At 37.9% G+C, this 121,896-nt stretch overlaps 4 protein-coding genes across 4 annotated transcripts; 1 reads left to right on the top strand and 3 right to left on the bottom strand.

The window, feature by feature from the left end:
* Nucleotides 1-1,201: 1,201 nt before the first annotated feature.
* On the bottom strand, nt 1,202-32,320 carry LOC135471958 (dynein axonemal intermediate chain 4-like). The gene is made up of 18 exons (XM_064751423.1): nt 31,995-32,320; nt 30,467-30,648; nt 29,154-29,261; nt 27,861-27,930; nt 26,004-26,150; nt 25,121-25,242; nt 23,641-23,743; nt 22,356-22,501; nt 21,285-21,371; nt 20,892-20,969; nt 20,205-20,278; nt 19,449-19,603; nt 18,681-18,898; nt 17,971-18,099; nt 17,423-17,520; nt 13,268-13,343; nt 3,827-3,904; nt 1,202-1,685 (listed from the first exon to the last, which is right to left on the bottom strand). Exons 1-18 carry the CDS (start codon nt 32,038-32,040, stop codon nt 1,572-1,574), a joined length of 2,031 nt encoding a protein of 676 aa, XP_064607493.1. The 5' UTR covers nt 32,041-32,320; the 3' UTR covers nt 1,202-1,571.
* A 24,094-nt stretch (nt 32,321-56,414) lies between these two features.
* LOC135471959 (mesoderm induction early response protein 1-like) lies at nt 56,415-83,263 on the top strand. Its single transcript, XM_064751424.1, has 12 exons — nt 56,415-57,073; nt 70,255-70,282; nt 71,510-71,637; nt 72,843-73,083; nt 73,477-73,559; nt 74,360-74,429; nt 74,997-75,053; nt 75,760-75,857; nt 76,715-76,796; nt 77,475-77,569; nt 78,738-78,865; nt 79,634-83,263. Exons 1-12 carry the CDS (start codon nt 57,014-57,016, stop codon nt 80,307-80,309), a joined length of 1,746 nt encoding a protein of 581 aa, XP_064607494.1. The 5' UTR covers nt 56,415-57,013; the 3' UTR covers nt 80,310-83,263.
* On the bottom strand, nt 65,253-69,593 carry LOC135471960 (dynein axonemal intermediate chain 4-like). The gene is made up of 4 exons (XM_064751425.1): nt 69,460-69,593; nt 67,949-68,129; nt 66,420-66,527; nt 65,253-65,355 (listed from the first exon to the last, which is right to left on the bottom strand). The coding sequence occupies exons 1-4, from the start codon at nt 69,489-69,491 to the stop codon at nt 65,269-65,271; spliced, it is 408 nt and encodes a 135-aa protein (XP_064607495.1). The 5' UTR covers nt 69,492-69,593; the 3' UTR covers nt 65,253-65,268.
* A 6,878-nt stretch (nt 83,264-90,141) lies between the features above and the next one.
* On the bottom strand, nt 90,142-110,155 carry LOC135470789 (solute carrier family 35 member D2-like protein). The gene is made up of 11 exons (XM_064749832.1): nt 109,947-110,155; nt 108,729-108,762; nt 103,351-103,437; nt 102,471-102,538; nt 100,609-100,680; nt 99,218-99,286; nt 98,160-98,262; nt 96,671-96,763; nt 95,573-95,719; nt 94,645-94,727; nt 90,142-92,480 (listed from the first exon to the last, which is right to left on the bottom strand). The coding sequence occupies exons 1-11, from the start codon at nt 110,153-110,155 to the stop codon at nt 92,387-92,389; spliced, it is 1,059 nt and encodes a 352-aa protein (XP_064605902.1). The 3' UTR covers nt 90,142-92,386.
* Nucleotides 110,156-121,896: the final 11,741 nt, after the last annotated feature.

Here is a 121,896-nt window from a genome sequence, read left to right as displayed (position 1 = left end):
CAGGGTTGAACTCGTAACTTGTGTGCCTTGCAATCCTGCTTCATAGCGGGATATTTTGTACAGTACAAATATGAGCCTTTGTATGTGTTTAATATAGTGTTATGAACCGGTTCTGACGCATAGGGTATTATGTCTTTCTAACATCACTGAAAACTGCTAACTACATATAGTTTTAAGAGACTGTGGGGATAACGATCAATACTGTGATTTGAATACTTCGCTTATTACTGGCGACTGAAAGACAAAATATCTTAACCATTCTTCTCTTCTGGAACGTTAAACTGAAGCTATATTCATTTTAAAAACTGAACCTTTCCAGAACAATCAATCAGAGTAAACAGGTATAGGTAATATGAATGTTTTAATATAAATAGACAAATCATGCATAACTGAAAAGTACAACATACGTGTATAAACAACGGTATATCACATTTCTGGATGTAAATTCCCCGCAGCGGACGGAGCCTTGACAACTTTAACAACTCACTGCCATCAATGCAAGTCTTGGAAATAACTTGTTAAGCACACATTTAGTGCACTCGCACAGACAAGCAAATACCTTCAGCAGGCAAAGAAATTTTATCCCACTACTAACACCTTCAGCGACCAAGTAGGTCAAATCTGTTTAAAACCGGGTGCATGTCAGGAATGATCTTGTTTGATGGTTAATGACGGCGTTCTTGACAGTATTGCTCTACCGAGCTCCGTGCCACAATACGAACTCACACAATAAGACTTCTCCCCCTGGCCCAGGGCTGTTAAAACAATCATGCCATTGGATTCTGACAGGAAATGGTTCTCTCTCACACTTACCCCAGTGGCCCTAAACCAATAGGTCTACAGGAGACCTGCCGAGAAGGCTGTAGGGAGAAATGTCAGTGGCCAATTACTTTAAACTAAACCCATATTCCACTTAATTTCAGTCTGTGAAAATCCATGTTCCCCAGAGAGTGGACACCAACGGGGGCCTCCTTGACCTCTTCCAGGACAAAAGTTAGTCAGGCAATACCAGGGTAATGCTAATCTCACCCCATCTTCCATCCACCTCTGTACAATTGTGTGTTTCCACGGAGCAGTATCCAACAATGAACCATCATTCTACCCTGCCAGTTGGGTACACAAAAAGTGTACGTGTATGTACACTTGGTGTACCACTGGAATATACATGTAGCATGCTAAAGAAACTTTTGGAAATCAAGTTGAAAAAAGATATGCCTTTAGCCTTCTGACAGGAATACTGAACAAAAGGGGAATACCATGTAAGAAAAAAACTCTCAGGCCATCAGGCAGACAGCATACTGCCAACGAAAATGAAAAAAAGTCTCCAGGTGAATATCAATGGATTATAGAAACACAGAAATGTACATACTCCTTATACATGTATGCAACAGAATCAGCCTCATCCGTACACATAAGTGTACACGGAATTGCATTAAAACAAAATAACTGACTGGAATCAGCAGCAAATGAAAAATAGCGGAATGGAGTTTTGGTTCTTGCCATTAAAACGCCGCAGCTCAACAATGGCGACAGTACTTCCAATATTGGTAAAAGTCTTGGTTGCATTGGAGTTAGTCAAAGAATTCTTGTGACATGTTGGAGTCCACACTGGAATTCTCGAAGGCATTGGGTCGTTTTAGCTGGGTGGCCAATGATGCACTGATCACCTTCTGCAACTCTTCAGCCTGAACCAGGAACAAATGAAATAAAGTTTTGATTAACCCTTCTGTCATTTATTTTTATTAGCATGTAATTAAACCTTCTGACAAAATAAAATTATTTAAAGGTGGAAAAGACAAGAGAAGAAAAAAAAAGAGCGAACAGGTTAAGTGTGAAAAGTTACTGGAAAATAAGAAATAAATTTTTCTATATTATAAAAACAAAAAAGGAACATTTGAGGAAAATTCAAACCAGAATTATGATCATATATATAACTTTAATATTTCCTCATTCTGATTATACACATATATGTATACATGTATGCCGACATAAACAACAATTTTCCTTCAAATAAAGTTATTAGATATACGTCATACCCCCATTTAGAAAATTACTATGTAAATGTGACACACACCAATAGATGGTCCCAAATACCCACCATAAAAACAAGAAGTATTTTCAAAAATTCTTTTCTCCCTGAAATATAACTTCCTGCACCCTCTGATCTAAAGATTTCATCATTTTTATTATTGCTTCTCCTTCATTGTTTGGAGATACACGTAACAGTAAAAATATTGTAACAAAAACAGTTGTACCTATTTACCTGTTTGGTATTTCTTCTGTACTACCCAAGACTATTTCAATATTTATACAAATATGGTTAGATGTATGGTGGACAAGCTCAGACATCCAACAAACCTAATCAGAAGCCAATGTGAAGCAAGCAGACCGTAAAGTCAAATATGCAACTATTGCATTGGCTATTTGTCCTCTGGGAGAGCCAAGCCAGTCAGTTAGTTATAGGACTCGTTTTCTATTGAGAATAATGGCCTTTATTGCCAATATGACTTAGGAATCATTCTTTTAATGTTTGAACAGACAATGTTTAATGCATGTATCAGGCCACAGGTTCCTTTAGAATGATGAAATCATGCTTTTTATGAAGCAAACATTTATTTTATCAATGCATAAATCTAATCAAAGATGACTTTTTATAACACAACAAATGTCTGATTTGATTTTATCGGACCGACTAATCCAAAAAAAAAAAAAAAATCCACCTCCCAAAAAAGACAAGAGCTGCTGATGAGAATGGTGGAAATGCAGCTAGCAATATCCTGTCATTACATGACGAATGCTCCCTGCACTTCCTTAAAATTCTAGATCTACAAGGAAATCCAACAGGAAATATTTATCCTATGCATGTGGATAGCTTTGGTACAGTTGAGAAAACAATGGTATAGTGATTAAGGCACTTGTGAATAAAGCCACCCGAGATCTTGTTTGAGAGTTTGTGATCATGATGTGTGTGCACAACATAGTGGATAAACAAATGCTACAGGCAATACATGTTTTGATGTCGAAGTTTTGCTTCCATCTATATATAACTGGCAAAAAAACAAAAGGTAAAAAACAGAATCTGTGTATCTTTTAACTAATACAGCTAATATTAAAATTGACTGCAAAACTTTTCCTGCATTTTACTAATTTATTTATTTGATGTTTAAAACGCTTGATCAAGAATTTTCACTTACATGCAATTGATGATGATCAGGTTTATCGGTAGAGAAAATGGATTTCTCAAAGTAACCACTGCAGGGACCACCAAACAAACCTCTGGCCTTCAAAGAGGCTATACCAGAAAGTTTTGACAAAAAACCAATCAGCGCAAATCCTATCGTAGATTTACTATTATTTCAGAACAAACCGAGTTATTACCTTTCACAAAAGATCAGCCTTGTTGGGTTACTGTATTAACATTCAAAACCAGTTATAAAGTTCCCAATATTTCATAAAGCTTTTTCAAACTTTAGCGTCTTTTAACACTATAAATAGTACCGGTACAAGTCAGATATGTTACAGTCAATGGCAATACATGTAATCTGAGCAATTCTTGGTAAACACTTGGTTCTTGCTTAGCCAAAACTGTCTGGCATACATATAGCCTCTTTTAAAGCCTCAACCAAGACAGTGAGTGTTGCATTTAAGCTGCCTCGTTGGTTAAGGGCCTGGTGTTTTGCATTTTGATTATTAAAAAGTGTAAATCCTACCAATCTTCACTGTACTTCTGAATGCTTCCTTTTCAGGAGAAACTATACTACATGTACTGTTGTCTTTTCATCTGAAAAAACGAGATAAACCATTGTGTCATCAGTAATATGCTCACCTGTTTATCTGGATATGGAGCCATACATCTGAGCTGGTACACAGTTACCTGTCCTTCACTGTCTCCAACCAGCAGGCACTGTAGCAAAGACAAACAGCAATGATCAGAATGATATGTACATCAAACAATTTATTGTATCAACTTTTTCTTGTCTTTTTTACAATTTTTTACTTACTGTCCAAGTTTCAATAATTGTAAGTTTCGGGCAGACTTTCATACTCCCCCACACAGCAGGTTTAAACAAGCTCTCAGTTAAAACAAACGCTTGTAGTTATATATTAAAAGCAATTCCTCAACCTTTTGGCACATGAAAGAGCAACTTTCAGAGCAATTTACGAATACTTTTTATGAGACAAAACTACATCTTGGTGGGGTTGGCCAACTGTCAGGGCTTTACAAAAAGTATAATTTTATCAGTTTACAAAGAATAATGCCTTCAGAATATGCTTGAATAAACACCTTGCAAAGAGGTGGTTGAAGAATTACGGCAATATATAAAGTGAAACACATCAACTGTCACATGGCCAATATGTGTCAGTACTGGCTCACATAAAAGTACATATGCATATGTCTGCTTGATATTTAATACCAAACCACAGAGTTGTTCACTATTAATATATGACAGCAGACAGGCATATGAGTAGAGGATGTTAAAACCCAGTATCATTTACCATTATATTCTAATTAGATTTGTACATGTTAGATGGTAACATATGTGACACAGCCTGGGGCAGCTGAAACTGTGTCCTCTGCGAAGGTCTGGTTGGCGCCAGCCACATATGGTATTCTAAACCTCTCACAATGGCTCAGGTCCATTTTCAGTCCCACACAGCACCTACATGAATGAGTATAACCTTGTCTGAGCAAAGCCATAGGCATCAAATATATCCAGCTCACTTCAGGTTGCCATTGTCACATACTCAAGTCTGCAAAAGTGGCCTGTCTCTAAGATAGCCTGCCACGTCGGTCGCCAATTGATCAGTTACCAGTTACTCCACATTTGACATTTGACATTTTCACCTCGCTTACATGTCACTTTAATTTCAATGTGTTTAAGCACCTAGAGCCTTGGTCACTCGACTGCCATTGTTTCAGTGAGCGGGCAATTTCAGCCGACATGACATTGCTTAAGCCACTGTGAGGGAGGCTGGGAGAGAGATCTTGAGAAGGGAATTTCCAGTGTAAAGCTGGCCTAGCTGTCAACAGCAGATAAAAGACTTTGGAAATCAGGTGCCATTTACATAATGAACAGCTGATAATGTATAGAATTCCAGGCTCATAGTATACCTTTCCATATACTACAACTTTATTTCTCTGCTACCAGCAGTGCACTCTTCAAGTACATATATATATGTTCTTTTCCAACATGGGATACTTTGTCATCAGCACCAAATTACAAGTGCATGCAAAACTCTTCTACAGAAAATGACTACAGCAGACATAGTGTTAATTGGTAAGACAGACAATCAGTGATGAAAAAGTGGAAACTGACTAACACACACCATAATTTGGTCATTTGTAGTACTTCAAAGATAATTGTCATATATGTCCTATTTCACAGCACTGCAGCCAAGCAATGTGAACGACACATTGTCATATATGTCATATTTCACAGCACTGCAGCCAAGCAATGTGTAAGACACATTGTCATATGTCATATTTCACAGCACTGTAGCCAAGCAATGTGAAAGACACATTGACATATATGTCATATTTAACAGCACTACAGCCAAGCAATGTGAAAGACACATTGTCATATATGTCATATTTCACAGCACTGCAGCCAAGCAATGTGAAAGACACATTGTCATATATGTCATATTTCACAGCTCTGCAGCCAAGAAATGTGAAAGACACATTGTCATATTTCACAGCTCTGCGGCCAAGCAATGTGAAAGACACATTGTCATATATGTCCTATTTCGCAGCACTGCAGCCAAGCAATGTGAAAGACACATTGTCATATATGTCATATTTCACAGCTCTGCGGCTAAGCAATGTGAAAGACACATTGTCATATATGTCCTATTTCACAGCACTGCAGCCAAGCAATGTGAAAGACACATTGTCATATATGTCATATTTCGCAGCTCTGCGGCCAAGCAATGTGTAAGACACATTATCACGTCATATTTCGCAGCACTGCGGCCATGCAATGTGAAAGACACATTGTCGTATATGTCCTATTTTGCAGCACTGCAGCCAAGCAATGTGAAAGACACATTGTCATATATGTCATATTTAACAGCACTGCAGCCAAGCAATGTGAAAGACACATTGTCATATATGTCCTATTTCGCAGCTCTGCAGCCAAGCAATGGGAAAGACACATTGTCATATATGTCATATTTCACAGCTTTGCGGCCAAGCAATGTGTAAGATACATTGTCACATCATATTTCGCAGCACTGCGGCCATGCAATGTGAAAGACACATTGTCGTATATGTCCTATTTCGCAGCATTGCAGGCAAGCAATGTGAAAGACACATTGTCATATATGTCATATTTCACAGCTCTGCGGCCAAGCAATGTGTAAGACACATTGTCACGTCATATTTCGCAGCACTGCGGTCATGCAATGTGAAAGACACATTGTCGTATATGTCCTATTTTGCAGCACTGCAGCCAAGCAATGTGAAAGACACATTGTCATATATGTCATATTTCACAGCTCTGCGGCCAAGCAATGTGTAAGACACATTGTCACGTCATATTTCGCAGCACTGCGGCCATGCAATGTGAAAGACACAATGTTGTATATGTCCTATTTCGCAGCACTGCAGCCAAGCAATGTGAAAGACACATTGTCGTATATGTCCTATTTAACAGCACTGCAGCCAAGCAATGTGAAAGACACATTGTCATATATGTCCTATTTAGCAGCTCTGCAGCCAAGCAATGGGAAAGACACATTGTCATATATGTCATATTTCACAGCTCTGCGGCCAAGCAATGTGTAAGACACATTGTCATGTCATATTTCGCAGCACTGCGGCCATGCAATGTGAAAGACACATTGTCATATATGTCCTATTTCGCAGCACTGCAGCCAAGCAATGTGAAAGACACATTGTCATATATGTCATATTTCACAGCTCTGCAGCCAAGCAATGTGTAAGACACATTGTCACGTCATATTTCGCAGCACTGTGGCCATGCAATGTGAAAGACACATTGTCGTATATGTCCTATTTCGCAGCACTGCGGCCAAGCAATGTGAAAGACACATTGTCATATATGTCATATTTCACAGCTCTGCGGCCAAGTAATGTGAAAGACACAATGTCGTATATGTCCTATTTCGCAGCACTGCAGCCAAGCAATGTGAAAGACACATTGTCGTATATGTCCTATTTCGCAGCACTGCGGCCAAGCAATGTGAAAGACAGATTGTTGTATATGTCCTATTTCACAGCATTGCGGCCAAGCAATGTGAAAGACACATTGTCGTATATGTCCTATTTCACAGCACTGCGGCCAAGCAATGTGAAAGACACATTGTCATTTTTGTCATATTCAAAGCACTGCAGCCAAGCAAAAGACATATTTGTAGTATGAAAACACAAGAAATTTGTTGCATAAAGTTTCTGACAGATTTGACACACAGATAAACAGACAAATGAACACCAAGAACATAACCTCCATTGTTGAAGTAAAGCTTCATTTAACATGAGCATGACCATTTAGTTGCTTTAGGTCTATTCTATAAATACCAGATCTCCACAGAAAACCATTACAAGTGGTAACTGAGGCTATCTGCATATATGGCCCCAAAAGTTCTTCATTTCCACACATTATAGCCTTTAACCATCCCTTAATTAATTGCCGTAACAGTAAAATTAACATAATCTGATCCGCTTTAGTCCAAAACAAGGACTATAGGATAAAGACTTTCAAAATTATTTAAAAAATGGTTTTATTTGTTCATACAGCTAGAGGCATAGGGCTCTGGTAGAGAGAACATTGATGTGAATCTCAATGTATGCATGTTTTTCCAGGGGGAATAAGGAAACATGATTTTATACTGTCCACCAGGCAGGGAGACTACAATGTATGGAAACAGACCTTTGGTCTCTCCTAAGCTCTTGTCCACGTGGATCAGACTCTAACAGCTTACTGCTTCCTGCATTTACAACCACAGCAGCTGCTCGGAAATTGCCTCCACAGCAAATTTACATATTTAAAGCTCCTCAGCAGCAAGGTCTTTGGGCACTTTAGAAAAATGTACTGCTCCAACTTTTCAGAATCAGTCCATTAATCCTGGGATTTTCAGTTCAAGAACAGGATAAAGGTTATAGATTTCGCATATGCCAAAACTATAATAGTGGTATTAATGAATCAGGGGCCTCTGTGGCTCTGTTGGTTAGCGTGCTAGCGTAGCGTAATGACCCAGGAGTCTCTCACCGATGCGGTCGCTGTGAGTTCCAGTCCAGCTCATGCTGGCTTCCTCTCCGGTCATACGTGGGAAGGTCTGTCAGCAACCTGCGGATGGTCGTGGGTTTCCCCGGGCTGTGCCCGGTTTCCACCTGCCATAATGCTGGCCGCCGTCGTATAAGTGAAATATTTTTAAGTACGGCGTAAAACACCAATCAAATAAATAAATAAATATTAATGAATCATGGATTCAATAACCCGACAACTGGCCAAGTCATAATATAAGAATCTGGGGCTGACTCCACAAAGCCATCACTGTACAAAGTTTAAATTTGAAATATGGTTTTATAGAGTACATGTATTTTTGGGCTAAAAAATTCCCATTTTTGAACACATTAAAGAAATAAAGATTTGATATCTGTTTCTGGCCTCATCTACTTGATTACCGAGCATATATCAAAAGCATTTTACTACAAAAAATCAATCGTTCATTTCTATACTAACACAACCATACATCACCAAATATTATTAATTTTTTTTGCATTTTTAACAAATTCCTTTCCAAAATACCCCAAGATTAATCCCCTACACACATATTGCATAACCAACCTTCCTGAGTGTGAAAGCGGATGATTCTAATATGAACATAAAGGCTAGGCTAAAGACCGAACAGTTGGCTCAACTGTGACAAATGAAGAATGGCTTTTGAGGAACGGAGAGTAGGACCATGGGATGTTACCTAAGCAGTGTTTTGACCCAGATCACGAAACAGGCATAAAACGGGAAGGGGAATCAATGAAATTTAAATCAGAACCAAATGTGGAATTGTCCTTAACGTTTTTTTTTTTTTTTTTATTTTCTTTTTGGAACACACACATAAATTGTGTGTTTTTATGAATGGTTACAATGACAGCTCAGTTGAGTTTTTCCTCTTCAGAGACATGCACTGATGTGGGTATTGAACGGTAGTGGTTGCCCCATCAGCATAAAACAGCAATTTTACTGTCAAGTCATGACAGCTTAGCTCTATGCAAAATTCACAGATAATGTCCTCCAAGCTGATGCACTATCTGGAGTCAGGAGAAGTGTCCAAACTCTGTTACATAACTCTGTTACATAAGCCCAAACTCTGTTACATAACTCCACTACATAAGTCCAAACTCTGTTACATAAGTCCAAACACTGTTACATAAACGTCTTGAATACTTCAACAGAGATGTTCAGATCAATCAAAACAATAAGTCTCAAACCCATGATATTCCTCTGAAAATCATACTCATGAGAGCCCAATAACTGAATGGTAATCTCCATTTACTATCAGTCTGTTGACCCTAAAATAAATGTAGCACTTTACCAAATACATGAGAGCTCTGCAAGATATTTAGAGGGGCCAGATAAAGCAATAATCCTCCTCAATTAGAAATTTTTTCAAAATGTTTTTAAATGTGAAAACTTTGATATTCCTCATGCCTGATTAAATGGATAATATGCACCTTTCATCTAGTATTTTTTCACAGCTGTGACATGTTTTTCCTTTGACTGACAGATGTCATAGCAACAACAAACAGACATCATATCCCAAATGTCCGATAACAATCCCACATTGTACATTTCAGGCCTGTACTTTTATTTTATTTTTTATTAATATTAAAGGAGTATTTCCTTTTATGATGCTGAAGCTTTCATGAAAGGTGAAGGTATTAAATGAAGTATGTAAAATATCAAAATCTTACATTTAAAACTGCATACTTTTAAGAAGGCTAACCTGGCCCTTCTGATATATAAAGGCTAACTAAACTAACCAGATTCAGCCACCAGGTAATAATTGAGAGATAGACAACAAAGTAGTGAGGTCATTCACAAATCCCTTCACGTCTTGCAAATCCACAGAGCATAAGGTCTTGGAATTCGAGGAAGAGCTAAGATGGTAGTGATGTACGACAATGATCAATAGCACTGTCAAACAATCCAGCTAGTTTCTCTCCTGCTCATTAGATATGCAATCTGCTGCTGCCAATCAGTGGACTGAGTGGGCCGAGTGGACAGGGACCAAACAAGGGAGAAGGTCAGCCATATTTAAACTCCACCATGGAAGAGATTACCAGAGTAAACCTGAACGGCCAATAATACCCAGATTTCCAGTTATCAGGCAAATAATAACAATCTCATCTAGACATGGAATGCATTTTTCGGCAGATGTTTCGACTTGACTTTTTAAGCTTGTTTGACATCCGATTCCAAATGACTGAGGCGTTCAGGGACCATATAAAGCTGCGGTGATTTCCATTTCTTAATTGTAGTGCGATATCTTAGAATGTGTTGGGTGAAACAGGAGAAGGGTGAGCTCCCTTGAGACAAGGAAAACAGTAGATAATCAGGCAATACTGGAGGAGGAAGTGTGCTTAAAGGGGGCAGAGGTCTGCAAGCTTTTGGATGAGGGAGCAGTTAACCTTTGCGAAGACAATATAGACAGCCATTGATAAGCCGTCGTTCCATTTATCATCTGTTGAATTAAGCAGACCCAAATCTGCACACCCTCACATAACCTGTGACAATATGTCAGCAGGCAATTAGGAATTTACACATGCTGATGGCATCCTGTTAGGGACGTAATACACCGCAGCACAATTGATCAGTTTCTAACAAGGCACACCCCATCAAACTGTCTCGGGCACAGATGAATAAATGCGCTATTGCTGACAGCCTGGCCTACCGTTCCCACCATACAGTCATTACCTACTGCAGCATGTCCAAGCCAGGTTACGTCTCGCCATTTCACTAGGATTACACAACTTTGGCAAAAATCCCAAACTGAGTTTACACACACTGGGTTTCTATGATATCTTACATACACGAAATTAAAACTATCAATACAGGTCAAAAGCAAAAAGCAATTACACTTTACGTAACGGGACCAATAGGCGCAAAATTCAAGCATACCGTACAACTAATTTTCATGAGATTGAGCAGTGCTCAAGCACGATAACATTTGTCAACAGCATTGGTGAATGACTTAAATAATAACTGTAATATGTTATTACAGTCAATGAAAGCATTAATCTGGTTCGCAAGTCAGTGTGTGACCCGTCAAGCTCAGATGTTCTTAATTAATGCAAGCAGTCACTTCTGTCATCTAAAGGAAAATCCCAATCCAAGCCCATCATTAAGAAAAACAGAAATATCCAGTAATTTGGAAATTTGCGAAAGTCCACATAAACTTCAGAGTGCAAAATCCAAACTACACCATTGCTTTCTGCTTTCCGTCAACCAATAACGTATTAAAGCTTACGCTAATTAATAACCGTACATTACTGTTTTTTGTTTTTTTTTCATATTTAAAAATGAAACAATTGTACATGTATAATATGGGTTACCACTCTAGTCATTCATGTATTGTTAAAAACAGATTTGTAAATACTCTTTAAATAAAGGTTTCATTGATTGATTGATTGACTGATTCAGAAATAACCAACATGACACACAGCCTGCTTCCAATGTCATGAGCCTCCAGTTCTTATTACAGTGACATTCAAACCAAGAAAACATTTGCAACATTTGGAAACCCTTAAGGATTTATATATTTGATTGGTGTTTTACAACCGTACTCAAGAATATTTCACTTATAAGACGGCGGCCAGCATTATGGTAGAAGGAAACTGGGCTCGAAACCCACGACTGGAGAGGAAGCCAGCATGAGTTGGGCTTGAAAATCACAGATTGCAGTTTTGAGAGTCATTGCTCCGTAGTGGCACGCTAGACGTGAAAATATTTTTCTGAGGAGACACGTGTCTAACATGCAGTTAGCAGTGTACAGAAAAACAGCAATCAATGACAGAGATTTCAATTCATGTCAAAGAGACATTCTCAACAAGCTGCGGTGTATCAAAAAATGATTCATGTATGACAACTTCCGGTCAGCTCTTACATGCTAAATGTTTTAATATATAAAATGTTTGCAGAATCTCTGCCTCCTGCCTGGTATGAGACAGTATACAATGTGTGTGCTCTCCAAGGCTATCTCTGATAACCATAGCTTTCTTGAATGCAGCTGAAAAACATTTTAGGTATAAACAAGCCAAAGTGCATCTGAAAATTGTACTTTCAGTCAGCTACACACAAAGATATATCTATTTATAGAGTTGTATTAAATTGAATCCAAAAGCTGTTTAGTCCAGATTTGCACTGAGCAGATAAAAAACCTGGCCAGATGCCAGAATAAAAACATTAATGACAGTGGTTGCCAAGGTAATCCCCCAAATTGGAAGATTTATTTATTTATTTATTTGATTGGTGTTTTACGCTGTACTCAAGGATATTTCACTTATACGAGGGCGGCCAGCATTATGGGTGGGTGGAAACCGGGCACAGCGCGGGGAAACCCACGACCATTCGCAGGTTGTTGGCAGACCTTCCCACTTACAGCCGGAGATGCAGAATGATTACATGTGGCAAATGGAATCAAAACAAACTTTCTGACATTTGCAAAACTACAATCTGATTTTTGATGTTGATAACAGTTAAACGATTTATCAGATAGGTATAGATGTCATTTAGAAAGTGGATTAAGTAACAGTATTATCGTTAATAGGGATTACACTTTCTGAATATAGTACAGATTGTAGTGCTGAAATTTGGCTGAGGCCACTGCAGGTTTCGAACCAGCGACCTCAGAGTAAGGCACCAAACCACCAGCAATACATGTCAACCGTCTAGACCGCTCCACCAACAAAAATGGAAGGTAGTTGACCGGTAGACTTTACAGCGAACATGCATTACGCCTCTGATGATCGCAAATGACGTCACTCCCTTAGGTGAATATATCAGATAGGTATAGATGTCATTTAGAAAGTGGATTAAGTAACAGTATTATCGTTAATAGGGATTACACTTTCTGAATATAGCACAGATTTATGATAAACGATTTATGCTTGATAGTTTTCAATATGATAAACCAACTGAAAGTGACAGTGCGGTAATAGCTTTCGATATAAAAATTGGTAGATTTAAAATTTGATAAGGCATTTAATGACATATTAAACAAATGCAAAATAGTGGGTTTGGCTTACCTCGGAGTTCATGGCAAATGTGACTGAAGTTAGTCTGGCTCCAGAGACTGGGGTGTACACTATCACTGGGTCAAGTCTGTGAATGATACCAAGATAATGTATGTAGGTATACATAATACATGTCTAATGACAGCACTTATTAACAAGGCATTCAGAGAATACTGGTAGCTCACCTATGTGAGCAGTTCGAAAACTGTGTAAGTTCAAGTCATGTGATATGTTGACCCCTAAACCAATTTTGACCCGTAAACGTCTAAAAAAGCAAAATGACTAACACTGTCATACGCAGATATTATTCTCTAATTAGACAGTGCTAAGATTGTGTCATTAAATCCACAAGATAGGCCAAAATTATTATAGTCACGACTATGACTGTTTATCGTATGTGTAAAGATTGGAAAGCAATATGTGGCTTCACATGGAGTTGTAGATAACTGCAGTGGTAAAAAAAGCAGTCAGGAGTTTGTGCACAACTTTACCACAGAGATCTTTCATATGCAAATTGCAAACTGCATTTGGCAATCCATGTGCTATGGCTGGCAACTGCAACCCTGTGAATGGCTGAGCCATGAGGTAAAAAAATTCCTTGGTCTTTGATATGCAAATTGCTACCAACGATTGGCTATCAATGCAACCTTATGATTGGCCAAAAACTTTAACCAAACTGGATACCGCCATCTCCACTGGTCTCCCTCTCACAATACCTCTCCTTACACCATAAGGCAAGCTAAAACAGCAACTTTAACACCAACTGTTATAACAAACACATTTGATTTTAGGAGGCCATACATGTACACATACATGCATGATTGCTAAGTTCTTTGAAAACTTCACAAAAACTGACTAAAGAGTTTGAAGATCTAGAGAAAATACTACCCAACTTCTTGTAAAATTTGGGACACCTGGTCAGCTCACTTTAGCCAATATATATGTAATTCTCGCAGAAATATTGAGTTTCCTTTTTCTCACATGGTTAGACTACCTAATGAACAACATACTCACTTTACTTCTCCAAAAGGCTGGTAAAGAATTATAATATACTACTTTCACACTTGTAACACTATTAATATCTGTCCCAAATTTTCAATATTTTCAATAGAGCAATAACACACAATCAAGTACAACACGGGTTTAGTTAAAACTGTGCAAATAACCTGTACAGCCCTCTGTCAACACTATATGACTGCTATACTGATGAGGTGGCATCTTTATCCCTCATCAACCATTCATTCACAATCTTTTGATTTTAACATTATTAAAGTGGAGACGATTCCACACTAACCATTCCCGTAAAACATGCAACATGGTTGAGAATACTTTGTAAAATCAAATGGCCTGGTGGACACCTATCCTTTTCTAAAAGGGGACAATAAAAAGAGCAAAAAAAAAAAAACAAAAAAAAACCGCAACAATAAGGCATTAATTACTCTACATTTTGCATTACCATTGCAGCTGCAAAGTAGCAAGCCAGGCCACTGCTGTGTTTTACTTTCCGATCCATTTTTTTTTTTCTTTTTTGTTTTTTTGGTCTCCGGAACGAAAATGAACAGAATATGGAGCCATCAAGTAGTGTACTGATTCTCATCACCACACAGCTGGAATGTCCTAACTGGCACGGATTTAGGGTCTTTGCAGATGAAACTCAAGTAATCGGAATTTTACCGCTGCGGCTATTGTGTCCGGGCCATTGAGGTCTCAACTCTGATTAAGCTCACTACCAGTAATGTCACCATTAAACTGAGCCAGTGATAATGGCCTATAGCCATTAAAATCAGAGTCTGCAGTAAACTCTGCATTACTGCTTCTTCATAAAACACACATGACTGCTATCGGAATAAATGTAGGCAGGTTTTCAAGGGTTAAGACACATGGCTACCCATGAATCTCAGCTTTTTGGCAGTAAATCTTACTGATTTTCTTTCTTTTTATACAAAAAATTGTATGACAGGAGGTGGTTTAAATCTAGAGCTGGTAGTTTGACAGGCTTCTTGAGCGTTAAACTAAGCACGGTTCTGGTGTGTTCCCTGATTGAAAGACTCTCTACTTCATTTCACTGACACTTTATAACCAGTCAACCCTTTTTGTCTTCTTCATTAAATGAAAAAGTTATTTCTGCTTATCCAGAAGTCCAACAATCAAAATATACAAAAAAGAAACGCCACAGAAATAAGTTCTAACAAAGATAATAGCCAGCACCTTACCAGTAACATATTCAGTGACTGATATAGGAGAGAAACCGAACAGACCAATGGATGCTCTATAGACTAGAACACCGAAAATGGTGCAGGTAATATCAATAGGCACTGGGTAGACAAAAAAAAACAAACTATGATGCTTCATGGCATTATTCAGGAAACAAACACTCGGCTTGTATCAGCATCATCCACAGTTTTGAAAATCATATTTTCAAGGCATTATTCTGTGCAGACTGACAAAATCATATTTTCTTCTGAAGTTCTGAAATTGGCTAACCCAAACAATGTAATTTTGTCGCCAAACTCAGACTAAAAGCAGTGTATAATTCACATTGAGAATTGCTCTTTGATACATAAGAAGATTCAGGAATTAGGATATAGCACCCTAACTTCCCCCATACCACCACCTCCCCTAAACCACCCCACTCCTCTCTGCCTCCTGCCTGGTATCAGACAGTATACAATGTGTGTGCTCTCCAAGGCTATCTCTGATAACCATAAAATAGCTTTCTTGAATGCAGCTGAAAAACATTTTAGGTATAAACAAGCCTAAGTGCATCTGAAAATTGTACTTTCAGTCAGCTACACACATAGATATATCTATTTATAGACTTCTATCAAATTGGATCCAAAAGCTGTTCAGTCCAAATTTTCACTTAGCAGATAAAAAACCTGGCCAGATGCCAGAATAAAAAAATTAATGACAGTGGTTGCCAAGGTAATCCCCCAAATTGGAAGATTTATTTATTTATTTATTTGATTGGAGTTTATGCCATACTCAAGAAAATTTCATTTATACAACAGTGGCACACATGGTGGGAGGACACCCAAATTGGAAGACTTTTAAGCATATCTTTAATATAGTCATTATTCAACAATATGTACGTAACAAAATTAATTTTTTTTTTTTTTTTTAAACTTTTTTCTTTTATCTATAGCAGTTATATGCCAGACAATGACAGTCATCTCCAAGTACATGGTCTCAAGGTTTCGTTCAATTCCAGCCCTGTCATCACATTTCTACAAGTCAAATATCACTAAGAGCGAAGTAAAATGACATAAAAATATGTTATGTAACATGTAATAAAAAAAATAAAAAATAAAAAAAAATGAAACAGCGCCAACACTGGAGTTTCTTTCAAAGCTTTGAGAGAAAAAGCATTTGCAAGCCCTTCACTGAACTTCAATAACCCAAGTGATCTTTCCAATGTAGATCATTTATTTATTTATTTCATTAGTGTTTTACACCATACTCAAGAATATTTCACTTATACAACAGCGACCAGCATTATGGTGGGAGGAAACCAGGCAGAGCCCGGGGGAAACCCACGACCATCAGCAGGTTGCTGGAAGACCTTCCCACATACGGTATGGACTTGAACTCACAGCGACCGCATTGGTGAGAAACTCCTGGGTCATTACGCTGCGCTAGCGCGCTAACCAACTGTGCCATGGAGGCCCCCCTGTAACAAGTGTAATGCGTTTAGTGTAATTATGTCTTCAATTCAAGACGCTGGAGCTCTTAAAGTAAGAGGAAATGAACATTTCCCTTATACGACGACGGCCAGGGTTATGGTGGGAGGAAACCAGACAGAGTCCCGGGAAAACCCATGACCATCCGCAGGTTGCTAGTAGACCTTTCCATGTACGGCTGAAGAGGAAGCCAGCATGAGCTGTACTTGAACTCACAGCGACCGCGTTGGTGAGAGGCTCCTGGGTCATTATGCTGCGCTAGCGGGCTAACCAACTAAGCCACGGAGGCCCCCAAAGGTCACTGAAAATGAATACTGTTTTTCCCCACGACTAAGTGGTTGTGACGTTCATGTTTGGACCGGACCGACAGATGCGGCACACTACGACAATTCCCATCAGCCAAAAAAAAAAAGGTAACAAAAATAATTCTATAATATAAGTAAATTACCACTCCACTGAGACAAGGTTAAAGAGCCTGTGTACTCACGTGCTGACACTAAGGTCCCACACTTCCACGGCCGCTTCATTCACACAGGCAAACACCACAGACGACCGAGGAGACCAGCATATGTCAAATACAGATTTCTGAAAACAGATGTTCATTTTGTGGTGTTAACAGACATGCGGAGCTTACTTTTGACCTTAAGAAACGAAGAGTCCACAAGACAAAGGGTCTCTATTCACTGATTTCGGTGAGGTACTGTGATTTTCAAATACAAATACTATTCTATATAAGTTTTATCTCAAGTTGTGCTTCTTCACAACACTGCAGACTTTAGGCACAAAAGTTCTAGTTTTTTATCTGTATTTTTTGAAATTTTTTTATCTGTCTTTCACTTGAAACTACACTGCATGCTTGAGACTAGATGTCAAGAAAATACATGAAATTTGTTAAATTGTGCATGACTGCTGGGTACCACTGTAACAATGCTATAACATAGAGATATGTTGTTCTACTATATTAAGACGCGGATGTGACTTATGGAGCCATACTCCAATCTTCCTTAGTTTTCAATTCTGGTATACATGACTTACGGTTGAGGAGAAGAAGCTGAGGATGGGGCTGATCTGGTCCTGGTGCCACATCCTGATACTCCAGTCTGCACTACAGCTAAGGAACAGGTCAGGTACAAACGGTGACCACAGCACTTTGTACACAGGACCCTGAAATCAACACCAATCAGGTTACTGCTTGAAAAATGTGTCATCTATACATTTGTTTAATTGCACGCTTTAAACCTGTTTCACATGAGTTTACCAAAGGTTTATGGGTGGCAAAAGCTGAGCAAACACTTCAAAAACAACCTCACCTCTGTGCTAAATGTCCATACTGTATTAATATTAAAAAGTGAAAGGTGGAGAAAATACTAAAAGCACGAAGAAATGTCCTGCTGTCAAGTTGAAATGGTTTTAAAAATCTGAAAATGCAACACAATATGTAAATGTACAAAACTGGCTGATTATTTTAATTCAGTAGGAAACAGATTCCCACAGTTGCTCAGACCATGCTGTGCTGAAGCTGTTTAATGCTTTAATAAGGTGTGAATTTTTCTGTTCTTTTCAGTTGCTCATAGAAACTAGCCATATTGCACAAAAACTGCAGTGTAAAAGAATAGAGGTAAGTTTCTTGGGTTTATTAAATTTTACCACTTAAACAGACAAGGGCTGCAGGTGTACAATGTCACCTCATCAACCCCCCCCCACCTCCTCCCCCACCAACCCCATCTGACTGGATATCCACTTACAGCATGTCCATTATAGCTCTCCAGGTACTGTTCATTGTAAGAACATGAGCACTTGTGTATATGACCTTCCTCTGTGCCGGCCAGGTAGATATTTGTGTCATGTTTCTGAAAATCCACACAGAAGCCTCCAGCGTGTCTAGAAATAAAAGCCTCTCCCTTTTTCTCCTTGTTCTTACTGCCCTGCATTCTGGTCGGCAGTCTCTTCAGCTTCATCAGATCTGTGCAACAGCAAACCAACTGTATCAAGATTGTGCTCAATAAAAGAAGTATTTATTGCTTTTGTAATACATGTCCTTAAATGGTCTGAGCCATCAGAATACTGAGGCGCTGTTGTCACAACCCGCAACAGTACAAAGTAGTTCCAATAGTCACACACGATCTGTAACTTGTCACGCTGAAGCCAAAGCATTTTGTCACGTTGAAGCCAAACGAAAAATGTCTTAACAGGACCAAAACGGACATCATTTCATCAAGTATGAAACTCTCTGAAATATGATCTGTAATTCATGGTCATGGTGAAGCCTCAAGTTCAATACCATAAACCGCTGAAATCCAATGAACTGCAAATGCATGATTAAGAAAAATCTTGAAAACTGTTTTGAGACTGACTGAGTGACTGACTAACGGACATACCAAGTCCTCAGGGGTACATTTTGGGGACTAAAACGAAGCAAACTCTACTCTCTAGCGTGGGGTCTTGAACTACTAGAAGAAAATACAATGTATTATGAATACTGATGGACAACTTTTGTATTCATGTAAGCATACCATAACTCTCAAATCCCTTCCTGATGGACCACTGTGTGATCCTGCCATCTGTGGACACACTGACCAGCACCTCTGCTCTCTCCTCCCCGGAACCCCGCTCCTTCTCTATCCAGTGTAGCTGCCAGATTGGGGCTGTGTGCTTTCCCGGTGACGAACTGCAGATAAGCAGAGTTTTGTATTTATTTGAGATTTTTTCTAATCAACTTCTGGGCAATTTAAAAAAGAATGGACATCTATTGCTTCATGTGCTGTTTCTGCTATCCAGAGCAATTGCCAATAGGCAAAGTTTAATGTTTATTTTCCATTTTTTATTTAACCATAGAAACAATTCAAGTGATATATGAATGCACAAATAATGGAAAGGAAGTAAGACAGTTACATGTGTGTGTACTTACATTTTATTTCGGAATCTACATTTAGCTTGATTATAATAAGTAACTATTTAAATATTTATTCATCTGCCAACGACCTGCGAATGATCATGGTTTTCACTTCAGTTCTGCCCAGTTCTTCCCATAATAATGCTGGCCACTTTCAACGAAGTGAAATGTCTTCAGTATGTAAAACTCCGATGAAGTAAATAAAAAAATAAAGTATTGGTTACCTTTGGTTTAGTCTCCAATGGACATGTTTATGTAGACATGTACATTTGCAAATACATTGATCAGAACAAGATTGGCTTCCAATCATAAGGCTGATAAGTTCTGAAGTCAAAATAACTTAAAAATATTTCTGTACTTTCTAAACACTACTTACAAATTGTCTATGATGGGCTCATCAGTGGTAGACCTCACATTAAAAATAGCCACACCCCCATTATATAAACCAACCTGTCAAAGGAATGAAGACAAATATTTAACGTAACATCAACTATTCAAGAAAAAAGACAACGTAACAATTTATCCATGTACATGTAGTAGTGGAAAAAAAAAAAAAAGATCTTACCTACTGCATTATCATGAAAATTGCTTTTTCACCTGACCAGTATTTAAAAATCACGATTATTTTCTTTTTTAAACAAGAAGTCCATATTGTATGTGTGAGAGTTTATGCTTAACTTTAAGCCAATCATAATTGCCCGGTTTTCAATCTTGCATAAAATATATCTAACTCAAGTTAACCATTTCCTGATTTTTGGTTTTCACAAAGCAATACATACATCCAGCTCGTAGGCAATAAGCCCCACACGCAATTTCTGCCCTCTTGGAATTTGAACACAATTACCTCCCTTTATGAGTCAGTTGTTTAATATTTTAGCCTTCTTTGATGGGCAACTTAGTTATAAATATGATTGTGGTTCTAGAAAAGGAACAAAGTAATATCAAGCAGAGAATCACTGAGAATCACCACTGATTCTCAATATATGACTGAGCTTTCTACATTGTACATTCCCTTATTTCTTTGGCAGAATTAAATAGTACTTCAGTCAAAGCATATACTTACTACCAATAAGTTTGGGTTAGCCTTTGAGAAATCTAAAGCTGTAACTCCCTCTGAAAATGTGTACGTCCTTTCTGGATACTGTGCAAAAAAGGGGGGGAAGAAAAAAGCAATGAAATTTAGAGCTACTGTTGTTTAGTACAGCTGCAATCTGATTGTATTACAGATTTATTTTTTGTTTGGTATGCTGCAGTTTTCAGAAGTTCTTATAAGAAATCTTATATGCTTATCAACACTTAATAAACTTACTTATCAATAAGCTACATCTATAAGCATGTATCACCTAAATGACAAAATCATTTCAACTGCAAAGAGAAAAAAAAAAAAATACAAAAAAATTTATAAATTAAAAGGATGGTTTAAGAATGAGATCCTGTATAAAGTCTATGTACTTACCTCTGGGTTTTTTAGTGACCAGCAGCAGACCAGGCCAGGTTTCTGTCTGGTGAAGTCATACTGTCCATAGCCCACAGCGATTAGATCCTGCAGGAGAAAAGGCAGGTATTATAAATACAACAACTGTTACAACTTACGCATACACCAAATATTATAAATACAACAATTGTTATGACTTATGCATACACCACGTATTATAAATACAACAACTGTTACAACTTACGCATACACCAAATATTATATATACAACAACTGTTACAACTTACGCATACACCAAATATTATAAATACAACAATTGTTACGACTTATGCATACACCACATATTATAAATACAACAACTGTTACAACTTATTATTACATACACCAAATATTATAAATACAACAATTGTTATGACTTATGCATACACCAGGTATTATAAATACAACAACCGTTACAACTTACGCATACACCAAATATTATAAATACAACAATTGTTATAACTTATGCATACACCAGGTATTATAAATACAACAACCGTTACAACTGTCACTCCACAGACAACTGCACTTGGTTTGAATAGCTTGGTACTGACCATCATTTGGTAAATGAATGAATGAATGTTTGAGGTTTAACATCATGCTTAACAATGTTTCATTCATATGGCAAGGCTTCATCATTATGTGTACATACAGTGTGTCTTCTTGTGGCAGGGTGAGTCCATTCCGTCAAAGTGCTGCTGCCGCCATTGAAGTATCATGCCGAAGACACCAGACATGACACCCCACTCACATTATAATGACACTGGGCCAACCAATCCTGTTTCCTTGTTTTAGCTTCTCAGTGCTGATTGCCAAGCTACGCACCAACAAGTATCATTTTTAAAGTCTTTGGTATGACCTGACCTCGAGTTTGATTCCAGGTCTCCTGACCTTGAGGCGGACGCTCTGACCATCAGGCCACCAAAGCGATTCCCATCATTTGGTGGGAAGAAAGACTAACTGTATTTACTACAGTGACATCAAAGGTGCTTTCATTGCATTCGCAAGGGGGTGGCCTGTGAATGCCACACCCACCCCGTATTTAACACTGACCTGGTTATGGCTATTCCATGAGAGACAGCTGACATTCCTGCCTTTGGTCAGGGGACAGTTATAACTCCACAACCTGTCCAGGTTAGGGCCCATGTCCGCCACACTGATCTGTCCTCCCACAGCTTCAGACTTCTCCTTGTCAATATCTTGAACAGTAATAAAAATGTTACATTGAAGCATGTTTTTCTTTACACCCATCTGTCTGATGGGTGAAGCAAACAGGAATGACCAAGTTAAATTTGGAACTTTGGAACTTCGCATTAACTTACAAGGGGATTTTCCCACGTGTAATTTACCAATAAGCACGACATATTTGTGGAAGACAAGAAGCCTTCAACACAGGTAAAACTGGTCCACAAGGGTGTCATCAGCCACTTTATGTCACCAGGCCACCCCTTGCAATGAGAATGGGGGAATCCACAAGTTCAATTTTCGAGAGTGAGTGCTTGGGGTTTAATGTCGTACTTAACATTTTTCCAGTCAAATGACTGATTGCAGGACGGATTTCCACTGCTCTTTTATCCAGTGCTGCTTCACTGAGATGCCTTACTGAAGGCAAGTAAGCCGCTCCGCCCGAGCCATTATACTGATACGGGTCAACCAGTCGTTGCACTATCCCCTTCATGCTGAACGCCAAGCGAGGAAGTTACAACTTCCTCTTTTAAAGTCTTAGATGTGACTCGATCCTGGACTGACCCTGGATCTACCGCTCCTCCAGATAGGAAGATGGACATTAAAGCATGTTAAAGCATACATAGAGTAAAAATTAAGGTTTCTCAAATGAAAAAAAAAAACAATGAAATGTGTCTAGAATTACTTAAAATTGATTTTTTTCACATTTTACCTTACTAAGAAATTCAATGATAATATATTGTTTTCTAAGGTGGGTCTTTGAGACCACATTTTTCATAGACTTTTCACGCTCATTTTAAGCACCAAAAATCCATGGATTCCACTTCTTAGAATGATCTAAAGGTACCTTGTCAAAAACAAAAGTATTTGCAAAATGTTCAATTGGCAAGTAAGGGAAATCCTTATGAAGAAAGTGATGGGACATCACATCATAAAAATGTGGTCAGAAAAGGCCACAAAATTTCATCCAACCTTAAACGTTTTTTATGTTGCACCAAAACTTGCAATAACATAAGCCAGCATATTTTTGGAAACAGTGTTTTACACGGTGCTTTGAATGGCACTGACTTTATCTCATTGTTTATGTTCACTTAAATGAAATAGGACTTTGTTTTTTATTTGTAAACATGAAATCTATTTAGAGTAAATGTACCTTCAACTGTAGAGAATCCTCTAAAGGAGGCTTGCTTGGACTGGTATGAGTTTAGATTCACAACCCTCTCCATGAAGAACAAGTCCTTCTTCAAACGGTCAGACTGTAAACCAGAAGAAATCTTATAGCATGCAACCAAGTCATTACACAGATGTAGTTTTTATGTATTTCAAAAACTTGCACAAGTGACGACATACATATTTGCCCTTGAGTTCCTGTGGTTGGTATCTGTCATGTCATTATTCAATGCACTTGCTTTAGTTAAGTCACCTGAAAGAATGCATTTTTAGAGGTGAATAAAGCTCATAAAATATTACTCTTGGTGCTGAAACTAATATTTTTCCAGCAGGTTTTACCTGATACATTCCAAACCAACCTCAAAATACCTTTCCAACATCACAATCAAAGAAAACGAGTCACAATGTCATGGTCAAAATTTTAGGTCAAAGCTGTATATGACATACTGGTGCAAGGCAAGTGATATCCTACAAACTTCATGTAAGCATCAAATTAGCAATGCAAGCATTTTAATAAACTGTTTATTGCCTCCAAGGCCCCAAACAGAGAAGGCACGGAATCCTGCTTATTCTCCGTCAAAGCTTGAGATTGCCATGTCAACATATGTCATTATACTTGTATGTTTTAATGTATTTCACCTAAAGTTTGGCCCATAGGACTTAAACTAATACTAGGCCAATACTAAAGTTTTCTGAGAAAGAAAATGCTCAAATTTCGTGGCCCTGTAAGGTGGACGAATCAATCAGAGTCATCCAAATATGCATGTATGAATGAATGAATGAATGATTGCTTGGGTTTTTACATTGTACTTAACAATCTATCAGTCATCCAACAACCTCAGTTAGGGTGTTTGTATATATAATGTGTCTTCTTGTGGCAGAGCCAGTCCATACTGTCTAAGTGGTATGAACTTGCCCTAAGTATCAGGACACCAGACAGGACACCACACCAGATCACATTTAACTCACATCAGGCCAACGTTACCGTTACCTTGCTCTAGGGGCCTCCGAGGCTCAGTTGGTTAGCACGCTAGCACAGCGTAATGATCCAGGAGTCTCTCACCAATGTGGTCGCTGTGAGTTCTAGTCCAGCTCATAATATCTTCCTCTTCGGTCGTATGTGGGAAGGCCTGTCAGCAACCTGCTGATGGTCGTGGGTTTCCCCCGGGCTCTGCCCAGTTTCCTCCCACCATAATGCTGGCTGCCATTGTATAAGTGAAATATTCTTGAGTACGGCGTAAAACACCAATCAAATAGATAAATAAATACCTTGCTCTAGCTTTTCAGTGGGAGCACCAAGCAGGGCAGCAACAAGTGTCATTTTTAAAGTCTTTGGCATGGACAGACCTGATACTGATCCTGGATCTCTCGACTTCGAGGCGGACACTCCAACCAACAATCCACCAAAGCAGTTTGCAAAATGTGTCACTTGGAGGGGCTTAACTTTAGGGGATATACTGTACCTGGAGAATGCTTTCTTCGGTGCTGCCTGCAGCATCTGGGTACACAGCGGTGACTCCTGTGTCTTTACTGGTGAACAAACTCTCTGTTCCTGCAGTGGAGGATACCATAGTACCACGGCTCTCTGAAGAAAACAAAAACAAATACATAAACAAAATTAACTGGGGGATTTAAACTTAAACTGCAAGAAAAAGGATAAGTGAAAAGATGACTTTATTACTTTCGATATTCTTTGATTGAATAACTGAGTTCTCAACAGTAAATACAGTATTTCACCTGAAGCCTGGCCTGTAAAAATACAATTTCAGAAGTACATTAAGCCAATAAAATAATACTTTTGATACCAACGCTTAGGTTTCTCTAATAAGAAATTAATCAAACTTAACAAAAAAGGCTCAAACCTCATGATCCTATAAGGTGCATGAATGAAACAAAATGTGTCACTTGTAAGAAACTAAACGTTAGGAAACATTTTTGATGTGATCGTTTCCTTGTGCTACTCTTTAAATGCTGATCGACCAACTGAATACAGCTCAAGGCTAAATGAATGTATGTATGAGTTCTCACAAGTATGTATCTGCCTGTTCTATTTAGCACCTGTCACCATGGTTACTATACATTTTATTTCACCTGTGATCACCTATGACTCCATGAGGCTCAAATTGGGATACATTTCTCTATTAGAACACAATCCTTTTCAGCATAAAAAATTTAAACCTAATGAGTCCAAAGAATAAGCGTTTAAATCAAAATTTAAACTTTTAACATTAGTGTAAAATGAGTCCTAAATTATTGTTTATTAATTTTTGGCTCAGTTTACGCCATAGTTAAAGCATTTTCAATTTGAAACATTAATATCTGAGAACATCTCACAGGCCTGCATACCTAAAGTAGCCCTGCCGCTAGACTTGGACCTTGCCGAGGCTAAGCGCGCCCGGTCACGTGTTGTTTCCTCACCACTGCCTGTTTTAGTCTCACTGATTGGTCGACTAATAGTCCCTTCATGGTCCTCTTCCTCTTCATCTGTACTGCCTGGCAAATACATGCATCCAAAACATTCAATAACTTGAAATCAAAGGTAATTCAAAGTCAAAACCACAAATTTTTGTAAGTATCATAAGATGGCCCCCAGTTATGTAATGTCAACAATGGCAGAGTGGCAAATAGGCAATGCTTGGTGTTAAAATACACAGGGTCATTTTATTTCAACCTCTTCAAATAGTGTTGACATGAAAAACCAATACTTCACAAAAAGGAGCTTAACCATAATGTTAAAATACTGTGACTTGTTTTTACTAGATTTGACATGGTGGTAGAGACAAAAAAAGTGAAGAAATTTTATAAGTCTAAGTAAAATGGCTCAGCAGGCACAGTGGCAAATACCAAGAAGTACATCCAACTGCCAACTCCACACCATACTAAAACTCCTCATGACTGATGTCAGGCTTAGAACACCCACAGATAAATCAAATTCCACGACTTTTCCATGGCTGTCCATATAATCTCCTGAAAATGCCCTATGCGCTCCCATGGTGCCTAGTCAGTAAGAGCCACAATCAACGCAATGAATCATGGGATACACTTTCCCAGTCTATGGGTGAAACTAAAGGTCATTTACCTTATAGTGGGTCCTAGAAATACACCTGGATCAGGAAAGTGTGAAGTTGATGAAGAAGTTCAAATGAAAAGGGGTGAGAAAATCGGAAGACATTTACGTGCATACATGTAGGCCTATAGAGATTCTTTCCTTTGTAGCTACATATAGACCTGCAGGTACATGTAGACTGCCTAGAGTTTACGCCATACATTCAAGAGTGAATGAGTGAGTGATTGCCTGAGGTTTAACGTCGTACTTAACAATTTTTCAGTCATATGACGACAAAGGAGTCCTTAGAGTGCATATAATGTGTCTCCTTGTTGCAGGACGGATTTCCACCACTCTTTTATCTAGTGCTGCTTCACTGAGATGACTCACCGAAGGCAAGTAAGTCGCCCTGTCTGAGCCGTTATGCTGATACGGGTCGACCAGTCATTGCACTACCCCCTTCATGCTGAATGACAAGCGAGGAAGTTACAACTTCCTCTTTTTTAAGGTGTTAGGTGTCACCCGAACCAGGACTAATCCTGGATCCACCGCATCCGAAGTGGATGCTCTACATAACACTCAGGAAAAAAGCAATTATTTCAGCTCTCCCCAAAGAAGAATGAATTTGAAAAATTACAGCCAACATATTCATTTATGTTGCATTAATCTGTTTTGGGTCTATCATTCAATGACAGCTTTATCTTTTCCTTCATTAGTTTTGTTTTGATAGCAGAGGTTGCCGCATGGCAAATTGCTTTATCTGACACGTAAATTTTATTCTAACATTTCTGCCCAAACATTTCTGAAACTTCTTTGCACATTAAATGTTACTCAGAAACATGTTTTCACTTCTACTTAATATTGATCTAATAATTAATTAATAGTTAATTTCCTCTTGTTAGTTAAGCAGTGTTTATGATGTAAAGGATTCCTCCTTCATTAGAACCCTCAAACAAGCACAAGAAAATTTCACATGTAACCAATAAGACCAGGTGAACAGTTTTCAATTTTTAATCTAAGGGGAAGTAACACATATTAGCTGAAATCACACAGTCATTGTCAGTGATCTCCCTTTAGTAAATCTCATTCAGTAACAACATTGATTGATGCTGCCTTAGCTAGAACACAGCTATCTCCCTATGTTACTATCTCCCTACCTTTTTTGGCATCTTCTTCTGCTGCATATGTATCATACATATCCCAGTTGGTTGCCATAACTCCAGCATCCTGTAGAATTGACGGTAAAAAATCTTTATTGTCTGACATGTTTTTATAAGTCAACATTTGTTGAAAGATACAGCAATTAAGTTTACAATCCTGCAACTCCAATATCATAAATCCATTGTGATTCGCCGTTTCACATTCATCATTGCATATATACACTTTTGCCTTGAACTTTTTACTTTTTAAACAAGAGAATAATTGCTAATGAAGTGACTGCTTATAAATTAAAACAAAGCCGACAGTTAAATGCAGTGGCAGGGTTTCCACTTATGAAAGAAAATGTTTTTCAATAACCTTGTATCAGATGTTCTGCATAACTTGCAACCTTCATGAGGATTAATGGATGGCATTTTGGTTGGAAAATTACATGTAGTTTATCAGTTCCTTTCTTTGCAATTATAGTACAATATAATATCGAACACTGAAAGGACTATATCACAAAATGTCTCCAGGGCTTTACTAACAAGACCTTCAAAACCTTTCTACATACGTAGATATACAGATGTACTTTCACGAATTTCCCAAGATCAGCTGAAGCCATGCCAATTTCATTTGATCTATTTATTTACTTGATTGGTGTTTTACGCCGCACTCAAGAATATTTCACTTATACCACGGCGGCCAGCATTATGGTGGGTGGATACCAGGCAGAGCCTGGGGGAAACCCACGACCATCCACTGGTTGCTGTCAGACCTTCCCACATACAACTGGAGAGGAAACCAGCATGAGCTGGACTTCAACTCACAGCAACCACATTGGTGAGAGACTCTTGGGTCATTACGCTGCGCTAACGCGCTAACCAACTGAGCCATGGAGGCCCCCCAATTTCATTTCTTCCAAGCAACAAAATATGTATGCTTAGCTTTTTTTTTTTAATGTTGCATTCAACAATTTCCCAGTAATGATGACGAGGAGTCGTCTTGTGTGCTTATATATATATCTACTGTGTCTTTTTATGCTAAGGCATAAGTTGAAGGCACAAGACAGGACAGCCCACCCAGATTATATTACACTGATCAACACATTATAAGGACAGCGCAAAGTGCCAATTGAGGCAGCAACAAGTACCATTTTTTTTTTAAGTGTTTGATATGACCCCGCCAAGGTTTGATTCCAGGTCTCTCGACTTTGCGGCAGACGATTTAACCACAAAACTAAATATAAATACAGATTTATCCTCTTCGGAAGTGACAAGATTTCAGATGACGTACAACGCGACACTTACACTATACGTGACCCTCTGAGTTTGAATAGTTTTGAACTTGTACGGCTCATTAAAGGTGTTCATTCCTTTCTCCACATAACGATCATTACCAGCACGGCTCTTAGACAGCTGAAAGAAAAAAGAGCATACATTTGTCATGTTAAAATATTAATAACACATAGGATACCCACTAAGCTACACTGGGTACATAGAGCCTAATATTCAGCTGGCTCTTTTTGTGTGTGTTCATTTTTGAAAGCATTTGACCTGAAACCATGTAAAGTTTCAGGGATTCACATAAAATGCACAAAAAGTGGCTGATCTGTGTGTGACTACTGAGGGTTAATACAAACATTAACAGAGAGATGTGCCGTTGTTTGTCCTCCCTGATACCCGTGCGTCATGCACACTTGCCATCTGCTTTATTAAAGAATGAAGAAATGCTTAGGGTTTAAGGTCATACTTAACCATTTTTCAGTCTTATTATACTGACACCAGGCCAAAGTTGTAATGTTTCCTTGCTCAAACTTCTCAGTTGTGAGCATCAAGCGAGGCCGCAGTAAGTAGCATTTTTAAAGTTACACTTTGGTATGATCCGACCCGGGGTCTTCCGATTTTGAGGCGGACGCTCTAACCATTAGGTCACCAAAGCAGTCTGGATTATTACGGATGATATCTTTATATATGTATAATATTAAAGTGAATTCAAAAACACAGGGTGTACATATGCACATGCCTAACAATGTAAAAACCATCAGACTGGTAAATGTGATTTAGAAAGTGGGATTTCAACAAGCAGTACTGTCGTAATTAGGGATTACACTCTCTGGATACAGCACAGATTCTAGAGCTGAAGATCAGTTAAAACTGATCAGGGTTATGAACCACCGAGTACCTCTGAGTAAAATAATAAACCGTCAGCAATACATGTCAGCCTGACTCTCAGGTCACTGGTTCAAAACCCAGAATAGTCTACACCAACTTTCAACACTAGAATCGGTGCTATATCCAAAGAGTGTAATCCCTGATAATGATTATACTGTTACTCAAATGGCAATGGCCTAAGAAATATACATACAGTAATGATATCAAGATTTATTTCATTTATTTGATTGGCATTTTACACCATACTCAACAATATTTCACTTATACGATGACAACGACGGTGGGAGGAAACCAGACAGAGCCAAGGGGAAACTCACACTTAGTGGGAGGCTCCTGGGTCATTGCGTCGTGCTAGCATGCTAACCCCCTTGGCCACGCAGGCCCAGTTGATATAAAGAGTACATGTCCATACAGTAGTGATACAAAGAGTGCTTCAATCAGATGCAGACCTCAATATAGCGTTGATTGCGCTCCCTAATGCTATCTGCCTCTTCATTTTCTGCTGACACACAAACACCAGGCATGTCCAGCAACCAGATTGTCTCAGTCTCTTGCAACACCAACTCCACCTGCTTTTCCAGGTCACTCTCTGTCAGATTCTCTTTGATCTCCTCTCTCTTGTGACGGATATCTGATGACAAAATAAAAAAAAAAATGTGGCGTAATATGATCGCTGTATCATTGTCATAAAAAGAGTCACAATAATTAAAGCAAAAAACGCGATTTGGCCAAGTTTTTTTTATATTTCTTAGCTGTGAACATGGAAATTTAGTACAATATAATGAAGAAAAATGGATGAAAAATAAATGAGGAAGATAAGTCAGATGTACATTGTTTGGGATTTATGGTACATAAATATTAGAGGTCAAAAGTATTTGAAATGCATGGAATCACTTTTACAGTCTGATGGTGAATACCCACCCAGATCTAATTTATATACCAAACTAATGGCACCCAGAAAAACAAACGAATGAGTGAACTGCAGTGAATTTGGAATTTTTCGGATTTTATCTTTATAACCATGATATTTCACGAGTTTATGTGTACATGTAGATTCACAGTAATCCTCACAGCCCTGCATAGCCTGATGAATCAGTGTCAGAATATAGTTTCACTTAAACCGGGATAAGGATCCCTGAATTCCATCCACAAATACAATTTGCTCTGTTCGGATAGGAGAATAGGCTCAAACAGTTTGAAATCCCACTGAAAAAAATCGGGAATTTCATATTCTTTACCCGACCTCAATTTAAGCTGAACTGGAATTTTAACTGAACTACTGTTATAAACGAGGCTTCTACTTTTATTGTACTAGACTTTGGAAATTTTCTTTGTGAAAATCATTCATGGAAACAATTTTAACGTAAATCTTTACAACTGTCCAATTTAAATTTATTTATTTCTTTGATTGGTGTTTTACTCAAAAATATTTTACTTATACGACGGTGGCCAGCATTATGAAGGGAGGAAACCCATGTCCATCCGCAGCTTGCTTGCAGACCTTCCCACGTACGGCTGGAGAGGAAACCAGCATCAGCTGGACTTGAACTCACAGTGACCGCATTGCTGAGAGACTCCTGGGTCATTACGCTGTGCTAGCGCGCTAACCGACTGAGCCACGGATGCCCCGGTTTGATTAATGAATGTAAGTCTTTGTGATGCTGACCGTCAAATAAGCAGGGCCATTCTGATATCATGGCCTTGTAAGTGGCGCCAAGCTACTGAGCAAATTATACTGTCCAGATTTGTGCTTTTTTTTTCTGGTCAAACATAAATTACAAATTGCACACACGCAAAAAAAAAAAAAAAAAAAAAAAAAAATATACATGTAACACATCTATCCCCATGTATTTACTCTCATACCTTTCAGTTTCAGATGAAAACCCTTTCTAGTTCACCAAATGGATCAAACAGCCACTACCGCAAAGGATGAAAAATGAGGGAATTATAATTTGAGCAGTCTAGACATAAACATACCTCCCCACCCTGATCCCAGGTCTGCTGACGGTTCATCATCCGTCATGGACTCCGCGGCCTCAGACTGACTGAACACTGACCTGGCAGAACAGAGAAGAGGTGATCACAATCAATGCCCCACTCACCCTGGTTTGACCCAAGGTACAGCAATATTGAACACAGCTACAGTATTTGGCAATATCGAGTACTGATCCCCCAGTTACAGGGACGTATTTGTCACTGAAATGTATGTAGGTGAGTACCTATGCCGCATGCTCTGCAAACAGATTTATTGCAATAAATGTGTTCCTTTGTTTTTTAATAGCTTAAATAATCTATAGACATTACACTAAGAGTTACACTAAACATAATGGCAAAAACCATTAGCATCATATTAGATCATCTACACACATACTTAAGTGATTGTACATTAATCAGGTTTTTTTTACATCTCTTGCAGTTTGAAATGTTTTCATACATTTTGATATTATTTTTCATTATTAACCAAAATGTTAATAACATTATTATTATTTAAAATATAACATATATACATAGTAAAAGCCACACAAATCAAATACAATAGTGTGCGCATGATACAGCAAGAACTAGTTTCAAGTCTGGCTAAAAACAAACAACTGCCAAATTGAAGTCACTGTTCATAAAGTCCCCTATCTACTGATAGATGTATGCTTTCATTTTCTTTCTCTTCTGCTCATCAGCAGCTGAGTTAATCAATAGAACCCCTGGATCCCAAAATGGATTAATCCATATGCAGGAAAGGGCGAATGGGCTATGGCTTAACCCTATGTCAACAAGACATTGCACTTCATGCATGAGGAGGAAAGGAAACATTAAAAATAAAAAAAACATATATAAATAAATAACCAGCTTTCTGTAAGCAAATTTATACAAAAAGCATACGAGAGAAGTTTAATGTTGTTTTCAAGGAACAACCAGGTGTTTTAAACAATGTCACTCTTTTATACCTATAACAATAACCAGACAATACAATTTCTGAAGTGGCTAACATTGACAGGTTATAATCAATACAATATTGTTGAAGTCTGTGGATAAAAGCTTTCATTAGCTTCACTTTGGACATTTTATTTTTGCATTTATTTGTCTGTCTGTATGTCCAACTTGATAGATAAAGAGCTATACACAGATTTCAATGAAATTCCAATTCACAGTGTGAATTCATTAAATATTGGTAGCGATCCAGATCAGTTTCTTATATAATACTTCACCATTGGCAGAAAGATCACCAATACATAGTTTCTCCTTATCTTGTAATAGTGGGTAACTGAGTACTCTTCCTTGATCAAAATTATCATGTGCTTTTGTATATTTAGATTTGACATTTAGATTTGCGCTCTTGGAGTGCTATCTTGCTGGCACTCATTCTGCCCAATGACCTGCTGAAACTCTTACACTGTCTGCACTCTAAAATCCTACATTTGGAAGGTTTAAACGGGAAAAGAATCTGATGGCCTGGCTTTCATTATTGCTGTAGCTGCTGCACCATCAAGGCTTTGCTGAGCCAAGCTGATGGCATCATTCATCTTCAGGTTACAACAATTCTGCAGTGAACAACCTGTAATCTGTCATGGCATGACACCTGTAACAACCTGAGGTTTGGCAACACGTTTCTACTTAATAATAGACATTTGGAAAACACACATGGTGCTTCTCAAGTGAAAAACTTGCAGGATGGTGAATAATTCAATGAACGTCTCCTCCCAAAACACTGGTGCAAATGAGGTTTGGGTAACATATGGTCATACGTAACAGTTTAAAAGAATGAACTGAATGCAATAATGGTAAGCTACTGCCAAGATGGGTTAATGGTTAAAAATCACGAAGGGTTTTACTGTTTCTGCATCAATGATTCAAGGGCAAGTAATCCTTGAACAGATGTCTTATAGTTTCTTGTTTCACGACTGAGAGTGTGGTCACAGCTAATGAGATTAATTATACACAGTAAGGACTAATTAGCTAGGAGAATTCTGAAGTATATGATGCTAAAGTATTTAAAAGAGCCATGCACCCTACTGTGATAGATCTTAAAAACAACCTTGCCTTCAACCCAAGAAAAAACACCATACATACACAGGATACACATTTATAAAAAAAAATTTAAAAAAAAGGTCAAAATTACCTAGGGAACACTTACTTAAAATTCACAAGGACTTGTATACACTGATCTGTCAGTATATGCCTTAGGGTCAGTTCAATAATCAGGTAATTAAAGAACACAAGCGTGCATACACATGCATGAAGGGCTGACCTGTATAGCCATGGATTTTCTTTTCTACATGCACACTATATGTTTGTGTACTGTACTGTATGTCATGCATTTATGTTACACAGGTATGTTTTAAAAATATCACAAACGACAGCCGCCGCAGGTTAGAGCATCCTCTAGTTCCCATATGATATGACAGCTATATACATGTACGTAAAGATGAAAATTAAAAGCAAGATCGTTAAGAGTTGAGTCTATGTTCATATTATGATCACTACTGAGTTAGGCCACATTTTCTCATATACTGGTTTCACATGTCAAACTTCTGAGTTTGAAATAAACAATCCTGTGATCATTTCAATCACCAGCAAGCTTGATGGCATTGTCTGTTGCAATTCAGTGCAATTCCAATCAAATTTTTAACATTAACTCATTGCAGAGCTGACCGCATAATTACCTGTCATAAAATATCTGTGTGTTAACATATTACCATTCATAACTGACAATAAAGTTCCTTAAATTTTAGCAAAGGCTTTCAAACTTCAGAATCATTTTAACACCATAAATAATAAAGGTAAAAGCCAGGTATTTACACAAAGGCAATAATTTGAGCTATTCTTGGTAAATGCGGGAAATTTGATTTATTTCCTGACTATAGATATTTTGCAAAAAAAAAAAGCCATAGCATACGAGAGGCAGTACATATACAGCTTAATCTTTGCCTGACAAGGAGCCATGTGGAACTCGGCAAACACGTCAGCAGTGTCCAAGAGTCAGTAGCAGAAATAAATACTTGTATTCATCCAAAGGCTTTTAATGGCCCCTGAGCCTTGTAGAATCATACACATTTGGTTCAGTGTTACTACAGGTTCCTATACACAACGCTAGTTACTACACATCACGCTGATTTTGCACACTGAGGGGGCCCATGTGTCTGCTGAGGTGTAGCTATGAGAAACACACCACTGACACACTAGTACAGTCCAACTCACCTACATGCTTAAACTGCACATCAGGTCTACCTGTACATAAACATGCATACATTTAACTGTCTGGACACTAACAGCTATTTGTCCAGATGACCAGAGGATTACTAATTCTATGACGAGACAAATTCCACAGGTAAATAAATAGTATGATGACAACACCCAAAATGATAAAACCAAAATTATGGTTCAATGGACAAACTATTCCACAGCCGTAGGCAAGATTTGCAAGGTAGTGTGCTCTCTCAGTAATGAAGGCACATACAGGACTAACGACCTTGAACAATTAGGGAAAGGTCACTGAGAAACCCCACAGACCCCATTGAGCTTGAAAAACAATTCAGCAAGGAAACAAGTGTTCAAGAGTTGGTGTACAAAGAAATGAACCGAGCGATGGACACCAACCTCTATGACAGTAACTCTGGGCCAATTTTTGCAAAGGGGTAAAAAAAAGAAGAAAAAAAAAAATATTAGAACACATTATGGATATACTCATGCCAATCAGCAATCCATCTTACTAGCCTGAGTGTGACGTACAGTTTCATTTTGTAGGGTGCATCAGACAGCAATATGGTATCAATACACAATGTCCCTGTATAAACACAGTCTGATGAGTTGTGGTGGCCAACACTGATGGTTTAAGGGCCACAATCTACATGCCTGGTGGCGATCTCTTCACATTTATACCAATCTGATACCTGGTATTTTGATGAGCACCACATCACACTGACTGGCTGTATCATATACAGCTCTTGCCAACATGGGCTAATGCACAGCCTCAGTTTGAGTCACAGAACTTGATCAGTTATGTAATTAGGATATTACTGATCTCCCTATATAGCTGCTTCTCAAGTTCTCTGTAACAAAAGATCATTGATTACAAGACAGTCCTAATATTGATCATACAAGAACTACTGTTTGGTCTATATAATCATACATGTATCTACTAAGAATTAATTTGATATGACAAAAACAGATCAGTATGGCAACAATTCATGCTAAAATCTGAGCACTATCAGTACAATACATGCACCAAAATTCAGGTTTTTTCTATAAATAATATCTAAACACAATATGGGCGTAATACTGACAAACTGAATTTGGCAATGAAACCATAAGCATTGGTTAAACATTTAAATTCAAAGAAAATTAAACAACAAATCAAACAAACCCTCAATGGCTATACAGTCAGCAACAATCATGAGCATTATTTGAAATGGGATAAAATTAAAGTCCATCAGTCAATAAATAAATGACGCTCAACTGGCACAATAGGCTGTAATGATGGGGTGATACCTGCACAGGCATATGTATTCTGTTTCATAAAAAGTGACCCATTCAGCCACTTTTTCATAGTGGCTATTAAACAAGAGGTTGACTTTCATCCTAGTCACTATAAGGTTATATACCAATGGATAGTTTTGCAGTCTGATTAGAGAATGAGACTTTTATCATATCTTCATATCTTAGATCACTTTATTTATATTTAACATATTGTCATTCATTCTTGCAGATTTTAGATATCAAGACATTAGAGATGCCCTGTGAAAAATCAAGCTGCTATTTCCCATATCCTATAAAATGCTTTAAATAATACATGACATATTCTATGAGTCCAGACAACCAGACATGAGCAACATCGTCTGAGATGTTTTTAAAGAATGACTGTCAAGACTTAGATTAATTAAACTGTGAATTGCTAACTTTAGCTGCAGCATTCATGAAGAGAAATAGAGCAAGCAGCTGGTCAGTGGAAACTGGATGCTGCCCAAGGAAAAGCAAGATTAAAGCAGCATTAGTTGTGAGAACGTGGGTAGTTGACTGAGCATCTACACGTGTATAGAATGTAAATTAGCCCTGGTGTCCCTAAAGGCCATGCCTCTCCAGGACACCACTATTACTATTCATTCTCATGCTGGTTTTATACTTGGTAACTAGTCCCCTTGACAATTGCCAGTAGACAGCCAAGGCCAGTAACAGGGCATCTTGTTTAGTACATGAAGGTGTGTTCTCTTCCATTAACAAACATCACATGTGACAAGTAGAAGTGGCCATATGGACACATGTACATGTAGGTCATTGATACGACTTGCTACCAGGAAGTTTTGATACATAAAGTGCTGTCTGGCAATATTCCATTGGGCATTGAAACATTAATATTGTAACCATATGGCTGTAACAATGCAGATGTGGCATAACGCATAACCATTCATTCATTGATTCCAATTTCAATAAAGGGTAATTTCATTTTTGATGCAATAATTTTTGTATTTGTCAGTTCAAGCACAGGTATGATATTACAATATTTTTTTACTCTAGTAGATGTATAGCTGCCCGTATCATTTCTGGACAGATGTTACATATGGCAGAAAGAAACAGGGCATCACATAGAATCTACTGAATACTGTATAGTAATATATGTGACCGAGTTTATCAGCTGGGGTTTTCAACATGTGATATCTTGATATCCAGTCCATGCATGCTACCCTTCCACTACTAGAATTAAGAATAGAAATCCCCCCCCCCCCCGACCCTGCCTTTCCCACCTTAATGGCACAATCTTTCACTGCTCGATCTACTTCTTTATTTTCATTTAAGAGCTGCAAGAACATTTATACTCTTCCGAGAGCATGGAATATTAGATTCTCTTTTATGTTAAAAACCAATTAATGCCTTAAAGCTTTTTTTCTTACTGAATAAAGAAGTAACATTAGCTAACTAACTAGATTCGCAACACCATATTTTCAAAGCATTGTCACAAAGGCAGTGGATTTAGACATTCCTTCAAAAATGTCACTTACATGTAGTCCTGTTCATATATTAACTTATCATAATGCTTTTGGACACAAATACTGTACATGGTTCATTTGAATTGGCAATGAATAGTACCAGTATGAAATCTATTTATTCCATTTTATAATCAATTAAGAAAGTTCTTTAACAGTTTCATGTATTATGTGAAGGAATCCTTGTGAATTTGTCTACTCATACTAGAAAGTTAACTCCTCCTTACAGCACAAGACAACCCAAGGAAACTGAAAAAAATTAAGAAAAAAATAAACCAGATCACGACAGTACAGTAGTAAAAAAAAATGGGTACCGACTGACATTTGAACAGTGTAACGTTAATTAGTTTTTGAGAAGCAGAATACATTTCTCACAAGATGTTTTTTTCTCCCCACACATGAATATACCCACTCAAAGACAGGTGGAATTAAATCAAAGTGCCCGCATTGCAGTCTGCAAGGGGGCGGAAAAAACAAGGAAAATAACCAACTAATATGCCATATACATTGTACATGCAATGCAGTACATGCATGTTGACGTATCTATTAAAAACTAACACGTAGATACCAAACAGTACCCACTAAGTATGTATGATGTACACGTGTACAGCAGGGTTCCAAATTACCATTGATTTGTGGGACATGTCCGGCAGAAAAAATGGTCTTGTCTGTCAAAGTTTATGAGCAGCATGGACAAGTGTCCGGTTAATTATTTGGCTATGAAAATTTGCACACACATGAAACTCTGCTATTTTGATGAGTTTTCCAAATTGGCGTTTCAAGTGGATTCATACTGGCGCCTTTTATTCGCAAGAAAACGTCAAATTACTTCAAAAGGTCACATGGTTGGAAAATCGCGTTTCCATAAATGTACCAGACTTCCTTCTATGAGACTTTCCTAGCTACGAAAATAGATTACCTGGGGGGGGGGGGGGGGGGGGGGGGCAGTTTCATGAAGCTCACTTGGCTAAGTAAGCCCTTAACTACCATGGTAACGTATGTTGTAGAGATATAAAGTCCACTCAGCTCAGGGCAACTTAACACTAAGTAAGCTTCATGAAACTGGCCCCTGTTCCCGTGGCTCTTAGGAGTGTGACCTAAGAATATGATAGTCATTGGCAGCGAAAAGAAAAATGTTGATCACTCGAAAGGACTAATGGATCAATAACAGACTCAAACGATGAAGCTTATCCAACAACAACGTCAGCTACACGATGATATTTCCAGGAAGATTGGAAGCAATGAATCTCACCACATGTGAAATTTACGGTGACCGCAAATAACGCCCCCTGGTCAGTTATTAAAACAGTTGCTTGTCAAAACTGAAATACCCAGTACATTTAATCATATATGAGTTGTAAAAATGTCCAGTAACTTTTAGGGATCAACAGGACAACTGCCTTACTGCTAATTTCTATCCATGTACAGTCTTACTGTATGCAAGCAGCATGTTATGTGTATAGCATAACTTCCGTCTACGTCATATCAATAACCTACTTTTTATTCATCACATATGACATGTTTGTTAATGACGGACGAATACACTTAATAAACAAGATGCCTTGTCACCTCAAGCTACATACATGACAAACACACTACAGCATCACTTTCACTGGTGATTTGTCAAGATTTGTCTTCAAGGTTTAACGGGGATTAAAGTGTACAAAGGTGGCCCCCAGACACAACATACATACCTCACAACAGGAGTCTGCATTAATGACTTAGCCCTGAAGCCACACTATCATGACAGACCATGACATCATACTAATATTAATACTATGTTCTTTTCATGCTAAAAGTCCTCACTTAATCTACTGGTTACCCATGTGTATAATAATGATAAGAAATTTAGCTGCTAAAGCAGCAATGCCGGGGTTCAAGCCAGTATTGTGGGCGGTGTAACTTCTGGTTAATTGAATGGTGTCTTTATGGTTTCAGATAGAACCAACTTAATCAGGAAGCATAAATTCTTCCTAACCATCAAGACATTGTGTACATGCTATATATAGCAAATGTAACAAACCGGCCTTTTGACAATATTTGAAGGAACGTTTGAGCTGTGTATTTGACACAGCTCAACGATTTCAGCATACATACAGTACATGTACAGCCCTCTATACACAGCGATTTTCAGCTTCACAGGGGGAATAGTTTATGTCACGTGACCTACAAAAAACAGGGGGAATTGCGCTTCTTCGCGCTTTGATTGCAATTTGCAACAAAAATATACATCATAGGATAAAAATAAGACTGGATTCGTGATCTAGACGTCAAACTGTGGCAGGTAACAATGTTAGGAATCTTCCAATTTTTCGTTTTCACATGACGTCACCTCATATGAATCAGTTAAAACCTTATTTGCGAAGATATTGCAAATTTTTTTTTGACCAATTAGCCTACAGGGAATGCTTGTTACGTGTGCTGAATTCTATGTCAATCGAACATTGGGTTTTGGAGAAAATGGCATTCAAATATTTTCACTGCAACACAAAAAGGCCGCCAGATCGTGGGACTAAGGTCAGCCAACTTTTTACTTGTCAAAGTTCATCTCAGGGTCTACCACATATCTACATTTCACGCATTTCTGTTGGGCCTTTATATATATGCAAAATTTGTCTCCTTGCCCGGGAATGATGCTAGGCCATAATATTGTGTCTAGCTCATTGTTTTTGGAGATATACCCAATTCAGATTTTAAACTTCTTTTTTTGCAAAAATTGCATTTTCGGAATCAGCGTCCAAAACATGCTGTTTATTGCTAATGGGATGTAATTTTGGTCTACTCCAGTTATCTCCAAAAACCTGATAACTTCTTCAGCATGGCATTAAATACATAAATTAAATTTAATGGCAGTCAGATTTCCATTATAAATGCAAAGTGGTCTAGACGGTCCCAGATCAGACCACTGTAGTATTGACCATTAAGGCCAAATGTGCTTGAATCCATGCAGCTCTGGCTTGAATCCATGCAGCTCATGCTTGAATCCATGCAGCTCTGGCCTGAATCCATGCAGCTTGTGCTTGAATCCATGCAGCTCTGGCTTGAATCCATGCAGCTTGTGCTTAAATCCATGCAGCTCTGGCTTGAATCCATGCAGCTCATGCTTGAATCCATGCAGCTTGTGCTTGAATCCATGCAGCTCTGGCTTGAATCCATGCAGCTTGTGCTTGAATCCACGCAGCTCTGGCTTGCTCGACTATACCCTTATAAGCAGAGGTCATCAGTTAAGTACCTAGGGAGATGCAGTTGATTCCTGTACCTGGCCTAAAAATATGTCTAAAATGTAAAATGTGGTAAGTATTGGAAAAGAAAACAGACCGCAATGCTCTTTAAAAATCAATCAGATCATGACACTAGTGGTCAGCATAGAGTACAGTACAAGACTGAAAGTGTCTTAATTATAGTTTTTGACACCTACACCATGCTGGTGTAAATGAAGATGCCTATACTGCACACCCACTGTTGCAATAAAATCATTCCACTTAGAAAAGGATAAACTTCCAGACCCAAAAGTATGCTACAGGCATCAGAAGCTGGATTTGATCTCCCTACCAAGTGCTTTCTATATGCATGCATGTAATCAACACTAAAAAAAAATCATTCAGTACGCACAGTGCCTATCTGTGTCTTAGTATAGATCTATTTTTACAAATCTTGTACGTCATTAATGCCAGAAACCAGACGCACACTGTTCTCCATCAAGCTCATTTAAGACAAGTGATTTTAGCAGATATTGCTATTTAGTGGTAATATCCATGCGCCATAGCCAAATTCTGCTCACGCCTGTTTTACCTTAATCGATGCATTAAACCTGTGTAGATTTCTAAATCATGTAGGCAGGGAAGCTTGTCACAAGACCACCAGACTGTTCAAGATTTAAAAGCTTGATGTAAATCTATGTGGTGGACAGACACATATTCTCCTCAGGCTACAATGATCTCAAAAACCACAGGGAAGCTTGTAACCGGATCAACAGGCCAAAGACTTGCGTAGACAGTACACATACATATATACTCCTTAGGGTATGATGATCTCAAAACCATTGGGTACATCACATGTAGCTTGTAAGGATAGCATTTTGTAGCCATATACATAAATCTACACAGTATATATTCAATGGGGTAAGATGATAAAGTAGCCTGTATCAGGTACTTACTTCTCAGGGTATGATGTTTTCAAAAAACCACAGGGTACACATGTGGCTTAATTGTAACAGGCCCATCAGATGTGGGGACATACATCTACCTTAATTCCTCAACCTTTTCGTACATGAAAGAGACACTTTCAGTGCAATTTCTTTAACTGCACTAACTGCACATTTTTAATTTGATTTCGGAGACAAAACTACATTGGTTGATTGGCCAATATCAGGGCATTACAAAAATGATAGTTTATCAATCTACACAGAATAATACTTTCAGAATATACTTGAAAACATATGAACAGGTTGAAGAATTATAGTACATGTATACATCTCTCTGGGTATGATGATCCTAAAAACCACAGAGTATAGCTTGTAACAGGATCAACAGTCATGTGGACAGACATACATTTCTCACAGAAAGATGATCTCAAAACCACAGAGTATAGCGTGTAACAGGATCGACAGTCGTGTGGACAGACCTACATTTCTCACAGAAAGATGATCTCAAAACCACAGAGTATAGCTTGTAACAGGATCAACAGCCATGAGAACATACATACATTTCTCAGAGTATGATGATCTCAAAACCATAGAGAATACATGGAGCTTGTAACAGGATCGACAGCCATGTGAACATACATACGTTTCTCAGAGTATGATAATCTCAAAAACCACAGAGAATAGCTTGTAACAGGATGAACAGTCATGTGAACATACATTTCTCAGAGTATGATGATCTCAAAAACCACAGGGTATAGCTCGTAACAGGATCAACAATTATGTGGGCATATGCATGTACCTCTCATCCTGAGGATATGATGATCTCAAAAACCATGCCTCACGTATACAGTAGCTTTTAACTGCAAACATGGTACACTGATTGAAGACTCAGCTGGCCATCAATGATGGACAAATATGCATATACTCCCCAGTCTATAATGACCTGAAAAACCACAGGGTACATGTACCTTGTAACAAGGTACATGTACCTTGTAACAAAACAGACTACCTACCTCATAAATTAAAAATACATAAATTTCATTGTAAAGCACAATGCCTTAGAGACATGTAAATCACGTAAGTAAATACTGTAACCTGTATCCCTTGCTATGTCACCCTAACAACATGCACATATCATGCATGCTACATTTGGTCTCCCAATTGGGCTTCAGCAACAATATGAGCTGCATGGGTTCCAGCTGACATTGCACACACATCATTCAAGCACACCTGATCCTCATGGAGTCTATGCATTCGAGTGGACCTGGTATGCTGTACAACGTATGCATACAGCTGAGGGTGATAACAGCTGACTTGATGACTGTGAACATTTGAGTTTTGTGCTCAGGAAGACTATTTATGTACCAGTGCATTAAGATCCTTTCCATTGTTCATAGATGTCTCATATTAAGTTCATTAACCCCTAAAACTTCATTTGTCTGCCTTGTTTTATCATAGTCACCAGTAATCATAGAAGTCAAAATTTTTACATCTGGAACTCAAAATTGAGTTTTTTTCTGGTCCAGATAGCCTTTATTTATATTTTAACCACCGACAATAACCTGGTATTGAGTTTAATAATTTAGTGAATGTGAAAATATACAATATATATCGGTATATACATGCATATAGGTAAAAAAATAATGAAACGCCTTCTCAACTATCTACATTCTGTTATATTCCAACTGCATTTTCAAACTTCACATTCTTTTCAAGGAGTATGAATATGAATGTCCACAGAGGTCTTTTTATAGGATATGTGTCACCAGTAACTAAGGAACATGTTACGTACATGTCAAAACAGGCAGTGGTTTAGTTACATGGCATAATACATGGATAAATTGTTGCTGGGAACAAGGTCGTACATGTATAAAGCCGTTAAGTACCGAACAATAGAAAAATCAGTACCTATCCGCAGGGCGACTACTGACAATGCATCTTTATTAGCATCGAACGCATGATGCTGTGGATAATCTGTGACATAATATTTGTACATATACAATGTATAATATATACAGTGAGTAATAAAAATGAACTTGTTTGACAAAATTAATCAACATAAATTGTACAAGCATGTGGTACATCATCATATCATGAGATACGATATTAGGGCCGATGACTACCACTGAGACACAGGTTGCATTTATTTATGAAGAAAGTTTCTTTTACTTCTTAGGTGGCTTGATTTCCATCTAATACTTTATAAAATGGAAATACTAAACCAGGGAGTCAATGACAATGGGCATGAGCATATATGCTTACTGACTGGAAGATGACAATATTCTTTGTTGTTGATATGTTTTTGATGCAGCGTCACTCTGGAGCGGACATCTGAGGTCTGGCCAATGTATTATTTGCCACACCCCATGCAAACAAGTGCATATACAACATTTTTGAAGTGCAGCACACGTCAAATTTTACATTAAACAAAGAATCTTCTCTCCCAAATAGAAAGCTTGATCCTTCTAAGATGTGTATGCATGCTCCACGTCTAGGTTTATTGCATTTAGAAACTGATAGAGTCATGGATTTTTCTGAAAAATTGAGCGTGAGTTAACATTTTTTTTAGGCTTAGAGCCTGTCGTTGGATATTAATGACCCTAGACTGGGATAGAATATCTTTCATCCTGTCACTGTTTTTTAGAATTGGTAAGGTATTCACAAAGATTGGGAAGATGTTATTGGGATTATGTGTTGAAACAAATGAAATTACCTTCTCATCAGGTTTTTTCTGTGAGGGTTCCCTCAGTTCAGTCAATGAATGACTGAGATGTCTTAATTCCTTTGTCAATTAATCCTTCCGGATAACCCCTGCTGCGTATGTTCTATCAATCTCTCATTTTGTTTAGATTTTATGTTTACTATTGTACAGATTCTTCCGGCAAGGGAATATGGGATATTTTCCCAAGTATGACGCGAATGATTCGAACTAAAATGAAGATTAAATATCAGTCGATACAGAAGTCCCCTCTTTCAAGAGAAGTATGTCTTAAAAGGGTATTGACTTAGAATTTACTTCCATTGTGAAGGATATTTAGAGATGAAGGTTATTGAGGCTGTCAAGGAGAAGACAAATCGGCCCGGCTTTCTCTGGCCAGAAAGTAAAACAATCATCCAGGTATCTTTTCCACAGGCTTTTAAATTCTGTTGCAAAATCATGTCCAAACATGGTTTCTATTTTTTTGTAAAGAGATATTTCTAAATAGCCCATTACTAATGTTACATAAACCAGGGCCATCTTTCGTTCCCATGTATCATGTAACTAACCCAATGCTTGTTTTGGATTTTTGGCAGTTGGAATATAACAGAATGTAGAAAGTTGAGAAGGCGTTTTATTATTTTTTTTCCTATGTGAATTCTCCTCACCATGGAATCTTTCTCTATTTCTTCAAATATATACATAAATGAGAGAGCAAGTTTAATTTCATTTGAGGTTCGCTTCTCATCATGATTTTATTGTTGGTACATACATATAATTTTACAAGTACTTTATATTATCTCGATCAGAGGTGTAAATTGTGTAATAAAACAGTTATTAACCATGGTGATGCATGTTCAGTTGTTGGTTGTTATATTACAGGAAAGAAAGTAACTAACAAACATTATATCAAAAGTAAACATGTGCAAAATACAGAGATGAGGCATACCCTGGCTCCGAGGTATTTAATGAAACAGTAATAATTCATGCATGTTCAGTTGTTGGCTGTTATAAATATTAGAAGAAAGGAACCAACAAATATTACATAAAGAAATAAACACATATAAGCCTACAAAGCCTATTCTGATCAGAGGTATATACTGCAAAGTATTTATAATTCGCTTGAATTTAATTTCGCGGATTTTCTTCAAAGATGGGTTCACGTGAATTAATTTCCATGTAATTGATGAAATACTGAAAAAAAAAAATCTTAAAACTGTTCCATTTTCCGGGTTATATTATGGCCGAAATCCCTCAAGCGCGTCAATCAGGTATTATCAAGAGTGGCTGTAATCCTCTTTTTTTTTTCTGCAGTGTCTGTAATCCTCGTAATCTTGATCAGAGATTAAAACAATGCGAGATGGATTATCACAATGTAAGAAGGTGACATTCGCACCTACTACGAGCAGTATTCAAAGAGCCTAAGAGGTGTCACTTGTTTTCGCACCGACCATTGACAGACGAGTGAATATATGTAGGCCTGCTTTTATTAATCAACTGGCAAATTGACCTGTCATTTTTGAGCAATTCAACCTAGAACTTATATATTAATTCACCATAACTGGAGCCAGTCATTCATGCAGTCAAGCACCACAATTAGTTTTGGATTGTTTGCAGTTTTAATTGTCCTCTGTAGCGTGTCAGAAACCGCTAACATTCCGTAGCTGTCGCACAGCCACTGCGTTGCTGTATACAGTTTCTAATTTGTTAGCTGACAATTTGTTAGCTGATAATTTGTTAGCTCACTCATTGGTCCACAGGAGACACACATCCAATGGGATAGCGTGTATCAGAACGAGATTCATTGGAAGCCAGTGCATGTTGTATCTACTGTTCTTTCCCTTTTCTAGCATATCGAAGACTGACCAAACTACATACCAATGGACTCCAACTTTGTTTTATACCCACTAAACCTTCTCACCATAGCTTGAATATATTTAAAGCCTAATTTTAATTTAATTATGGCCAATACATACATGACCACTTTGGCTTGTCACAGATGCATTCGTTGGTGACTGAAGTCAACCACTCATCTTTCAAATGCAATTCAGTTATTATCCAAAAATTTAAGTATTTGCACCAGGAAAACACAGAATTGAGTTTTTTTGATCCCCATTTTCAGTTTTTAACTGAATTTTACCACCAAATACCGGGGTCTAAAATTGACTTGTATGAATTGCTGAGTCACTGTTCTTGTTTCTTTGCCTGTTAGAGGGAATATATACTCTTCTTTCACAAAGGCAGGCTATAGAACCAGTAATTTTAAGGACAGATATTAATACTATATATTGAAAGCAAAAAAATTACACTTTTTTTCAGAAAAACGAAGACACATGTAGTATGAATATGTTATGCGTTACATGGACTAACCATATGAGAAAAGCACATAATGGTATGGATAATGGTACTATAATGCTTCTAATTTGTAGGACACCTAGTCTGCTCCTTTTACACAGTATATGCATGTAATTGTAACAGGAATACAAAGGAGCAGACTAGGTGTCCCAAAAATTAGAAGAATTACAGTACCATTATCCCACAATAGTCCCAACAACACCAGAGTGCTGTTTCACTGCATCATCATGCTCAGCTGAAGACATCAGACATGACGTGATATGAAAGGTAAATTAACTCATGGTTGCGTTAACCTGACTGTGATGTGTCGAGTGTGTGGTAAATGATATAACCATTGAAATTACATGCAAAATGATTGAGAAATGACCCATAACAAACGGGCTTGCTGGCTACACATACATACGCACACATCTGCCAGCGTCTATCCATATACATCTAACCAAACAGTTAACTGTTTTGGGGGTACAAGCGGACTGAGATAGCCTGCAACTACTGGAAACTGTTTCTGTGCCAAGTCTGTATGCAGTACTGTATTGCACACCAGTTTGATAAACACACACATTCAGAAAGTGACCACACAGCAAGATGGGTGTTTAAGCTTAAATACATACTATGTCACATACACAGTATATACACATAGAGAGGTGTTGAATTGCAAGGATGACTGGGTCTTGCTATCACCTTCAGTAAGTGTGTAAATCTGTCCACACACACTCCATACAGTAAATAACCTAAATTTTTCCCTCTAAAACTACATTTTTAGAGCCAAATAAATGTCGAAAACTACTACTGTTGGAGTTAAAATTTACAACTTTCGACTTTGATCTAATCCTACCTTCAAAACAAATATCAAAACAGCTTTCTGAGATCACAAGAATCACATAAAATAAGCAACGGATGCAAGTTTAGATCATTTACCGCATGTGAGATGGGGATTCACTAGAAGATCAAATGTTTGTTTGTTTATTTTCCTATCCATGTCTGCCACATGACTAATGACACTACTACATCATGGCGAAATACATGTTGAATATAATCAAAAGTCAACATAAATATCAACAGAAAAGATGCATAAAATATTCCCCCGCTGGTTGGCTGACCTAAACATTAAACTCATTAATAATCTCTTATTACAGAGCCATAATCACATCCTTTGGCTTCTAATACAATATATCTTGTGTACAACTACACAAAAATATACAATATGCTATGATTTGTTTCACTTTCTTTTTATAATCTCCTTAACACAATTTTAAAAGTGACCAAAGCCTGTAACCATGTTACAATACATGTATGTGCGTATACTTGTTACCTGAAGCAGAATGTTTAAAACTTCTTATTTTCAACACTACAGGAAAACAAACACATATACTCTGTAAAGCATTAGGTAGCAATGATACATTATGGTAAATAATTTAAAAATTTGCCTGGAAACAAAGCAATACATATATAATGATTGTACCTCATAGGGTTATTCTCCGTTTCCATTGGTCGAGAGCCGGTCACAAGATATGTCGCAAAACATGATGTACAACGATCATGCGCCAAAGAATTCCAACGTCTCGTTCATAAAATATTATCTCACATTCACAAGGCAATATCCGAGGATCACGTGCGTTTATTCCACAACAGTTATCTCCCTTTGAGAGCTCTCTGGCATCTGCTTGATTGTAAAGTAAACAAGCCGACGGTGGTTATAGCTCCATTACCGATGTACAAATTCGACATATAAAAACATATTGCTGAATATGACTTCTCCTGAGCGGACAATTCCTGTTGTCCCATCCCACAGCATGCACTATCTGTGTATCATTTGACATCTATTTGCCTGTCAAAATGTATTACTGTGCTGGTGAAATTTTAGGTTATTTACTGTATTACTACAAGTACATGACAGCATGTAACCAGCTAAATGTACATACACAACTCCTGAAAATCTACCGGTGGCTAAACATAATAAAAAAAAAAAAAAAAACAAAAACATTATCAAGTAATAACAAGACTAACCAAATAATTATCTTGGGTCTGTGCATTTTGTTATATGTGCACTGGAATAGATGGTGACAGTGTTTGAAACAGCTTGAAGGTTAAGCGCTCAATATAACATTTAATAATGGTAAATTGAGAATAACACTCATCCTAAATTACCCTAAATGACCTTAAATTTCGCCCATGACTAACTTGCTCAATTTACCGTATTCTGAAAATTGTAATGTTCTAGAAAAGTGCTTTAAGTCTGGTTTGGAAGGTATTATGATATCCTGCTGGAAAAAGGTATGTTTCAGCCCCCAAAACGATATCTTATGGCATTTATTCACCTTTAAAAATGCACTTTTGTGGGTGAAATTTGGGGTCATTTAGGTTAGGTACTGACAACAGCTATGGTGATCAAGCCGAGATCACAATGTACACTCTTCTGTATTGCACTGCACATTTAGCATGTCAGACACTTAAAATATGTGATGTAAAGCATTATAACACTGAGTACATAGTGAGCTGCTGGCCTACCATTTACTTTTTCTTGGTTATTTTGTTGAAATCTTTTACATATACATGTATATTGTCATACATGTGTATAATTAGTAGCACAAGCAGGCAAGGGAATGATTTTTAACAACTCATTATACTTAAAACTGAAAAAAGCTGGCTATCACATGGAAATCAGATAAACTGTGTACATGTACATGTTGCTGATGACAGATGTCCCATGTACAATTTATGAACATTTACATTTTGATTTTGGAGACGACAAAACTACATAGGTTGGATGAGCAAATTTCAAGGCCTCACAAAAGGTATCATTTTATCAGTCTACACAGAAAGATACTTTCAGAATATGTCTTAATCACCTTGCAAACATGCAAAAAATGTTAAGAATAACAGTATGTTCACGTACATGCATACATGGCCCCATATGTAGATATACGATTTAACACAAAATACGAAGAACATAACTGTATTTCTTACAAATTTCATTTTATCAGTCTACACAGAAAGATGCTTTCAGAATATGTCTTAATCACCTTGCAAACATGCAAAAAATGTCAAGAATAACAGTATGTACATGTACATGCATACACGGCTCCATATATAGATATACGATTTAACACAAAATACGAAGAACGTAACTGCATTTCGTACAAATAGACGTCATTAAGAACAGTGTATTCCACTGGTGGTTATATTTAACGATCATCGCAGGTCCAAATTGAGACAGTCGCTTCATAGGAGAGAAAAAAGGAAATCAATCCCAATATCAACTGGCCCTAAAGGTAGCACTATCACCATCAATACCATGTTGGATTCCAAGTGTTTATGTCATCTGTCTGACTTAATACACTTAAATAGCTGGTAACGATTGGTAATTGTACATAGAGATTATATGTGTATAAGCCTGAACAACCAGTGTATTGGCCTGAACAACCAGTGTATTGGCACGAACAACTGGTCTACATAGTTTGCTGTTTGTTTACGGACAAGATTCACTGATCTGGCAATCTATAACTTGAATCAATGATCAAGTGAATCCTGGAAATGATAAAACCCAACAAATGTCACCCATCAAATGTATCTCCCTGTACAAGATCAACTATTTCTTGAGTCTGTATCAGTTTTTCGACTTGAGGAAAATACTCAAACGCACATCTGTCCAAATTTAAATGGATTCCTCACTTATATGAACGGATGTCGCTTCTCCAACGTGGGAGTTTTCAGAAAGTAAGCTGAGTGAGGGCCAAGCTGGCTGTCAGATTACTTTTTCCATGCATGCATGGAAAGATCCGACTTGTACAAGTCAGGATTGAAGAGTTATGACCCAACTACCATGTGCACAAGGAATGCTCCTCCCACATTTAGTGTAAACAATGGAGAGGACTTGTGGAGCAATTAAACAACACCTTGAAATGAAGTAATACAATAATTATTCCAAAAACCTGGACATTTTTTTTTTTAAATATATCGGTGTGTACATGTATATAAATACACCAAGCTGTACCATACCGAATTCCTGTTCCTGGGGCACACATTAAGGACATTGATGTTAAATGGAAACCCTATTAGCGTGTACCTCAAACACATTACCAGAAACACACTTCCCAAGGTACCAATTGATATTGACGTTCAATCAATATTGGTGACCGTGCCTTAACAGGAAGATTCTTGCCGACGTGGCTGATCAACTGCAGCGCATGGCTATACACAGCTGTAATAACCTTGCTCTGGATGAACTATAAGGCCCTGCATGGAAAGGCCACTACAATATCACAGGGTACATGTATGATACATGGCCAGCAGCCATCTTTCCATAAGAAAATTGCTATCAGCAGGGTCAAAAATACAACTGGGCTACCTTTAAAATTAGCACATGTAGGCTTATTTGGGCAAAAAGTGAATATTACCTAAAAAGTTTCATCCTTGACCGAGTTACTGCTCATTTGGCTGGATTCTTCAAGTTGCATTTATCTTTGAAAGGTGAATTTTCAGGGTAGGTGAGAAGTTTTCAGATAACAAACAAACTGAACTTATTGCTGGACACACCAAATTATAGCGTCAAAATTACATAAACTATAATATAAACATTTCTACAGTATAAGCATCTCCGGTCGTACGTGGCAAGGTCTGTCCAGCAACCTGAGGATGGTCGTGGGCTTCCCACGGGCTCTACTCGGTTTCCACCCACAAAAATGCTGGCCACCGTCGTATAAGTGAAATATTCTTGAGTACGCCGTAAAACACCAATCAAATAAATAAATAACAGTATAAGCAGAACATCTGAATATAGCTACTTTATTTTTTTTTTAAACATTGAAGTTAAATTCATCAGGCATTATTCCCTATAACTAGTTTTGTTTAGAACATGGTGTGATCATTCAGATGCCTTCATGCATTTGTTTAGGCTTTCAACATGTCCTTGCCTTTGGCTCTGATGAGAATAAAATACAACAGATGCCGATAAAGAGTTATTCATGTCACATTTAAAATCATTAACTGTTTCAGTCCACAGCCAGTCAGACTTGCACTTAAAACATTTATGTCTGTTTTATTTTTCTACAGCCTGTCTGATATTGAGACTGAGGCTCTGGATGAACTCCTTGAGCTGTGCTTCTTGGTTATACCGACCGCAAAAAACTATGAGCTGGGACTATGAGCTGGAAGGCCCTCAACACATGAAACACTTCTCACTGACTATAACCTACATCCTTGTATAATTACCTACGTGGATATCAAGGTGCATTGTGCCTTCAGGCTACAGCGATACTGATTCGTATAGCTTCAAAAATCTGAACAAGAGCCAACACAAACATGTTCTTTTTAACATGGACATGCTGTCATGTCATGATGCTGAAATTCCCGCAAATAATATGCACATGTAAACGAAGCTGCTACCGGCTTTGCCACCCCTGAATTGTTCACGCACATGACTTGGTGTCATTACTTTAGGGTGAGCAGATAAATGAGGTATATACGGGTGTGGTAAGTTCAGAGTAAACATTACTGTGCACCTACATGTATTACCAGCTGCATATTATATCTGCATACATCAAACACTGAGTAAAAAGCAATTACACAGCAACTGCACACAAACATGTGTGAGAACACGTGGGTGAGAATGTGAGATAGGTTTTATGTCACTGTTTACAAGCTCATTCCCTTGACTCTAGATATGATAAATTTCTGTATGTATGAAGTGCAAATGCACTCCATGTGTATATTCTGACATTTAGTTAAATCTGACATTTCGTTAAATCTGACATTTCGTTAAAAACATTTCAGGTATAAGTCCTGTAATAATGTGTCAGTTCTACATCCATAAAAAAGGGTATAAAAACACAAAATATTCCTGACCAGATTTAAGAAACAATAAAATAATAACAATTAATCAATACATAGTCAATTCCATTCGGATAGAAACTGATTTGAAATCATGAACAGTACCTCAAGATTTGAGTCAGAGCACACTGCATTTTGTCTGGTGTGATAAATATATTTGTTTTTTTTGTTGTTGTTGTTGTAAAATCTATCAGTTCACACTACCTGTACTTATATCTAGAGAACATAAAATTATTAAAAATGCATAAAGCCTTATGTCAAAAAATGTTTGTTTATACACTCAAATACCGAACTACAGTTTCATTTCTACAGGTATATAAGTGGCTGAACATACATGAAGACCTGCACTATAAAAAGAATCCTGCAGATGTAAACATACTGCAAGGAAATAGTAACTACAGGTGAGAAAGCTAAAGAAAAGTGCCTCTGTCCCACTGTAATCTAGTCTGCTGTCATATGTCACATACTGCAGCTGACTGTCAAGGCTATGTGACTGGGTCTGCACAAGAGTGATTTACTGATAACAGATGTCAGCTGTATCTCTCTACTGATAAGGGTTTTAAATGAGAGGGTGGTGGGAGACACCAAAAGGAAAGAAGGTGGGGGGGGGGGCAGAAAATGTAAAGGAGAGGAGTGTGTGTGTGTGTGTGTGTTGGGGTGTTGGGGGATTGGACGAGACACTGCCACTGTTCACACGCATACACACGCATGTTAGGAAAATTTTAGAGCCTTTACATGCACTGTACACGTGTAACACTCGTGTGTACTAATGATCATACTAGAAATTTAGAAGGGATGAACATGGTAATTCACCAAACTGGATTGGGGACACAGATAAATTTTAAAAAAAGGTGGGGAGATAGCACAAGCTACATGTATTTTCTGCCTAAACCAGATACAAATACTATAACTGTACGTTTACAAATACGTTTATTCATCAACAGTAGTATGAACAAACACAGTGGTCTGAACAAACACGTACTGTCATTTGGGATTACAGCATATCAACATACAGCCTAATTTTAGTGATATGTCAGTATGTTATAGTCCAGGCACAGCTAATTACATACATGTACATTTATAAGCATACAGAATAACTGGTATTTTGCTACAGTGTGCCTGCCGTGAAATTTAAATTCATGTGTGTTGGTTACCAAGACATTTATATGAAGGTCCCTTATGTAAGAATCTTTAGGTGAATGTACACATGTATAATAAAAGCAAAACATCCCCTTCGGAAAAAAACAAAAAACAAACAAAACACAGCATCATGGAATGAATATGTCTGTACACAGACCATCAGACAGCATGGGTCAACTGACGTAACTGAGTGTGGAGTATAGGTAAATATACCTCGCCTAAGGACGCACACACACACACACACACACCTTTAAGTGTGTGGCAACCCGTGCTGCCTTAGCCCTAGAGCTCCCCCTAAATACCTGTGTTAAACTGCAAGATAAAGACCCACAACCACCTGCCGACTACCCCATTTCACACCAGCTGGCTCATACAAACAACCCCTGACCCCTCGTGTGAGAATATTCTCCAGTATTTACTTTGGATCTAAGGACAATAATTGTGCACCTCACATATTCCCTTAGCAACATTTTTTCTCAGTTCAACATTATGTAAGGTTTTGTTGAAACTGTTAAGCACAAATTTAAGTGAAGTAATGAACCAGTACTGAAGAACAGAGAAAATTTTCCACCTTTCATTCACATTGCTAAAAAAACTAAATAAAAAGAAATAGATGCAGCAATATATGTTTAAAACGTATTTCTTCTCTTACTTCTAGTACAGGAGAATAAAGGGGAGTACAAAATTTGTAAAATGTGTGTGTGTGTGTGGGTGGGGGGGGGGGAAGAAAGATTCAAGCCATGTGTGCTAAAACTCATCAGGATATCAACCCCATATTTCCACGTGTTTGTCCCAAATTTCACTGTTTTAATTTAATTACCTTGTGAGAAATCATGGGCAGCTGACAATGTAACCGCCAAACAGAGAGAAATTTAACAATGTTTACACATCGTAGCACATGCATTTGACGAATTATTCTGTGACCGAGCTGTTATACCATGTACTTGTATTATTGATCCTCCTGAAGACAACCACATGTACCTATGTTTGCAAATGACATGGCAAAGACATATCTGCCACATGTATTAGTTATCAGCTAAGCCACACTATGGAGTGGGAGGTGGTGGTGGTGGTGGTGGGGGGGCACGTTTTGTTTATAGTGGACAGTTATATCGACTCAGCCCAAGTGTCAGCAGAACAGAGTGTGTAGAGTGCAGACAGCAGAGATCATTACACTGTGTAACATTCCATCTTAAAGGGAAGCGGAGGGTGAGAAAACTAGGGATGAAATAAGAGGGGGGGGGGGGCATCATGTCAGGTCCTCTGAATGTCAATTTACATGCGTATGTGGATACTGTCTTGTCTCCTTAATGCTGCACAGATCAGATGTTGCTGGAGGTAAGGAGAATATGGGTGGAGCTGTACGTCCACTCTGTCACACAGTTGTTACAGGAACTCTCCGTCCGTCGACATATAACAGGTCAGTATTTTCCTCTGGAAATTATAATCACAGTAACTCCGTAAGTCAATGGCAGCCCATTAGCCTAAGCTTTTTTTTTTTTTGATATCGGTACTAAAAATGTGTTTGGCGGTATATTCAACTGTACACATTTCTAATTAAATATATGATTCATGCACTGTATAGGCTGATGATTTCAGCACTAGTCCTCAATTAAGACACGGTTTAATATGGATAGTAGACTATTTATATATTTATGTGGTTCTGTGTACAAATCAAATATAATTGTAAGGTTTATGCTTAAAGACAGCATTAATGTACAATAATACTATCTTACCTTCATATTTTATGGATCTGGCAGAAACCTGCGGACAGTTGTGGGTTTCCCCTGGGCTGTGCCCGGTTCCCTCCTACCATAATGCTGGCAGCCGTTGTATATGTGATATATTCTTGGAGTACAACGAAAAACACCAATCAAATAAATGAACAAATAAATTATATTCTATGTACATGTATACACACTTTATGGTGCTCTAGTGTAGAGAATCCGCCTAGATTAATTTTGTGTATTTAAGTCTAATAAGTAAGCACAACAGTTATACCGTGGGGGGGGGGGGGGATAAAGAGGGAGGGAATGAGGGTAATATTATATTAATATATACCAGAATACAGTACATCAAGTTATGGGTCAATAATTTCAGATATCCTTAAGCTAAAAGCTAGGTGGTGCAGCTACCTATTCAACTGCATACAAGTATATATACTGCTCTTCACATAGTGAAACACCACTTCAATAAAAATTTCTTGCGTAATGGTCCCGAATTTAACTTTGGTATTTTGCAGGCCTGAGACTTGATCAGTGAGGTGTATAGGCGAGTGCTGAGTGGTCATGAATATCAGTATCTGGTAAGGCCCCCCCACTGCCTGATTCAGGTGAATACTAATAATGTAGTACAACAGGAGCCTGTGGACAGCTGTTGTGTTATACACAGGGCTTATGGATCAGGAGGCCTGTGGAGTAAGTTCTCTGTCTCTCTATGACTGTGTCTCTCTCACAGGGCCAGCAGTGTGCCTGCCTGCCTGCCTGCCAGTCAGAGGGCTACACACACAGAAGCCCTATCTCATTACGCAGGCTACAGCTGCCTTACAGTTTCTTCATACAGAATTTAACTGTGCACAGATTTGAACTCCTTGGCCTGTCTGCTACTTAAAAACACTGCAGGCGGGTGAGGACAACTTCCTGCGGGCCTGGAGAGAATTCGGTGAGGATAAAGCCGGAGATCTGCGTGATATGTATATGTGTATTCACTCTTGCTCTGTTCTACAGAGCAGTTGGGCACAGAGTGAGCAGGATTCTGATAGAGATTTATTTGTGAAGTGACAAGCGGGGATAATCAAGGACAAGCTTGATGTGTCATATACGGTGGCTGTACCCCGTTTTCTGCAGGGAAATACCCTATGATTAGAGGAGACTCGGATGACTCGGACTTGGAGTATGGGGATCATGGCACGCTCAAGGTAAACTATTAAATTATATAGCTCAATCAATAGATTTTACTTCTATACGCACATATAACCCATGTATTATAATAGCATGCTCATGCACAGTGGGCTTTTATTACAAGCTGATGGGCAGTCTTCTTGTTTACACAAAGACTAATGTACCTTTCTATCCATTCTGTTTATTCAGCTGATCCCCAAGAGTCTTTTAATTCAGCAGTTTATACTTCTCTCATCAATACACGAACCGTAAGACGTAATGTGTAGCATTTAAATCCACTCCATTCCTTATCATTAAGTAATGTCTTAACGGATCTGTAATTCAATGTTGCCAGACTATTCAGTAGACTCTCTGTCAGTCACAAGTATACCCTTATGTTGGTGAGAACAGAGTCATATAAATACAATTATCTGTCCTTATAAGAGCAGGTATATATATTGCAAGGTTGAAATGTCTACCATAATTTGTCTTGACACAAATTATTCTGGCAGTATGATGTTTTACTGCACACACAGAAAATGGCGTTAAGCAGGCATGAATACTCAGAAGGAATCACAGATCTACCGTAATTCTGCTAATAATCCCTTAGCCTTCTTCCATATAGCTTAATTCACATCCACCTTTCCTGATGAAACGTCTGTGAAAAAAAAAACAACCTTACAAACCATGAAATTAAGAGAGGTCTTGGTGCAGTATTCTACCATCATTATTATTGAGGAGGATCATTTTATATCATGAAGTGAATGACACACATCTTTATCAATGTTTGCTGATTGACCTTTGTTCAGTTTTTAGAGTCTTTACATCAGGTACAATGTACAGTATTCAGGCCAGCTAGGTTTAAGTGCTGGATACTGCCTGAAGTGTTGGTTGGGAAATGCTGTAGGGATCTAGTGTACTTGTTCAAGTAGTGTAACAAATAGATATACCTATATTAACTTGCACACTTTAATATATATGTAGCCTTCTGAACAGCAGGAATCAGGGAAATCTTCAAACATTAGTCTAAATACCATATATGGCTGAAGTATGCCTACTCTCAAATCCTATACTTCACCATTAAAACAACAATTTACCTGCAGTACACCTGTCTGACATTGTACAAGAAAATCTGTGGGTGTACAGATAAAAACTGACACGAAATTGAAAACGTTCCCCTTTTCTATGCAAAGAATTAGGAATTATGTGCATGGAAGTCCTAGCTGGTGTTCCACTTCAAACCAAAGAGTACTCTGCGCATACTCTATCCAGATAATATTACATGTATATTACTTTACCTCCCTCCCCTCCGCACCCCCCTAGAGCACAACTTCTAATAGAACATCCATTAATTTGGCTAACTGTGCTTATAAAAAATACGGTTGCATAGACTGGCATGCAACACAATGCATGTACATGTGGGCTGTTCATGATGTTGAACACAATATCAGCATGACTGGCTCAGATACACTGACTGTGCAGGTTTTGATGCCCTCATGCTTCCTGAGTGAGAGGCCAGCTGATCATGGAGGAATAGTCTGGAGTCTGAATCAATACAATACAAGCAGTACTGTTAACTGTAGTTTATAACGGCCGCATGTACATGTAACTTATCATGACGTTATGTTATTGTGATCACAGATTTCACATGCGAGCACTTAAGAGTAAATCAAAAACATAACACTTTTTACATTTGTCTATGCCAACAGATATATCTGTTATTTTTCTATTTATCTTGGGTTGCTGTGTTAAACTGTACTTTAGGCAGACTCTTATAAATGACAGAGGTCAGGTCTATGAGAGGGAAGAGCAGAGGTTTTAATATCAACATTTATAGCTACACTATGTACATACAATGTGAGTGGGATAGTCCCTAATAGGTATTTACACCTAAACTCTGGGTCATGGTTTCTTTATCCTGTACCTGTAAGGGTTGGGACTTATCAGTTACAAGATGAATCTGAGATACTGGAACATAGCACTTTTTATCCAGTAGTACTGATTCAGTGATTTTATTTCTCAAACAAAGCACATTAAAAAAAAAAAAAAACATTGCCGTCATTTAGTCAATTTTTAATCCACTAAACAACAGCAAAGAACACTGTGAAGTGGTAACTGTAGGATAGTTTATCTTGGCTGCCATAAGAGGCACCTTAGCCTGGCTAGCTGCAGAAGCTTGTACAATAGGGGCCTTTATATACACGTAATAGGCACATGTTCCATAGAGTATCCAGGATAATTCATGTAGGTGCGTATACCAGCTAGAAACATACTGCGTGTATACAAAAACATACAAGATTATGTAGCATCCAAGAATGGAGACTGTTTAAATAACTCAGCATATGAAAGGTACTAATATTTTAACATGCACTGTTGTGTATTTACAGTATCTGTTTGCTGTGTTTCTAATACAATTAATTCACAGTAATTGGGTATGTAAGAATGGGTGCCTGGCTGCATAATATATATTTAAAGCAGGATGAAAGATACACTGCAAGTGTGTTTGTCAGCACATGTGGTACTGTAGATACATTAATACACCATATACAATCGTGCATTCGCACATTCAAATATTGCAATTTACACGTTTGTTCTGACAGGGAAAACACTTCTGCGAATATCTCAGCTAATAACGAGCCCAAGCAAAGAATACAACACATACAAATTTTAACCATTCATAATCCAAACTACATGTAACTGCTACTGTAGATGCACACTTCGCAGGCCTCATATCCTTGGCCAACATTAAGTCTACGGAATGTGTTTCAACAGCAGCACAGGTCTGTAGGCATATTTTTGTGGTGTATTTTCTAGAGTATTTCTGGTAGTTGTATGTGGGGCTGTGTTTACAAGTAGGTGATATGACAGAGGAGTTTGCCTCCAGCTGCACTGGCAAGACAACCTGTGGGTTTAAATCATACCCCCCCCCCCCACCTTCCCCCCAAACAACTGGCTGACCTTACAGTCACACTGCCAACCCCCCTTCTGATCCTCCCATCACCAGCCTTCAGCATGTGCCATGCTCACACAGATCAGGGATAATCAGGGCTCTAAATCTTATCCTCATTTACACACACCATTTATAAAAACATTATTGGCTTGTATATCAGAGGTGTTCTGTTGGTTAACGTACATGACAAGTTGTACGTCCATTATGTCATATACATGTATGTAGATATCATCCATTTATAAAAACATTACTGGCTTGTTTATCAGAGGCTTTCTGTTGGTTAATGTACATGAGAAGTTGCACGTACATTATGTTATATACATGTATTTAGATAGCATCCATTTATAAAAACATTATTGGCTTGTATATCAGAGGCGTTCTGTTGGTTAATGTACATGAGAAGTTGCACGTACATTATGTCATATACATGTATCTAGATAGCATCCATTTATAAAAACATTACTGGCTTGTATATCAGAGGCGTTCTGTTGGTTAATGTACATGAGAAGTTGCACGTCCATCATATACATGTATCTAAATAGCATTCTTAAAATTAAAGTAAGCTCATGGAAAATAAATTACATGAACCGACAGGATATTCCAAAAATAAACAACATACATCTCTTTAAGTGTATGGCTTGATATTTCTAAGTAAACATGTTTTTTTTTTTTTTTTTTTCAAAAGAAATGTATGCACAGGTGAGGAGTTATATATTTATTTATTTGATCGGTGTTTTCTGCAATTTTCAGGAATATTTGAACACCACAATGAAAAAAAAAGTTATCAAAATCAACCTGGATTCCTGTAAAAGATTATTTACATGACCAGTAAGATGTGTAACTGTCTGAAGAATTCCGTATTTATCCCTGATAAAGCTTACACTTCATCATTTACTCGCCTTCTGAAGAGGGAATAAAGAACAATGTGAATATAGATGTGCAGGAATCTAAATTTGAATTCTCATCAGATGAAGTAATGAGAATCCATTTGGTTTCAGGCCAAATTTGACGAAAAATGAGCCTTGTCTACATGTAGCTGACATGTAGATTAATCAGAAAATTTGTCTTGGTACTGCTGTAATCTTGTTATGACATAAGATAGGGAGCAGCCAGAAGTCTGTAAAGAATTGCCTGGGACATTCTCATGCATATAAATCTGTGCCTCTCTTCTCAGAATTCTGTGCCAGGCAGTTTTATAGGTTAGAGAGAACATCCATCTGTTCACGGTTACAGCTTAACATGGCCAGCATACTCCACTCCCTAAGAAATACAGCTATTCCAAGAAACACAATATGGAAGAAGCTGAGCGCTGAAGCTGTACAATTACCTAATTTAACACCTCTGGCTGTCTACACGGTTCTGATGACAACTTAACAGGCATTTGATCAATGTGGAAAGCCGATCCTTAGATATACCGCAGGCAGCCGGCCGGGTAAACATTTGCCTCCCAGTCTATAACCTGTTTTCATGTGCAACTGTGTAAACTCACACTTTAGATGAAGCTATCAAAGGTGTATTTAGTCTCTAATTATTACTTCATCATTTACATCAATTTTGCACTGCATATTACATGTGCATGGAATACATAAAAGTGCAGCAGTAACAGACAAATGCATTATCTATAGCTCTGGTTCAATTCTTACAATATTCATTGAAATTCAAGCCTTAATTTTTACAGTTAACTTAAATCTTAAAGATTCATATTAAAGCATATTTTTGAATACAATTTTGTTCCAGCCTGCTACATGTACAAGGATCTGTATACATATAAGTATAAAAAAAACAACAGAAATCAATCGTAAAAAACAAAGCTTCTACTACTGAAAGTTACATGGATATACAATGTACATGTAAAACACCAATGCATTGTAGGTCTTATACTTATTCAACTCTTTTAGGCATCTTAGCTTGAAGACTTTCTATGTTTTGAAAAATTTCCATCTTTTGGTATCCCGCTATTTATATATACATGTATGTAAATTGCATGCACACTGAACACGTTGACACAAAATTGAACAAACTGACGATGTTGTACAATGTAGATAACGGTGAATGTACATGTATTTGATGTACTTTTAGAGAAAGATCCAGTATATTTTAGAGCAACTGACAAAACAAATAAAAGATGACAACATTACTATTTAAGATTTTTTTTTTTTTTTTTATGCATATGCGCTACTAGCTGGATGATCATGGCATATCAGACATGCATATATGTATATTCTGACACTGCACATTGAACATGAAGGGATTTTCATTCGTTAATGAAGCCATTATTCATCCGTTGAGAAGCCATTATTCATTCGTTGAGAAGCCATTATTCATTCGTTGAGAAGCCAGCCAATGTATGTCTAAAGCTTAATAATTGATAAGAAAAAAAGATATTTGGGCATGGCTATCATGCAGATTGACAAGGCTGAAGACAGCAGCAGAACTGAGCAAAGATGCTACATCTCATTTCAGAGATTTTCTCACTGCAACACATAATTACAACAACTCACTTTTTCAACTGGTCCCAAAACAAACAATAAATGTATGCATGAGCACAAATACATGTGTCAACTTCGACAGTTTTTTTCAAGAGAAAATCACACAGAGCCAACAGAAGCAGATGAGCAAATGCTCAGTGCCCCATTTCACAAAACTTCCTAAGTCCAATAAATTGCTAAAGTCAGAGTTTTTTTTTTCGTAAGTCTAGGATGGAGTGTTTCTCGACAAAACTTAAGTCAAACGCTTCATAAGTATAGTTTTATGTTGCTTAAGCAAAATAACTTAAGAAGTTTCCTGAAAACAGGCCCCGTTCAGCTTATCAGTGTACCTATTGCTTATGACTTTAAGTTTTCTGCTATAAACTAACTAACAGCTTGAGTTCGTATAGAACAAAACAAAACTAAAAAAAATCATGTGTGAGGATCCATTTGAACTGAATCAAAATATTTCAGGGCCATGGGCTAAGAAAAGCAGATTACCTTTATCAACTTACTCAATGTAAGAATTATATAATCATATAATTTTTTCTTTTTTTTTCATGTAAATGTATATATGTATGTACATGTATTGTACACATAAATACAAGTCACAGAATCTCTTGTGTACCAGGCCAGGATGTTTCTATACTACCATATACATGTATACCAGCTCATTGACTACCATGGTGACATTGATCACTTGACATGCAGTGTACAGATAAACATAGAGATACCAGCTGTATCATGACACTACTGTTTTAGTGCCTATGCTCAGACACAGCCTGAAGCAATAGGACTAAATCCCTTGATGCACATAAACACAGCATTTACTTATATACATGTACATGTAGATACACAAGATTACAGAACGCTGATGGATTACATCAGGAAATAACATACATGTACACCACACATAGACATGTAGAACGATTACTAATATTTGTTCTATTTCTTAAAATATTTGATCTGCTTACAAATTGACATTCAATTTTACAGTAAAGTGGCTTAGCCAATCCGCTAAGTTTTGTTCCACAGTTGTTGATATTTAGCCTAATTTGAAGACCGCTGTGATTAATGAAGTATGCTAAAACCTAAATAATCATCAGGGACCACGGAATATTAGGTCAAATACATATAATATTAGGTCAAATGCATATGTACACGTTTATCAGATTACCAGAGAACAGAAAATTTGCCAATTAAGTGGATTTTCCCTGAAACACAGGTCTTAAGGTAGCCTCCATTAATTTATGTTTTGTTATACATACAGGGACATGAAACATTTAGATACAGAAAAGCCACTTGAAAAACGAAAATTAAATTTACCCCACCTACTGAGCGATCCAGTGTACATGCAGATCTATCTTCAATGACAGTTAATAGCTGAGATATTCTATCAAGGCAGTTTTTTTTATACAAAATCTGATGAGTTAATTTTTTTAATTTCTGAGAAAAAAAAATCAGAAATCAATTTTTAGCACGAAGATTGACCTGTCTGCATTGAGCTACACGTAGAACACTGGTCAGCTGGCTGCTAACATTAAGAGAGAGGAAAACTTCAGTGTTAATGCTTGTAAATGAATGTTCAGGGAATTTATTGATGTGGGTAACTGAATGCATAAAAGGAGACAATGCTCTTACTGTCGATGACTGAATATAAATGACAGATTTATTTCCTTTCATCTAAGCTTACCTGTAAGTGTTATTAACTCACTGAGGCAGTATCATTATTTTGCATGTACATGGACTAGAGTGACATTCCCTTGTATTAAAGTGACTTGATAAGAAACAGTGTCAGAGGTTTGACTGATAAAGGCAGATCATTTTAGGATAGTTGGGTGTATAAGCCTTATATATCAAGTTATATTGTCACAATTACTTATAAATGTTTATGCAGCCAGTGCACTTGAATGTAAGGATTGTTTTCAAAGATTCAAGTTGAGGCAATGTTCTCCACAGTCTGGGCTTTTCTTTTAGGATGTGCTGTAATTTGTGTATCAAAATGTCCTTGTGTTTGACTCTGCAATGACATTAACTGTAGAGAAAACTGACTTGTATCACGTACAGTTAGCTTTCAAGAATACACAAATAAGAATTCCAAGTCTTGAAAATCTAACCTTTGTGCTTTAGCCTATCACTTATTTCTTCAACCTTTTTGTATGTTTAAAGGGAACTTTGAATGCAATTTATCCTACTTATAGCTTTGATTTTTGGCAATCATTTATGTTTTGGTGTGTTTGTCAATATTAGGCCCAGTATCCCATATGATAATTGCACATATAGGAAATTTGCTTAGCTAATAGTGACATAAAAAACATTGTATGGTAAAAAAAAAAATGGTGTATGCCACTTTGTGAAACTAGGTCTTTTGTCAGTCTATACAGAGACACCCCCTGAAAATATATTTAAACCAACATCACAAAAAGGTTGAAGACATAGGCCACATAGTGTCTGTGGCCTAAACTTTCATCCATGACTTAATTACTCATTTTGATCATATTCCGAGAGTTAATTCTATTTATCTTAAGAAAATTTTTGGAGAATTATTTTTGGAAAGCAGAATGATGAAGTTCCACCACCTAAAGTGATACCTTATGACTATTTGTCATTAAAAATATGGCTTTTTTGGGGGGTGAATTTTTAGGGCTAATACTGTAATTAATGTAATAAATTGCAAAGCCAGTGACACGTTATTGCCATTAGGCAGAGTGGTGTGACAAAAAGTCAATAGTGTATTTCAATTATATTTTCTGGAAAAAAAAAAGTAAATAAATAAGATTCAACTGATTGGAAAATAAAAAGCTGCAGATTATAATTACCTTGTGAATGGTCCACCTCCAAACGTACTGGCTGTAACTGTCCCAGTGTTATATATGGATGCTTGGGACATCAGGTCAGTTGGCTGCAAATTGTCAGGAAAAAGAACTTTAATTTTATACACTAAAGCCCACACACAGCTTGATTGCAGATATACCAACCAAAAAAAAAAAAAAAAAAAAAATCCAGCATTTTTGCATGCTTAAGACTACATTAACACTTTCAATACAAATGAGAGGCTTGAATGATCCTCATTTTTTTAATTTCTCATGAGAATGAATGAGAAGCACTATAGAAAAAAAATCACTGTACTTGTAATTAAGAGCTGAATAAGACGTTTTGAGATGTCATGATATTATATTAAAATATTTACACTGAAAGTCTGGAAGATCAAAATTATAGTGGAAACTTTAGTCTAAAACTCAGGCTTTGATAATGATTACGTGTTGAAGCTGATGAGAAAATCCTTTCATTTCCTTTTTTAAGACCTTCAGCTCTAGACAAATGGCTTCTCTTACCACAAGCTTACTGCTATCATGCAAATGGTAAAATGGAAGAATATTTTCTTGAATGTCATAATGTCTGCTCTTGCACGTTTAAAAGCTCATGGTCTAAAAAAGAACCAAACTGACGCTGACAGTATTTAAATACTTAAAGTTCTGAAATCCCTGTGAGCTGTCTATGTTAAAGAAAATGACAGCTGGTGGATTTCACTTACGTATTATTCAAAATAGCATTTGTTTGTTTGCTTGCAGTAAACGGGGTCTCTATTATACAACTGCTAATATCGCAATCATTTCATGAGATAACACCAAATACATGATGAGGTGTGCAGACTTTCATATCTTATATGTCTTTATTTTTAGCCAACCATAATGCCCTCATTTCAAATTTTATACATGATTTAATTTACCCAGAGCACAAGATAGTCCAGACCAATACCAGACAACCCACCTACACAATGGCTGTCCCAAAAATATTCCACCACAGCATTTATTTCGCTTGTCACTGTTTTTCCTGATACAGCTATGTTTGTAGCAATTCTTCTCGTTTTCTTTAAACAACTTTTGATTCTCTGTGATGACATGGGTGTGGTATAATTCCTGTTTTAAAGGCAAACACAAGTTATTATATGAATCTGTTCCTTACTGTTCCTCCGGAGCTGTCCATAATATTGCTTTGGTTTTTCTTCACGGCATTAGGATCTTGCTGTAACAGTGGTTGTGGCGTTACATCTGCTCCATTTTCATCAAAAATCTGAAATGAATACAGCACCCCACATCAATTTGACAATCGTATACATTAAAATATGAACACCATGTTGAAGACTGGATGTATGAAATGAAAGTTTTGATTATGTATAAATTTTTACTTCACAAGACGTGAAATCACTGTCTTCATCAACAATAGTAAGTGCTTTAAAGGAAAAGGCTGCTAAAAATTGAAGTAGGCATCACTATATAGGCCAGTTAAAACTATGCACAAATATACTTTCATTTAGTTTTTTTTAGATTTAGAGGCGCTTAAACTCTAAATTCTAAGGTGGGCTTTATGGACCTTACCATCAGAGGTTAGGAACTCTGATGTCACAGGATGTTTTTCCAACTCTAATCACAACACTGAATGTTGGAATAACTGTTTTTACCTATGAGTAAAAGATTACTGAAATAATGTTACCCAAATTTCCTTCTGGCGAACATCAGAAAAAAAAAAGGTAATGTGACGTCAGAGTTCCTAGATACCATCAGTATGACTGATAAAGCCCACTATAGTATTCAAATGTATGAATGCCTTTCAACACTCTGAAAAAAATCTAAAAAAATAAATAAAAGTATTTTCACTCATAGTTTTCTGTTGTCTGTATGTTAAACCTTACTTCATATTCTAGCTTTTATTTTAAATTAGTGGTAAAGCCTAGTCCCTTGTAGAAACAGGTACATTAAATGATACAAATGTTCAGCATATTTAAAAGTGACAATGGGAGAGAAAAGTACATGTAAATTGTAAATATAGGTAAAAGGGGTCTTTTTGCCAATAATGTAATGTTAGCATTGTTCAAACTATTGTGTTCATTAAATGAGCCCATTTTCATAGTCAAGATTTATGCCAAGGGAGATAACTTTGACAGCCTATACGGTTAAACTTCAACCTGTCATAGAGTATCCTCCCTTTATGCCATACTAATAAATTTGATTGCCAATGATAACCAGCACACATAAACTGACAATTATGCATACAACACAAGAATCGATCACTGCATAAAGCCACAGGCATCCCTATTGTTTGTGGGAATACTTGGTACACTTTAAAGTTCCAATGAGCAGCTGTTAATTTCTGGGTCACTAACCATGTCTGACTGAAATATCATTTACCTATATGGACATATAGAGGGGATGCATGACCCACTTTTGGCAGCCATAGTGGAGCACTGTGGCTATACCAGCCCACATTAAAAGGACTCCAATATGGCTGACTAGCTATTTTTCTGCCAGAGTAATGATGTCACATGCAACCCCTGTACTGCTTTGTAAATTTCTGTGAAGTTCATAAGTGCTTCGATTTTAGTCCTCAAATTCTAATGAGTTACGCTTTCAAACTGCATCTATAAATATACTTTATTGGTTGAATTTGTTAAGGATTTAAGGTTAATGCACTGATGAAGGGCACTGAAATATTACCTGTACAGGGGGTTTGATTATGCCAGCTGATCGGTCACTGTGGGCAGCTCCTACACTTCGCTTGCTGGCTGAGGACAGCACATTGGTGCGAGACGACCCGTACACTGAGGGGCGTCCACCATATTTGGACTTGCTCACAGATGCCATTTGATTGGTTTTCCTTGAGGTGATAGTACCTCCTCTGAAACAACAAAGAAAAAGAAAATAAAGCTGCTGCTGCTCTTACAAAGCTTTTGTGGATATGTAATACTACATCTTCAGAAATTTATGTTTACGAGTAGTCCTATACAGTATGACTGTGTTTTATACAACCCTATGACTTGACAGAGAGTTATATTATTCCTGTTCGAATGTTATATTATTCCTGTTCGAATGTTATATTATTCCTGTTCGAAAACTAGCTACATGTACCTCTCAACAAGAGCAGCATACGCCCAGGATACTGCCCAAACCATCATAAATTTGATACTGGCATAAATCCAAACAGCCTTTCTTCTGTTGCTGCAAAATACCACCGTTTCTACCAAATCTTTTAAAACAGTCAAATTTGCATCTTAAACCTGATCGCACCCTGCTTCTGTCACCCACAACATTGCAGGGAGCATCGATTTGCAGTACTAGTCCAGAAACTAGCACGCGAATGGGTAGTACAACAACTGCTTCAAGACTGTTTAATATCTGAAAAGCTTAGCCCATACCTTTTCTTAGCAGATAAATTCACGATATAAAACAGGAAAACTGAATGTTAAATTTGGTAAATTCTCACAGAATATGGTTGGGGGTGGGGGGGGGGGGGGGTGGAAGGTGTGTGGAGGGGGACAAATCACATATTTGACAGTCTCAAAACATCATCTTGAAACAGTGGCCCTTCAACATGACAGAAGGAAAGGCTGACTTGGATCGATTGGCTTGGCTTTAGCTCATGGAGTTTTGGGCGATATCATGTTGTTATTGAGAGGCAGGTAGTTTTCAGACAGGAATAATATAATGTGCCAATACGACTCGGTGTCAAGTCATGACTATAAAACAGAGTCATATTGTACAGGACTACAAGCAGTAGTACAATGTCTTCACCTTCTCTCTGATATATGGATCATGGACATCAAAATATTGAAGCAAATGTGGAGGAGATAATGCAGGGTTAATTCTGAGTCGTGAAAAACAGGCCTACATTTTATTTAAAACATAAGGAATTGCCATGAAACTAAAAATTGTTAGAGGAGCAGGCCAACAGGTAGATGCATGCAATATATGACACTCTAGCGTCGTCCACTTCTTATTTCAGAAATGTCTTACAAATATGGACTGTATGTTCGAATGTTCAGCCATCAATCTAGAATTCATAGCATTAACCTCTAGGATTATTTGTACACATACAGGTAGGCTAGCTCAGGGGTTGTGCGTTTGTGTTCTGGTTAAACGCTTGTGTTGATATGAATGACGGAATGTAAACTTGGTTCAGCTGTCAAAAGTGTACCTCATTTTACGAACTGTCCACACCGAAAACTTACCCAGGTCTGGGATTTCTCCTTGTTGTAGACATAGTCAAAAAGTTAGCAATTCAGCATTGGAGAATCAAAATTAATCAAAACGGTGCCGTGTTGCATTTGCTCTCCAACATTTTAGCAAGCACTCAGGAAGGCTTCCTCTGCGCTGTCACTGTTGCCGTTAGTTACTGAACGTTTTGTAACGGGTGATTTCATTGGCTGTTGGCCTTGAGTGGCTCAAACCCTTGGTACAATATTTAGCCCATTTCAGGAATTTTATCCGTATATACTGCGAATATTTAAAGGATCTGTAAATCATATCCCGTAAATGGTTATTAACACTAGTAATAATCTACTAAAGGTATAGAAAATGCACTACGACTATAATTTAGGAGAGCGTTGATCGTCCAATGAAATAAAGGCTAGCAATGCAAGAAACCGGCGGGTAAAATAGGACAGCCTCGTTTTCAATCTGGTTTATCTATCCCATAATTTCCTGCAAAATGGCTGAGGTAACTCCTCGGAGTTGTCGATCATTAGTGAAGGAATTTCCCGCACATTTCATGTTAAAGTGGAACTGTCACACGGATCATGTACTCTGATGACATGATTATTGTCTTAATTTTATGGTTTGACCTGATGAGCGGGATCTGATGTCAAATCGAAGCGCAGTGACTCGATTTTCTTGAACGCGTCAGGTTTTCATATTTTTTGACAGGCTTTCCAAAATTGTAATGATGCTGTCTTGAATTTTGTTGTAATAATTTCATTTCCTTGTACCGGTGATAACTAATTTTCATTATCTTTTTATTTTTTCAGCCAGCGGCAAGTGATTCGAGTAGTCCAGGTAAGTTACTGTTTTAATTGATTTCTTTTTTCCCTTTAAACGTAAAGAGTTAAAATCTTCAGTGTTGTTTATCCCAGTATCTAACAGACCGGGCGGGTATTTAAATAACGGGATCACCGGGTGAACTGCCCAGCGATAGTATAAGGGTCACGGTGTTGCGGGTTATCTAAGTTAATTAAATTGAAGGAAAGAAGGATATATTTCCACAAGTAATGGTTTGTAATTTTGTTTTAGAGTAACACCAGTGTTGTGTAGGTCTATTGATTTATTAACCTTCTATGTTAAATACTTAAACCTTTTAATTTTGTTCCATTGACATAAATTTCCTGAAGTTAATCGTGATTTATTGATAGCTTTCTTTTATTGCGCAGATCAACATTTCTATAACATATCTTACTGATATTTCCACTTAAAAGATAATACTGACAGCCACAGAAGTGGAAAAAATTTTCAAGTTGAAATATTTTCATAATTAAATGGACTGAAGAGTAATAAAGAAACAAATCATAGTAACATTTTAACTGATGATGTATCTTCCAGACCAAACTGTGACTTAATTGGCAATGTTGAGTCAAATATGAATGGCTTCAGTTTTAGCTAGATATAACTTTTAGATGTATATAGTTTGATTGTGTTTGTCAGTGTTGTAAATTTAAATTCCTGCCATTTCTGCATTAGTAACAAGACAAGTGCATGTGCTGTGAACAGAAAGTTCCATGTGCAGCATAGAGACTTTGGAAATTTGTTAAGAAGGGTGATCAAACATTTGGCTTTTGTTTTATTTGATGTCTCAAAACTACCAATCAGGCAGTGAACATGCCAGCTAAGCATCCCCCATCATTATGACTTGTTCCGCTGGCCTGTCAATAGAGTTCTTTTTCACAACTACATTTATCACCACTGAATTCAGGCCTGCAGACCACCTAATTTGTATACTCACTGTTTAGGAAAGCTGTATATAGTTTAAACCCATTTTTAACTCAAAGGTGAGAATTTTGTGGTGTTTTCATACGTTTGAAAATATTCCAAATTGCGTATTAAATAAAAAAAAATGGTCATATATTTCATGTGTCCTTTAATCTTGTACCACTGCTGACATGGATACTGTGTCTGGTACTCTTGCAGGAAGGTTTACAAGCAGAAATTGGAAGATGCATTGTATCAGGCAATAAAATAAAAAAAACTGTTTAATCATTTGCTTATCAAGTCATTTTTGTTATGCTGCAGACACGGACAAGGATTTTGATCCGTCGGCGGAGATGCTAGTGCATGACTTTGATGATGAGAAAACTTTGGAAGAAGAGGAAGCTCTGAGTGGTGACAGCTGCAGCAATGAGTTGGATGACTTGGAAAAGGTCAGGAGGCAGAGCAGTTCATAAATCTGTAAATTTATGGTTTTGAATGCATGTACAAGTACTTGTACTTCTGAATTAAGTTGCAACAGTCCTTACTGCTTGTTTGTGTTGTTGTACATCAGAGTAAATTGTATGGTTTGGAAGGCTGTGTGTGAAGCATTGGGCGACTGGTCAGTGAGCTCAGCGAGGGGTTGTGGTGAAAATGAAGGCAGTTCACCTGGCATTTTCACTCAGTATCACTCCATTTTACTTGAGATAGATAATTTCTCTGCAAGTCCAGGAATTGATTATTTGCACAATTTGCAGTTTTTGAAGAACTGCTGACATGTATGTGCTGTGACTATGTACTAAGTGTGATGGTATGAAGGGAGGAGAGTGGCCATTGAGGAGCTGCTGACAATGTATCGTGACTGTATTAAATGTGATCGTATGTAGAGAGGAGGGTGATGTGCACATTGAGGAGCTGCTTCACATGTTACGTACTGTGACTGTTAAATGTGATCGTGTGTAGGGAGGAGGGTGAGGTGCCCATTGAGGAGCTGCTTAAGATGTTACGTACTGTGACTGTTAAATATGATGGTATGTAGGGAGGAGGGTGAGGTGCGCATTGAGGAGCAGCTTAAGATATTACATACTGTGATTGTTAAATGTGATTGTATGTAGGCAGGAGGGTGAGGTGCCCATTGAGGAGGTGGTTAAGATGATATGTACTGTGACTTAAATGTGATTGTGTTTAGGGAGGAGGGTGAGGTGCCCATTGAGGAGGTGGTAAAGATGTTATGTACTGTGACTTAAATGTGATCGTATGTAGGGAAGAGGGTGAGGTGTGCAATGAGGAGCTGCTTAAGATGTTACATACTGTGACTATTAAATGTGGTGATGTGTAGGGAGGAGGGTGTGTTGCTCATCGAGGAGCTGTTAGCAGTATACTGTTATTACTTTGTGTGGGTGTACCTGTTTGTTTGCAGGAGGGTGAGATGCCCATTGAGGAGCTGATGAGAATGTACTGTAATTACTGTGTGTATGAGTGTACCTGTTTGTTGGCAGGAGGGTGAGATGCTCATTGAGGAGCTGATGAGAATGCACTGTAATTATTGTGTGTATGAGTGTACCTCTTTGTTAGCAGGAGGGTGAGATGCCCATTGAGGAGCTGATGAGAATCTACTGTAATGACTGTGTTTATGAGTGTACCTGTTTGTTGGCAGGAGGGTGAGATGCCCATTGAGGAGCTGCTGGCAATGTACCGTGATGGTAACAATCCTCAGGACACGCGTTCCAGCAGTGAAGAGGAGATCCTGAGCAACCAGGATTTGACGCTGGACAAGGAGGAGATCGCCCGTGACCTGCTGCAGAACAGCGATGATATGGATGACCAGGAGACCAGTGTCACCGACCTCCTGGACAGTGTGGAGCCCTCACACACAGCCAGGCTACTCAGAGTTAGATGTAAGATCTTACTTTCAGTTTGACAGTACAAGGAACACCTGTGACCTGGAGATGCTTTCAACAGCCTCTATGTCTGTTTACTGGAATCTATTCGTGCATAACCGTAGTGCATAGTTTTTTCAGATTTTATGTGTTAAAACCCAAAATTATAAGAAGTTATTCAAATAATGCTTATTCAGTAGAATTAAATTGTATGAATATATGTGTAGGATGAGAGATGTGATGGACAATGTGTGATATGTGATAGGAGAAAACCCTCCCATCAGCCTCAAAGTATTAAACCTGTTACTTGTCAGCCTTTGAATTGTTATTTTGTCAGATTGATCAGTGAAAGTGCCAGTAGTTCCAGGAGTTATTCACATACATGTACTTATGCGTCTATTTGTTGTGTAGCTAAAGAGACAAATCCTGATGAGAGTTCAGATGATGATTCAGAGGACGGAGATTATCAACCCCTGGAAGATGACTGGAAAAAAGTAAGTCACAACAGAATCATCTCAGATTTTACATCAGATCTTCTCTGCTCCTTTGTAAATTTGTTTCATTGATGTCAAATGCTATACCCAAGAAGTTTTCACTTGCACATCTCAACACTCTGGTTTCTTCCATCCATAAAACTAACCTCCATGGTATAAGCCAAAATTCTTCAGTATGGTGTTATACAGCAATGATTCAGTCATTTGAAGTTTTGTCTGCAGCCTCATTGCCCACGTTCCCAGCCCCTACCCAGTTTGGAAAGAATGTTAAATGTGATAGAACTTTACTCATGTACTCATAGAAGACTTTACAAGTTGGGGCCGAAGCTCATGGAATGCCATGAAATGTCAGAAAAGTGTTGAGTGAGGCCATTTTTCCCATTAAAGCTGGAGCTCAATGGGGAACCAGTAAAACCTCTTTCTGCCTGTAATAAAGCAGCCCAAAGCTGCATGTATAAACTCTTTTGTTTTGTCCTTTATTTCGTCACAATTATTGGTGTGTGTGCTCATAACAACACCTAGGTAGTGCTCAAGTACCGCAAAGTCACAGAGGAAAATGATGTGTTATACTGTGTTCCGGAATGTTTTTTGTAGCTCATCCTCGAGTCTCCCATTTTATTTGATCTTGTTTTAATTTTGTAGTTTCATCATGAAGTGAAATATTTTTGAGTACAGTGTTCACCTGCAATCAAAGTAGATAAATAAAAAAATATTAAGATATAACGAAGAATGACATATTTACTGTTGCTTGTTTTGTCATTTGTGATGCTGATTTTGCCTGGTCTTTTTCAATTCCCCAGGTGATTCAGGTTGGCTCAGACTATCAGGCTATGGTGCCTGATGGCCTCAGTAGATATGGAGATGCTCCAGGTAAATAATATGGTAAACGTCAGTTAGGAAAAATATGGTTGTCCAATTATATTGGTTCTATAATTTTAAAACCTGAGATAAATTACCTTGATACCTGTAAATAAGCATCTGATAAAAATCATTGGTTATGGGGTTCCCCTGGGCTCTGCCCGGTTTCCTCGCACCATAAAACTGGTCAACGTCATATTAATAAAAAAATCAAATAAACAAATGAATTAAACACATGTACATCTGAATAATCATCTGCTCTCACTGTTTGTTGAACCAATCAAATTCGAGCTTCTGTGGTTTGATCTCCAACGGTACGTCCATCATACGGACTGTGGCTAAGAGTTGCCTTTAGTGCACGTATGGGAATGGTTCCTGGTTTCTGGTTTGATGTAAGCGAGATTAGGTTGATGAAGTATGGCCTGTATGATTAGCTTTTATGCAGTCTGCAATATACTTTATTCTGGGATGAAAATATGTATGATAGGGAATATTCTGTGAACATTAGAACATCTGTGAAGAGTTTATGTTTGATGTATATCAGAGTTTCATACAAAATTTTCTGTTTTGTTTTTTTAGCATATGAAAATGAGGATAGGTTGTTGTGGGACCCTAGCAAAATGGAGAATTCTATGGGTAAGTTGTTGAATTGAATTTGTAAAAGTCACTCATGCACACACATCATGTAAGGAAAGTCTTTATATTACTATGAAAGTGAAAGTCATTTTATAAATCTGGGATTCAATATCAGACCTTCTGAAATGTTAAAGTTAGCTTGGCTGACTGATCACTATTAATGTGTTGCATCTAAATACGTGAAATTTTGGATTGAAATATATGAAAACCTGTGTCCTTCCACCATAATGCTGGCTGCTGTTGTATAAGTGCAGTATTAATATAAGGTCCATTTCCCTGTCTTAATTGTTTTTAGCGTCTTTACTATTGTGTTTGTATGGCCATTTGGCTGGCCTTCCATGTTTTCAAGACCCTTAGTCCTCCACCAGTATGGCTTTCAAGGCTGTCAGTAATGTGCCAAATGCCTGTGGTTTACCATGGCATCCCACATTCTTGCACCAATTAGACTAACTGATATTGTACAAGTGAAAAAATTATTTGTATGGCATTAAACAACAATGAAATGAAAAAAAAAAAGGCAGTTATGTACTGTACACTTTGTTTGTCCATAGTTTGCACAATTGCGTTTTGTAAACATTAATTAGTTTCCTTCTCCTATTTGCCCGACTACTTTTGTAGAAGTGAAATATTTATTTTGCGAAAGTATCATTTATGGCCTAATGGACCCAATAACTAAATATATTTGTACATTGTTCATGTCTTGTAGTGGAGAAGTATTTAGGTGAATTCCATGCTCACAACATGCAGCAGGCTGGTGGAGTCAATGCTATACCTCAAGGAACTCATGTCCGAGATGATGAACAGGTAACCTGCTCGAAATTTATTACGGGTCGACATTTGTACTTCTCTGTTCGACTGTAATAAAATTACTTTAAAGTGTAAGGTAACCGTGTCCCCCTTGGCGGTTGCCCGTTGCCACAAGCAGCTCCACGAGTTGATCTTGTCTGTCCGTTGGTAAGATTTTTATTATCCTATCTTTTCAAGCTCGACCATTCACTTAACAAGAGCCCCAAGTACAAGAGGACATTGACCTTTTTGCAGGTCAGGCTGTGAAATTGGGCTTGTTACTTCCCTTCTGGACTATTTTTAAAACAATTCACCATAGTGAATTAAAACTTGGTAGAGGGCTTCACCGTGGCAATCCATAGATGAAGTTCAAGTTTTGACTTGTCGTTGCAATTTTAAATTAAAGCTGTTTTTTTTCACTATTGATCCATATACAGTTTTCCGAACCAACTACCAAAAGGGTTCATTGTATTGAATAGATGATCAATGATGTTCAACAATATTATGGCCTTTTTTCTTCTGTTTTATGCACATGGCTTATTGTATTATTCTAACTGGTATGGGTCATGTATTTCTCAAGCAATTCTTCCAGAAGGCTTGTTTTTTGTACTTACCGCCGTAGAAAAAATTTAGGAAGCTATTTTCTTTAGTAGAAATCACTGATGGGGCCTCACATGCTGAGTTGTCTAACACATCAACCTCCCCCCCCCCCTCCCCCAGACTTCATAATTTTGATCAGTGAAGTCATGGGTTAGATTCCAGTTAATGCTGGTTTGCATTAACAGATTTAGTTTTGTGTGTGGCTGTATCATGTAATCGTATCGTGTGATGTATCTGTATCTTTATCCCTGTTGTTTCTTCCTCCTTCTTTGCAGGCATTGTACATGTTGCTACAGTGTGGTCACAATGTTGAAGAGGCTATCAGGAGGAGAAAAATGCAAGCAGTTCCTCCAACAGGTAACAGCTAAACCCTGGACAACTAGCTTAGTGGTTTGTGAATGGCATAATACTTATATGAAGCTTGTAAATTTTCAGTCATAAATACAGAGATTTCTTCGAATGTAGGAAATTGATAATCACCTAATGGGAACCTGGGAAGCAGGACATTTTATTGACAACAGAACGATGCTACAGCAGAAACTGATACATTGTTACATCGTAGACATTGCACTGCAGTCTGTTTCTGACACGGCAGTGCCTTACGGGCCAACTTCACACTAGCACCACTTCACAGGATTAAAAAATATGCCACCTCCCCATTTTAAGTGAACTTGATGTCAGATGTGCATGATTGAGGTAGTGATAGCCATGGTGAAATTTCAGGTTGTCAGATCAACATATACCCATATCTGGAAATAGAGTGTGCACAAAACAGTACAACAGATTTTGCCTGATTAAGAGTTGTATATATCATGTCATGTGCATGAATTTTCAAGTTTATCCAGATATTTATTCCTTGATCAGAGAATCTTTCTTCTTCATTTTTTGTAGTTAAGCACAGACTGTATGTAAGTCTTGGACATCACATTAGATTTTATGTATGTTACAAGGGTTATTGTTACGGTATTAAAGATTTGTGTTCAAGTTGTTATACATTTTATTTTGATTAATATAACGTAAATGTGCCATTTTCAGATCCAATGAGTTTATGGTCAGAAGAGGAATGTCGGAATTTTGAAAATGGTTTGAGGACCTACGGAAAAGACTTTTATTTAATTCAACAAAATAAGGTGTGTATTGCTTAAAGTCTCGGATATAAAGGATTGATCTTTGATTTCTCAAATTAGATGGAAGCTGATTTTGAGTTCTTCTTTTGCTGAGGATTGCCCAAAGCTTTCCAGTTAGATCAGCTGTCTAGATTTTTGAAGATGGATAAGTTAATTAAATAATGAAATAATACGTAGAATAAAAAAAACAAAATTAAAGCAGTGCGTATGATACACATTATAGAGGCATGAACAGATGTGAAGAAATTGCCGGAAGTAGTTTCACCCAAGTACGACATGTCAGCGTGCTTAATGAAATTGACTGTGTGTTATGGTTGAATATTGATTTCCTTTTTTGATGTTTTGTCTTCATTGTTTGTTGGGATTTATATGTTACGATTATGCATTAAGTCAAAATTGTAATTATTATAATTATTTAAAAGTTGTGCTTTTATTTATTATTCATTTAGTTATGTGTCATGAAAGGTTACCGAATGCGCTTGCGCTATTTTGAGGATCGTGATGGTTGATGACATATACCAGTCGGTACCTTGATTGGCTGTGGTAGCTTATGTAGCAAAAAGATTTACACCATGTAAGATAGCCTACGTTCATGCATTTAACAGCTCCCAATAATATTTAGGCCTACCTTGCGGCAATCGAGCGCTTTGTAAATCACCAAAATGCTGAAAATAAAGAATGTGGAAGCTATGAGACGGCGGATATGCCATTTGACCTTGGCTCCAATGCTGCAGATGCAGGTGTAAAATGCACTTAAAAATGAGGTGATAGGCTTCTAAAATTAAAACAGAGATGTAGGCCTATGAGCGTCATTCAGATTCATTCCTCGTGAAGAAGAACTGAAATAATTAATTTATTCGAGAATGTTATGACAGGTTGTAATTCTGGGCTATCGACATTCATGTAAATATATGCTTACTTGTCGTTTTATATGTAACTAATAGAATCTCTAGTAGTGGAGAAGACCATTGGATTGTACTAGAAAACAATTGGTCGTTAGTTACAAGAAAAATTAAAATAAAAGATGAGTGTAAGACCCATTTCACAACGCCCTTGGGCTCTAGTTTTTTTCTTCATCTGTGTAAGATTTAATTATTTGACCAGTGGTTTTTTACGCCATGCTCCTCTATGTTAGAACTGATGTTTCGACTGTCTGTTTTGATGGATGTAGGTGCGGACACGGTCAGTTGGGGAGTTGGTACAGTTTTATTATTTATGGAAGAAGACAGAACGACATGATGCATTTGCCAGTAAAACAAGGCTAGAAAAGCGCAAATATGTTTTGCATCCTGGAGTCACGTAAGTTGTTTATTTTTTCATACACTGAGAAAACAAAATACCTAATGTATTTCACCTAAAGTTTAGCATTTTTCAACTGACACAATTTGCATGATTCTGATTTTTTTATCCAACTTCTTGAGCCACTTCACCATGTTTTTGGCATGTTAAGTTTCTTTTCAGAAAAACCCAAGTCTTCACATTTTTAAAAGTATAGTTTTAGGGCCTTCATTAGCTTCTGAAAGTGCATTTTTACCCACCAAACTTTAGGGGAAATACAGTATTAGCAAGCGTAAGTGAAATGTCATAGGCCTCTAGCTCACAAGATGAAGGTACCATGTGGACTTGACTGGAAATTTTAAGGTATTACTGCTGGCATTGTGTGTGAGGCCTGGGTGATTGCAATAGTAAGGCTTCAATACTGTATCAAACATCTTCAATTGGACTGATGAGTGTTTATGCTCGAATTGATAGTGTTGGTGTGGGAAGTGTACACTTGATATTTTAACGGGTGGAACATTTAGAGGGTATTTTAACCTTGGTCCTGAAAGTTACAAGTCACCTTCGTGCTGACATTTTTGAAAATGTCTTTGTGTAGGAAGTGCCAATATTGTTCATGTTGCATAATATGTTACATAGTCTACCACTCCATGGATGATATAGGTATTTCCTAAAGGGATATTTTCAAAAATTAATGCGTAACCAATGCTTAATGTATTGTTATGAGAGGTCAGAAGGATCAGTGTGGTAAATATCAGTCGGATGACCTTTCTTTTTTTTGGCATGTAGGGATTACATGGACCGGTTTTTAGATGACCTCGGTAGTCCAACTCCTGTGCGAGATCGATCGACCAGCCCTAGTCTCAACTCTCTCATCTATACTGACCAAAAATTTCACCATCACCACCAGCTGAAACCTGTGAGTGTGGAAGCAGATAGCAGTTCATTCAGCTCAGCTGCACACGCAAAAGGCACTTCAGTGGAGGCCAGCTCAGAACAAGGGGCAGGAACGGCAACTTCAGCAACAACAACGACGTCGACACTAACGCATTCTACGCCAACCGTCGCTACCTCTGCCCAGCAGGTGCTGACTGCGGCTTCCACAGTGTCCAGCAGCAGTGACTGCAGAGTGAAGGGCGAGGGTGATCGGAAGAGAGATTCCCCAGCGTTCTGTCTCAGTGCTACTGTCAGGGATAAGGCTGCAGACGATGCAGATGATGAGGACGAAGGTGAAGAGGACAGTGTGGTTAAAGAACCAGTGGTGAAAAAATTAAAAAAGGACTTTGATACAGTCCGAGACACTAACTGTGAAAAATCCATATCGAACTCAAACCATATAGAAGGTGTAATACCTGTAACAACAGTACGAGCTGTTCACTCCATAGATGACTCTGTAAATATGAACGCCATGGCCACGGAGCCAGTCCATATGTCCCATCAGCAGTCAGAGTCTGTGGCTCAGTAGTGAAGTCCAGGCAAGAGTTGTCTCCTCTTGTCTGGAGTTATCTTCTCCTTTTTTGGGGGAGGGTTTAAATATCGTGGCAAGCTACTTCACCAGTGTGCAATATTTGGAATATATTCCAGGAGGTGTGTTCATCGTGAGTGTGCTCAGTGCGTAGCAGCTGGATACCTCTGTCATCGCACATCTCAGCATAGATGCACAACGTCGTCATGTCCAAGGAAAATCGCTACCTTGAGATTCATTTTTCTTGTGAATGATGTGTACTATACTGAACTACACCTTGTTGTAATAATGGCAGGTTGATTTAATGATTCAATGGTGTACTGATTCACCATTAGGACTTTCTAGCAGAGCCTATTCTCATGAATGTGTCCTTATTTTATTAGAACATGACCAGTTTTATAACCATAAATTCACGAACAGATTCACTCTCCTGCAATTTATGTCTGTTTTAAACAGAAGTAAATTGTCACTGTATTCACTTGCATGGTAATATGAACAGATATAATGTGATTCTGGCATTATCACATTATCACAGGCAGATCAGCTGATCAGTATGACTGAAGTCTACCATTCGGCTTCTTTCTGTTGCATAATATCAAAGACAAGTGATCTGCTTCTAAGTGAATTATGTTGTCAGTTGCAGTACCATTATACTTCTAAGTGAATTATGCTGTCAGTTGCAGTACCATTATACTTCTAACTGAATTACGCTGTGTCACATTTACATGGATCAGCATCTAACTGAACTACATCTATAGGATAATGCTGTGAGTTACAGTACAATTATTGTCTAACTGATGTACTACATCGCCTACACAGTATGGTTGGTATTAGTGATTGAGAAGTGCTATTCCCTGAAGTACATTTTGATGGTTCTAAAGATCATAGTTAACAGTCATAAACTTGCCGAAATTATGAAACTTGTGGTAGGTATTTATCACCTTATATTGAGGGAGCCGCTTCATCCATACTCATCTGTGACTGACTTTTGGAACATTTGGTGCTCGATACTCATGTTAAGTTTTTCACTCATCATATGCCTGGTCTGCTTTTCTATACAGAGAAGTGTGGCTTCAAAGTCATGAATGCTTTTGTGTGGTGGAGCTTTGCCTGCTTTTGTGTGGTGGAAGCGATTGACTTGTCAGCTAGCAATGCCTGTACTGTAAAAGTGAAAAGATTTACAGATCAGCACTGGCTGGTGCATAAAATACGTGTATATAGGCTTCCATAGTGTGCCAAGTGTAGTTGTAAACTCCAGGTTTCCCACTTGAGCTGAAGTCATTGTAGAGTGCGATGCTCATCTTTGTTCAGCTATTAAAATCATTTCTGGGGGTAAATATGAAATTCATTCGCTGCTGAGAACACGAAGAAAAGGAAGAGAAAAACAAATACACTGATATTTATCAGTCTTGTTGTCTGCTGCTACTGGTGACTCGGACAAGGACCCATTGAGCCCATTTATATTAATCCCTTGGAGAGCCTCTCATCTTGGCAAGCTAACATTCAACAAACAAGCTAGTTTTGTTGTGTCAAAATCATGCAGTTAAGGGAACGGTTATGTATCTCAGAGCCACCGTCTTTTTTTTTCTTGAACTATTATAATGGCAATGTGTTGAAAACTGCTATTCCAGTGTTGAGCCCAAGAGTGCTATTCCTGATTTTTCAGTACATCACCATTTTCAACATTTTCAACATTTGACTGTAAATAATGTCATCTTAGCAATTCGATATGGTCACTGTAATTATCTGTCTCAATGGTACAACATATGGGTACAGTAGCTCATTGTCCGTTTTAATAACTGCCAACAGCTTGAATTCATAAATTATATTCATCAATCAAATTTGTGGTGTGTCTAAATGATCTCACTTGAAGATGTTCAGAAAACTTTCCTCGTTACCTTGGTGTGCAAGAAATGTAGACGTGGGATCATGTATTTGAAGAATGAATGAATGATATAATTTCAAAGTCATTGAATTTATCCTTTATTTGAGGACCCAGAATTGTACTTATGTTGGTTTAATTCATTTATAAATTCAGAATTAATTCACTTTTGACCGTACTTATCTTGCATCATATCACATGTCACAATGTAATACTTCACATTATCATCTTGAGAACATACAAATACATATACTAATACAGTTGACTTCATCTTGATCCCTTTTTCAGTTCCCCAGTCATTTTTTTTTTCCTCACTCATTTGGCTTACTTGGGGAAGTCTAATATTTTTGTATATTTTTTGGAATACTCAGCTGATTAATTTTTTTTCTTTAATTTTGTTTATAGAATGTATGGTACCTCCAGTTCTTGTTTGGTGAGGAATATGTTTGTTGCAAGCAGCCTTGTAGAGCGAGTACATGCAGGTGTGGAAGAAGTAAGACTACGCAACACTTACTTTGTGATCATGTACATTGTTCTTACGGACAATTTGTCTACTCTGGTATACATGTAGATAGTGAATGTTACAGAGGATGCATCGCTTTATTTAAGATCCCAATATTTGGGACAAGCCCACCCTCTTGTTAATGACCCAAACTCCCCAACAAAGACTGTTATTGATCAGTTGGTTGTCTTATGAAACGTTATGTACATAGTATGTAGACTAGGTAAAAGTTGATCAGATGGTAGCCCTTTGTTGATCAGATGGTAGCCCCTTTGTTGAGCAGACAGTAGCCCATGTTGATCAAGCGTTAGGCTTTTAGCCGTGTGTTGATCAAACGGTAGCCCTGTGTTGATCAGATGGTAGCCCTGTGTTGATCAATTGGTAGCCGGGATCATACGGTAGTCCTGTGTTGATCATAGACTGAGCCCTCAGTGTACAGTTCAACAATTCTTTTTGACATAATCGTGTTCTGAGGTCAGACTTATTCATGTACAGTCATCTATGATAGTTTTATGTAAATAGTGCTTCAGTTTATCGATATTTTGTTATATTTTTCAAATAATAATAAGAGTAGATCATTTATATATATACACATATATATATATATATATATATATGTGTGTGTACAGATGAAAATAATCCTGTTGTGTGAATAATATCCTTGTCATTGTCTGTTATGTAAATCCCTCAGTATCTACATCAGTGTGAATGAGTTTTAGTCAGTGTACTCAGGCATCATAAGGTAATGTCAACGGATACCAGTACTTCGTACATGTATTACTATGCAGACCTCTGCTTTACTGCATTTTTTTTGTACTTCTGGAGTGGCCTTTATGCACAACGCTTAGTGACTCGACACGTTATTCCTCGCATGTTCCTCTTAAGTTATGTTTGTGAGCATTGTTCATGCTTTACTCAATCCCCTGTAAGGCTTGGATCAAGTTGTCAGTTGCTTAAGCTTACCATTTCATCTAGTGAATGCTTATCTATTAGCCACACAGATCAGGGCCTGGTTTCTGTTTTTTTTTCTCAACATTTTCTAGATCAGTATTTTGTGATTTTGATTTCACAAATTAGATTTGTCTTATGGCTGTTTGTATAGAAGATGTCAATTCTTCAAACAAACAAACAAAAAACAGCAAAAAAAAAAAATGTTTTGTGCAAATAGACCTTTTACTTGGCAGTTCCCAGTGGTTGGTCACTGCTGTATGGCATGGTTTGTACAGCTACTATACAGCTTGATGCCTGCATTCACTGACTGACCCCAGAGGCCTCTCACCAATGCGGTCGCTGTGAGTTCCAAGTCCAGCTCATGCTGGCTTCCTCTCCAGCCGTAAGTGGGAATGTTTGCCAGCAACCTGCAGATGGTTGTGGGTTTCCCCCGGGCTCTGCCCGGTTTCCTCCCACCATAATGCTGGTCGCCGTCGTATAAGTGAAATATTCTTGAGTACAGCGTTAAACAGCAATCAAATAAATCACTGACTGACAACATAATACATGCATGTGTTATTTGTCCATCCAGCCTTGGCACATCGCCATCATCATCCTCACCCTCATTATCTGCGCATTGTATACATACACCATAGCCAATCTCATGTACAGAAAGGGAATCTACGGAAGCCTGTTGGCATCACTATCATCATCGTCTTTATCATGCATAGTATTCTTTCACCCCCAGCAAGTCCTGGGTTTAGCTGTATATAGTGGCAGGCAATGTGCTACCTTCCGAAATCTGTTAAAGCTTCCATCAACAGAACTATAAAACTTTTCTGTCTTCATAAAAGAGTTCTAGGTTTTAATTTTGCAACTACCTGTATTTGTCTAAATCTTGTAGTAGCTCTGATAAATTTTAGGTAATACCTAAGAATTGTGACTCAGTATTTCAGGAGAATAATGAACATGCAAGAGTAGACATATTCGGTCAAGTCTTTGTGTTCTATAGTTACACTACTCATGTATTACTACTTTTGACTCTGTTGGGGTGAGAAGCCCCTTGGTACTGTTTGTTACTTTGTTGCCAACAATGAATTTTGAGATTTTTGTTCTTTCTACATCGTTTGCACAGCATGTGAACTAAACGGGCACAAAAAGACATTCCCAACTTGAGCGGCATTTGTTACTGTCTCAATTATATCAAAGTTTTGCCCATGCAAGGACATTCTGGTTAAATTCGTTTCCATACATTAAACAAGTTATCAAAAAGCTAATTAGGAAATGTCATTTTGAATGTAGAAATTCCAAGGTAAATTGTCTGTTGTGGGAAGCTTACCCTACTCACTGCCTGGATGTACGATACATTGCCTACACCAATACATCGCCACAAGGGATCGCGGCTTTCCATAGCCCTTATTATTTATATTTCTGTACATATTGTTAAGACTTAAGTTAGATATTGTAAACACTGTAATTGTGTAGTCTTTCCCAAAGAAATAAAATCTTTGTGGAGATGAGGAATTGTCTTGTATCGTGCCCTTTTTCTATTGTCAAGATGGTGGCATTTATTTACAGATGACAGCAAGTTTCAGGCACTAGGACACTCGAGACTTTGGTTTGATGCCAGCTTTACTTGATTGGTGTTTTACGCCATACTCAAGAATATTTCACTTTTATGACAGTGGCCAACATTATGGTGGGAGTCCCCAGCCGTATACAGGGACACCCATGGGCTTGGCCTGACTTCATTGTTCTTGGGTTCAGGGTGATATATGGTGACCATGTCTTTGGTCATGTTGTCTTACATGAAGTTTGTTGGATGTTCATATATTCTAAATGCCTCAGTTATATTTTTTATTGCATTTTATGGTTGATGAACAAAGAAATTTATTTCTTTATTTGATTGGTGTTTTACGCCATACTCAAGAATATTTCACTTATGCAACGGCGGCTAGCATTATGGTGGGAGGAAACCGGGCAGAGCTTGGGGGAAACCCACGACCATGTGTAGATTTAAACAAAGAAATCCCTTAACTGTCAATATAGCAGGTTTGACAGAACTTGCTCTGAAGATGATAATTGTGAAGCAAGAAGTTTGTCCAAGGCCGAGGTTTAGTAAGGCATTATTGTTAACTTCACTAATAAAACTGACCACTGTTGTCAAAATGTTCATTTCAAGAACCTTACAAGTGAGAAACCTGGGTTCAGTGCAGAGTTCTGTTGTAGGCAAGGCTTCCTTCATTACTAACTTTGCACTTTCCTGGCTTGTAGATCAGCATAAAGAAATTGGACTATAATTATAGTCATCAGTGTCTGATACTGTGACTGGATGAGGTCAATGTGGTGTCACGTCTGGTGTCTTTGGCATGCAGTTCCAGTGAGACAGCATTATAAATACATGTACATGAATATTTGGATCCCAAACAAACAAATGATGACATTAAAATGGTTTAACTTGTTTTATTACGCTATCAGCTTCATATGTATAATCCCTCCATAAATATGTACCAGATGCATTGTGCTGTGCAATCTATCAAATCAAATGTATAAAAAAAGCTAACCAATCACATTTTGCATGCAGTATTTTGGATACAATGTGTTAAATGTATGTGAAAAAACAAATGCACATATTCTGTCAACATCACTGAAATTGTGGACTAAATTTGCAACCGGAAACAGTGCATGTCTTTCAAGCCGCAGACATTTTGTGAAGAAAAATGCGACACAAAACAGAAGATGCTTTCATAAGCATCGCAATGGAACTAATGGGGCCTCTGTGGCTAAGTTGGTTAGGGCACTAGCACAGCGTAATGACCCAGGAGTCTCTCACCAATGCGGTCGCTGTGAGTTAAAGTCCAGCTCATGCTGGCTTCGTCTCGTCCTAAGTGGGAAGGGCTGTCGGCAACCTGCGGATGGTTGTGGGTTTCCCCCGGTTTCTACCCACCATAATGCTGGCTGCCGTCGTATAAGTGAAATATTCTTGAGTACGTCATAAAACACCAATGAAATAAATAAATATACAACTGAAAAACAGAAGTAATTTCACTACATATAAGTAGGGCTTCACTGCATGGTTTCAAAAAAAGTTCAGTAGTTTTTTTTTTTTTTGCACAGGTCCAATATGGAGCGTTTCTTACAAAAACTTTCAATGACCGATGTTGCTTGGGACACAACAATTCAAATTGTTTTACGAGCAGAATAGATCTTTTCTCAATGTTGGACAAAGGTATAAAAATAAAGCCAACGCTTAAGAATCATCTAATTTGTGGCAAATCTGAACTGTCGATCCCCACAATTTTCCTGTTTATGACATATTTGTATGTGATCGGAAAACATCCCCTTATTTGTTGGAATTTCAGTTTGTTTTATTTCATTTTTGAATTTTTTAGTATGGGCCCGTAAAAACCAAATAAAACTGTTATCACCTTATGCATAAAAAAGAAATGTTTCTTGAAACCTGGACCAGATATTCAGTGTCTTACAACAAACAGGTCAAAATCTATACTTAGCCCCATGTGTTCAAAAAAAAAAAATGGCATGAGATATTGGTGCTGTTTTTCTTGGCTAGAAAGGAGAAGATATCTTTGCTTAATTAGCCTTAACTAATTAGCTGTTCAATGAACTGGACAACAATGCCATGTACAAGTAGTGATTTGTTTATTGACACATGCACCGTCCTTCAATGAGGTAGGTTTAAGACTTAGTTGATCGACCCTCTGACATTTGTTCACCAGTCATTGTTTTGAACAAAAGTAGAAATGAATGTATGCAAGTAAAATCTAGCCACTTGTTCACCTATCTCAACAACAAGTGCGGCCTTTTGTTTTACAAGTTGCCTACATTTACAATCGATTTCACACACGATCATTTTTATATCAAAATAAAATCTGCCTGCTTTTAACAAAATCATCCAAAATTTTTGTCCTTTTCTAGACTGTTTTTTATCTAAGAAAAGTTGCTGTTTCTGTCATATTTGCGCTTGAAAACAGCAGCAGTAAAATAAGCGCACAAAGTATCAGTTAATCATGGTTGGATGAAGATTTACACCTTAATTCCTCAATTTTTTCACATATTAAAGACAAACTATCAGTGAGATTTAGCAACGTTTTCACTTCATATTCACAACAAAAACACACTGGTTGAGTAGACAATTTTCAGGGCTTTACAAAAACTATAATTTTATCAGTCTACATAGAATAATGCTTGAATAAACATCTTGTAAACATGCGGAAAGTTGGAAAAATTACAGTACGGTGAAGTGTAAGCCGAGTTACGGTATTATGTAAGCCAAGGCAAACATCATCTTACTCAGCCTCCACCTCTGATTCAAAACACCTGGGTCAAATACTTAGGTGATGAAATATATATCTCTGATAAGTACTATGATATAGAATATGCATAGTACATTGGCACACAAAACATTTTGGTATTTCACTGGCTAAAAACATCAAAAGAATTGGAGGTATGTGTTAAAGCATGATAGCAGAAAAGCAGTAATAATACAAATGTGTATGTAGTGCAAAATTTCAACGAGGAGATTTCAAACCAAAGATCAAATGAAAAAGGCAGACCCCCCACCCTCACCCCCACAAGCAAAGTGGCTTTAATGAAATCTCTACAAACAGACTAGCTGCATAATGCTTAAATTATCTTCAACTTGATAAACGAAATCTTCCAGATGGTTCAGCTTGTAAAAGAACAAGATGCAGCATGGAATATGACAAGATATGGCTTGAAATAGAATAAGTTACAGCTCTACATAGAATAAAATAACAGAATAAGTTACAGCTGTGCACAGAATAAAATAATAGAATAAGTTACAGTTCTGCATAGAATAAAATAATAGAATAAGTTACAGTTCTGGGCAGAATAAAATAATAGAATAAGTTACAGTTCTGGAGAGAATAAAATACAGATGAGAAGAGAAAAAGACAGCTAGAAGCAGAGTCAGTTTGAAATGCAAGATACAGTTCACAATAGAACAAGAAACAGTTCAAAACAGAACAAGGAACGGCTCAAAACAGAACAAGATACACTTCAAAATAGAACATGATACAGTGCAAAACAGAGCAAGATACAGAACAGGATGAGTTCAAAACAGAACAATGCAGATATTGTTCTTGACAGAACAAGATACAGTTCAAAATAGAACAATGTACACTTCAAAACAGAACAGGGTACAGATGAAGAAAGAACAAGATACAGTTAAAAACAGAACAACATACAGTTCAAAACAGAACAGGATACAGTTCAGAACAGGATAGATTTCAAAACAAAACAAGATAAAAGATACAACTCAAAACAGGTGAATTTCAGGAAAGTGTATGGAAGGAGGAGACCTTTTATGTATAATGGATGCTCCTGAAAATGGATGCAAAGACTTATGACAAATATTTTAATTCATATAAAGAACTGGCCAATATCTAAATTAATCAGGCTTTTGTAAAGCTAAATGTACACTTCATTTATTTATTTATTTTATGTTGGTTAACACCAGATTGAGGGAGTTTTCACGAAAGGGATGGCTTTTGTTGTATAGTTAGAAGAAACCACCGACCTTTGAAAAGTTACTGACAAACTTCCTCGCGTCATGCAGACATGCTCTTCAGATTGGTGGAAGACAAGTGGTCTTCATCGAAGGGCCACATAAGCTTTGTCAACCTCTTTATTGTCACCAAGGTTCCAAAGCAGCAAGAGCAAGGGAAATGGCTGTGTTTGATTTATTTATTTGATTGGTATTTTACGTCATATTCAAGGATATTTCACCTATAGGACGGCGGCCAGAATTATGGTGGAGGAAACCGAGCATAGCCCGGGTAAAAACCCATGACCATTTGCAGGTTGCTGACAGACCTTCCCACGTACGGCCGGAGAGGAAGCCAGCATGAGCTGGTCTTGAACTCACAGCGACTGCATTGGTGAGAGGCTTCTGGGACACTACGCTGCGCTAACGCGCTAACCAACTGAGCCATGGAGGCCCCCTTTTACGGTAATTAATATGCTCACAGATCAGTGATGGAACATCCTCATTGCGTCACTGCGCTTTATATGTATGTAAAACTTCAGGTCAATACATGTAATACTTTTTAAGATACCATCACACCATTAAGAAAACCTAACATTTTGTTTAACAGTGATTCTAATACACAATACACTAAGTCAGGAATTCAGTTACTTATGGCATTTAATGTGCACACACCCTGCCAACGATGGAATATCCCCCTTGTGCTATTGTGCTCTACATGTGAGCAAACCCCGAGCTCAATACATGCACTACTTTCTGAGATACTACCCCTAACATTTTGTTTAACACTGGTTACATAATACACGCAGTCAGGAACTCAGTAATTTATGGTACTTAATATACTTAATATGTACACACTGAATTAACGACGATTCCATCGATGATTCTGCTTGACATGTGTGCAAACCCGACCTCCAATGCTTTTTCAGATCCTATCTCTAAAACTTTGTTTATTGATTCTTACACTAAGTCAAGAATTCCTTATGGTACTTAATATGCACACATCCAATCAACAATTGAATATCCCCCTTGTGCTATTGTGCTCTACATGTGTGCAAACCCTGACCTCAATTCCTGCAGTACTTTTTAAGACACCACCCCGAACATTTTGTTAAAACTTGCAGCCTCTATTATTCAACATAAGCTACTCCTGTACTTTAAACAGGAGAGTTAAAACTGATTTGTTTCTTTATTTCCACATTAAATAGATATATATAGAGGCTGCATTACTGAAAAATCGTCAACCTTTTCGAGCTCTAAAGCTGTTTATTTCAGTGGTATTTATGCATACAATTATTATGAAAATGATTTTTTTTTTGTGTTATAACATATGATTTCTTTGTCATTACAGATACAAGCTTCCTATTATATTTCTATACACCTAACTGTTCACTCAAAATGTTTTAGAATTCTGGTTGCAGAGGCAGCCGAAAAGGTTGAAGAATTTGGGTATTCACAAATTAATCTTGAATGTAGGAAATACACAGCCTGTTTAGCAGTTAAAGCGAATGTGCCACATCAGAACCTCAATCTTTATTAATGTTTCTATTTTTTGCTTAAACATTTTTAAAATATCATGAAACCCATATTTGGTCCAAGCAACGGTCAACACTGATTGGAACACAGAGCAAGATTGATCTCTCTCCCTCTCTCACAATACCATAGAAAGTCTACAGCAAGTATTAACAACATGCTGGTTTAATAATCTTTGTGACAGAAATTACTTCCCCATACCTGTGACATTAAAGTTTGGCTCACTTTATAAGGGAGCAAATAACTTAAAAATAAAACAAAATACAAACAAAAAAGATAACAGTAAAAATAAACACAGCCTAAAAACAAGTAAAATAGCAAAAGATGTATGTAAGTTAGAATGAATACAAACACATGTCTAACTGTATCACGAAACAAGAGAACAGTTCCATCAGTTTACAAACTATTTATTTATAGATTTATTTCATTGTTATTTAACACCTATATTTAAGAGATTTCCACGCATATGATGGCGGTAACTCTTATGGGTGGAGGAAATCAGAGTGCCCGAGGAAAGCCACCGACCTTTGGCAATTTACTGACAAATTTCCCCACCAGTGATGCACAGATGCTAGTATGCAAACCGTTTTGGTGGAAGACAAGCCTGGGGAATCTACAAATTCTCTGAATATCATGTCTGAAAAAAATAACACACCAGGTCAGATAGACATAATAATGTCTATCCTTCAGTGGCCAATTTCACAGAACTAAAAAAACTTCACTTCACTTTCCACCAGAAACGATGTCAATTCTAACATTTACATCACAGACATTGTATACATGTACTTACATGGCATAATCTCAGTTTAAAGTTTTGAGCGCAGAAACATTCTTTGAAAGCTGAATGTCATAGCGACTCAAAATGTTTAATTTTCTCTGTCACACAATTATTTCTTTCATCCTTCTGTAATGTGACCATTTGCACTCAAGTTTTTCAATCTTCACTATCTCACAATTCTTCCTTTCATTCATCTTCGCTATCTCTCAATTCTTCCTTTCATTCATCTTCACTATCTCTCAATTCTTCCTTTCATTCATCTTCACTATCTCACAATTCTTCCTTTCATTCGATCTTCGCTATCTCTCAATTCTTCCTTTCATTCATCTTCACTATCTCTCAATTCTTCCTTTCATTCATCTTTGCTATCTCACAATTCTTCCTTTCATTCATCTTTGCTATCTCTCAATTCTTCCTTTCATTCATCTTCACTATCTCTCAATTCTTCCTTTCATTCATCTTTGCTATCTCTCAATTCTTCCTTTCATTCATCTTCACTATCTCTCAATTCTTCCTTTCATTCATCTTTGCTATCTCTCAATTCTTCCTTTCATTCATCTTCGCTATCTCACAATTCTTCCTTTCATTCATCTTCACTATCTCACAATGTCTTCCTTTCATTCATCTTCGCTATCTCTCAATTCTTCCTTTCATTCATCTTTGCTATCTCACAATTCTTCCTTTCATTCATCTTCGCTATCTCTCGATTCTTCCCTTCATTCATCTTCGTTATCTCTCGATTCTTCCCTTCGTCCGTCTCTATATTCATGTGCACGTGCTTTAAATACAATAGGTTCTTTTTGAGTTCTCTACAAATGAGTCTTCACTCATTCAGTCATTTGTAATGTCTTCTGTTTTTCATTCCATATTCCATCATTGTATGTAAGTACAAAGACAGTGCCTGGAACTCTCATGGAAACAATCTTCAGACCCTTGTTATCTGTCCGTTAGACAAGACTGGACTCTTGGACTGCTTAGCACGGAATGTGATGACGCTATATATCAAACTTCCGATTACACTGCAACAGAGAAGAACATTTATTTATTTGATTAGTGTTTTTTAGACGACGGCAGCCAACATTATTGCTGGAGTGAGGGAAGTGAGTGCTTGGGGGTTTAACGTCGTACTTAACAAGTTTTCAGTCATATGACGACAAAGGAGTCTTTAGAGTGTATGTAATGAGCCTCCTTGTTTGCAGGACGGATTTCCATCGCTCTTTTATATAGTGCTGCTTCACTGAGCTCTAGTGCTGCTTCACTTACCCAGTGCTGTTTCACTTATCTAGTGCTGCTTCACTTACTGAAGGCAAGTAAGCCACCCCGCCCGAGCCATTATACTGATACGGGTTAATCAGTCGTTGCACTTTCCCCTTCATGCGGAAGCCAAGCGGGGAAGTTACAACTTCCTCTTTTAAAGTCTTAGGTGGTGACCAGGATTGATAATGGATCTACCGCTCACAAAGCGGACGCTTTACAAGGATAATAATACCAACATTAAAACAAGTTAATATTTCAATTACACAACAGCAGTCCAATACTATGTGGGGGAAAACCAGGCAGAGTCCAAAAGAAGCACTTGACCATCCGCAGGTTGCAGACAGATCTTCCCACATACAAAGGGAGACAAAGCCAGCATGAGCTGGACTTGAACTCACAGCGATCTAGTATGTGTCCATCTATTAAAGTTAATTCCTAACAGAATCAAAACTAAAGTGAAATTCTGGGAAAACTTTTGAACAATATACTAGGTTCTTAAGATATGGTTTTAAACAAACAATTGTTGACAGACATTATGCCCATAACATAATGATGTCATTGTTTAAAAGCACACACAACCTTTAATTAGAGTATCTCGATTCATCTTCTACATCGTCTGGAAGGCCACTTTGTGCAGATTCTAAATATGGTGCTCATGATTTTCCTAACTGTTTTTGCAGTGAATAAAGTGCAAGTAAAGACTGAGATTTGACACTGGACATTCTGGACATTACTGAGCAAAGTCAAAGCACTGATGTGTAAGATTTCTATATTTCTACACTCTGTGAATATCTAGGAATTACTACATCAATGTCTGTATTTAAAATGGAAATAAAACTGAGCGTATCTAAAGAATTTACAGAATCTGCTTGGGCCTATCCTACATGGTCCATGAAGTCCGCAGTAGAATTTCAATGTTTTTATGCATTTTATTCACCGTAAATTTAAAATGAAAACCATACTTAAAAATCTTCGAGATCATGCGTTGTGAATTTAAAGGAGCACACCATCTTTAAATAAAGGCAGTCTCCTCCCATAAATTCACAAAGCATTTTGGTGTAGGGGACACATGAAAATTATATGAAGAGTCATACATTAGTTCATTCTCATTGCCCGTGAAACTAAGAAAGGTCAAATTTCTTCCCCAAAATATAATGATTAGACATGAAAATGGTTTCATGCACAACCTGACATTTTGCTGTGTTCTGACATATTTTTATTTAGCTGTTGCTTCAGGCCATGCTCAAAAATTTTCACTATGATGATGATCAGGTTTTTGGAGGGAGAAAACCAAACTTTCTTTCCACACGTAAGCTAAAGATATACACACAAAGTTGGCGGACAACTAGAGGTTTTTTTTAAAGAATGTTAAAGTGGCTAAAGACTGCACAAATGGCTCTATGAACCCTGTTGACTGTTTACTGTCACCAAGGCCCCTCAAATGGTGAGAGTGGATGAAACAAACATTCGATGTCCAATCATGGGATTGAACCTGGGCCCTACACACCGAGCTACACCTTGCTCCCACACATATCCCCTCATGAATACCCTATTGCTTCTAAAATTTGGGACACCTGATCAGCTCATTTTAGCCGATATATGTGTAATTCTAGCAGGGATATTGAGTTTCTTTTTTCTCACATGGTTAGACCATCTAATGAACAACATACTCATAGCTTAACTTTTCCAATAGGCTGGCAAAGAAATGTAATATTCTACTTTCAACACTACTAATATCTTCAGAATTTTAGAAGAATTAGGGTAGTGCTCCAAGCAATGCATCCATTGGATGCATATGCCTACAGATGAGCCTCTAGTCTATGGGTTGATGGGTTAAAATAACAGATAAACCAAAGTTGTATAATATAAGTATCTTAACATGTTTGGTAATAATGCTTGATGACGTGCTTTATTCAGCATACTTACCTTATGTTCAGTCCAACAAAATTAACCCAAGAAAACACATAGTCATTTCCAATAAACATCCCCAAGTAAGTGATTAGTAAATTCTGGAAAAAAACAAAAAACACACAAGAAATAACAACATAACAAAATTGGTATGACGTTATATTTCATGTTGAGGAGTATGAGATGAATGTAAATGATATAATGTGTGATATAATTTCATAATAATATTAAATTTCTTAATATTTTCTATTCAAACTGTTAATTACAATGAAACAATGTTTGCTTCACGTTTTCCATTTTGTATCACAACCAATATTGTATAAGTGAATAATTCTTGAATAAAATAAATAAATAAATGAATATTTAGGTCAGTTGCTTTCTTTCAGCATGGCTATCCTAATCAGATCAGTTTGATAGTGTCAAATTACAGTCATTGGATGTTTATTCATTTACTGCATTTGACTGGTTTTTTAATTACAGTGTCACAGCTGTCAGGTTTGAGGGTGGAAGAAACCGGAATCCGGAGCAAACCTTCGACTTTGTCAGGTTCCTGACAGCCTTATGACTCCAGTTAGCCTGAAGGTGCAGCCAAACGAGTAAGAGCTAGAACTCAAGATGTACCTCGATGGACTCAAGGGCTGAAAGTCACAGCGAGCTACATATAGCACATTACCTCTGAGCGATCAAGGCCACCCAAGTTAGTGAAAGTCACATCGACCTACATGTAGCACGTTACCTCTGAGCGATCAAGGCCACCCAAGTTAGTGAAAGTCACAGCGAGCTACATATAGCACATTACCTCTGAGCGATCAAGGCCACCCAAGTTAGCGAAAGTCACATCGACCTACATGTAGCACGTTACCTCTGAGCAATCCAGCCCCCCCACCCCCCCACCCCCCCAAAGTTAGCATGTATATACAGTTTAAAAATGCAAACATTGTCTTACCTTAAAAACGCCCACAACCGTTGTGGTCAAGGCAGAGTTATATGCTGTACACAGTACAGTGGCATAGTTAAGGATGAATCCCATGAAACATGAGGCCAGGAAATAGATCAGGAACACTGGATTGTTCCATTGTTTGAACGCAGCAGCCTGGGCAAATAAATACAAAAAAACACAAAACAACAGGTTAGCAACTGCAGTTTTTTCCCCCAAGGTCGTTCAAACCTTTGGAATGTTTTCAAGGTTATGGCACAGTAGGTTTAGCCCAAAAGGCGGTGCTTTCAGTCTTCAGTTATGCTGCATCAATGTAACCAGTGCAATACTTAGAGAGACTGTGCTGAAAACTGAACTCCAGCTCCAGCCCCAAAACTTTTCTCTGCATCTTATTTTCTCTGTCTTTTTGCACATGAAAGAGCAACTTAAAGTGTGATTTTTAGACCTTTTTAATTTGGTTTTGGAAAAAAAAACTACATTAGTTGGATTGGTCAATTTCACGGCTTCACAAGAAGTATGATTTTTATAAGTCTGTGAAAAGCAGAGTTCATTTAGTTAATCGGTGTTTTACGTCGCACTCAAGAGTATTGCTAAATGCAGATTAATGCCTTAAGAATAGGACAATAGAAATAAACATTTCGCAAACATGCAAAAAGGTTAACTGAATAAACATTTTGCAAACATGCAAAAAGGTTAACTGAATAAACATTTTGCAAACATGCAAAAAGGTTGAAGAATTCTTCTAAGTTTTGGGACCACTGGTCTGCTCTTTTTAGCCAATATACATTACCGTAATTGTACCAAGAATATTTAGTTTCTTCTTTTTTTACAATGTTAATCCATCTAATGAACAACATATTCTTATCTTTAGTTTTTCAAAAAAAAAAAAAAAAAAAATGGGAGAGAAATGTAATTCTTTGCTTTCAGCACCACTACTATCTGTCCTAAAAATTAGAAGAAATAAAGTACTGGTACAGTGAATATCCTTTCATCTTTGTTGCCGTGTCATATGAACAAAGCTGATATGGTTTGGAAACAAAATATTTGAACGATGAAGTTTTTGTGAAAATGGCTCAAGCTTTTGACGATAATTTCATGCACACCTACCTTTTGAAATTCTTGACCTATCACAGCTAAAGCTATTGTTGGTATCAGCATAAAAAAGGAGTTGTAAAATATGAGTCCGTATCGCCCAAGGAACTGCAAAGGAAAAAGAGTAACGTTCTCAGAAGGAGATATTTATTTATTTATTAGATTGGTGCTTAATGCGGTACTCAAGAATATTTCACTTATATGACGGCAGCCAGTGTTGTGATGGGAGGAAACCGGGGCAGAGCCCGGGAAAAACTCGGGAAAACCCAACGACCATCTGCTGGTTACTGCCAGACCTTCTTACATACGGCTAGGGAGGAAGCCAACACGAGCTGGACTTTACATGTAGATACATGTAGATTAAATCATGCCTGCTTACAAAATTTATGTTAAATATTGAAGAAAAAGTCACCTCCTAAGCTACAATAAAAGGAAAGTCAGATATTATCCCATCAAACATTTGCTAAAAACTGGAAAAGTTACCGGTGTTCTCTTTTTCTAACACAAAACCTCATGGTCAATATTTACTGCAGTATTTACATGTAGGGTTATTTACCCTTTAACCAGTGTTTTCTGCTCTTGTGCATCATTTTGTAAGACACAAATCGCCAATCTTCAGATCTGACCATCAACAAGTATCCTGGAAATGTGTCAATACATGTAGCGGATGTATGAAAATACCTGGTTGACATTTACCGTATTACCATGGACTAACATAATGACCTCATGAACAGACTCTACCGGTATGTCATTACCTGAAAAACAAGGCTGTATCGACCGTGTCAAAAGATGTACTGCCTGAGAGAGTCATATTTGCAAAGTTGAAAGTCATACTGGCCAAGCTGAGAGTTGTATTTGCAAGAGGTGAAAGTCATACGGGCCGAGTAGAAAGTTGTATATGCAAAGTTGAAAGTTTTAATGGCCAAGATAAAAGTCCTGTAGGCAGAGATGAAAGTTTTACTGGCCAAGCTGAAAGTCTTACTGGCCAAGCTGAAAGTCTTACTGGCCAAGCTGAAAGTCTTACTCATGGAGCTGAAGTTGTACTGGCCAAGATGAGTCTTACTGGAAGAGCTGAAAGTCGTACTGGCCAAGATGAAAGTCATTCTGGGCAAGATGAAAGTCGTACTGGCCAAGATGAAAGTCATTCTGGGCAAGATGAAAGTCGTACTGGCCAAGATGAAAGTCATATTTGCAGAGTTGAAAATCATACTGGCCAAGATGAAAGTCATTCTGGCCAAGATGAAAGTCATATTTGCAGAGTTGAAAATCATACTGGCCAAGCTGAAAGCCCTTTTGGCAAAGTTAAAAATCATACTGGCCGAGTTAAAAGTTGTATTGGCTAAGTTTAAAGTCAGACTGGCAGAGTTAAAAGACGTATTGACAAAGGTACAGAGTAAAGTGGTGACTTAAAAAATGACCATTACTGATATGAACTAAGTATATCAAAACAGGGGCCATCTCATCACCTTGTAAAATCTGCTGTATTGGAAAGTAAGCAACAAACCTGGGCATCGAGTTTCTTCTTTGTGTAGACTCCATTCCCTGCCGTACACACATTGTTGACTGTGATCAGTACATAACCCATGGTATCAAAGGCTAGGTCAGCACTGCCGTTAAGAAGTGAGAGAAGACAAGAAAGTTGTCTGTAATCACCATCAGTTAATTTCTTTAATTAAAGAAAATTTTAGGTAATTTTATAACAGTTGGAAGGTCATGATACATTAAAAACGATTATTGTAGATATCGACTTTTGGTGTTAATTACAGTGTTGACACCACAGTATAAAATGCAGCAAATAAAAACTCATCTCCATCCAGTTCCAGTTGATCAATCATGAAAAACACGAAAGTTACTGGTAATAATCACTTAGTAAAATGACAAGTTAACAGCAATCATCATCGGGGAAAACTTAATCTATTTGTAATCATCCTAAGGGAAATCAGGAAAACTAATTATCATGGATATGAAATACAAGAAATAAATTTAATCTGCTAAATTTTATTCGCCTTTATGCTCAAAATTACATTTATATGATTGCGGCCAGGACATTAGCTAAGTGGAACCAGGCATTGTTTGGGAAAAAATTGGAACCACAAATCAGGCTTCACTAGACAAAGCAGGTAACAATGTTTTAAAATCACATCCAGCTTCAGTTAATTATCAAAGACATCAATTATTTTTTGCTTGGAACTACAAACAATTTCACCGTACATAATCACAATTATTTGTGAGCTAACATTAGCCTACCTAGAGTGAGTGAGTGAGTGAGTGAGTGAGGGGTTCAACGTCGTACTTAACAATTTTTCAGTCATATTATGATGAAGGAATCTTTAGAGTGCATTTCATCTTTCCCCTTGTTGCAGGATGGATTTCCCCCACTCTTTTATCTACCGCTGCTTCACTGAGACGCCTTACCGAAGGCCCCCTGAGCCATTATACTGATACGGGTCAACCAGTCATTGCACTATCCCTTTCATGCTACAACTTTCTCTTTTAAGGTCTTAGGTTTGACTCGACCCAGGATTGACCCAGAATCTACCGCTCCCCAACCTGACAACCTACCTAGAGGCGACAATGGCACCAATGATCATCAGTGACACGGACAGCTGGACAGAAAATGTAGCGCTAACTCTGAAACGGGAAATCAATAAAAGTAACAAAAGTAACAACCTCAAAATATGTTTTTCAGCGGAATTTATCCATACAACTATTATGAAGATGATATTAAATGATTTGATTATGTCACTAGAGATGCAAGCTTCATAAAACTGAGCAAATTATTTCTCTACACCCCATAGTTTCATAAGAATGTTTCAAATATTGGTTGTAGATTTGGTTGAAAAGGTTGAAGAATTAGGGTATTCATATTCAATATCTTCGATTAAGTGATACACATTTTATCAATTACACTGACATCGAAATACACTCCAACCAAATTCAGGTGCACGTATGAACTGACATCGAAATACACTCCAACCAAATTCATGTGCACGTATGAACTGACATCAAAATACACTCCAACCAAATTCATGTGCACGTATGGATAGACATCGAAATACACTCCAACCAAATTCATGTGCACGTATGGACTGACATCGAAATACACTCCAACCAAATTCATGTGCACGTATGAACTGACATCGAAATACACTCCAACCAAATTCATGTGCACGTATGAACTGACATCGAAATACACTCCAACCAATTCATGTGCAAGTTTTGCAGAAAGCCTGTATGAACTGACATCAAAATACACTCCAACCAATTTCATGTTCACGTTTTGCAGAAAGCCTGTATGAACTCACATCAAAATGCATCCCAACCAAATTCATGTGCAAGTTTTGCAGAAAGCCTGTGTGAACTGACATCAAAATGCACCCCAACCAAATTCATGTGCAAGTTTTGCAGAAAGCCTGTATGAACTGACAATGAAATGTACCCCAACCAAATTCATGTGCACGTTTTGCAGAAAGTCTGTACAAACTGACATTGAAATGTACCCCAACCAAATTCATGTGCAAGTTTTGCAGAAAGCCTGTACAAACTGACATTGAAATGTACCCCAACCAAATTTATGTGCACGAGTTGCCGAATGCCTGTGCGATATTGGTGTTTTTTTTTACGATTATCATGACAAGTCATGAAAAGCATATTCCTTACTCATTCAAATTTATGCGATATATGTCAAAAAATTTCAATATGCCCTACATTTCCTAAATACATGTACTGTAATTCTTCAACTTTTTGCATGTTTGCAAGGTGTTTATTCAAGCATATTCTAAAGGCATTATTCTGTGTAGATTGATAAAATTATACTTTCTGTGAAGCCCTGAAATTGGTCAATCCAACCAACGTAGTTTTGTCTACAAAAGCAAATTATAAGTGTGCAAAAACTGCATTGAAATTGGCTTTTTCATATGCGAAAAAGTTGAGGGTACATTTAACCTACTCACCTTAACACAATGTACTCCAGTATCATAGTGAAGAGTATTGAGAACCTTCTCAGCACAGTGAACATTGGAAGGCTGAAAATGACAAGACACCTCTGTTGACCGATTCCTGATGCTACATACTCGAGAATTCTCCACTCATATTTATTTATTTATTTATTTGATTGGTGTTTTACGCCGTAATCAAGAATATTTCACTTATACGACGGCGGCCAGCATTATGGTGGGAGGAAACCGGGCAGAGCCCGGGGGAAACCCACGACCGTCTGCAGGTTGCTGAGAGACCATCCCCACGTACAGCCGGAGAGGAAGCCAGCATGAGCTGGACTTGAACTCACAGCGGCCGCATTGGTGAGAGACTCCTGGGTCATAACTCTCCACTCATATGATGGCAGCCAGTTATATGATGAGTGAAGGAAACAAGCGCATCCAGAGTAAAAATTTAACATCTTGTTAATCAATTCTTCAGTTTCTCATGAACTTGCTTGCAAAATTAGAGATGATGAGTTTCATAATTATCAATTTTCAAACAAAATTGTACACAAGTAAATTTGAAGAAAATTTTGTTTTAAAATCCCAATCACATACACAGAAATCAGCATTTAAGCAACTATGAAAGTGGCCATTTCAGTTCATTTAATACTTCTCTTACTATGAATGCAAGTTTCTATCGATACACGCTGGCAAGTCTGCTCAACCGCCAAAGGCTTGAGAAACATTTCATCTTGATGGTAGCAATTCATTCCATTAATTCCAAACAAAACTGAGAATTTGGGAAACCACCAAGGACATGAGAAATATTTCAGCTTGATACCAGCAATTAAATCCATTAATTCGGAAGAAAACTAAGGTTTTGGGAAACCACCAAGGACACACAAAATATTTCAGCTTGATGCTAGCAATTAACTTCATTAATTCCAAAGAAAACAGAGATTTTGGCAAACCACCAAGAATCTCAGAAACGTTTCAGTTTGATGCTAGCAATTAAGTCCTTAATTCCAAAGAAAACAGAGATTTTGGCAAACCACCAAGAATCTCAGAAACGTTTCAGTTTGATGCTAGCAATTAAGTCCTTAATTCCACAGAAAACAGAGATTTTGGGAAACCACCAAGAATCTCAGAAACGTTTCAGTTTGATGCTAGCAAATAAGTCCTTAATTCCAAAGAAAACAGAGATTTTGGGAAATCACCAAGAACCTCAGAAACGTTTCAGTTTGATGCTAGAAATTAAATCCTTAATTCCAAAGAAAACGGAGATTGACGGAAACCACCGAAACCTCAGAAATATTTCAGCTTGATGCAAACCCTTGAATTTGTTAAATGAAGTTTGAAAACCTTGGTTTATTTATTTATTTATTTATATGATTGGTGTTTTATGCTGTACTCAAGAATATTTCACTTATACGACGGCGGCCAGCATTATGGTGGGTGGAAACCGGGCACAGCCCGGGGGAAACCCACCACCATCCGCAGGTTGCTGGCAAACCTTCCCACGTACGGCCGGAGAGGAAGCCAGCATGAGTTGGAATTGAACTCACACCGACTGCACTGGTGAGAGCTCCTGGGTCACTATGCTGCACTAGCGCACTAACCAAATCAGCCATGGAGGCCCCCCGAAAACCATCAGTTGTTTCAATCATAAACCTTTTCATGAGTTTACATCTTCAAAAAAAACTAATTCACCGATGATTTCGCAGAATATTTCACCAACTAATCGCCTCGCTGTACAATACGTTGTACAAAGGTTTAGCCGGTCAAATATCATTTCACATTAATATTTTTCACCAAATTAGTACAGCAGGGTGATTAGTTGGTGAAAAATTGCAGGAAACCGTACCCAGTTGAAGTGATACTAAAGTACTCACTTTAGTTTTTGTGTGCCTCCAAGTCCACACACTAAGTTGCCAAGGTAAAACAACGGCAGTGGCCATATCTGTAAATACAAACACCACAAAGAAGCTGAAGAGTGAGTGAGTGAGTGATTGAGTGAATGAGTGCTTGGGGTTTAACGTCGTACTGAACAATTTTTCAGTCAAACACACGATATCTATGTAATTAATATATTACTCTGAAATTTTTTTTCTTCTATGACAGACGTACGCTTTATGGATGCCAGGTACCTGACAAACTCTTTCACTTAAAGCCACAGCCAAACAGACGAGAGCTGGATTACAACCTTAATCGGAGAACTTCCAGCAGAAGACAAATGTCTTGCTTGGCCCGTGAATGCTGTGAACTACATGTAACTATAATGGGCAAGTTTTTCACTTGATGTAGAAACACAGAGACCTCCGTGGCTGGGGGATCAGAATGCCAGCACAGCACAATGACCCAGGAGCCTCTCACCAATGTGGTCATTACGAGTTCATGTCCAGCTCATGCTGGCTTCGTCTCCAGCCGTGGGAAGGTCTCTCAGCAGCCTGCGGATGGTCGTGGGTTTCCCCTGGGCTCTGTTCACTTTCCTCCTACCTTAATAATACTGGGCGTTGTCGTATAAGTGAAAATTTCTTGAGTACAGCATAAAACACCAATCAAATAAATTTACCTCCAAACAAATGTGGTCACAATGTATTTCACATCAAACGTTTGGCCCGTGAGAAATGACAGTGAAAACATGCAAGCCTTAAAACAGTAAAAAACGAGAATCATTTAAGTGCTGAGGGTATCATATAAAAGGTAAGATACATCCCATGATTTCATATTTTAAACCTTCATTTAGAAAATGTTCCCAATGTGGTGAATTACCTTTTTTGTGACTTCCAGAGAAAAGTCTGGAAAACTGACAAGGTTTAACTGTTTGGCACTAAACAGAGCAACTATGGCAACTACCATCTGTAAACAGAAGGAAGAAAACATGCAAATTATTACTGGAATAATGCTAATTATTGTTTTTCCCTTACATTGATTAGGGTCCAATCTATTTATAGTTCACAACATGCTAGCACTTGTACAAGTATAATATTTATCCAGTACAGAAGGCATATTTATCTACATCTAACTGCATGCGAGACCTATAACTGCAGACCCAGAAGGAAACCCCCCCCATTGGTATAGATCCAGGAAACCACCCACTGGTATAGATCCAGGAAACCACCCAGCCGTGTAGATCCAGGAAACCACCCTTAGCTTCAGCGCCAAACACAAACTCCCATAACTATACGTATCCTGAAAGAAACAACAAATATCCACAGATTCAAAAGAAAACCACCTGTACCTACAGAATCAATAGAAACCACCTGTACCTACAGATTCAATAGAAAACCACCTGTATCTACAGATTCAAAAGAAAACCACCTGTACCTACAGATTCAAACGAAAACCACCGGTACCTACAGATTCAAACAAAAACCACCAGTACCTACAGATTCAACAGAAAACCACCTGTACCTAAAGATTCAAAAGAAAACCACCTGTACCTACAGATTAAATAGAAAACCGCATGTACCTACAGATTCAACAGAAAACCACCTATATCTAAAAAGAAAACGACCTGTACCTACAGATTCAATGGAAAACCACCTGTAAATACATATTCAAAAAAAAACCACCTGTACTTACAGATCGAAAGAAAACCATCTGTTCCTACAGATTCAAAAGTAAACCACCTGTACCTACCTACAGATTCAAGAGAAAATCACCCATAGCTACAGATCCATAAGAAATTTATCCATATGTACACATCCAATGGGAAACCACATGTGACCATATCATCCACAAGGAAACCAGCCATGGCTACATATTCAAAAGGAAGCCAGCCATAGCTACATATCCCAAAGGAAACCAAAGGAAGCCAGCCATAGCTACATATCCCAAAGGAAACCAAAAGAAGCCAGCCATAGCTACATATCCCAAAGGAAGCCAGCCATAACTAGCTACATATCCCAAAGGAAACCAGCCATAGCTACATATCCCAAAGGAAGCAGCCATAGCTTCTTATTCAGAAGGAAACCACCTGTTGCTTCAGACCAAGAGGGAAACCACTAGCTAGACATTGAGAAGAAATCTTCCCATAATTACAGAGCCTGAAGGAAACCAGACATAGTTATATATCCCAAAGGAAACCAGCCATAGCTATATACGTATCTCAAAGGAAACCAGACATAGGTACAGATACAAAAGGAAGCGAGGCATAACTATGGATCCAGAAAGAAATCACCTGCACCTGCAGACCCAGTGGCTGGTTATCGGAGCCAGGCTATTCACTTTAGGCTATAGCATGGCCTTGATGTGTTAGTTATATGTACCAGATAGACACTGTTCCAAACACTTACTCATACTGTCCAGTCTGAGTGGTGTTTACCCAGTAACACAGCGGCCAGCATTATGGTGGGAGGAAACCGGGCACAGCCCAGAGGAAACCCACCACCATCCACAGGTTGCTGCAGACCTTCCCACGTACGGCCGGAGAGGAAGCCAGCATGAGCTGGACTTGAACTCACTGCGACCGCATTGGTGAGAGGCTCCTGGGTCATTACGCTGCGCTAGCACACTAACTGAAATTCTATCTGGAAAAGTAATCAGAATGTGCTCAGCCTTCAAATACGAAATTTCAGTGTCCCGTAGTACTTTAAGCTGTAACAATCAACAACAAAAAACAGCATTTTGCCCAATCTGGCTACATGTTATTTATCACTTCCTGCTCCTTGTCATCAACCCGGATGCTCAAAACTAGGAATTACCTACATGCAGTGTTGAGAGACATTCTATTTCCCTCTATTTAGTTTCAATTTTAATCAAACATAATTTACAATATCATAAATAGCTGTGATCTTTTTTTTTTTTGTCTAGAACACAACAGATGGTGGTAATAAATGGAACTCCGTTGATTTTTTTTTTTTTTTTTTTGATTGGTGTTTTACGCTGTACTCAAGAATATTTCACTTATACGACGGCGGACAGCATTATGGTTGGTGGAAACCGGGCAGAGCCCGGGGGAAACCCACGACCATCCGCAGGTTGCTGGCAGACCTTCCCACGTACAGCCGGAGAGAATTCCATTGAACATGACACTCAACTTAATTCTACACATTTAAATAGAAGCATAAAGTTAGCCTTATGTCTTCCAGGGATGAAACAACACATAGCAAAGATTTCCAACACCAAGTATTGTATCAACATAAATATTTGTCTTGACTTTGAATTATTTGAATTCATTTCTTTTATTTGAATTATTCTGATTTATTTCTGACACAAGATACATGCTAATTTGATGAGATATTTATTTATTTATCTGACTGGTGTTTTATGCCGTACTCAAGAATATTTCGCTTATACAAATAGCGGCCAGCATTATGGTGGGTGGAAACCGGGCACAGCCCGGGGGAAACCCACGACCATCTGCAGGTTGCTGACAGACCTTCCCACATACAGCCGGAGAGGAAGCCAGCATGAGCTGGACTTGAACTCACAGCGACCGCATTGGTGAGAGACTCCTGGGTCATTATACTGCGCTAGCGCGCTAACCAACTAAGCCGCGGAGGCCCCACTAATTTGATAAGGAGAAGATCAAGTCTAATTGTTAAAGTCACTTGCCTTTAAGTTCTTATACTATACAGGACTAACTGGAGTTTGGGACAAACACTGAAATCTAGTGTATTTATATATTTGTATAAATACAATGATGCCAAGGCACACATGCTTTAATTACATCCATTATAAAATATTGAACAGTTCCCTGGTATCATTGCTAAAATCCCCTCTGTTCCTATAATTGAGTTCATCACAAAGTGTATAGAAATGCTCAAAAAATGGCCCCTGTAAAAGTGAATGCCTTAGATATTGAAAATGTTTATTTATTTTTTTTTTTGTTATGGTGAGTGTAGTCTATAAGTGTCAAAATATAATGCTAAATTAATATCAGGGATCAGTCAGTTTGAACAAAGAGAGTGCCCAACATATTATTTAGTGCTCAATAACAAGTTAACCACTCTGCATCGCACAGCACTGCCTGAAGTAATCTATGCAAAAATAAGCACTCGCATGCAACAATGCGGCCAACATTTAAATAGTTAAAAAATTAAAAAAGTTTTTTTTTCAGATATTGCAGAATGCATTACAGCTTCACAACAATGAACTAAACTAAAATGTGTCTGAGCTGTTACGTGAAATTTAGTAGTGAATAATAACAAAAAAAAAAATTTATAAAGTTATGCTTACATCAGTATCCTGTATACAGATAATGGTGCCACGTACTTGAAATTAATTCAACACATGTAAATTAAACAATATTGTAAAGAAAAAAATATTTTGTCATTTTCTGTACTCAGCTGTTGTCAATAAAATTATCTGTTTCCTGTTTCCACCATACTGTTTGCCACTTAGACCTGATGTTAACAGTATTATTATAATATACAAACCTGCTACATTAGCAGGCACAGCCAGGCCACATCCTGCCATATGCCGGCTACACTGTTACCATGGAGACTGATAGGCTGTACAATGATTTTTCTCATATGTTAGGAATAGGAAAACATAGGCATTTGTTTTATCATCTGAGCATGTCCTTCCTAAAAGGAAATGCTCTGATTTCTCAACATCAGCACATTTAACCCTTTTAAATGGGATGAGCCGCCACATGTGAAGTTTTTGAAAGAAATACAAAAATACATGTAGCAAACTTTAAAAGACATGTAGTATTTAAGAGAGAAAATTCTCCTACATGTAAGTAAAAGGCTTATATCTTGAACACGAAAAAACATAAATTAAATTGTAAACAAATGCAGGTCTCCACATAATTAGCTACAAAAATTATAAATTTATTTTAACTGTATTATTTAATGAAGCCATGCAGATGGCAACTAAAACACCCAGACCTGAACTCAACTGTGAGATTTCAAATTTACTGAGTAAATTCACTTTGATTCGTGCTATGAGCAACGTTTCCGTGATGGCATAGACACAACTTAAGAATGAAATTAATTTATTGTTAAAATTAAGGTGACGGGACATCTTCAGATCCCATGTTTTCTGAGGTCACGGATGCATGACTGATTCTGCAGCAGAGATTGAGATGTTTGTACTATTCTAAACTGATGCATGGCGTTTAGGTGTTGTTAAACATGGATCCGCCAACTAGCTGCCATTAGGTAGATTGGGACTGACATGTCTGTTGAGAATACCACTACAAATCAAACTCAGACCAATAAGCAAAAGTTTCTTTATATTTCTTTATATTTTATAAGGGTCCATTCCATTTGCTTCCTGGTGAACACTGGAGGAGGTAGTGGCCACTGATATGTTGTTCCATTGGCCGCTCGAGGAGACCAGTGGCGCCACTGCAGACACAAAGCCTGATGTTGGTGCCGTGTATTGTAGCTTTGTAACTTTCCCGACCAGACACAACTTTCGAAACACTGTGATATTATACCGGTGGCAAACTGACTCTGCCACCAGTGGCAGTGAAATCGACCATTTGAACGCACCCCAAAGGACACTTAACATGGCCAACTAGGAAACTGTTTCTGGCTGACAGCATATGACAACACCAAGACTACGACACATCACTTTCGTTTTCAAAATGACAACAATCACCAAGCGAACAGCCAAGACAAGTGGGAAACATTTTGATGGCAATAAAGAATAGTTCTTTTTAATCGGTCGCTTAAATTTTTTGGGCATGAGAGAGAGTGACCGCTCACCTTTCATTGCAGGGACTGCTTAGCTGTGACCAGGTAAACAATTGATTTATTTATTTATTTGATTGGTGTTTTACATCGTACTCAAGAATATTTCACTTACACGATGGCAGAGAGCATTATGATGGGTGGAAACCGGGCTCGGAAACCCACAACCCTTTGCAGGTTGTTGCCAGACCATCCCACGTACGACTGGAGAGGAAGCCAGCATGAGCTGGACTTGAACTCAAAGCGACCGCATTGGTGAGAGACTCCTTGGTCATTACGCTACGCTGGCACGCTAACCAACTGAGCCACGGAGGCCCTGGTAAATAATTGCAAGCAGAAACTAAATGCCTGTATATAAATTCAAGGCCTGCAAGCTGCCATTTCCTTTTATCCACCATTGTTTTTTGTTACCTGGATACCACATGTAACACAGAAAACATGTTGTCTTCTTTTACTCAGTGCAGCATACAAGAACAGAACAATACTGAAGCTAAGTCTTACCTGCCCAAGACCCAACACTTGGTAGGAAGGAAATCTGTAAGTTCAACAAAGAAAAATGGAAGTCTACAAACATTCAATGTTAAAGCACCTGTCATGTAAATGTAGCGGATTGCGAAACTTCATGCAACTATATTTCAAGATGTACTCCAGCAGCATTTCAACAGCTAGCCAGGGGGCGCCACCAGTGTGGTTTGTTAACTGTCTGAAAGCTAACCTAAAGAACAAGAAGAACAATTTTGGAACCAAATTTTTTTCTACATCCCAGTTACACTCATTATTATTTGTATATAAGTGAAATATCATTCCTTCCTAGAGAAATAATTTGGACAGATTTATGAAGCCTGCATCTTTAATGACACAAACTAGTCATTTTTAGCACAATTTTCACAATAACTGTATGCATAATTAAATTCCACTGAAAAAAGTGTTTTAGTGGTGGAAAAGGCTGAAGATTTACAGTATATAACACTTTTATCATTATATCTTGATATTTCACACTCAGATGCTATGACGTCTAAAACAAAACATTTTGTTTCATGACGTTCTAATGCGAGCTCAGCAAAGTCATTACACACTTTAGTCAATTTTATGTATGATGTGACACGACATAAAAGTCAGTGGTGCATGGGAAGGTCTGACAGCAACCTGTGGATGGTGGTGGGTTTCCCATGGGCTCTGCCTGGTTTCCACCAACCATAATGCTGGCCGCCGTCGTATAAGTGAAATATTCTTGAGTATGGCGTAAAACACCAATCAAATAAATAAATAAATAAAAATCAGCAAAGGACTACAGTAAAAACATTGCTTGAAGCACATAAAATCATGATATTATTTAAATAAAAATAATAAATAGAATATCGCACAGAGAAGGTTGAATACATCTGGAGCTGTTTCCCTCCGTTACTCTCACAAATGCCTTGTTCAATGAAAGTTACTCCACTCTACAACTAATTGTAAATAGCCTCATAGCCATTACAAAACTGTGTGTAGTGTGTTCTTTTAGGGCTCGAGCCGTTTTTCTCAGTGAAACTGTCCGCATGGAAGTCTATATGACCGAAGCTGGGCGTTACGGTAGGAACCCCACCGAATCTGCGGTCGTTTGCACTGTACTTAAACAGCGTTGGAGAAACAGTCATTTGGTGACCAGTTTTCGACACAACTATATCTAGATCAACTAGCCTACAGTTGAAACAGGACGCATTTACGATGAATACTTACTTGTATGTTGTAAGAACAACTTTGTTGATGACAACTATTAAGAACGAAGCGGTTGCGTAAAAGACCGCTGACCACACGCGCTTAAGGGTTTCGGCTCGCTCCTTTGACAACTGAAGCCGCCATGCCCCCATTTCTTCACTCTCCACGCCTTGGTCTTTCTGTTTTGTGTGCTCCTCGGACGAGAAGATCTCAAGGCCCGCGAGAACCATGCTGTAGGCTTCGTCCAGAAATTTGGCCAGCTTAGGACGAGCTCTATTTAAAATAGACACAGACCACCATTAAATAGTTCGGTAAAATGGTTAAATAGGTCAAGACTTGTATAGTGCCATTCGAAAATTGTCATCATTTCTTTCAATTTATTTTGCTGAAATCATTTATGATATATAGCCTATTATGTTGGCCCCTATGTACGACAGGCGAGCCTTGCTCATGATCCATTACAATCCACGAGAAAGCAACGTAAGCGTACGTGTACATAGGCGTACTTACGAAATCGACTTTAAATGCGTGAAAATAAAAATTGTTTAGGAAACCAGTCTGAAAATCAGTTAAAGACCATTAAAGTTAATAACAAACGTTTATAGGTGGCAGTGAAAGCCTAATTTCAGTTCTCCCAATTCAAGCTTCTCAAGTGTAAATGTTAAAACTTGTAATTAAGCGATAAACTTCACACCGAGATGAAGCACCTCAAGCGAATGGCGATAACTTACTTACACGTAGGCTCTACATAAGGAGGTTATGGTTCGCTCGGGAGATCTTTATTTCGCGTATTGTTCAGTTTCGAGTGAGTAAGTAAGTAAGTGAGTGAGTGAGTGCTAGGGGTTTAACGTCGTAGGCCTCCTTAACAAGTTTTCAGCATATGACGAAGAAGGATACCTTATAGTGCATGTATATGTGCCTCCTTGTTGCAGGACGGATTTCCACCACGCCTTTATCTAGTGCTGCTTTACTGAGACGACTTACCGAAGGCAAGTAAGATTCCCCGCCCGAGCCGTTATACTGATACGGGTCAACCAGTCGTTGCACTATCCCTTTAATGCTGAACGCCAAACGAGAAAGCTACAACCATCTCTTTTAATGTTTTAGGTGTGACCCGACCAAGGATTGACCAGGGAAGTTCAGTTTCTAAGGACAACTCTTAGGATGCGAGAAAGAATACCCTCTCCTTGAACACGTTATTTAGTGGAAGGCAGGGTTTGTCAGACATCTCATGTAATGATGCATGTAGCGTTATATACGCGCATGTTACGCATAAAGGTATAGGTATACTACGTACATATGTAATCTTTATATATAACGTTCGAGATAATTAATCAATATACTATCACAGGAATACACATAACTTTTTACGGTAAGGCCTACATACCGGTTCTTTTGCTTTCCATCTATTATATTCCATTCAATGTATGCCAGCAATCTGATAAGGTTGCCTTTTACGTGGTTTCCTTCGATCCAAAATGCATCCTAGCAGAGGTGCGGCCGTATTGTATGCTTTTGTTGAAATGGCCACCCAAACGTTTTACATGGTAATACCGTTTATACTCCAATAATGGTAAAGCCTAAAACCTATTGTTTTTTTTTTTTCAAATTCGAATAGCGCAATCTCTCATTTTACTAGTCGGTTCAAAACTGATGGTGTTTAACACGTGCTGCTCAAGAATTTTTAGCTATAGGGTACAATGGCGGTCATGCAGTTTTAATCAAAATGGAGTGCTCGGGATAAACCCCTAACCTTTGCCAAGTTACTGAGAAACTTTTCCACGTGGCACGTGCAGATATGCACACCATAATGGCGGAAGACACGCGATCTTCAACGAACCTACATACATGAAGTTGCCTTGGGCATTTAATCCCTAGGCAGAAAGGCATCTGCTATACATTGTCGTCATAGTTTTTTTTTCAAAGACCTATAAAGGAGAAAAGCTTATTGCTTTATTGATGTGCCCTACGAGTGTCGCGACATCATTTTTTTTTTCTTTCGGTTGGTGTAACATGGCGCATCTCATGGCCACATAAAAACTCTGGATTAAAATTGATTTATTGCATTACCAAGCACATGAGAAAAATGGTTATGACTGTTGAGGTCTCACTTTGTTTAGGTCTCATTCTGTTTAGGTCTCACTTTTTTAGGTCTTACTCTGTTTAGGTCTCACTCTGTTTCCACCCCATTTCCAATAAACAAGTCAGGTTATAAATTTGCTGTCTTTCCCTTTGATCATCTAAGTCCTGCGTTTGAATTAATTATTGCCATCTTCAAGTTAACTTTCATTTTTCGTCTGATCGCTGTTTTACGCCTTATTCAAGAATATTCCATTTATACGACGATGGTGACGTTAGTAGCCCAGTAACGATGATACCGAGACTTCAAATGCAGTTTTTCCGGACTGGTTTTGAAATAGTTGGTATTTCCTACTAAATCGCCCGCAACCACGTCCATCCTTGCAATTTTCTAAAAATTATTGTATAAAATACAATATTTGGTGATACTCGTGTATAACAAAATGCAAAAGACTGGGAGTGATACAGCATAGAGAGTAAAACCAGAGTATATTCTGTATACACGGTATTGTTGCATACACTATAGTGACGGACAGGGTGATAGTTGACAAATGACCACACGAACGTATTACAGGAGAAATCAAGCCACTTGTCATTTTACTTCATTTAGAGTTTTATTTCTTAAAAGGTGTCAACGTGCACGCCCCCGCTACCCCCTCCCCCCCTCCACCATCCCCAACACACAAGGACCAGCACTGTTTTCCAATCACTCTATTTGTAACCGGATAGAAATCCTTGCAATGGAAGATATTACTTTCCAAGAGTTAATGGTGTGCCAAAGGAGGTTATGTTTTTGACGGCGTTAATATGTCTGCATGCCTGTCTGTCCGTTTGTATACCGGTCTTTACAGAAACGTTACGGTTATTTAAATTCGGATGAAACCTGGTGCATGGCTTGGCCATGACCCTACATGTGCCAATCTGTTAAAGTGTGGTCGTACGTACATGGTAAAGTCTGCCAGCAACCTGCTGATGATCGTGGGTTTCCACCGGGCTCTGCCTGGTATCCTCCCACCATAATGCTGGCCCCCGTCGTATAAGTGAAATATTCTTGAGTACGTCGTAAAACACCAGTCAAATAAATATTAAATTTTCGTAGTGATCTGGATTTGGAACCGGGACATTTTTAAATGATTCTTCAGCAGTGTGACAGTCCCATGTTTGTCAGCAGCTTTACAACTTTGCGCTCCGCACGTCTTTGCCAGACACACTGATATCTTAATCCGTACCCATGAATCGTTTTTAAACAATTTTTCGCCACCGTGAGAGACGGAACAAATACAGAGTATTGTCCCTTTGACTGTGATTGGAGATTTGGCAATGGCAGAGATCTTCAGTTTCAGCCAACCACTTTACAGAAACGAGTAGTCAGTCGACATATTTCGATTAATAGCTTTTCATTAAGCTAAGGACCAATCTGTTAAATTTTCCTGATAATCCGCATGTAGGGACATTTTTAACGATTCTTCAGTATATATCAAGATACAGGACTATTGTCCCAGTTTGTATAGGCCTGTATTTTACTGGGGTGGAGATTAGACTTCCCGGGGTGCCTTCTATAATTAAATCATTTGGAGATAACTGTAAATGATTCTATAGCAAAAGATAGTTATGAAATGGTACCCGTTAACCTTGAAATGTATAAATAGCAAAACGTTTTGCCATATGTCGCTTGTAAATGTTCCTAGAATGTCATCTTCCATTTAAGTCGGGACGGTATGTATTCTGCATTGAAAGTGTGAGGCCTCCTACTCCTATATTAATTAGCGGGCTAGCGTAGAACAAAACCTCAAGGGCCTCTCATCAATACGGTCGCTGTGCGTTCAAGTCCAGCTTATGATGGCTTCCTCTCCGGTCGTAGGTGGGAGTTAAAATCTACCAGCAACATGCGGATGATCCAGGGTTTTCCCTGGTTTTTGTCCCTTCCTATCATATATAACTGTGGCCACCGTCGTATAAGTGATATATTCTTGAGTACTGCGTAAAACAGCAATCAAATAAATAAATAAAATATATATTGAATGTGTGCTGTATTGTTGATTTGCTGTGATAAATGCATTCACTTATTATATTTTTTTGTCAGTTAAAAGTAATATTTTTTATCTATACTATTCTTTGTAAGTAGAGGAAACCAGAGTGTCCTTCACTGCTCAGAGTAAGCCATCATCCTTCACTAGGTACCAAGACCCAGTTGATCAAAAGTGTATTAACTATAAGCCAGGCTTAATTCTTAATACCAGTATCATCCTGAGACAAAGTTAATTCCGAGCTTAAGTTTTAATACATTATTGAACAATTACTCCCTGGGTGTGAAACTGTCTAGTTTAATCGCTTACATTGGGATGCCATCCTATTCATATGAATTCAAAACGAAAATGTAAGAAAAACACTATCTATAAAATAAAAAAATCAATCTAAAAGCATAATTAGGGAAAATATTTTCAATTCATTTTTCAATGTAAAACAATTACTAGTATACATATATTTTATGTATAATTATATACATTTAAGTATTTGTACCCTTTATGTTATGATCACCAGATCTTCTGGTTAACATGTCATAGGCAATTTCTGTTCAAGTAAACGTACAATTTACTGCTTTAAAAACCACAGGTTGACATGTAAATTACGTAAAATCAAGGGGCCTACAGCGATATTTTTTCTAGAATCCAAGCTAATACATTTACACACGAGTTGTGTAAACTTTGTCGAGAACATATATATATATATATATATATATATATATACGTACGTAAATATACGTATATATACATGACGTCAAATTCTTAAATTGGTGTTAACTCTGGCAGTCGCATAATAGTTGTCATCAATTAGACAGATGATACCACTGAAATGCAGGTCACTTAGTCCATAATTTTACACAGACTGCAATTGCTTTATTAAAAAGAAAGGACACGTGACACTAATCACCTGGCTGACGACATGTCACAGTTACAATCAGCTTAGCGTATACAATATATCGCCATGTGGAACGGCGCCCTGGCCATTCATCCTTCACACATGTGGTCTTGTGTTCGAAACCAGCTCTCCTTTATACCTGGAGATTTTGTAATTAATGAGTACTACCGCTAATGAGCAGCTTACAGGCAGAAGATTTTTGTTGGTATTCAGTTTAACCATAGGCAATCATTTCTGTGTCTGGATGTTGTTGAGTACCTTTTCTTGCGCTATGGCGATCCAAATTCCTCTGTTCTATTTGAGCATCACGCTACACAGCTTAATTGGTCTTGAATTTTTTTTTGCACAAGAAGGACCTCCCATATTGAAATAATGTTGATATAGGTGTGTGCCAATCGATATGCATTGAAAGTACACAGTGCTTAAATCTCAGCTGCAATGGCTGCAGACTGACTTCTGACACATATGCAGGAAACGGAAATATCACAGAAATATATACGCTCCCTTCCAGGGGGTCGTAAAATTAAACCAGAGGCCTCTTACCAATATACGGTCAGGTTGAACTCAAGTCCAGTTCTTCCTCTCCACGACCACATGTACTTGGGGAGGATGGCAGAAACCTGCAAATGATCATGGGTTTGCCCTGGTCCTGTCCGGTTTCCTGCTATACCATAATGCTGGTAGTTGTCGTGTAAGCGAAAATATTCTTGTGAATGGTGTATAACATATCAAATAAATAAATATATAAACTAGCAATGTGGAAGTATTTCAATACACATCACATACTTGTTGCAGCCGTCAGAATAAGGTACGTTAAAGTTCATAAAAAAAAAACAAAAAACCGACATATTTTGTTGAGAATGAGCGAAACTACCCAGAACTCGAACTTCTGTAACTTGTCTCGGTGAAGCCGTGTACGAAATCTCAATTCAAAATAAACAGCAAGGACATAAGGCAGTAAAGCTGTCATAACCGAACAAAATGGTAATAATTTCGCTGACAATGAAAGGAATAGCGCAGAACTCTAACAATTCAATTCAATACGACAACACGTTTCTCCATGACCTGTTACAGAAGAAGTTCGATTTTCAGGCCGTTTAGTGTATTTGCCAGGAAAATACAGACTGTAATGTCATGTTTGCTGGGTTTTTTCTAATGGTTCGTCACATGGAATTAAAAATGTGCTATGTGGCATCACGATGACACGAAGTTACAGATTAATTTCGATTTTCGCTGTATCAATACTCAGGAATGCTTCACTTATACTATGGCTGTCAGCTTTATTGATGAGCGGAGAAAACTACCAAACTTTGGCAAGTTAGTGACGAACTTTCCCACCTAAACATATACAAACCATATTTGTGAAGATAAGGGGCTTTCAACGAACATTTATATACTTCACTCACGGCCACACGAGTGGCGCCAATCTCTTATTGCCATCAGGACTCAATTTGGATATTCCCTTGCTGTCACCGATCGTAAGGTCATCGTGACAAAAAGCAGTCGTACGTGTGGCAGTTTTCGCAGCCTAACGTCCTTTCAAAACCTCCACTTTTTCACCAATATGGTGAGATGCGCGGGAAATTTGTCAGTAGCTTGGTGGTTTACCCCAGGTACTCCGCCCTCCACACATAAAACTGACAGCCATCAAATGAGTCAAAAAATCTTCAAAATGACATTAAACGCCAATCAAATAAATACATTTTTGGATTTTTAAAACAATAAACCTCCCAGACCTACCTCATTACCGACGACAATGACAGCCAAATTCGATCACGTTCAGAGATGGCGGCAGCCCGAGTGCTGGGCACGCAAACTGCTTGTTGACAAGTGACACACGCACATCAAGTCGCTAATCATACTCCTCATACATGCATAAATGTTTTACTTATGGCCACAAAAACTCACCAATTCGCTTGTTACGGACGGGGCAGTGATACAATCACACATATCAGTCTGGACTCGTTCGTATTTAAACAAGGAGACAGCTGCCGTTGCTCAGGCAGAGATAGAAGTAAAGGACTGGTTCGATGTAGTGATAAACTACTTCATCGGGGATGGCTGGAGGGAATCGCCGTGATGAAAGACCGATGTGATGGTAGAACGAAGATGGGGTGTACCCAGCTGATGATGAAGATGTTCTAATGGAGATAGGAGACCAAATATGTATCTATATATATATAACATACACGCACTTGCGATAATTTGCGACAGACTTTGGGAAAGGGTCAAGGACGCTCATAGTTTAGTATGCCGTTTTTTTGCAACATGTGGCTTTGACAATCCTCTAACATTTTTTCTCCCTGCTTGTCATTTAAATATCGAACAGCTGTGCCATCGGGATCATGTATGAAATCGGACTGCGGAACAATGAACAAAGGAAAAATAAACTCATAATGAACAACGAACAAGACTCCCTTCAGACAAACTTTTAATGTAAATTTGTCATGCATTGCAACGAGAGACCAATGGTCAATTCACCTTGGACACTGGCCGCCATTGTGCGGGGAAAAGGTGAACAATAGACAATGATCGGAAAAATGAGCAACGGAAATCTACTATAGTAGACATAAATAGGCTGTGGTTTTTATTATTCAAGAATAAGTAGCTGACATGAGGCCATAATTACCATAGGATTAAAGGAAACGTTTTTGTAGAGCACAGCTTTGAAATGTTTGGGTCATCAGATCCGAAAAAAAGACTTTTTTGATAGTATTTCTTCTCGAAATCGTATCAGTTAACGACGCCATTTCAGTTAAAACCCATGACAAAATGCATTCTTATAGGAGATGAGTTTACAGTAGGTCGCAAAAAAATTGGAATATAGTTTACAATAAGTGTTCACAATCGCTTGGAAAAACGATTTATAACCAAAGAAGTTGTATATGTATGTATGCTTTGTATTTTACGTCGTTGTCAACAATTTGATCGTCATATTACGACGAGGAGCTATTGGGTTTGCGTACGTAGACCGTCCTGTGTCTTCTTGTGGCGGGGCGAGTCCATGCCGCCTAAGTGCTGCTACCACTGTGGTATCATGCCGATCGAAGATATCAGACATGACACCCCATCTAATTACATTATATTGACACGGGGCCAACCAGTCCCGTGGCCGACTTCCCAAAGCTATTTCTGACTTCAAAATTTGAAACCCGATCTTAAAGTTCATATTTCTGCTTTGGAAACTAAAACGTTGCTCACCTCTTCAATTTTAGACAAATGTGTCCAAACTTCAACTTCCATATAAAAAACTAAGTGCTGTGAAGAGGTTTTAGATTTTGACTTAAGTCAGAGATGGCTTTGTAGAATCATCCACATGTTTTCTTGCTCCAACGTTTCAGAGCTGAGTGCCAAGCGTGGCAGCAACAGGTACCATTTTTTCAATGTCTTTGTATAGCCCCATGTACGGAGGTTTGATCCCTGATAAAGTTCAGAAGTACCGTTGTAGACTGTTCTAGGCGAGACCGGGGTAAGATAAAGCCCCCCCTTTTTTTTTTACAGAATGTAATATTTATTTAGTTATTTGATTGGTGTTTTACGTCGTACTCAAGAATATTTCACTTATACGACGGCGGCCAGCATTATGGTGGGAGGAAACCGGGTAGAGCCCGGGAGAAACCGACGACCATCCGCAGGTTGCTGACACAGCTTCCCACTTACGACAAAATGTAATAAGAAATACACAATATTCCGTTTATCAAATACAAACTATGTTGATTTATTTGATTTATTTATTTGATTGGTGTTTTACGCCATACTCAAGAATATTTCACTTGTACGGCTACGGCCAGCATTATGGTGGGAGAAAACTGAGCGGAACCCGGAGGAAACCCACGACCATCTGCAGGTTGTTGACAGACCTTCCCACGTACGGTATGTTGATTTAAGTCACATTTCTCAATGCATGTGTAGGGCATTATATGTTAAAGTTAACTTATGTGGTTTTGTATTAGACGCAAAATAAAAACTGTTGACTTTGTGAACTGTTGAATTACCACATGGATGGGCCCGTAAGTTGATCCATGGCGTGAGGTAAGTTGAGCCGCAATATGAAGAAGCAAGTATCCTTTAAAAATTATTAAATAAGCTGTTTTATTTCAGCATTGTTACATTTACTAAACTGCAATTATTTCTGTTTGGTTCTTTCAGTGTCAGACTAGACCAGCATTGTAATGCAAATTTTTCAACGTGGTCAAACTGACAGGTAAGCAATAATTACAAAGGAAACACCTAACACAACAGAAAATCGGATTTCTAATCACCAGCTTTACAAAGATTGAACAATGAGCACCAAGTTTATATTGAAGTCACACGGGAATCTGAGTAGAGTAAAACTTTGATTCCTCAAGTGTGATGGGAACAGGGAGATTTTGAGCAATATTATCATTTAGAAAAAAGTGTTTTCTTGTGGACCAAGAAAAACCATGTTCAGTCGCTCAGCTGCTTCCGTAAGAATACACATTCATAAGCACCTTCTCGCTTTGTTTATCTTAGGCTGATACTAACCAGGATTGATCTTAAACTCACCTTTTCTTTCTAAACTCAAGGAATACCTAACTAGGATATGTGTAAGCCTACTATATGACTGATAAAAATGAAGCTGTATGAACATGTTCCACAAATAACAGCAGATATCAGCATCAAAATATGTCAACAATAGTCTATGGGGTAAGTTCATCTTACCCTATCCTGCATGTTTGCATGGCCAGACCTATAGCTTTGTAGAACTTTTTTCTTCTTCTTCGGAACTAGTTATGCTAAAACTGATTTTTCCTCACAAACCAAATGAATGAAGTATAAGATCTTAGATATAAAATTAGTTCCAAGCTAACTCTTATTTGTCTGTTTGTCAAAAGAAAATTAACACATACCTGTTCAACAGTAACGGTATTCACTTTCTAATATAAAAAAATTGATTTTGTTTATTTTGCGTTATGTTGACAGATTCTACTATACAACGAGCAAAAACGGTTAGCGCATGTTTTTGACAATATGGTCCGTTTGTTTTACATTGTATATCCTGATATCTATGAAAGAGATGCCTCATCTTATCCCTTGGCTCAACTTACCTCCGTCTCCCCTACGCTTTATTCTCATTTGACCATTCGGACAACACTGGGAAATCTTTTCCCTCTAAGGCATGTATGCATGTATGTATGCAAGTATGCTTGGGGTTTAACGTCGTACTTTACAATCGTACAATTTTTAAGTCATATGACGACGAGGAGTCATTAGGTGTGTGTACATGTAATGTGTCTTCTTGTGACATGACGAGTCCACGTGACCAATGTGCTGCCGCCACTGAAGTGTCATCAGTGCTGAGTGCCAAGCGAGGTACGTATCACCCGACCAGAGTTTGATTCTCTCCCCTCCTCTACGGTAACTTAGGTCAAAGCTGTATAGATCAGATGTGGAGAGGGCAAACCGGTAACATAGTACACATTCCAGCTAAATAGCAGCTTGTAATCGAGTCACCATTGCAAACGAAAAGGTATGTCATTGTTGTCAAGGGAGATAACTTCGTAGCTAAAAAGTGCTGAAAACTGATGGAAGAGTATTTCCCCTTAGGCCATACAGCCTGAAACGTCACCAGACATCTGAGATAGCGACGACAACATCTTCCATAATTGTTTGAAATGGCGAACCTAACATTTTAACATTTTTCACGATCATTGTCCTAAGCTGTAGTCCCCTGGACGGCTGATGGCAGAAAGTCGATTTCAACATCCCCATCTTAATTGCTCGATTCATTATACGCAACGTCAGGGAATTCCATGGAAATGGGCGTGGTTCAAAGCTTTCTTTGAGGACTTTTTGCCTACAATTTACCTACAATTTGCCAAAACGGTACGGTTTTTGTTATTCTGTGCATATATTTGACGAAAGCTTTGTACCAGTGATGAATAATTCTTTTACTTCAATTTTAAAGTGATTTGAAATATTTGACTTAAGTGTAAGATCGCTTCGTGATCCCGGGGCCAGGTGACTTCTTGATATTCGAAACAAGATGGATTTCCACGAAGGGAGTTGGAATGCTTCTGTACTCACTTTTAAAATAATGCGTCAAGAAGAGTAAGATATATTTAAGTTGTATAGAAGACATTTTAGCCATACTTTAAAGTCACCGGCGCTATATTCAGGGGGCGCACATGTGTTATAACGTGAGAGATTTGCGTTAGTATGAAGTAGGATCTAAATATGTGACGGAAAAAAGGCATAAATAAAACATATTACAGTATATAGAACACTTATTTCGTTAAAAAGACGCGTGACGCTGAAAAAACACAAACAAATAAACAACCATATATCATTGAAAAAACAGTCAGTGTATGAGATATTCTTCATTTATTTGTTCATTCTCTCTCAAATAACCCTGCCAGCTTTTAACCGTCGCACATCGCTCGTGTTGTTCTGTTATTATTAACCTTAGAGACGTTAGAGTGGATAAGATATTGTAATTAATGATAACGAGGATTTTTTTCACAGACAAGAATTTTCCCACCACAGAATCATAAGTGGACCCACTTAACTATGTGCAAAATTAAAGGTGGCCGACAGAGTTTTATTATTTAATCTATTATTATAATTTTATTTTAGATTTTGTTTGACAGTTTCCGAATACAAATGGCCAGATAGCATTTATTCTCATTCACGTACAGTTTACATTGTACCAGTCGATCGCTGGGGTTCACAGACTGCAAGTTCAGACCGCCTGAATTTACTGGTAAATGAACAATGATACACCACCAAATAACGACAAGCCGTCAATAACGGCTAACCCATTTGGGTTGGCTTGGAGAAATTGACCTTTATATAAATCTTGACACACCAATAAACACATCACGATATTCCAGGCGAAAAACACATCGACTGTTGGCGGCTGAACCTGACGAAGGTCAAGTTAGTTAAGGTGGAAAATGATTGTAGTGACAATCAACTATGACGTCTGGTCGTGGCAGATCTGCTCTGTTTA

Source organism: Liolophura sinensis, chromosome 7, assembly GCF_032854445.1.
Source record: "Liolophura sinensis isolate JHLJ2023 chromosome 7, CUHK_Ljap_v2, whole genome shotgun sequence".
Lineage (NCBI taxonomy): Eukaryota > Metazoa > Mollusca > Polyplacophora > Chitonida > Chitonidae > Liolophura > Liolophura sinensis.
This window is presented reverse-complemented; position numbering and strand designations above follow the sequence as displayed.

What these genes read in the sequence shown, in the direction of transcription:
- LOC135471960 (XM_064751425.1), bottom strand. Translation starts at nt 69,491, where the DNA reads ATGTCTACAACAAGGAGAAATCCCAGACCTGG. An exon ending in AGGAGAAATCCCAGACCTGG is followed by an intron (nt 68,130 to 69,459) that starts GTAAGTTTTCGG and finishes TTGTTGTTTCAG; the next exon opens with AGGAGGTACTATCACCTCAA. An exon ending in TGGACAGCTCCGGAGGAACA is followed by an intron (nt 65,356 to 66,419) that starts GTAAGGAACAGA and finishes GACAATTTGCAG; the next exon opens with CCAACTGACCTGATGTCCCA.
- LOC135471959 (XM_064751424.1), top strand. Translation starts at nt 57,014, where the DNA reads ATGATTAGAGGAGACTCGGATGACTCGGACTTGGAGTATGGGGATCAT. An exon ending in AGTTGGATGACTTGGAAAAG is followed by an intron (nt 71,638 to 72,842) that starts GTCAGGAGGCAG and finishes GTTTGTTGGCAG; the next exon opens with GAGGGTGAGATGCCCATTGA. An exon ending in TAGATATGGAGATGCTCCAG is followed by an intron (nt 74,430 to 74,996) that starts GTAAATAATATG and finishes TTGTTTTTTTAG; the next exon opens with CATATGAAAATGAGGATAGG.
- LOC135470789 (XM_064749832.1), bottom strand. Translation starts at nt 110,155, where the DNA reads ATGGTTCTCGCGGGCCTTGAGATCTTCTCGTCCGAGGAGCACACAAAA. An exon ending in CTGGAGTACATTGTGTTAAG is followed by an intron (nt 99,287 to 100,608) that starts GTGAGTAGGTTA and finishes TTCCCGTTTCAG; the next exon opens with AGTTAGCGCTACATTTTCTG. An exon ending in CGGTTGTGGGCGTTTTTAAG is followed by an intron (nt 94,728 to 95,572) that starts GTAAGACAATGT and finishes GTTTTTTTCCAG; the next exon opens with AATTTACTAATCACTTACTT.
- LOC135471958 (XM_064751423.1), bottom strand. Translation starts at nt 32,040, where the DNA reads ATGACGGATGATGAACCGTCAGCAGACCTGGGATCAGGGTGGGGAG. An exon ending in GAAGGGATTTGAGAGTTATG is followed by an intron (nt 18,899 to 19,448) that starts GTATGCTTACAT and finishes GCTGTTGCACAG; the next exon opens with ATCTGATGAAGCTGAAGAGA. An exon ending in AGAGCTATAATGGACATGCT is followed by an intron (nt 18,100 to 18,680) that starts GTAAGTGGATAT and finishes TGTTGATTTCAG; the next exon opens with GGTCCTGTGTACAAAGTGCT.